Here is a 144,179-nt window from a genome sequence, read left to right as displayed (position 1 = left end):
ATCAAATATAAAGAACTTATTTCATAAATACTAGATTTTTTGCCAATGCAGTAAGACGCATTTAAAAAAGGTTAAGCAAAAATTCCAGTGATGTTAATACTAAATTGCTGATTGAAGTGAATTTAAATCAATCATTAATTCAATGTTTTATGTTCTACACGCTTCCAATCGCAAAACGCAACATACTGTTAGCCCTCTATACTTTGGTAGCGCAACTAGTCAGATGATGAGAGATTTGATTTTTCACGCATCCATCACATGCCGCTGTGGGGAAAAATGTTATATTTTCCTGATATAAGACGGTTCACAGTGAAACAGTTAGGCGGAAAAGGTAGGAATATCCATTCTCTATGTTCTACATACGTTTGTTTTTTGTATTATTGCACTACTTTCATAAAAATTGAGATCCGGCTGGTAGGAGCACTAGTTTGAGGTTGGAAAACCAGGATATATGAGGTTAGTTTCATTGGAACTTTCGCCTGAGCGATTTTTGCGCTTGAATAAAACACGCTTCGGGACATTCTCCGCTGCCCCTAAAAATACCATTGGGTAGATAAATGAATAATTCATTCATAATAATTATTCTCTACCATTGGATCTCATTCAATTTCATACAAAAGTGAAATAAGCGGTGAAAATAAATATTTTGTTCCGAATGTTTTGAAACCATGAATGAGTTTGACATTGCTTTCGTCAATAATCATCATGACGACAGCAGCACACCCCACCGGACGAATTGTCGTATTGGGAGCGAATTAATCATTTGCTACCGTCGAAATTTGGATCAACTAGCATTTCTGCACGATTGTGGCTGCCAGATTTTGCAAGACTTTTCATTTTGAATTTGCCAGACATTTTCTAAAATGTAGTGGCAACCCTGAACCCGACCATCTCTAATAAATAGAGGCACTGAATTATGCACACTGAAGAAGATTATGGCCAATCCCAGCCGATCTTCTAGCTGATTCTTTGTGCATTTTCACTGACTTCGGTCAATCACGGAACAGCAACCATTGATATGTGTAGTCAGTCTAAGCTAAGCCGAGCTAAGCTTAACTACGCTCCAAGGTAAACCTTTTAAATGTTTGTGACTATTTTCCGATACTTTTCTTATGACCCTTCTAATGATGCAAAGTACATTCATGTGATTATCATTTTCATATTCATATTCATTATTAAACAAAATAGTTGATAAATTAGGAACTTTTTTACATCAATCGAACGCTTTTGATCCACACTTCAAAGGAAAAATATAAAAGTTTTGTAAAAATACAGTTTTGATATGTGTTTTGCCTATTCCGTGAGGCTAGTGCTACTATAGGAACAGAAATTAGGAATAGTGCTACTATAGGCACATGTGTTCCTATAGTGGCACAAGCGATAATAAATACAAAAACATGATTTTTCGTATGTGTCATAATTTTTCCACAAAGCCAAGATAAAAAGCTTTCAGATGATGTAAAAATAATTCCGCAGGCTTCATTTTTCGATTTTATACGAATATTTGTTCTTAGCTATGCGGCTATTGGTACATCGACCCTATTACCATCCTGAAAAAAATGGATCATTTCAGAATAGGATTGATTTATTGGAGTCTATAATCAAGCTTCATAACGGACCTATAGAGTAACTCGGTATAATATGCCCCCACGAGGCAATACGCTCCTCTTCATTTTCAAGAGATTAAGGCTTCTTTTACACGTAGGTAAATATGATCACATATTTAAAATATATAAATAGAAATTTATATATTTTAAATAATAAATAGAAATTCTAAAAATATCGAAAATCAGGTTTTTGGCGTAAAATTATGCGTCCGATAAGCAAGCCTCACCATAAATGAAGCTCCTCCTTTACTATTGTACCTATTACAAAAACTTTTACCGGAAGACGACTACTAATGGACCCCTTTAAGCTTAGCAGCCATCGATATTGACGGAATAGATCATGACACAAATTGAAATCTGAAACATTATTAAATCAATGATGACGTAAACATGAAAACAAGTAAATTCAATTCCATTTTGAGAAATGCACTGCTCTATCTAGTCATTTAAATTTATTTTACAGCATAATGATTTAAAATTACTTCAACGATGACAGAATGCACCTCAGCACATTTGTTAAACTTCAAACGCAATCGGAGTGAAACAAAATATTTATGAACCAAGTAATCTTGGCTTTCCAGTCAAATCCTTGATATGAATATAAATTCAGTGCATATGAATTGTTCTTTAACTTGATAGGTGTTAAGTGAATAAGAAATAGAAAGGACTGTTAAGTGATTTGTATATATCATCGTCCCCGTGGTGGCATGCAGCTGCTGCTTGCATCGATTTCATGAAAGATGTTGCTCTTGTACCCAGCGATACACGGCAATCAATGAATGAAATTATTTGTGAAATATAATGTCGAAGAATAAAATACGATGTGGAAATTCCTGGTGGAACATTCCTTGGAAACATTTCTACAACGCTGTGGACCTTTTTTTCTATGGGAGAGGCATATTGCCCGGGTTATTTTGAAATGTAAACATTGGGATCGTTCACAAAAAAAACATCTTATACGCTTTTTTTGAAGCAATCTGGAAAGAGAAAGTTGCGTGCAGAGCATTACCAACTAAATAAGGAACACCTTTACATAAAAACTTTATAAGTAACGAAATCGCTACTGCGATAAAGCAGTATTTCTTTAAGGGGGGGGGGGGGGGGGTGGTATTACACCGTTTTACCTTACTAATGAATAATCTAAATGCTTCACATAGTTCCTAAACATCAAAACTGTGCATTTGTAGGGTGCAAATGTGTGTTATCCTGTCAAAACTGCAATTTTCTTTTCAAATTTGTTAAATATTGTGTCTACAAAAATTCCGTTTATATCACGATTCCGTTTTTGTGAAGTGAAAATTGACGATAAAAACAAAACATACCTGTATACCGTCAAACTACCATTCACCGTGCATTTAAAACAAATCTGCACTTCAAAAAAATATATAATTTTCAAAAATCATTTGAAGCGAACTAGCATACCACTAGGAAGCGTGCAATTATACCATAATTCAGGGAAAAATCTAAAACCGGTGATGCATAACAAAAAAATACTAAAAAAAAATATGTTTACAAATGTCATGTCGCCTCGTACCATTATATGTCACCATTTACCGTGCACGCTGGTGCAGCATTTACCGTGCGTATAGTGTTCGTCATGATTTTATTTTGTATTTTGAAAAAAACGTTGTTGGTGGAGCAAATATGTTGCTACTATTGTTTTACAATAAAAGCCAAAGAAAGTTGAAAAAATGGCTAAATCATTATTTTTTCATTGAAATCGTTATAGGAGGTTTGATTGTATTGTTCTAACCATTTCACTTTAAAACTAAATATGAAGTAGTTGAATCACGACATAACATTGAACCCAATATTACCCAATATCTTCAAGCCTTTAACACTAATGCACGGTGATAGAAACCATAGATATTGAAAAGGGTCCATTCACCGTGCATTTCTGTTTCAACTGAAACACAATAAAAAAAACTAATTTCCGTGAAATCTCATGGTTCTTACGATGAAATACATCCTACTAAAATATCTACAGCTTAAACTTGTTGAAATTATGAAAAATTTAATACTCTAATGTTAAAATGAAAATTGTGAAATTTTGCCGTTTTTACTAAGAGTGTTAAAAAATCCCAGAACTAAACAGAATTCACATGATTTTGACTACATTCACTAGGTTTTTCAAAATACTTTGTGACAAGAACTATTTCATTTCATCAGTTTTATCTTATTTTACTGACAAAAGGATAATTTTTGATAATTGTATGTAGGAATTTGTATATGTGCACGGTGAATGGAGGCAGCACGATGACTGGTGACTTGACGGTACACGTTCTTTAACAATTTTTTTTTTCTGAGAATATCTTTTGTAATTGCGTACACACTCCCAAAAAATCATTTGGTTTAAGTCTTTTGGGATGTACATAAAAGAAGCGAGCCGAATGACGTAGCGGAATTTGGGGCAAGTGTGCATCCTTAATCAAATTGTTCTCTAACTTTGCCTAAAGCTTATAAAGCCCACCAATTTAGCCTCATGATGTTAGTTTTACATCTTTTCATAACCACTGTGCCATTCAAAAAGAAAAAATCTTCAAAAAGTATTAGTTTTGGAGCTTCTCAAATATCATCCAAAATAACCTATTTTTCGACACTGTGGGGCAAGTGAGCCACCCATATGGGGCAAGACGGCCACCGAATGAACATCGCATGTAATTCTTCTTGTAATTAAATTTTCTTTATTACCTATTAATATTACTTACAATGCAGACACCAATCGACAATTTAAAAAAATAATTTAAGTTTACCGTATTAAGGGGATGTTTTATAACAAGGTTCAAAACATGCGTAGTTTTCCATTACTCAATTTAAATAACTTAAATGGTTATTTTTGTCTCCTTTTAATACAATATATGTATTTCCCCTATACTACGGGCGAATTTGTATACTATTATATTAGATCAGCACTAAATAACTATTAAACATTGATGTAGATATGTAAAACGGTACTTAATAAGCCGAGAAATAAGTTATTTTTGAATATTTAAAGAAAAAATCACTTTGAGGGCAAAAATGTCAGTTATTCCCCTACTATAGTTCAGAAACCACTACTGGTGCTTCATTTCGGTTTATTATTATGATTTTGTTGACGATGTTTACATTTTTATAAATTTCACTCCAACAATTTTCGTTTACCAAATAGGTGGCACACTTACCCCAATAAGTATAGATTTCAACCAAACTGGATTTCGTTATGTAAAACTAAGTACTTTTTTAGTTTAAATGCTACAATAACTTACACATTTCAATAGTCTCACGATCTACAGTACGTTAGAAAAATCTGTTAATAATTTACCTTTTACCATGCTATTTAGAAACAACGAAATCTTATAAAAATTCACTCAAATTTGGTTGCCTTTGCAAAAGTTGATGTAAATACGTGAAAAATAAAGCAACTTTCATCATATTTTGATAATTGTATTGTGAACTATAAGGGAACATATTGTTATGCTCAAAGAGAAAATATATATTGTAGTTTTTATAAAAAGCAGGGGTGGCACACTTGCCCCTATTGCACACTTGCCCCGAAGTCCGCTAAACTTGTGTCGAATTTTAAATACGTTAGTTTTTAATTCTGGAAATGACGATCACAGTTCGCTCGTTTTCGTGTCCGTTAACATGTAAAATTACTTTTCCATCACTTACATCATGTGTCATTCAGTCATAACCAGTAACAGTCATAACGTCCACAGTAATTTTTATTATTTTTAAAGGTTCGATATTTCTTTGAAAAAAAAAGTCTTGATAATTTTTCAGAGATTTTGTTTAATCCAAAATTCTAACAGGTTTTAGAAATTAAAAAAAATTGCCGAAATTAGAAGACTTTTTGAGCTTTCTGCACACTTCTAAAAAATCGTGTAATTTTGTTTCAAATAAGACCGACATATTAAAGCAAGTAAAATGACACAAAATTACGTTTGAATTCATTTTACATTCGTGGTTTTGTGAACAAAACTTGTAATTTTACAAGTGCCAATGGTGTGTGCTGTAAATTTCAAACATGACGTAATTGATAATTGCATATCAACATAACCTCAAATATTCCAAGGGATTCCCTGCACTCATTTATTTCGGACACTAATTATGCGTTATAATAAATACTTATGTTAAATTTCCACATCGTATTTTATTCTTCGACATTATATTTCACAAATAATTTCATTCATTGATTGCCGCGTATCGCTGGGTACAAGAGCAACATCTTCCATGAAATCGATGCATGCAGCAGCTGCATGCCACCACGGGGATGATGATATATACAAATCACTTAACAGTCTTCTATGTCTTATTCACTTAACAGTGTTAAGTTAACACCTATCAAGTTAAAGAAAAACTTATATGCACCGAATTTATATTCATATCAAAGATTTGACTCGAAAGCCAAGATTACTTGATTCATAAATATTTTCTTTCACTCCGATTGCGTTTGACGTTTAACAAATGTGCTGCGGTGCATTCTGTCATCGTTGAAGTAATTTTAAATCATTATGCTGTAAAATCAATTTAAGTGACTAAACAGTGCCGTGCATTTCTCAAAATGGAACTGAATTTACGTGTTTTCATGTTTACGTCATCATTGATTTAATAATGTTTCAGATTTCAATTTGTGTCATGATCTATTCCGTCAATATCGACGGCTGCGTCACCTTTAAAAATGAGATTTTTTTTAGTGTGTGGACGAATTTTACATATTTTTTTTCCAAGCAATTGTCTATTAAATGTTGCAGGGATTCTTCCCATAATATCATGGATAAAAAATATCCTGCACAATTACTAAATATATCTTAAGAAAAACAATGTATTTTGCGAGAAGATTATACTGTCAACTCCCATTAACTCAATATTGAAGGGACCATAGAGTTAGAGACGCTTTCATATTATTAGTATTAAATAGTAGTTTTAACGTGCAAAATAGTAAAATTTTCAAACAGTTCGCTATGTGACGCTTTTTAATCAATCTGCAAAAAATGATTTTTTATCACCTCAAAATGGGTTCTATACCTTCATTTTACTATCAGTACAATTAAAATATTCAAATCAAATCAAAATTTATTACCATTTGGAAGACATTTAGAATAGTTAATTAAAATATCGAGTTAGAGAGGTAAACTTGCATGAGAAACTGAAACAGTATCGAAACATGAGAAACTGAAAGAGGTATCGACTTACATAGGGATCAAAGTATGCCAAAATTAAAGGGACCGCGCATTCCATGGAGTTAGAGGAAATATCGAGATACAGAATATCGAGTAAGGGATAGTTGACTGTAATATGTTTGAAATTATTTCTGAAAAGTCCCCATATAATTACTATAGTTTTTTTTATATGATTCCTGGACGAGTTTGAGAATGCCTGATAAAGTGTGTTGAAGAACGTGTAGAAGAATTCTGTTAAGTGCTGTTAGGAGAATTTCTAGGTGAATACTTAGAGAAACCCTTTAAAAATAATTTCAATTCCTTGAGCTCTTTGAAGAAAAACGGAAAAAATAACGTGGAACTTCTAGCACCATCCCCAGATATGTTTCAAAAGAAAATGCCTTTGAGAACTTACTGGAGAAACTAAAGTACTTCCAGGAACGATTCCTTCAACAATTCTTGGACGAATACCCCGAGAATACGCAAAAGTATCTCCAAAGTTCAATTCTTCGATTTTTTCATCGGCCAAGGGAGGTGCAACCTCCTTGTTTGAAATTTAAGGCTGTGAGTAATCGCTTATTTATGCATTTTCTTATCAATACTAATTATGTTTATCACTTTAAAATACATTAAGTAGAGCAGTGATCCTCAGCCCCTTTTTTGAAACCATTTTTATTTCAGTTAGTGTATAGTTCTCGAAATAATTTTGTTTCATGATCTTGATAGCTTTGGGAGTAGAACAGCTTCCCGAAGAGAAAAATAGCGAAACTTATCAGATTTAAGAGATATAGACGTCATGTGCCGCCCGCGGGCCGCACTTTGGTGACCACGGATGTAGAGCCACTTTGAAATCCAAACACTCTGTAGGGGTCAGGTTCGAATTCTGAGAAAATTGAGACCCGATTTTGTCAGCCCCCGATTTTGTCTACCCCTGATTTTATCTACCCCCGATTTTGAGACCTTTTTTGACCCGATTTTGTATACCCCCGATTTTAGCATCCTTTTTTCCCGATTTTGTCAACCTAAAATTTATATTTGTTTTCGTCAGAGTAAGCGCGGGCAATATTGGGTGCATAAAGTCAATTGTGACCTTGGCCACGTCTATACAATCATCTAAATACCGAACTGTTGAAATTTGAAATATTTATTAATTATCCAAGAAACTGGTCAATATTACCTTGGATTACGGTACATAGAAAAGTGAAAAACAATGTTTGTATTAACAAAATCATAAAACTAAGTTCTTAAGTTAAAATTAAACTTGAAAACAGTCGAAATTTTTTTTCCCGATTTTAGCTCTTTTCCTATATTGTCAACCCTAAATGCAGCATGGGGCTGACAAAATCGGGACATTACTGTAGCTCTCATTTCATGATCCGCGACACATCCTGAGAGTTTGTTCATCGTCCACTGCTACAGTTCTGATCGCAGGATAACAGTGCAAGATAAAACCCATCTAAACAAGCTCCAAACCTGAAGGGCACTATTGCTATAGGATCTTCTGGAATGGCTCATTATGTCAGTAAATAATCTTCTACCATTAATGGTAAATAAGCGAGAAAATAGAGTTTTACCATCGCCCTATCTTTGGGGCTCTCGCTCGCTGCTCTTACTTATCAAGCTTGTTTCAACTTGCGAAACATTGCCTCTCATGCATCGATAGAGATGGGATGTTTTTCTTCGCTTGCTTTGATCGGGCTTCGAAATCAATTGAGAACGAATTCTGCAAAGCCTGGTAGGGATACTAGCATTTACTTGTAACGGTGAAATTGAATGACATCTTTTATCATCGTTTCACCACATTACTGTCTCTTATACACCACAGATCTAAGCAGAGATGGAAAACGCAACTTTAATTGGATCAATGGAATTCCTGTTGAAACATAAGGTTACAGATCGTTAGAGAAGTACAACATTTCTGTTCATTGATAATCTTTTCGACAAGAGGGATTCATAAGAGCTACAGGACCCATAGTTTGCAACAATATTATGCACCTAATGTAAATGTATCTCACCGCAAATTTTTGGCCAAGAAAAAACATAAAAAGTGAATTACGGGAGGTGCCTTATTTCTCATTTCTTGTTTATTATTGAATGCGTTTTCAAATGTTTCATCAATTGCTAGAATCAGTATGCGAATGTCCGGATCAAACTCAACTCTGAACATGTTTAGAGAGCTATTCTAAAGGGAATATTTTGCTACCATAAAAATCTGGCACCACTGGATTCAGTAGGAGAAGTGGTGATAAGATGATCTCCCTTAGCCTTACATCTCGTTTCATGAGGAAAAATGATGAATTTTCATGGTTTTAACACAAAAAATAGGGATGTTTTCTATAGGCGAGCATAATGAACAGTTGATGGTGGTAAAATCAACATGACTAAAACGAAGATTTTTGAAAAAAAAAAAAAAACAATTGAAAATGATCGTAATCTATTTAAAACAAATCTGATTAGCTTTAGAAAAGGCTGATAATAGGGTATGGTCCCCCAGTCCCGAACTATTGCGTGTTATCTATTTATGATAAATATCATTGGTTTTGTTGTACATAAAAACAAATTTGAAAACACAAATGAGAATTTTTATTTTGGACTTCAATTATGTATCTTAGGTACCAAATTTGCCAATCTCAAAAGGTGGTCACTTATACCAGACACAATTTTGAAGTCTTCTGATATGAATATATTCCTATCTTATTGGATGCTTTCACCTCAAAAGTAGTTTTTTTTGCCAATTTCAAGCACTTTTAACATTTACATGGGTGGTTTGAGTTTGCCTTGAGTCTGCAAGACTTACAATAAAAACATATGATAACAAATCAGACCTTTATAGGTGTTGTTCTGAATTCTCATGTTTATTGCAAGTTTGATAATTTTTTGCAAATACAACAAAGATATCTTGTATCAAATCAAGCTGTTCGAAACTGGGAAAAGGAGACGCACGATCAAAATCGTAGTTTATCGATAGTTAGTTTAAAAGTTTATACTTTCGAATTATAATTGTTTTTGAGCACTCGGCACTGAACAAGTCTGTAGGTAGCTGACTAAATAGGAGTATCTGTCAAAAGAGAAGCAACATATTAGAGTGTAAAGGAATTTGCTCGCCTTACTAGTGATATTTGGTATTTCCTTTTTTTATTTTGCAAAAATGCAGTGAAGATTTAAAATTCAATTAGTGTTTATCTTACAAAACAAGGGTAAGTTTAATGTTAAAAATTTCTTTCATTCGCATCATTTTACTAAATTATGTGAACTCATATAATTTTCATATTTACCTCATTAGAAATACTTATGTCCTCCGAATTCAAAATTAATTCAGAATCAAGTTACACACTTGTACATAAAAAAATAGCTTTTATTGATGTTTTCAGTTCTAATCCCCTCCGTATCAACATAAAATCTATAAATGTTTCAAATGCGTTTGATAAAAAATTCACAAAAGTTCGTTTTTCCTCTGTATTCAGCAAGACGGTCATGTTACCATCCCTGTTCATTTTACCACCACTTCCCCTATTCTACCCCGACCACGTGCAGACGCAGGCGCACAAACCCATCTAATTCTACCTCCATACATACCCGCGTCGTCGCACGATTCATAAATCCACATCCAAGATGCTAATATATCCGAGAATCAGAGAATTTCAAACGTCATCATCCGTTTTGTTTGTTTATACCCTATTTCTAACTGTGCTCTTCACTGACTGCTGCGTATATGTGGGTACTTGACCAGGAACCTCGCTCTCCATCCATCATGACACAAATATTGATTGTCGGTCTCAGTCCGAGCACTCGGGTGCAAGTGTTCGTTTTCGTCTAGTTTGCACATTTTTTGGAGTTTTGCTTTCCTAGCCTACGCCGGTTGTTATCAACGAAGCGGGGGAAAACAATAACTTGCGTTTGTTTCGGTGGCAAAACATTGTGCTTGTAGGAACAAGGCAACGACAGTCTCTGGTGATCGTCATCATCAGCTTGTTTTATATATTTTTTTCGACCGACCGCTGTTTGTGATAAGATAGGCATTCGTTTTTGCTTCACCCAGAAGAGCAATGAGAGCGAGCGATAGCGTGCAATGAGCCAAGGGTTGATACGTGTCGTCTGATTATTCATTCTTGGAGATTCCGATCAGACAGGCCGTGTTTTATTCTGGTAGGTAATTGTGATAATCTAGTAGGCGGATTTGCTAATTTTCTATAATTAGATCTTTCAGCTGCAAAACGTTAGCATGTCTTTGAGCATCCTAGTAACCGGCGGGGCTGGATTCGTTGGCTCGCATACTGTTCTGGAGCTGTTGAATGCTGGACATCAGGTCATCTGCGTGGACAATTTGTGCAATGCCTTTGGCGCGGCGGACTCCAAGCTGCCGGAATCACTGAAACGGGTACAGGAACTGACGGGGAAGAACGTAACGTTCTATGATGTGGACATTCGTGACAAGAACGGGTTGAGGGAGGTTTTCAAAAAGGTAATTTCATCTGCAGCGGAACGTGACAATCGTTCACGTGTTTATTAGTTCTAGATTGATAGCAATGATCATGACCTTTTATTAGTAAACATATCGTGTACTGCGTGAATCGCAAAGCAGACCCATCTGCATTTTCGTGATAGTTAAGTTGATAAAACAAGTTTTCAACATATTTTCAATTAATATTTCAGCTACACTAACTAGACAACACTATTTGTTGCGTACAATTCGAAAAAAAAAAACTTCAAATCATTTTGTTCCATTATGAAAACTAATCGCATATCAGACGCACTACAGATTTTCGTATACGATTTAACAGATAACTTTGAATTATTCTAACAATGTATGTTGGAAAATTAAAATTTCAAACCTTCATGTCAAACACTGTCGAATGCTTTTTCTATGCCTAGAAGAGCAAGACCAGTAGAATAGCCTTCAGATTTGTTGGAACGAATCAAATTTGTTACACGTAAAAATGAATTTCCGTTGATGTGATCCATCATTCTGTTCAAAATTACCTTTTCAAAAAGTTTACTGATGGATTAATGCAAGTTGATTGGACGAGAGCAAGAAGCATCTGCAGCATTTCTGTTCGGGTTTAACCCGTATAGGCCTGGGTGAAGAAAAAATTACTAAAACTCTCACCGCTCAGCGCATACTTAACGGATTTCAATTATTTTTTGTCAGTATACTCGTACACATATCTTGTTTCTAAAAGTGGTGAAAGGATCTCAGGAATGTTCATGTGGCCGGAGTTATTGCGATGGATCACTGGGTCAGGTCTGGTGACAAGGGTTCTGCGCTTCTGTGCTCCTGGAGGTAGGCAAATTTCAAGTCACAAAAAATTTTCAGAATCGGCTATAATATGGCCACTATATCAAGGAGTTTTAAGAAAAACGCATCAGCGTAAACCTTCTGATTCTGACGATCAAATTGAATAATTATGTCAACAGCATTTGATTGATCATACAAATGACCATTTTTAGGTCCCCGGTATGCCTCAAATTTATGATGAAGTGCACAATTTGTATCTGGACATCTGTGTCAAGCTTATGGGAACGCATTTTAGTGAACTATTATGTTCAATCTATACTTGTAGAGATTTGAAACGGTTTAGTATCCAACAAATATGGAGCCGGTTCTTCAGTGCACTGAGTCCGAGTGACCGCATCTGGTTCTCTCTAAACGGTCAAAAACTATTCATTTATAATGTTGAATATCAGATCTTAATGAATAATGCAAATTAAAATGATTATCATTGGAATTAAATAGAGGTAACTTGGCATGTCCCAAAAAAATGTCTTTTTCTACCCGACTTGACCCAGTGACCCACCCTAATAACTCCGCCTACATGAGTATTAACGAGTTTCTCTGGCCACTTCTAGAAACAAGATATGTGGGCCAGTATACTGACAAAAAATTATTTCAATCCATTGAGTATTCGCTGAGTTGTAAGGGTTTTAGTATTTTTGCTTTCACTCAGGCCTATACGGGTTAAAATTGGTCCACCCTGGGCAGTTTTGCCTTTGTCAGGAAAATATGCCAACTGAAAACATTCGTTAAATATATCAACCAAGAATGAGAAGCTATTCTCTGTAAGTTTCTTAATGAGGATGTAAATAATACCATCACCCATGGCCATGGCTTTCATATTTTTGAAATTTTTAAATATTATTGTCACATCTTCCAAATCAGTCTTTCAGGAATTTTTGAAAACGTTTTCTTGATTGATAATACTTTCTAAATCCTGAGTAACTTGATTTTCAATTGGACTAGTGAGTCCCAAACTAAAATTATGCGTGCTTTTAAACTGCAAATCATGTTTTTGAGCTTTTTCGCGATTAGTAATAATTTGTTCCCTCTTTCGAGGCCGGAATACGCTTCTGAGTTTTTTTTTTTTCAAAAGTTTAGATAATAAATAAATGCTGCCAAGGTTCATTTGAGAAATTTTATTTTCAAAAGTTTTGTTTCTTAATTAAAAAAAAGTTTTCTAATTTCTTTTTGTAGATCCTGCCATATAATTTTCATAGCAGGATCGCGAATGCGTTGGAATTGCCTTCTCCTCACGGTTTTAAGTCGTATCAAGAGTTTAAGATAATGGTTTGCAATCATGATTTCGAATTTATCTTCACATTTTAGTATTGTAATGCACATTACTTCAACAATGGATTTTGTTCAAGTTTTGAGAGCATTATCATAATCAAGTTTTGTTTACAGAGGAATGTCATCAATATTACTATCGATGTATGTTTCATATGTATTTCGTCGTACTTTATTCATTACTTTGAAAATTTTACAAAATGCTATTTTAAGATTTCTTCCTGAGATTTTTCTACCAGGTCCAGTTTACCAACGATATTTTCAGCAGTTAGTTACTCTATCAGCTTCCCAAGGGTCCATTCCTGAGATTGTGAATAAATTTGTTTAGGGGTTTCGTGGGAACCCCTTGAAGATTTCCTCAAGAAGTTCCTAAGCCGATTTTTTCAATTATGTTTTCAGCCATGTTTGTATGAATTCATCGTGGATTTACCAACAGCTTATTCCCGGAATCGCTCCAAATTTCTTCCACAGATTATTTCATGAAATCTATTTGGACCTTTTACAGAAACTCCTCTTCTAAGTCGGCCAGAATAAATTCAATCAATAAATTCCTCCAGAAATGTATCTAGAAATTATTCTAACATTTTCATCCACAATTTATTCCATCAGTTATTTCAAACAATTATGAGGAATGTTACAAGTCAACTCTCCTTCGATTCTTCCAAATTTCGTTCCATCCATTCATACCTGCAATCGTTCCGGTCGTTCCAGCAAAAGTTTTTTCTGGGATTCCTCCAAAGAATCTTACAATTTTTCCAGAAATTGTAAAGCTTTATCCAGAGATTCAAATGATTATTTCTCAAAAATTATCTTAGCAACCTCCAAGAATTCTTTAGAAGCTGGGGAGTTTTTCAAAGATCCTTGCCAGATTTTATCTGGAATTTTTACCGAAGTTTTATCAGTGATTACAAATTTGTTCAAAGATTTCTCTTATAATTTCTAAAATATCATCGACGACGAATCCATGTCAAATCAGTTAGTCACAAAACTCGACCATCTCCGATTTGGAGCAAAATTTGCACATGTTTTCGGTATGGTAGAATAGGTGTTTTCTATAGAGAAATCAAAATGATCGAAGAATAACTTTTGATAATGGCCTGTGAGTTTTTGCATGCAATGCATTTGAAAAATTCTATGTTTGAAATTGTTGATCCTGGACAAATTTTCCGAGAAATTTCTTAAGGAATTTCTGCTAGACTGTCCGTTGAAATCATATAAAACCTTTTTGGAGAAATTTTTGTTCAAAACTTTTGAAAAAATTGAACTACGTTTCAGGAGAAAATCATAAGTAATCAGTGGACGCATCTCTGGACAAATAATTGCTTGAGTTCAAGGGAATGTCCTAAACAGATTTTTTTCTTCGGAAATTTGTAAAAGAATCATCGAAGGAATTTCCGCAGAAATTTATGGTGGAACCTCTGAAGTAATTTATGCGGTTTTCTTTTAAGAATCTAAGTTGTATACTTGAAGATATCCTAAATTTCGTGAAGGAATCCCTTAAGAAGGTCATTAAAAATCATTAAATGAATTTTGTGGACAAATACATTTCTGATGAAATTCCTGAAAAAAAAGGAAAAAAGTAATACGAGCATTAATACCTGTAATCCCCAAAAAAGATAATTGAAAACCGAATTTAGTACTACAGTAAACTATCCATAACTCGATATGAAGGGACCATCGATATGAAGGGACATTATAGAACGAACTCAAAACGAGTGCAAATGAGATCTAAGGGGCCATCAAGGTAGCCATGAAAATCAACTTTTACGATGGTTATCTAACTCGATATCGAGATACGGCATATCGAGTATGGGAGAGTTGATTGTGTACCATCTAATTCCACTAGAGTTTGCATACTTTAAAAGATACGCGTATTTCGACCTCAACTGTAAGACCGTTTCCAGTGTCGTGTACTAAAAGTTAAGTTTAGTAGACGACACTTAAGACGGCCTTACAGTTGAGGTCGAAGTACGAGTAGGGTGATGCGCTATTATCCATCGTATTAAGCTATGATCAGTGGAGACCTGCAATTTTCCCAGTATTGCAATGAATGATGCTGATACAAACCGATGCCAAACAATTCTTGCTCAAGACGGTTTTGGCATTGTGCAATAAGATTTTGACCGTTGCCTATATTCGTCGAATCCTTTTTCATATTAGTCACAATCAATTTTGATTCGTCTCACAACTAACGGCTCACTGTGATACAGTGAGTGGTCAGAATACATCAATTCAACTTTATGAAAAAATAGTTTACTAGAATATCTAGATGTACGGACATCTCCCTCCATTCCTTCCGCATGATGAAATATATGGATTTCCTTTAAAATTCATTGGCGCCATCAAAATACAGCCCAAACATATAAACACAATTCTTTTGAGAAGCTTAAAAGTAGATTGGAGTACCTTGTACCTTTTGATTCTGTCCTAAATGCTTATCTTTGACAGATACGCGTATTTCGACTACCACTTGCAGTCTTCTTCAGTGTCAGTTATTCGTATCCACTGTTCTTTTATCCGAACAATCATGACAGCTGCTCATAGTATAGCGAAAACAATCACAATCAAAGTAACCGTTTTCTACGCCGATCATTAAGCACACATTGATGCGCATTTTTTCTCGAGTCGACGGATTGAGAACTTCATTCACGTTCTCGATTGTATACGGTCGTTGAGGGAATATCTCACGGCGCGTGATTTTAATGAAATCCTCCAGTAAAGATGGACGAAGCTTTTATATAGTATAAATGAGTGCCCGGTGCAGTAAGTCACACAGAAGGGCGGGAAGAAGTATAAATCGTAAAGTTGCGTGGCTCAGTCGATCGCTAATCATATTTCACTCGGTACGTCTTCGTCCATGTGATTTCGGTGAAAAAGTGGAATTAGTTATATTGCATTTTTGAGGTACAAGTGAACGAACCATAACAGCTTTCACAAAATCTCCCTGGGAAATTAATGAATTCTACGATATGACATATTTTGAGAGGGCAATACCACCCAAAAATACTGTTGGATAGCTTAAAAATAGTACAATATTTAAGTACACCTAACTTAAAACATATTAAAATGTAACTTTTACTCACGTTGGATCTTTGAATTGTAATTTTATATTACTTATTTTAAATAGATCAAATTAATGTGGGATTTCCTTACTTTTCGACGTACCCCCGCTAATTTGAACGATATCTCATACAAACCATCGAGGTTTATTTTTAATTTGATCTTTTAGTCACTTTACGAATAATAGAAAAATGTTTCTGGTTACCTTTTAGCCTGTTTAGTTTGATTCTGAGTTATATTTCACAACGTTTCATTCCGTTTTACTCCGTTCCACGAGCTGAATGAAGTTTGAATGATTTATAATATTAACGATGTGCAGATGAGCGGGGTACAAATTAAAAAATGTTCAAATTAAAAGAGGTCAAACCAGCGGGGGTACCCTACCCTGTATCTGTTCTTCACAATTCAAGAAATGTGTTCACCGCAGTGATACAACATTATTTTTCATTTTAATTTATTTTTAAATTCATTTGAAAAAGTATTAAACAAAACTATTAGAAACAAACAAAAACTCAAACTCAGATCCAAGACAATAGGGCAAATATACTGCACACTACAGGCAAGTATAAAAATCATTAAGATTGCAAGCCAAAGGATTATACTCCTATTTGTAATTAGAAAATTTAAACTTTCAAATCTTTCGCTGTGATTCAAAATATTGGCTTTCGCCGCCCCGCTGTATAGAGAGACAAAGTGACTTAACAACGAATCAAAACAAAACACTACTTGAGCTGCTAGTTTTTCACTTAAATTTGCTTATAACTTCAAAATTACAAGAATTACAAAGTGCGATGTTCAGCGAAAATGTGTATCTTTACTTCGTCTACAACTCTTCTGAAGACCACATTCACGTAAAACTTAAAACAAAAAAGTTAGATCAAAATTACTGATTTTTTGGGTCCATCCTAAGTTAAAACTTGCAAAATCAATTTACTTAGCTCAAATGAAGAGTTAGATCAAAAGTGTCTTCGACAAAGTTGTTGAAAATAATATTTTACAAAGGTCTGCAGAAGAGCGCAGCCACAAATTTAATCAAACATAAAAGTTTGAGTCAAAATTTTAGCTTAAATATGGACCACCCTATTTAACTTTTTCCTCAAAAGATGCAAAACTCAATTACGAATAACTTCTCTGAAGACATCGAACGTCTAAAATAGACGAGAACAGAGATAACACTTTTTTCCGGCTAAATTGTCGATTCGGTCCAATGTGCACTGGTAGAAAAACGTCGAAAGTAACTGTATGAAACGGCTTATCATTTTGTTATAATTATTTTTGTTGAAAATAATAGAAACTACCTAGTTTTTGAACGCGATCTGATTGTATGCAAAATTTAAGCGATGTACACGGCGAAAAAATGTTAAAAAGGTGATTCATTTTAAAACAGTTTTAGAAGACAGGTTGTGATTCTTCTCAATTAGTTTTCTCAAAACCGCATGAAAGTTACTTACGTCGATTTAAAAAAGTAATCGAGATTTCTGACGGCGCTTGAGCTTTCTAAATAAACTTTTAGGTAAAAAAATCTTATTGATATCAACGTTATAGTAATAAATTCGGTTTTCATTTCCTTATAGGTATTACACTGAACAACTAATGTTTCTGTTTCTGAATGTTTTTGAAAATTCGTATAGAAATTAAGTTTGTAAACTAGTCAGTTTATTCTCTCAATACCTACTTTTTACAGATAGGACTGACTTGCGATTCACGACAGAGTTGTTAACACAGCTTTCTAGCCTCGCCTATGAAAGTGTAATAATGCAGCTCGTTATCAGTATGACTGTTTACCGATGGACTTTGTCATTTCCTAGTTTAAATGACTACATTGATGAATGTAATTGGATATTTCAGCACAAAATCGACTGTGTGGCACATTTTGCCGCGCTGAAAGCTGTTGGTGAATCATGTCGGATACCGTTGCAATACTACCAGAACAACATAACCGGCACCAGTGTGCTGCTCGAAGTAATGGCTGGGGTATATACGCTTAAATGACCCATTTCCGAGTAATCATCTGCTAACGATATCTACGCAATAATTTCAGAGCAACGTATTAAAATTTGTTTATAGTTCGAGTGCCACTGTATATGGCGAACCGCAGAAGCTTCCACTGGACGAGAAACATCCGACGGGCAATTGCACCAACCCTTACGGCAAAAGCAAATATTTCACCGAGGAAATACTGAAGGATCTCTGTGAGTCGGATCCCAGATGGTCGGTGATATCGTTGCGTTACTTCAATCCGGTCGGGGCACATAAGTCCGGCCGAATCGGCGAGGATCCCAACGGGGAACCCAACAACCTGATGCCATACATTTCGCAAGTGGCCGTTGGACGAAGGCCTTGTCTGAAGGTTTTCGGGAATAACTACGATACTCCGGATGGGACCGGAGTACGTGACTACATCCACATAGTGGATCTGGCTGAGGGACATGTCTGTGCCCTCGATAAGCTAGCACGTGGTGATCTGAATGGGTTCGTGGTGTATAACCTAGGAACAGGATGCGGGTACTCGGTGCTGGACGTTGTGGAGGCGTTCTCCAAAGCGTCGGGTAAGGAAGTGAAATACGAAATCGTGGACAGGTAAATATTTTTTTAATTAAATTGAGTTCAAATAATGACTTTTTCATCTAAAACAGACGACCTGGCGACGTAGCTACAAGCTACGCGGATGTTACTCTAGCAGCTAAAGAACTGGGTTGGAAGGCCAAGCGTGGTCTGAAGGAAATGTGTGAGGATACCTGGAATTGGCAGAGGCTCAATCCGAATGGATTTTCCGGGGCAAATTAGGTCACACTGGAGTTCGCGGACTTGAATATGCTTTTAGTGAAAAAAAAAACACTGCATTTGACGCTAGCTTTTCCAAACAAACACGATTGCCATAGATAATATATTGCGTAGATAGACTAAATTGGACCACTTATACCAAATGGGAGCTGACGGCTGGATTTGAACAAATTCAACAAGATGTGCAAATAAAAGTAAATTCTGTAAAAATAGACAAACAATTATTCATATTCTATACAATTGACCCTTTTTTTAAATGAAGTGTGCAGCTCTAGACGAGTGTGCTTTGCGGCCGTGCGTTTAGTGTTGTCGGACAGCTGTGCGCATCGTGTCGTGGGGTGTTGGTTCGATTCCCACTTTTTTTTTTTTTTAGTCATTGAAACACTCATCAGGAATGCTGCTCGGCTAGGCCACTGGAGCATGCTTGTTCGTTGTCTAGTGTTAAGTTTACAGTCTGTGCAGCTAAATGGCTGAAGACAGTGTAATAAAATAAGCTTCTTGTTTCTGGAATAAGATTCAAATGTCTGATGCGATGAAACCCTTTCACATATAAAAAAACGACTTCGGACCATATAAGTGGAAGCAATAATTTGATACGCTAGAGTACCGATGCAAGATCAAAATCGGTATCATTCAATCAGTATAGTTGCCGAACATGATTGAGGGGCGCCCTTTTGAGAATTTAACGGTGCCGCCTCAGGCCGAAAAACTTTTCGAAAGGAATGTTTTCCGATTGTGCCACTGGGCGTTGCATGCTAGTCCGTTGTCTAGTGTGGTGCTTCTTTCAAAGAACAAATAGTCCACTGGAAGCATTAACGTGTAGTGTCTTCAAAATGACACGAGTATACCACAAAAGATCAAAGAAAACAGGTCGCAGTGGTTCATCTCGAACATAAACAGATGATCAATACATTTTTTTTCATATATACTTTTCTAGAAACTCTGTCAGAAATTGATTCACATATTGTTCAGGACATTCTTGCCTAACGGTCCTGCCAGACTGCTATTTCTCTTATAATGTCAATATGATTTCCTTCGAAAATTACTTTCATAATTCCAGCATCGATAACTTACGGTGAAGATGCATCGTAGCCAAACCACAAATTTTCAAGAGTAGAAAACTAGAGATCTAGACAACGGTTTAAGCCGAAAACTTAATCGATCGGTCATTCACTGGGGGTGACCAATCGATAAGGTTTTAAGCTTGAACGGTTGTCTGGTTTTCTAGATTTGTGCTCTTGAAAATTTAAGGTTTGGCGTCGATGCATCTTCACCTTAAGGATTTGTTCCATGAATTGTTCATTCAGGATCAATGGGTTACATTGTATTTGAAGTAGACACAAAAAAGTACGCTTAACTATGAAGTTTTTCAGCTTTGGCATTTAGGGATAAAATCTGAACAAACAATATTCGGAGAAAAAAGGAGAAGCATTGATTGGGAACCTTTCAACTCGTCAATAGCACTACGGAACAAAATTAAAATTTGCGGATGGGGGAAAACCTAGGGGAAGACGGGTAAGACCGTCCGCTTAAGCAATTTTTCAATGTAGCCTGTCTTTTATTGAAGCTTTAGACATGATCAAAAATTATTCAGGTTTGTAATTGTGAAAAAAAAAAAAAAAAAATGGGGACGGACCTGGTGTAGTGGTTAGAACACTCGCCTCTCACGCCGAGGACCTGGGATCGAATCCCATCCCCGACATAGTCACTTATGACGTAAAAAGTTATAGTGACGACTTCCTTCGGAAGGGAAGTAAAGCCGTTGGTCCCGAGATGAACTAGCCCAGGGCTAAAAATCTCGTTAATAAAGTCAAACCAACCAAAACCATTGTGAAAATTTATTTATTTTTCGATACATGAAAAGGTTACTAACAATTATGATTATTTTTAGTGGCGGGGTAATGATTTTCGTACCCAATTTTGTTAACACTTAAAATTCACTGTGATGATAAGAAGCATGATGATTCATGCATTCTGCATTGTTCAACCTAGACTTTGAACCATTTTTCGGTTAGTTAGTTCGTAGAACTTAGATTATCTTTAAAAGGATTACAAGATTTCATATCAATAAGATCATAAAAGTACTCGATGGGACGAACACTCAGTTAGATTTATCTCTTTTTATGATACTACAAACAAAGCAATAGGGTCTTAAAGCCCTATTCCAATTTTAGTACTAAACGCTTGAGTATTGTCCAGAAACACATGTGTACACATTTTTTTTATATTTTTCTTTGGTTTAATTCCAGAAAAACATGTTTTTCTGGTTTTTGAGATTTTGTCACACTCCTTGGTTAAAACTCGTATTTTGGGTGTATTTTGTTTTCCGTGTTTTGTCAGATAAGAACAACCCTAGTGCTAGCACTTTAAAAAAAAATCAGAGGGGGTTGTGTGCAAGACACGATCGCATGACGTTAACTACGCCATGTGATTTGCTGCATTTAAATTTTAGTCAATTTAGTTATAATTCAGAATGTAATGGTTTCTCGGGTAGAGGAGAATGGCAAATCAATAACAAAATTTATCATGAAAAAAAGGTTTGAATAGCAAAATTTGTTATTTGTTTATTTGAAATAAGAGTTAAAATAACAAAAATAATAACTAAGTTTGTATGGCATAAAAACTGAATAATATAATATTTTGCCATCGTAATAACAAAAATATAGCCAACCGTAAATAATAAAATATGTTATTATTTAGATATTGATAACAGAATAATAACTAAATGAACTATTCACGAGTAGATCAAAATAACGGTAATTTTAGTTCTTTGACTTTAATATCTAAATTTAGCATGATTGAAAAATAAACTTTTGCTTTCCTGCAAAAAACATTTGTTTTTCAAATCTTCAATGAATATCATACGAACAGTAAAATGAGCTATTATGGCAAAATTTGATATTGGTTTGTTCCCATGAATTATTTAAATAAAGTTTTTCGATATCAAAATAATGACTTATTTTATTGTGATGGCAATGTTTGTTATTCTTTAGATATTTAAGTTTTTTTTTTTTGGTATTTTTGCACAAATAACAAAGTACCGTTTTGATTCACACGAAATGTTTCAATTTTCGCCGTTCAAAAGTTCTCTCTTTCAAGGCCCGTTTTAACAAGCATTTTCCATAGATATCTATGAACATTTATAATGCTCAACTCCCTTAGACGTCTCTCTTGTGGTTTAACGATTTCATTTGATTTGATTTGTCTTTTCTATTTATGATTTGTTTGAGCTGTCCGGAATTCGAATCGAAGTGTCCGGAATAAGAATCATGCTAAGTCCACACATTTTGATTTATTTAGAATTATCGAAGAATCGGAACCTTTACTCACCATTCGAAAGTTAAGGGGTTTGAAGGTTCGATAACGCAGAGGAATCATACGAAGTGATTTATTTTACATGTTCTTTCGTGAGTTATACTTCACTGAGGCCTTAAGTGTCCGTAATATGAATCAAAACGGTATAACATACCAATGACAAATTTTGCTATGATTGTATGTTTTGCTATTGACGAGATATTTAATGTCATATATTAATAACATAATAATGGTTAAACTAGATATGATTGCAAAATTTGTTCTTATTTTACCATTATTTTGTTATTCACCTATACCTGGGTTGGGAATTTAAGAACAGCGTTAAGAAATTTTAATTTATTTAATTAATTTAAGAAAAGCTCTTCGTTCAGAGAAGTGCCCCAGTCATCGATATCGTCATCGCCACCGTAGATTTAAATTTACCATATTGACAATTATTCATGAAAAGGGTCGATTTAGCTGTTAGATTCTAGTAAAACCCAATTTTCAATAGTTTATCGTCATCAATAGTTTTCTCCATTTGAGTGAAATGTTGTATAAATTTATGACTCGTTGGTGGGAAAATATTGCAAATCTATTGGTAAATGGCTGAGTTATTGGCGTTCAAAATCGAACATAATTTCGTGACGGTCGCAACAATTTAGATTTTCAATTGACACCCAGTATATTGCCATGACGTAGTTAACGTCAAAAGTAAAACCCCAGTGGAAATTTCTATGCGAAGTGAACATCAAACATGATCAAACGTGTCAAGGTTCAAATTTGGATTAGTTTTTGAAATTGAAGTTTATATATATGATAGAGCCGTTATTTGATCAGGAAAATTTGCCAAAGCAGTAGCAAGGACACTCTCTGTCGTGTTATTTAATAAAAACAAGATTTTATTACAAATTTTAGGATCCAATTGTTTTATTATCTGTCCCCACCGAAGCACGTGGTTTCTTTTTGCACATTTGACACGTTTGTACATTTGACACGTGTTTCGACTTCAAAACCTTACAAAAGCTAAATTCCTTAGGCTGGATTTAGTTAATTAAATGCGCGTATGAATGTATATCTTGACTACAAAAACAAAGGATTCCTAATTATATTACACCATTAACTAAGAATGTAGGTAGGTCGAAAAAAAAACATTTGATTTATTTGAAGACTCACGGAGAACTAGAAGATAATTAAATTGCTGCAATCATTCATCCCCTTCAGCAGAGGTGCTCGGTTTTATCCCGCATTGGCGGTTCCCACGTCACAATTTTGAGCTAGAAGTCGCCAAAGTTATAAGAAATGCGTGTTGTATTGATTTTCAATTAAATTTAAACTAAGATTTATGAAGTTGTTTGATAGTTATGAAGCGAAGAACTCGTCAATGGTGAAAAGCAATGTTTTTTCCTGTGGGGTACTATTTCCACTGCGACCAGTTATTAGATCTTTTGAAGGCACGTTCCTAAACTATTTAACTAGCACGACTGCCTCTCATGATTTAAAATAGTTGAAATTCGGATAAAAAAAAACATGAAATTCAGGGTGATATACCTTATATTCTTCAAATGAAAATTTTCCTAAAAGTTCGTTATGAATAAAAATAACCTAATGACTGGTAGAATTCCAGACTTTCTAAAGAATTTGGGATGGTCCTAATGGTTGAAATACGCGTCTGTCAAAGGATACCATTTCCTGTGGAATTTATTGGTTAATTCAGTTGTCATTTACTTACATATATTCCACTAGACAGCTCGAAGATTTATTATCAAGATTTTGTAGATTTTTGTCTGAGCATTTATCAACAGATCTCAATCAATTGTCTCTTTGTAAAATATAATTGTTTTTGTGAAATCAAATTTGATGGTTATTGTTATAAATCTAAAAATCAAATCGAAACATATTTTTTTCGAAAAATGAAAAGAATTAAACTTTTAGGGCTCATTCACATATTTAATAGCGCTAAAAATGGCCATTTTTGACACGCAATGTATGAATATTTTACAAATTTCGTATGAGCCGTAACATCATGAAGACAGCCACCGACCCCTTTAGCGTTATGAAATTTGTGAACAAGTCCTTATTTGCACTCTGCATACTAAAACTAACTACACTGCCGTAAGCATACTGCCTAAATGCTATAGGCAAATATTTTCAAAGCTAAACGATCACTCCGACATCTGGTGGCTAGTAGGAGAAACGGCAAAAAAGAGGTTGGGTTGAGAACTTACCGTGTGCAGCATAGGAAGGACCACACAATTTACACTTTTTCTCGGAATAGTTATTTTATATACGATCAGAGATCATTGAGAAACAGAATAAACTTTTTTTCCTTTGATAATGTACAGATCCGGTCAGTGCTTATGTACGATTAGTAGGATAAAATTGGAAAACTGGTGTTTGGCAACATAGGTTATAAACTTCCGGATTCTTTGTTAGTGGTTAAATTTGTTGTGAAATCACACGTATGGCAAAAATAATGGTACAAAATGAGTATGCCAATGGAAAATAGTTCAATAATCGATTGATTATGAACTAATTTTTGGGTTGAAGAATTGAATTTTGGACGTAAACAAACATTTTCAGTGACATTTCACTCGTTCTTCCCCAGCGACCTCTATGACGGTGGCGCCTTATATTTGCAATTTCTCATAGAAAGTTCTTAGAAATAAATAGGCATACGCCCTATTGCTAGTAATAGAGGCAGTAGTGACGAGATGAAAAAAAAAACAAATAAACAAATCCCATTTTACATCTAAATTGGCATATATGGGTGTTGAATTTCATCATTTTGAGAAAGACAGACCTGATCGAACAATATTATTTTGAAAGTTTTTAAAGTATAAAGAAATAAAAGAATAGTTAAAAATACATATTCCATAAGTTAGATTTTTTCCATTTAGTGAAAAAATGGTTCACAACTAAGTCACTGGACCTATCATCTAAGTAGCCAATATCATTAAAATGATTCCCCACGACCAAGTCTAAATTATCATTTGAAGATGATGAAGTTTAACTCCTAAACAGTCTGGAAGAGAAATAAAATAGACATGTCTAGGGGCCGGTTACAAGAAGTTCTCACCAATAACCGATATAATACTTAAGAAAAAAGCAGATCTCAGTTGCCTAATTAAGTTCTCACATGGCCTTCGTAGTCGAAACTTTAAAAACAAATAAATGAAAAACCGAATTTTGGTATTATACCATTTAATTCCACTTGAGCAGATTCTGATCCCAGATTTATACTAATTAGTTGGAAAAATGTTTATTAAAAAGAAAGTTGGGACCATTTTTACCAGATCTGACCAGATAACTCCGGACCGGTAGATACAGTTAACTCTCCCTTACTAGATATTCAGTATCTCGATATCGAGTTAGAGAACCATAGTAAAAGTTGGTTTTCATGGCTAACTCGATGGTCCCTTAGATCGCAGTTGCACTGGTTTTGTGTTCTGTAACTCGATACCTCCCTAACTCGATGGTCCCTTCAATATCGAGTAAGGGAGAGATGACTGTATTCACAAAACTTCCAATGATCCTCAATAAACAGACGATTACATTCCAACCAATACAACTAATAGTCATTTTTCAGAAAATATATGATTGAAAATCATGGTGACGTTGTACAACACCTCATTATCACCCTGGCACTGAGGAATATAGTTGTTCTAAGGAATACACTTCAAATTTTGCGATTCATTACGAAAAAGTGTCGATTTTGATATAAATTTCAACAGCTGTCCATCCCACAGACGTGGATCTGGGAGAGGGGTTGTTCCGTATTATGTATCCCTATTAAGGATCACTATAACAGCAATTTATCTGCGAGGTAAATGAATAAAGTGTTAGCGAATGCATACCTTTTGATGTTTCTTTTAAAATCGCCTTATCTTTGATTCATAACTGTGGCATGGTTTCGATGCCCCACAGATATGAATCAACGCTTCTAGCAATATGATAGACATTTTATTTTCCAGGAACAGATAAAACACGTAAAAGTTCATTTTAATTACAATGCTCTATAGATTTATAATTCACATATGTAAAATGACCTCTATTTGATGAGATATTCTCCGTTTAATCCAATTCTGATTCACATCTGTGTGCAATACACAACTGTGGGGCGACTGTAATTTAAGCGTCGACTTTGATCTTTGGTCATCTGAACCTGAAGATATTCCGAATTTCCTTTGGGGACCGACGCGTAGCCATAACCCAGGTAAATATTCAGGCTACAGATTTTTTCTTACATTCGATTATTCGCTTTTCTAATCAATACTTTAATAAGTTTGTTGTGTATAAGTGAAACAAAAATGTAAAATAATATTCTTAAATACTCGATTTTTTGTTAAACTTATTCATATGCTTTTGTAAAAAAAATATATTCAAGAACATCGTACGAATTAGAGAGAAGATAATTTTTGAACATTTCGATAAATAACTGTTGTAGCGTTCTGTATTAGTTGCCCTTTCGAAATGGCAGTGATAATGTTTCAACATTTATAGAAGCTGTTGTAGTGTTTTGAAATGCACGAAATTTGACGTAGATCCAAAGTGTTTCGGTCCAAAACTAAAGCTCGTTCCGGAAAAAATATTGAATATTTACGGCAAGCATCATAGAGCATATTTTTTTCAAAAATGGTCTCCGAATTCGATAAATCATTGATTAAATGCATTTCGCCTTACAAATAATATGTTATGGCGATTTTTAGTGCATAGACACTAGCGCTATGCATTGCCGTTTAGTGAATCGCAAATCCATTGTTGCCCATCAAGTTTCAATTAAGAAGTTGATTAAAATGGATTGGAATAGAATACGATAGAATGAAGTGGATTGAGATAAAAATATGAACCCAGATGACGAAAGAGGTTGTCGAACTCAGCGATCGAAAAAGATGGCTATCTATCGCAGTATTTGGAAAGCGTGGCCATACTCAAAGTTATAGTAGCAAGCTTGAACCAGATTAAATCGGAAAATATTATTGAAAAAGGATAAAACATTCAATCAACAAGTCAATCGACAAAGAAAGATCTCAGGTAATAACAGAACACTAAGCTGAGAAGCAGGCTTTGTTCCCAGTAGGGACGTTACACCAGAAATAAGAAAGAAGAAGCAATAAACTCAATGAGACTTTGCACTGTTTTGATTTTGTATGGGATATTGACGTTTACTGTCCTTGTTGTTTACTAATTTTATGGAAGTGTGAAGACGATGAAAATGTGAAGAGCCCTATAGGCATTTTCATGTGACAGCTCCATGTATGCATTTACATTTACATCAACGAAGGACCGGTGCGTATTCGGGACTGTCATAGAAAAACTGCCTAAATGCTTCAAAATCAGCTGATTTGAAACGTCTCGTGAAAAGGCTAATAGAAATTATTGGACAAAGCCATTTTTTTTAGCATAATTGTTCAAAACCCGATGAGCCAATTTTGAGGTATCTGCTTTCATATGACTCCCTCAATCAACTGTCATATTGAATGTCCATCTCAACATGTGCTGCTCTCTTCGGCCACCAGAGGTAGTGCCAGTTGCTGCCATACTAAACGCAAGAAAACTATCGCCAGCCACACCATTTCAAGCAAGTAAGCGTTGAGGCGCTGAATGTGTGAATGTGACCAGCAAGAAAGGGACACAAGAGAGAAATGGAAAAATCGCGGCGGACATTTTGAAGGCAAAAGTAAGTTTGAAGGAAATTTAAGTACGCTCGAAGGCAAGTCAATATACGCCAAAACCGGACTAACTAATTGAAAATCGATGCCGGAAAGTGCGAGGATCATGTGGTGCATGTTATTCCATTCCGAAGTGCAGTATTTAAGATGAAAAGTTGAAAGTAAAAAATCTCCAGAGGGTGCCCGTCGCGGATTTCAGTCGACGACGCAGAGGATTTTTTTCTCATCTCTTCTCCACTCGCGCCCTACTCCATTGTATGTGTATTGTGTGTAGCAAGGCATTCTTTGACCAACTCAATCAATCAAATCGTGAAGAAGGAAAAGACTTTTTGAGGACGGTGAAACGTGAAAAAGTACATTGTGTGACTCAATTGTGCGACGGAAAGGCGGAGGAGTAAAATTGGATACGTTGCCGATGGCTCGTAACGCTTGAACAACCGATTTTCTGCGATCCAGTACAGACATTACCCGTGAAAAGGTGATTATTTTCAAATGTGAGGCAATTAATCAAATTACACATAAAAAGTAAGCTCACGTTCAAATCGGAGCTGCCAAAATGCGAGGGATGATGCATCTACAAATACAAAATAGCCATAGTTCTTTCTCTTTCGTTGCGATAGGAGGTTTCCATTCCCGTCTTTTCAAGTGGCTCCTTTGATGGACAAGCTGCGCCATCTGTGTGGTTGTGCGTTGTACGTGTGCGCGCGAGAATGATGAGTGAGTGAGAAGCATTTTGCGTGATAGCAGAGCGACCCCATCATCTCGCGGCTTGCGTTTTTTTTGCGCTTTGATTTGTGAACGTGAGCCACGCGGAAAGAGGAAAGGAACACCAACGAGTGCGAGAAAAGAGAAACAACAACAACAACGGGGGAAAGAAAAAACGGCATTATTATTGGGAATGGGGACGCTTTGTGGAAAGAATAAAGGATGACAAAAATGTATGCTCTTATGTGGAGTTGTTTTATGCCAATGCTAACATGTATGAAAGCACGTACGGTTTATGTCGTAGTACGGTCGCAAATTACCAATGAGACCACTGGCTAGGGCGGTTGTATGTGTGTGTGTAGGTGCTCAAAACTGCGTAAGGTATTGTTTGGGCTGAGAATGCAATGAATTCCCTCCACAGATCAATAGCGGCAGGAAAGAAAGTGCCGAAGGTACACTTGGAGATAACAAGTGTGCAACGAGACGGGACCTGTCTTTACTCGCGTCTCGTTTTATGCATATGGCTGACTGTAGACAAATTCAGTCGCTGGAAATAGTAGACTTTCGGTGGGATATAAATTAGCGGTCTAATTTACCAGAATGACGGCCGTTGTACGTTGTTTAATAAACAAATGATGAAATGATGAAAGGAATAATGCAATTCATGTTTCATACTTTAGTTATCGATCCATGAAAAGATATAATAAAATAAAGGCTTGATTTATGTGAAGCGCTTCTGTGTTGTTGTTTTTACAACTATAGGGATTGAACAATATGTGATTCTCAATCCCATCAGGTTTATACATTTAGTAATAAAAATGTAATAATTATAATCATGTACATTGTATATATCGATCCGTTCAGGTATGTAGATTGAACAATGAGTAATTTACATTTACATTAGGTTTATAAACTTTGTAATAAAAATGTTATAATTAAAACCATGTAAATTGCGTGTATTGATACATTTCAATATTGAAAATAAATATTTATAACTAGTTAAACGTGAAACCGTTTGTGAAACTCAACATTCACAAAAACATTATAATGAAGATAATTGCCCTTCATCAATCATCAATGCTAGGATAAGTCAAAGTTTTAATCGTTTAAATTAATATGTGCTAAAATTGAAAAAAGGTCAACGGTAAACCATGAAAACAATTAGATAAAAATAAATTGAGGGACCAAAACGCAAAGGAATGTGACATTTTGGTCCGACATGAGTTAAGAATAATAAAACAATTCTACTGTTTTCAATGTAAAGTGGACAATGGAAAATTACGACAAATGACAAGAACAATTCTTGGCTCTGTTGCGGTTTCATACATGTGGCAATATATTTCACACAAATTCAGCGCAAACATCCTTTGAATGAGTAGCAATAGTAGCTTTGACTCTCTGATATTCAGCCTCGTCTTCATACGGGGTGCACTTTGAGATTAATATTTTTAAACTAGCCCAGCAAACTTTGCATAGCCACCCAGTAGGCCGATTATGAGTCTTATTTTCACTCTGTTTGTTCATAATTTCCCGGTGATTTTTTACACTGAGGCAAAAATACTTAGATTTTCCATAAATCATGACTTATGAATAAGCCAAATTATGGTTTCATTGAACGCTTAACCATTTCGATATTGGGATCATAAGTTTCATAAGTGACAGCTTTGAATAATTTAAGAACCACTACTTGAAATAATTTTCATAACAATCGCTAAAAGAACTGCTCCGCTTTCGATGTTGGGTACAAGTTAATCGTAAGCAGATCACATGTTATCAAAACATGTCAATTTTTGAGCATGCCTGAAATGAAAGGCAAACATTATACACAATTGATTATTTTACTTAACCAATTATCATTGCGTTTATTGTCATTGATTGACTTATGAAATTTAGTAATGAAACTCTTTACCAAAATCATAAGTGAAACTTAAAAATTCCAACAATAAATGTTGTGGCGCCAAATCATAATTATTCCTTAAGAAATTATTAAGTTTTTTTGCCTCAGTGTAACACTATTTCTACCCACGTACTCGTCGGAATCCTTCAAATTGGTTGACCCGTTGTCAAGCCACTTCGTGACGTACAAACATCATTCCATTTTTATTTATTCAAAATTTTTGTAGATCGGAAATCAAAAATGATTTTATGTTTGCTAATAGATAGGACCATAGCATGCATATCAGGAAAGTATAAAAGCAACTTCCGTAACTTTTCTGTATTTTCAAAAATGTTCGGAAAATTAAATTATTTGGTAATTGGTACATGCCCGAGTCTTGTTTAATGTGTACATTTTTTATTTTTCTTCCAGCAATATATGAAGTGCCCAATGGCATTAAATTAACTTCAAGACTGGTTTTGCGTTCGTTACACAGAAAATATCGCTTCAGAACAAAATGACTATTTTCCAAATTTTTAAAGCGTCGTAAAAACTAAAAATTTAGAAAACTCATAAACCTAGATCGGTTTTGGATAAGAAACAAAGTTATTTAGAAGATTGTTTTTTTTTTTATAAACAGATTATCTAGATCTAGATATCGAGCTAGATACCAATATGACGCTTCAAATAAAACAAACAAAGATGTTTATTTCTATTGTTTGAATCTAGAATTCAAATTAAAAAAATCATTTTCACAAGCAACAAGTTGAATTTATTCCAGAATAATTCTTTAAATTTAATTAATTTCGCGATATTTCGAGCCAAATTTCGCATACAATGAAATTGTGAAATTGCGAATTTTTATTGTTCTTTATAAAAGCTATCAGTTACATACTCAGACGCTTGTGAGTTGCAGTAAGTTAAATAATCATTTTTCTGATGGAAGTCAGCGTGAAAATTGTAATTCAAATTCAAACTTCCATTTCATTCAACAAAACAAAAATAAAATCTTATTAGATTAGGGTGGCTGATCCAGTGGTAGTGTGTGTCCCCATAATAGTGGTAGTGCGGTTTTAAGCGTATTATAGGCAATTTACATTTTTATGTGTATTTTTCTAACATGGCCCTTGTTAAAATAATATGAATTTGTATAAAAAAAATCTTGGATATCAGTAAGGAAATAGTAGAAAACAATTAGAAACCTTAAATTTTTTGCTGCTTTGCACCAGTAATAGTGGGTTGTTTCTATAATAGTGAGTCTCAATTATAGGAACTATTATAGGAACACAAGTTAGCAAATACCACTATTACTGAAACATGTTCCAATAATGGAGGAAATTATTTTTTTATAATATGCAATGATCTTATGATTCAAAGATTATTTTTTTACGTGAAATAGAATAGAATACCTTTCAAATGACGTATTCAGATATGAAAAACGACCTTGCGTTACTTTTTGGCGATTTTTTATTCCTCAGCCACTCTGATACAGACGCCCTATTTACCTACGGACGTTTCTAGTCCATCATAAGGATGCTATGAAATGTATTAGTTTTTGCATAAATGTTTGAAAAACATCAATAGGGTCCTAAGGCCCTGTTCCAATTTTAGTGCCAAACGCATAAGTTTAGGTCAAAAACATATGTTTACTCAATTTTCTAATGGTTTCCGATGGTTTAAGCCCAAAAAACATTTTTTAAGTTTATTCAAAATTTTGTCACACCCCTTGGTTTAAACTCAAATTTTGGGTGTATTTTGTTTTCCGTGTCACTTCCGAAATGTCAGAAAAGAACAACCCCGGTGTTAAAAAGTTGAACCCCTGTGGTATTTTTGTCGACTAAGCGAACGTCAAACATGATCTCAAGTGTCAAGGTTCATTTATGGATCCAATTTTTAAATTAAAGTTTTAATATGATTTATCCGATATTTGAGCGGGAAAAAATGCTAAAGTAGTTGCAGTAACATGCTCTTTCGTAATATTAAATGAAAACAAGATTTTATTAAACATTTTAGCACATGTTCTGTCAAACACACAAGGTGGCGGTCTTTATAATTGCCATAACCGTTTTGCTAATTTTAATTATTCATTCATTCGATTTTGTTCGAAACACACTTATTATTATTCAAAAAAAAGATTAATTTATGTTGAATTCAATGTCGAAACATGAGAATCCATCATTATGTATCCAGAACTATGATTTTCTACAAGTAATTTTAACGGTTCCGGATCAATTGGCTGAATGCCATTTAGCCAAATGCCGTTTGGCCGAACACCATGTGGCCAATTTGGCCGAATGCCGTTTAGCCGAAATTAAAAACAATAGTGAACTACAGTTAGCATGCATTTGTAAAGTATTTAAAGGAACTTATTCAGAAGGATAAATGACCATTGACATAAAAATAATTAGCTCTCAAGAATCTGTCAGTGCTAAAAGAAGAACATCCTAAATGTAAGCAATTGTTCACTTCTCTGCTAGCGCTGATAGCTGTCTTGTAGGTTTAAATAATAAGTTTTCGCAGTTTGTACTCAGTTTGCCTTCTTCTTTTCACAACGGAGCAACAGCTTCTTTGACGTAAGTGTTCACTGCGTCGTTCGGTATACCGCTATACGCAAGCATCGGTGCAGAGTATAGTTCACAAGTTGCAATCTTTATCTTGGAGGAGAATGACACCTTACTCAAGTTTACCCTTGTGTTGAAAAATATGTTTCGAATAAGACTCTTTATGAAAGTATTATAAGCCTTAATTCCAATAACTATGAAAAATTTCTCTGGAAAGAATAGCCTATGCTCAAAAGAAGGAAAAATCTCTTATGAAAATTTTAGCAAGTGTAATGCATCAGTATAACTACAAAGAAATTCCGATGTTTTAAAGAAGGTAAAATTTCCTATCAAATCATATGCTAAATTATTGTCGATAGTTATGAAACCAGTATAACTAGCCTATGTTGAAAAGAAGGAAAAAATTATGATGAAATAATTAAAAACACTTGTAACCCTAGCTAACCGTTGGTAACCCAGAGACGAATCAACCATCAGCTTGGAGTCTTGACGCGAGTTGTGGAGTTCACAACTTCGTCCTGAATTAACGGGTCGATTTTATCATTCTCTTGGAGAACTTATTTAGCGACAAATCTGACGTCTTGCCACAATAGCCACTGAATAGCTTCACTTTGCCGCAACGTTGGCCCTAAGCTACAGTTTGGATTCCAATTTTGAAATTGTATTGAGAATAAAAAATCCCTAACTTTGCCAGGGATGCGACATACAACAGTGCAATTCTCATTTTAGCTTTATGATTTAAGGAAAGCTAAAAATATCAAGTATTACTGTAGTGCCTTGGTAATAGAGAGAGGGGACTCATTTCGCCATTGCGACGTCCATTAACTAGAACGTACATAAGCATTCAAGATATTTCGGCATTTTCGACTAAACACATATTGTCAAAAATGCCCAGATCGGTGTAACTCGCAAGAACCGCCAACCAAATAATGAAGGGTGAATATCAGATGACCCAACATGGATCATTCTTGAAAAGGGATATCCGGGGAATTTACATTCGGGTCATTGAAGTTTGCGCAAACGACATTTGGTAAATTGACACTCGGCGAAAAGTAACACAACCAATCGTATTGAAAATTCTTATCATTGCTTATTTATTAACATTTGGACACTTGGAGAACCGATGGTCGAATGTTAAAAGTAAAGCTACATAGTTGTGACCATATTTAGCCAGTTCAGCCAAAACGATTTTCAGAGATAAGTTTAAAGAACAGCTTGTTTTTGTCATCTATGAAATTCAAAAAAGATGGTGTATATTGACATGATTAAGTATGAAGATATCTTAGAATCCTCTTTGATGCTTATGTATTTTATAGGAAGAACCTCATCTGTCTATTATCTTTGGTGGTCATCTATCTATTTTTCAATCTATCAATAAGTAAAAATGGAGTGGTGTTTGTATGTCACGAAATGGCTTAAGAACGGATGAACGGTTTGGGGTATGTTTTTATAGTTACACTCCACACTCTAAACACTAGTTTCAAATATTTTTAAGTCCTGATATTTTTTCAGTCAAATATGTTACTGACCTGTAAGGACGGTAATGAAAAAAATCGACATTGCACATTGGTCCCAAAGCCATATCTAGGAAGACAAAAATGATTGCGCCTAAACCGTCAATTTTAGATATATGGTGTCTTCGGCAAAGTTTCTCCATATTTTTCAGACATTTTTTTCAGAGATGTGAAATTAGGGTGGCCCACATGGTTTACGAGATCAGCACATAAACTTTTTTGCTGACGCATTTAGGACTACACAATGTTCTACAATGTTTTAGAACAATCGATTTGGAGCAACTTTGCCGAAGAACCCAAATTTCTATCTAAATTTATCTATTTTTTTTAACAAAAAAGTTAGGGTGGCACTGAAAAATCGGTTTTTTTCTTGATAACTTTTTTTACGATAATTTCTCGCAAAAACTTTGTTCCGAGCACTTTTAGAACTTTTGATTGCGCAACTTTTTGCCGAAGAAACTTTTGTTCTATCTCTTATGGTTACAGAGTTATCAGAAATTTTCTTCGAAAAAATTATTGTTTTAAAATGCGGATATCTCTGAAAGGCGCAAACGGATTTTCAATCTTTTGTCATTATTAGAAAGATTATCTTTTGCTCTGTTTATGGTGAAAAAACTGTAAGGACGTTTTTTGTTTGAAACGATTGACAAAATTTTGAAAATAATATGTTTTTTAACCGAAAATTGTCCATAACATGCAAAATATTCGAGATAGCTCTTTGGTGCCTTCAGCAAAAATGGGCAAAATTGAAAGTTCTGAAAGTGATTCATACAAAGTATTCATAAAAAATCAACGGTTTAAGATATATTCACCATAAACCGTATTTTATATGATAAAGAAAGCGAAAAAAGAGATATTTGCTGGAACAACCGGAATAACTGTATGTAAAATCATTTAAAATTGAAAATATATGTAATGAAATAAGATCGATCGCAGTAAGCGAAATCTTAGGAGTTAGGGAAAGTTAGTTGCTGAAGCAGTTTTAGGGGGGCAGGATCCGTCATTGATTTCAGAATTTTCAAAAGCAGTTTTTTCGTTCAAAATCAAGAAAATTTATAGGAAAATGTGTTCATTGTATTCTATTCTCCAATCGGAACACAGTGAACACATTTTCATCGAATATTTTTTGTTTTCGAACAGAAAAACTGCTTTTGAAGTGTCAATGATGACGATGACGGCGCGTTGAACGTTAACAGTGATCCAAGGAACATAAATCCATAAACGAAGTCTTGTTATTTCTCGCGACATAATGTTTGTCCCGCTAACCTATGCCGTGGTTGGTTATAAGTTGCTACCGCTTCAGCTTACTAAGCAGAAGGTCATGCGTTCAATACCGGTCCCGTTCATTATATTATCAACACTAAAGGATAACAAAACGTATACTTTGAAGAATTCCTTCAAATTACCAAAACCTTACTTCTCGTGATATCCTCCCATAGAAATATAGAAGTATCTGTAATTGTTCTATCTGGGCATTCAACTTATCCCATTCAATTCAATCAAATCCAATAAATCTGCCACATCGAATTAGTCAGGGCAGCATTCGCCTGTTGAAGAATGTATGAATCTTGAATTTGAAACAGATATAAATCCTAATTACTTGTCTAAGGTAACGAACCAGAAGGTGGGTCTTGATCACTCGAAAACTGCTTCAGCAAATAATTTTCCTTTTTTCAACTCCTCAGATTCCGCTTACTATGATCGATATCAATACATGATAATTCAATTTTAAATGACTTTACATACAGTTATTTCGATTGTTCTAGCAAATATCTCTTTGTTCGCTTTCTTCAGCATATAAAATTCAGTTTATGGTGAATATATCTTAAAGCGTTGATTTTTTATGAATATTTTGTATGAAGCACTTTCAGAACTTTCAATTTTGCACATTTTTGCTGAATGTACCAAAGAGCTGCCTCGAATATTTTTCAAGTTATGGACAATTATCGGTTAAAAAACATATTATTTTCAAAATTTTGTCAATCTTTTCAAACAAAAAACGTCCTCACAGTTTTTTCACCAAGGATAGAGAAAAAGATAATCTTTCTAATGCCGACAAAAGATTGAAAATCCGTTTGCGCTTTTCGGAGATATCGGCATATGAAAACAACAATTTTTTCGAAGAAAATTTCTAATAACTCTGCAACCATAAGAGATAGAACAAAAGTTTCTTCGGCAAAAAGTTGCGCAATCAAAAGTTCTAAAAGTGCTCGGAACAAAGTTTTTGCGAGAAATTATCGTATAAAAAGTTATCAAGAAAAAAAACGATTTTTCAGTGCCACCCTAACTTTTTTGTTAAAAAAATCATAACTCGCGAACCATAGGAGATAGAAATTTGGGTTCTTCGGCAAAGTTGCTCCAAATCGGTTGTTCTAAAACATTGTAGAACATTGTGTAGTCCTAAATGCGTCAGCAAAAAAGTTTATGTGCTGATCTCGTAAAAACCATGTGGGCCACCCTAATTTCACATCTCTGAAAAATATGGAGAAACTTTGCCGAAGACACCATATATCTAAAATTGACGGTTTAGGCACAATCATTTTTGTCTTCCTAGATATGGCTTTGGGACCAATGTGCATTGTAGAGACATAATTTTCCGGTAAATGGTCTTTCCGGTTAATGGTTTTCTGGTGAATGGTCTTTCCCCTCATAGACATATGTTTTTTTTCTTTATTAAAGATATTTTTAACCCGAGGTTAGTTCATCTCAGGACCAACGGCTTTAGTTTCGAAGGAAGTCGGAAAGAAGTCGTCACTATAACTTTTTTTTTTAAAGTCGTAAGTGGATGTGATTCGATCCCAGCTCCTCGGCGTGAGAGCGGTGTGTTTTCTAACCACTACACCAGGTCTGTCCCCCACATATAATGGTGTTTATCATGTTTGTGTTAAGTAAAACACTTTCGTAGGTAATACGATTTTTTCTCATAAATTGCATATAATCTAATCCAGGTTCATTATTAACATTCTCCAATTCAAGTTCCTGCCGCAATGATGTCAAACAGTATGTTGGTTGTGGATTGTGGATAAAGTTTTTTTTTTTGTACCATCCTCTGGATTGTCGTTTTATCGAGTTTTTGTATTCAAATACCTTCCCGGGGTAAAAAGGGATGGCGGCAACGCTAATTCTGGCTACTTCGGGGGGTCACGCGTTGTGTAAGGCTTATCCAGCTATGTCTGACCTCCTTCCCCGTTGAAGCGTAACATATTTTGTGCATGATCCCTAAATAATGATGATAAATCTTCGAGCAGTTTCGAATTTAGTACTATACCATTTATTTCAGTGTCGTGTACTGGACTCGACTTTTTTATTCCCTAAAGCAACTTTTTCTTCCTTTCCTTCAATATTTTCCACTTTTTGAAGGTTACGGGGTGACATAAAAGAAAATTAATAATAATATCAGGCCAAATAAAATGGTTAAAAATTTCGACAGTTTATTCAGAACAAATGTTTTGAAAAATGGGCATTTTATTCCCGCAAACTTGATTACAGTTTTGCATCGTTATTTATCCCACCAAACATTTTTGCTGAATAAGAGCTGAACAAAACACTCTTAACACTTCAGTCGTCGCGCTGTTGTATTTTGTACAACACTGTTGAAAAAACCTCGCTTTTCGTTCACAACACCAGCGTAGTGGTTTTGACGGTGGGAAATCGCGCGACGACTGGAAGGTTAAGCATATTTCAATTAAACAAACTGTTGTTCTGCCACTAATGTTATTTGGGATAATAAATCTTCGAGCTGTTTAGTAGAATACCTATAAGTATATGAAAAAAAACGAATTTACTATACCATTTTTTTTTATTTATTAATATAATTTGTAGCTATAAGTTTATATCAAACTGTTATCAGCTACTCTAATAGTGATTCTACTTATTCAGTTGGCTGTTCGAACTATAAATTACATGTTACACAAATATTGTTTTAAACTACGTTTAACCTTAACCTAAGATTAAGAGATTTCATTTCATTTGGCAGCGAGTTATACATTATAATTCCCTGATAAAAAAGATTTTTCCATCCATATTGGGTCCTAGGACAGTTTACAAAGATCGAATTTTGCTGTCTTGTATTATGTGAGTGTACATCTGATACATTAAACAGTACGACATTTGTTTTTATCAAATTGTTACGGACCTTATAAATATGAATCATCATGTTATATTTGCAGAGTGATCGTATAGACAAAGTAGATTCGCTGTATAGCTCGACTGAAGGAAAGCGTATAGGTAGATTTCGTATAATTTTAACTACTTTGTTCTGAATTATTTCTAGGGGTTTCAAATATATACTAGCTGCACATCCCCACAAGCAGCTCATGTATGTAAAGTGAGGCAAGATAAATGAATTATACAGCTTCCAACATGTATCCATTGAGATGAATTTCCTAGCTTTTCTCATGGCAAAAACATAAGGGGTAACTTTTTTGATTACTTTTTCAATATGAGCCTTCCACGACAATTTAGTATCTAATATTAGACCAAGAAAACTAGATGTATCAGTCTTTTTAAGCAAAATGGAGTCTACTTGTATATCAACTGATAAATTGTTATTCAGTGCTATGTAGGAGGACTTTTCAACGTTTAGCTTTAAACCGTTTTCTGATAACCACCTCAACAACAGATTCATATCATGTTGAATATCAAATTCCAATTCTTCTGTTGTACTAGCTTCGTATACAAGGCAGGCGTTGTCTGCATATAGCTGTAAGCGTCCTCTTAAGGGTAAATTCCACATATCGTTCACATATATTATAAACAAAAGGGGTCCTAGTATTGACCCTTGTGGAATACCTGACTTTACAATTCCTGGGGCGCTATAACAATTATTGACGAAAGTGTATTGCAGTCGGTTATCCAAATACGATCTAAGAAGCTTGACAGCGTGTTCTGAAAATCCATACTTTTGAACTTTGCCTAATAGTCTTGTGTGTGAGATACAATCAAACGCTTTGCGTAAATCTAAAAATACACAAATAACTTGTAAACCTCTGTCTTTGGCACGATATATGTAATTCATCATATCAGCGGACGCCGCCACTGTATTTCACTTTTTTCGGAATCCATATTGATTTCTATTTATAATATTATTATTAAGCAGATACGACCTCATTTGGTTTTCTAGAACTGATTCAAAAACCTTAGATGTGGCTGGAAGTATTGATATTGGGCGAAAACATGTTTTTAAGGTACAATCACCAGATTTGAACAATGGGATCACTTTCGACATCTTCAACTTATCTGGAAAACTACCTGTTGCAATTACATCATTGATCAAATCAGTTAATTTAGGTGTTATAAAACTTTTTGTACGATTCAGAAACTTAACGGATATTCCATCTTTACCTACTGCCGCAGTGCGGTTTAATTTTATTATCGTTTGTTCAACTTCTCTTCCTGTTACTTGTAAAAAATCGAATAATTCCGGATTATCATTCTGCTCGAGATTCGCATTCGTATTTGACGTATTTTGAGAGCCTATACTAAGAAAATATTCATTGAATATTTGTGCATTTTCGTTTGAACACAATATTTTCTTTCCATTTTCTACTAAATTGATCTGCTTATCTTGCTTAGTACTTGGTCTATTGAAAACTACTTCATTTATCGTGGCCCACATCTTTTTTGGATCACCAACACAATTTTCAAATTTTTTGATTTTGCTAATTTTGTTTTATTTCTAATGGAATTTCTAAGTAACAGATAGTTTCTCTTCAATGCATCATTATTTGGATTCGCTTTCGAAAGTTTGAATAATTTGTTTTTCTTTCTTATTTCTGCGTATAAATTTCTATCAATGTAAGGTTGCAATGGTTTTCTGTCATCAACTACTGTGTATATGGATCTGTTCGTGTTTATCTTATGATTGCAGAGGCTTTCAAATTCATCGTAATTTTGAACTTCATCTAATTCAGCCCTAAAATTTTCATGTAATATGTTTTCATAATGAATTACATGTTTCTCATATATCCTTCTTTTAGATTGTATATTATGTTGTATTGAAAATACCAACGTTTTGTGATCGGAAATATGGGCTTCGGTGTCATTGATTACCAGAACCATTTTTCGATCCAGAATATCCGTAATTACATGATCAATGATCGTTGATATGGTATTCGATGTTCTAGTGGCATGTGTACTATTTATTTTGTTCAATACAACAAAACCGTTTGCATTTAGGCTACATATGTAATTATTCACAATAGGGTTACTATCATCTAACAGATTAATGTTCATATCTCCCATTACACCATTCTTTTGAAATTACTAAGAGTCTCTTCAAACTTTTGAAGGAAATAATCTACATTCCTCCCCGGAGTATATACACCAAAAACTTTCAAATTATATTCCATCAATTCAATTATCAGAAAATTGTTCATATCATCTACTAGTTCGCATATCTCGCGATGTTTGAATGACGAAAGAATGAACATTGAAACTCCACCGCCTCTAGTTGGTCTACATGAGTGGTACACATCGTAGTTAATCATATTACAAATTTCGTTCTGATAAAGCCACGTTTCACTAAACACTACTACATGCACGTGTCGCAACTGATCGATCAGTTGAACCAAGTCACTCATTTTGCCTCGGCAGCTCCTCGTGTTGAGATGAAGAGACCGATACCGAATTTGAACGATGTTCGATGTCCATACTCGTCAAATGGTCACTCAGGTGCTCCATCACGAAATCGATATTGGTATGTTTGTAGAGGTGGAGCTACGGAGGTTTAATTCCAATTCGACTTCGAGTCGAGTCTAGTACACTGAAGTTGAGGTCGAAATACGCGTATCTGTCAAAGGTTACAAACTCTAGTGGAATTAAATGGTTTAGTACTAAATTCGGTTTTTTCATCTACTTAGTTATTTGGGATGTTCATCTAATTTGATGAATACTGTTTCAGTACAACGTAAAACCAAAAGGACTATAAGAAAAAACATATATTTGAACACCTCTCTCTCTCTTCTTTACTTTCAGATACATTTTCGACGGGCTTTGGGTTTCTCATATGAAGAATCCAGCTGTTGCAGAAACAGTTCCCCACAGAGCTAGGACGAATGAAACATCAGAGGCGACAACGTGTCACCTAAGCCAATCAGCGACGAAAACAGCATTATTGTGAGTTTGTTTCAATTTTAAACCCATTTTTGCGTAAGATGGATCCAGCAGGGCCTTGGTCCTACTCGTATAACCGGCAACCGGGCGCAGCTAGTGGTGAGTTCCATCACCACCTAGCGACGGCTGCCGCAGCCGGTAGTATTGGATTAGCTGCCCATAATACAACCGTTGGTGTGCCATCGACTACATCTCAACTGTTGCTACAGGCAGCCCACACAACGTCTCTCGGATCCTCGTCAGGGCCGTTCAATCCGACTGGTTTCCTGTCGCCACCGGGAGTCAGTTACGATGCAGTGTTCACTCCACTGTTCCATCCTGCTGCCAATCCGAAGCCTGCCCATTACAGCTCGACCATCAACCAACATCGCGTGTTGGCTCAAGCACAGGCCCAGGCAGCAGTGAAGCAAGTAAATGAAACCGAAACAATTCGGGACAACTACACTACCCAGCAAACCTTAGCTGCTGCGGCTCAAGTCGCCAACTTTTATGAGCAACAGCAACAACAGCAGCAGCAGCAGCAGCAACAACAGCAAACATCCAATACCAGTGCAGCAAGTAGTGGTTCCACTTCGACCAGTGGTTCCTGGCAAGGCAATCCAAGCCCGTTTGGCATTATGCCGCATGAGAATGTCGTACAGTCAAGTCCCGTAACGTCGGCGTCATCTAAAACCACTACATCTACGTACGAGAACTTCAACGCACATTTCACCAACTTGAACCAACTCAACACACAACTGACGAGCAAATCATCAGCAAGATCAACATCGCCAGCCGTCAACAGTGGCAACAGTAGTGCAAGTGCAGCCAAATCGGGTACTAACTACTTTGCATCGTCCAACACCAGCAGCAACCAGCAGCAGTACGGTGGAGTGAACGAATCTCTATCAAATTATTCCACCCAACAGCAGCAAGGAAGTAAGCAACAAATGGATTACGGCGGTACTAGTAAGTCATTGTCGTCCAACTCCAGTTCAGGCAGTAGTTCGTCTTCGCTTCAGCAGGCCACTTCATCCTCTTGTATTGTTATCACCCCAGTGTCCAGTTCCATAAATTCCTCATCTTCCCTAGCATCTCCCCCGGCGAAGGATCAAAAGTATCAATCTCGCATCATACCATCCCAAACACCTCTCGTAAATTCCTCCATCGTCTATGCGGCTCGTAATCATAACGCTCATCATGCAGCTGCAGCGGTCACCAGTCTGACTGATCCAAAAACCCGGCTATTATCGGCAGGTTTGCAAACGCAGCAACAACAGCAACATCAGATCCAACAGCAACAACTTCAACATAATGCACACTATTTGCTGCAGATGAACAGCTTTTTAGTACCTCCATCGGCTGCATCGCCTCCAACGGCACTCAACAGTAACAAAATTGTACAAAAACCCTCTATCCAATCGAAAGCCATCGGTGGCGGTGGAGGAGGAGGTGGTGGCCAATCCGCCACGATAAAAACCGATGGCCAACATACTGTAATTAGTCATCAGCCCCAGTCCTCACCTATTAGCTACTCAATCACCGATAGCAATGGACGAGCGAGTTCTTCCTCATCTACGTCATCTGCATCGGTGGCGACATCTGCTAAATTAAATAGTCCCATTAATCGTGTCAATAACAGTAGTAATAATAGTAATATTTCTAGGAATAATAGTAACAGTAGTAGTAATCAGCAGCAGCAATATCAACAAAACAGTGCCTCTAATAATTATAGAACTAATTATAATCAGTTGAGCGTATCTGGTAGCAGCACTGAGTCGGTTGATTATAATCGCATCAACAAGCGTGAATCCCATCAGCTACAGCAACAACAGCAACCGCAACAACAACAGTATTCAAACACTTCACTATCTCGTCATAATATGCCTCCATCGCCAGCAGCTTCCGATTATAGCACCTCTGGGACACTTTCGAGGCGTCCGTCTTCGCCCACTCTTACCCACTCTCAAGCTTCTCCCATTGGACACGTGTCCAGTCCAGCATACCCTATGTACAATAGCCCAATGGGCAACGCGCTGTCCTCTCCGAAACACCACACCACCCAGCATTCGTCGAATATTCCATCAAATGTGACACGGTCACCATCATCGAATCTGTCTCGACAGTCACAATCTCAACCACAAGCACAACAACAGCAGCAACAGACACAGCCTCAACAGCAAGTGGCTTATTCATCCGTAATCACACGTACTCAGCAACCTCAACAACAGCCTGTTCCTCAGCAGCAACAACAACATCAACAACCACAAGTACCACCCATTCAGGTGCCCACGTTGAGCCATTGGAACAATAGAAACGCAAACGAGCGACTACAACAACCGGAAAGAAGTGATCCAATGACAATAGTGAAGAATCTTCAGCAACCGAGTATCATTTCTCCCATACCTGAAAGACAAGTTGCCCCTCCAGCAACTCCTGAAAAGACTGAATCCAAATCGAGGCGGAAAAAGTCCGATACCCCCACGAGAATCGTACCGATGGCTAGTGTGGCAAATGGGGAATTCAATGTAAATACTACAATAACATCTTCGAATGCTGGCAGTTCGTTGGGTTCAAGTAATAGTCTGACAAGTACAAGTGGTGCTGGTAGTGAAGCAAGCTCGAAAGACAACAGTAATACGCTGGACTTTGACCGGTGGAACTTGGCCCCTCCTCCGGCAGGGACCACCAAAATGTTCCCAAACAGTAATTTTATACCTCAACCACCTTCTACGTCTTTTATTCCTCCTCCCCATCCAATCTACTATCCAACTTTCCATGGTCCGATCCCTTTAATACCCAATGAGATTATCAGCAATACTCTCGCAGCAGCTGTCAGCAGTAATCTCGACACTCCAACATATACCACTTTGCTTAGTGCGTCGGACAGCACTGGTCTGGCACCGTCTTCTGGCAATAACAATAATAGTAGTACTAATCGCGGAGGCGAAGACGAACAGCCTTCTCCTAATGTTGACAACAGCAATAAGGTTGTAGTCCCAAATATAGAGGAAGAACTTGGATTTCTTGCAGAAAATTCGAGATCAAATTCGCAACCGCAGCAGCAGCCACAACAACCCACTCAGCCGCCGCAGCAGGGTGCTTCCACCGATGGTGCCGCTGGTAATAATGGAGTTACACCTGCCAAGAAGATCACCGTTCCGCCCAAAGAATCAAAGGGCTTCATGGGAAGTTACCTGAAGTTCTTGCAGGGCGAGCGGGACACATCTCCACCACCGGCTAGTAGAAGCAATCGCAAGACCACGTGGACCCGACCTACTCCTACTACAACAGCAAACAAGAACACAGCTGCTAATAACGCTGCCAACAAACAAACGGCTGCAAATCAACAGCAACCGCAGCAGCAGACGCCGCAACAACAACAGACAACGCAGCAGACAACACAAGCCCAACCGTTGGCACAGAATGTTAGTAATGGTATGCTACACGCTGAACAATACATGTCTAATTTCCATATTCCAAATCTGCAGCAAAAGCAGCCGTCGAACGTACAGCAGCCACAACAGCAACAGCAGTTGCAGCAACAACCAGATCCCCGATACGCTCCCTATACAGCCCCGAAGGATAACAGGAAGCGCAAATACGATGCGGCAGAAGGTAATAACTTAGCGTACGATAGTGCTTCTAGTGAAGGTAGTAGCTATAGCTCACTTCGCAATGACAATACAGCAGTAGCTATGGCGGCAGCGGCAGCCGCAGCAGCTGCCGCTACTGCCGAACTACAGCTACAGATAGAACGCAATCAAAAGAAGATGCAAAGTGCGCAACAACAAATGCAACAGCAACAGCACCACCAACATCAGGTGCAACAACAAATACAGCAGCAATCCTTAGCGAGATCACGTTCGCCTTCCGTCAGTCAACACCAATCATCTTCGGCAAATGCATCTTCTTCATCATCATCCTCCGCCTCTTCTCAGCAGCAACAGCAACAGTTGACGCAACATCAAAGTCAACAGCAAAACCTTATCATGACCCCAACCGCTCAACACCTTCTTACTTCTGCTGCTGCAGCAGCTGCCCTTAACCCTGGTAGTCTCCCAATGACGCATCCTTCCCATCCTCATCACCAACAGTTGCAGCAGCAGATGATTCAGCAATCATACTATCATCATGCCGCTGCCGCTCAACAGCAAGACGAAGGTGCTTTCAGTTTGTTTGATCTTCATCTTCGGCGACAGAGGTGGTAACGCTTTTAAACCCACCCCGGACATCCTCAATCCCACCCTGGTTTTGATTTTGTTTCCATGTCCATTCCACCCCATTATCATTCGAATCGAGTGGATCGTGCCATCAGATTACTATCGTTTCGCAACAACGTCGAGTAACTTGTACAAACCCACACAAATACACCGGAAAAGCTAACCAATACGCTGAAGAGAAAGAATTATTGCTCGTGTTTTATAAGTTGTTCTGTAGTATCCTTTAAAAGGAAGATGAAGATTTTATATTCATAAGAATATTTATTTCGAACGCTGGCCAGGGTGCTACCAGATCGTGTATTTTCTCTTATTTCTAAATGTAAAGTTCGACAAATGTATGTGAATCTTTTTTATGTTAGGCAGAAATCAATACAATAAATTCAGGAAACATCACACTCACAAACGCCATCAGGCTGAATTTGGCACAGGATCCCAACAACTTAAACGTTTAATTTATTTTTATTCCTTCGTTTGAAAACACTTACTGTTGAAAACATGATTACTCATTTCCGCGTGAATAATTATCATGTTTTCTTCGAGATTTCAATCGGAGTATACGATTCACGATTTGAATATTCTCATCAGACAAATTGTGCGAATCGAGAATCTCACGTAAACAATTTGGAACGCTTGTTTATCGAAAGCAAAATCCGCGGTTAGGGAAGAAAGCAAACTCATTTATAGGAACGTCAGAACTCGTATTTCTCGGCGGGTGGTCTCTGTGATATGGAACTCTAGGTTTGAACTTAGATTCGAAATCAAAAAACAAGAATTGATGATTGTGTAGTCTCCGTGCGAAAAGAAAACATCCTGAAGCCTGAACATTTCACACTACTTGTACAGACGCGCAAAGGCACAAAAGGTGAAATGGAATAATTCGAGCTGTTGCAATGCTACTGTTACTGTTAATCAATAGAAAAGCAACTTGCGCTAACAAATATAATTAGTGATGAACGGTAAGGCGTTGCTGAAAGCGAGATGATTCAATATTGTAAATACGTGTATCATACTAAACAAATATCTATATAAATGAACAATTTACTCTCATTCATAAGAAGAATGATGTTAATAGCAGTAGAGGATCATTATTTTTAAATAATTTAACTTTCATTTTTGTTGTCCACTCAGTAATCAAACAAATGATAAAGATGCATAAAACTATTTGTATAATATATAGGGCGGCAGCATACTGACGGTATCATTTCAACAGTGAAGCAAAATTTGTTATTGTACAAATAAAACTGAATATGAATCGCATACAGACACAATGAACGGCATATTGTTATAAGTTAATTTAGAGGTATCACAGTATCCAGGATTTGTGCTGCAGTGTAAAGGAATTCCTTCGTGAGAATGTGTTTCAACCCATTTCGGTACATTTTGGATTGAAACACAACTTATCGCAGCTTTAAAATGTCTCAGTTTTAATCTCCGGATAGCCAGGCAGATAGATACAACTTTAAGAAAACAACTACATTAAGTATCTATTGTTTTTTGTTTGTTTTGCGATTGAAAAATTCAAGTCAAGTGAAAACAATGGAAAGAAAAATGCGGAATATAATATTCTTTATTACAGAAGCCAAGTCTTTGTTTTCATTTCCCGTTCAATGCACTTCCATATATTCTGTTTCAGGTACAACATTCTGTTAAACCTGTTGGGACTAGTTTTAAGGAAAAAGAGAGTAGCACAGAGGTAGCACCCATGCCAATGCACGAAAATTTGAAAATGATAAAAATGAATCATCAAAACTTTGTCATGAAATTGAAATCAACTACTATGTAAGCGAACCAATGTATGAATATAACAATAACCGAAATGAGCCATTTATTAAGTATGATATCTGTATCACCCCCTTGCAAGGGACAGTGGATTGCTTTGTAAAGGAACAATTCACTCTCTATAGGGCCACATTCATGCGTAGTTTATTTCAATTTCATACAATGTTTTCTAAATTGTGGCACAATTCGCGAGAAAAAAAAATCTTTCATGATCAAACAATCTGAAATGCCTCTGTCTGCATCTTTTTTCTGTTGAGTGGTATAGAATTGGTTGGTAGTATAAAGGGATCTGAGCAAAGGAAGTGAGTAAGCGTTGATGTCAATGTTGAAGCTGCTACTGTTGCTGGCAAGAAATTGCGGAAGGTACGTATGATGAAAGTAAGGTACAGTACATGAAGTGATCGTTGCAACTGGTTTTGGTGGTTGCGGTATATTATCAACCCCTCTAACGTCAGCATCATTTTTTATTTAAAAATCAAGAACTAAATCGCAAAAACTTTCTTGTTTTAAGGTATTTTTGAACCATTTTTCGACAAGTTTCCAAAAATAACTTTTGTCTTTATTCAAAATCTGGTTTGATTTTGATTTTCAGTCACCTGGTTCTGTAGATACCTTGGCAAACCGCCACCTGGCCATAGCTCTCATTAAAATATCAAGCTCCAGTATATTTATTTTAGATTATTTGCTCATTGAATCCGTTTTTAAAAAAGAATCCAATTTGTGTAAACGTTGTTGAGCAATGAGAATTCATGATTTTCTTACTTCTGTTGCCTATAATGATCTTAAAAACGTAAAAAAACATTGTTTTGTAATGTTGGGATTCCTTGAAGATAACTCTAATAATAAGCGTGATTTTTAGAGACGCTCCAAAATACTAATTTCGTATGGCCCAAATCTTAGTATTTTTGATGAACAAAACAAATTTGTGTACCCAGTAAGATGACCAAGACGGAGGTCCTTGAAACAGAAGTTTTTTAAAGTTGTGGAAAAATAGTGCAAATATAAAAAACAAAAAAAAAAAAATACAAAAACATCGCGATTTTTTTTAAATTTTGTTTGAGGTTAGAAAATGATGGTGCCGTTAGAGGGGTTCAAAGTACTTTGCATCTTGATTTTGTATCAAGCAAAAAACTAATGTTTCTGTCAATAGAGTTATTCTTTAACGTACTATATTTCATAGCTAAACTTACACACATTTTGTTATTATTATTATCTTTATTAACGAGATTTCTCGGTTACACATATTTCACATTACATCAACTACTATGAAACGTAAGCTTTCTATATGTTACGAGCTCTCAGAAGAACGTGCATCAGTGGTTTGAAAAATCGATTTTTACATACCGTTCATTTGATTCTTGGTCATGTGTTTCTATTATGTGGTAGTACAGAATTAGAATTGCCGAATTCGGAAGAATAGTATTTGTCGAATTTAAAAGTAATCCCGTTCATTCGATCACAATCGCTGGCAAATGAGTGGGGTTTTTCTAACATCGAAATTTTTAAGTCCCAAAGTTTTTTTTTTCACTTTTTTTATAAACCCGTATAACTTGAAAACGGCAAGACCTACTAAAAAGTGTTGTATGGGGGACTGTCGTGAAATTTCCTGACGTTTGAGAAAAAATATTGAAAAAATAAAAACACATTTTCTACACTGAAAAAAAAAATATTCAAAACTTTAAAGTCGATTTAAAAAAAACGGCCATTTCAGATTTTAATCATCCTTTCGTAATTAAATTTACTAAAAGTCGTCCATACATTGCAAATTGGGCATATTTTAGAGAAAAAAGTTTTTCTAACATCGAATTTTTTAAGTCCAAAATGAATTTTTTATTTAATTTTCATTTCGCTTTAAATAGTCTAGTTTGATCATATTTTCAAGTCATAAATGAGTTTTAATCACAAAATAGATTATATTTGTTTTATTGGGAGTAGTTAAAAGAAATAAAACGAAATTGTACAGTTTTTTTGATTAAATTCAATTGATCTCGCACCATACCGCTTATGAGAAAATCAACTCCTTCTAAAAATCCGATGGGTTTTTTATGGTTGGAAAGATATCACAATAATATTTAATTTCTTATTTGGTCAAAGCCAATCTTAACAGGTGTCTGGAAATATTATGCTTATGAAAAAAGTCGTGGTTTATTTTTATTTTTATTATTGCTATATATCCTAAAACGTAGTATCTGCACATGAATATTTACATTATTTTTGGGCTTTACTGAATAAATTGAATATTTTTGGTTCATCCTCTGAATTGGTATAGGGGGAGATCCCCCAGTGCCGGACAGCACCCAATACCGGACAAAGTCGAAATATTGAGAAATCATGGTCCAATCAAGGTGGTGTGTTAGTAGAAAAGAAAGCTAATATGTAGACTAATGTTTGCGTAGAATAACATATCCTTGAAATATGCATGCCATTTTAAAAAAATAGAAAAGTTTGAAAATCTTAAAAAAATTGACGTTTTTTCTTAATTTTGAGCCTTTTTAGTAATTATTTTGAATATGAAAAAATACTTTGGAGCACGCAAGCATGATCGAACATAACCCTAATTTGATAGTATGAATGTATTTTGTACCATAATTGAACTAAATATGGACAAATTACAATTTTTCTTAAGCACCTCCTGTCCCTCAGTTTCGGACAGCTTGATTTGTTATTTGATACCTCTGTAATTATTGCGTCAGTGTCTCAAAATACTTTCATTTTTTATGGGTTCCGTCGATCATGGTATCAAACATGCAATAAAATTAAGAAGAATGAACATTCAGAACAACATCGTAAAATGTGCTATTTTTCATCATATATGGAAGAGGTTTTTGAAAGGCATCTTGCAAACTAAGAGAGACTCAAATTATTCTTGTAAATGTTGCAAATGCATTGAATTGGTAATTATAAACTATTCCTATAGTGTAAATATTGAATGATGTTTAAATTTGCAGAATTTGAGGCATTTCCAGATCGTGTCCGGTATTGGGTGCCACCTTTCAAGATCGATCAATTTGGTACTATAATACATCATCAAAATGCATTGTCAAAATTCATATTTATATTTTCAAATTTATTTTTGTACACTATAAAAATGATAATATTTATCATAAATGGGTAACACGAGCCCATAAAATCAATAGTTTTCGAATTATGAATTTAGTGGCTTAAGTGTCCGGTACTGGGGGATCTCCCCCTACCGTTTGGCTGCAATTTGTGTATCACTAATAGGCATAAAACAATGATATTTTTGGGTACCAGGGACAGTTTTAACCTTATCAAACAATTCCACCAATTCCTCTGACATTTTAACTATTGTTCATTAGATTTATAACAAAAATTTAATTTGGTGTTACATGTATCAGTTTGTTTCACTGCCTAGTCGAATAGTTCTCGCGGAGTTGCGATTGTGTTTCCATAGTATTTTGCACTTTTTCTAGAAGAGAATTTAATGGGATATGGATAAGGTTGTTACTTTTCAATGTTTGCAATACAGTTGTGATACCTTTCGAACCATAAAAATCCGTCGGATTGTTAGACGGAGTTGATTTCCTCATAGGCAGAGGCGAAGTCCATTGATTGCCTTCATTTATAAAACATAATCACTGTATAAATCCGTTTTTTAACTATTCTCAATAAAAAATACATTCTGATTCAAACTCATTTATCACTTGAAAACACGATCATATTTGACAGTTTCAAACAAAATCTTTGAAAAAAAAAAAATCAGTTTTGAACTTAAAAAATTCGAAGTTAGAAAAACTTTTTTCTCTAATTTATGCCCAGTTTGCAATGTATGGACGACTTTTAGTAAATTTAATTACGAAACTTTTTGCTTAAGGACGATCAAAATCTGAAATGGCCGTTTTTTTAAATCGACTTTAAAGTTTTGAATATTTTTATTTTTCAGTGTAGAAAATGTGTTTTTATTTTTTTCAATATTTTTTTCTAAAACGTCAGGAAATTTCACAACATTCCACCATACAACACTTTTTTGTAGGTCTTGCCGTTTTCGAGTTATACGGGTTTATAAAAAAAGTGAAAAAAAACTTTGGGACTTAAAAAATTCGATGTTGGAAAAACTTTTTTCTTTAAAATATGCCCAATTTGCAATGTATGGACGACTTTTAGTAAATTTAATTGCGAAACTTTTTGCTTAAGGATGATCAAAATCTGAAGTGGCCGTTTTTTTTAAATCGACTTTAAAGTTTTGAATATTTTTATTTCTCAGTGTAGAAAATGTGTTTTAATTTTTCAAAACTTTTCTCTAAAACGTCAGGAAATTTCACGACAGTCCCCCATACAACACTTTTTTGTAGGTCTTACCGTTTTTGAGTTATACGGGTTTATAAAAAAAAAGTACAAAAAAAACTTTGACCCTTTCCAAATGTTAGTCTAGATCGATTTTGAAAAAACAAAGTACGCAAAGTATCTTAGTTTCACATACTTTTGACATGCAGAAAGTTTCATTGAATTCTGAAGGGGTGCTGCCAATCGCGTGTCGAGTTGGCGTGAAATCCGTCTTATATGGAACGTATGAATTCTAAGAAAATATGAATCTACGAACATAAATTTGGATTTGACACAGTCATACAGGATGTCCGCATATATTATCCGTAAAAGCTTTGAAGGCATGCATCTATGTAATTAAGCTGAACCAATTGAGCATTCCTACACGTTTTATTATCTTGACCTTGATTATATGCATAAGCAGTAAGTATTTCCATTTCAAATATTTGAAAAACCACGAAAAATATGTGGTCTCAATAAGCTCTTTAACGGAAGAGAAATTTCCTTCCAATTAACATTAGAAAAAAATGTATCTTGATTGACTAGCGGCCCCTGGGAAAAATAACCCAGAAACATTTAAATAGGCATATATCAGTACGAAGCAATCATTTTGAAAGTACTCAATTTTTTTTTTTTTTTGTTAACATATACATGGTACATGGACATTGATTTTTATTGTTTTTAGTGAGAGATGATCATTTCCAAATGCTATTGGTCGGATAATATGCAGACACCCTGTATATAACTTCGATACTTAAATTAGATTATCTTGCTCAAAACATGGAGTAATACGGGGTAGAAGTTCGCACCTAGCTGTTTTCATAAAATAACTATTGAATTAAAAGCACATAGGGTCGGTGTTCCCTTAGTGGACAGTCCCCTATAGTCGCACTAGTGACTTTTTACGGCCGTTTTGCTATAAATCTTTTTAAAATATTCCTTGGGGACTGTCCATTAATTACGTAAGGGGTTATGGGGGGAGGGGGGGTTTGAGATTTCTTACGCGCCATACAATTTATTTTGGATTTTCATACAAAAAATCTTATCATGGGGGGAGGGGGGGTTGAAAAATCCCGAAAATTGTCTTACGTAATTAATGGACCGCCCCTTGACATGAAGGTCAGGAGCTATTTATCTAAGTACTATTGATACACAGCATGATTTTGTTCAAAAAATGATCGAAAAAATTAGTTTTGCTCAAAATTGGAGCTCCCTTGCGCCATATAGTAGTGTTCCTATAGTAGCACTACTGAGAGAAACTATTTTTTATTATACGAAATAATTGGTAAATTAAGAAATGTTTTTACATCAAACGAAATTTTTTGGTACATACTTTGTAGGAAAAATATAAAAGTTTTGTAAAAATACGGTTTTGATTAGTATTTTGCCAACACCGTAATGCTAGTGCTACAATAGGAACAGAAATTAAAAATAGAGCGGTTCCACGCCAAATCGGTAAACGATGAAACTCGATTACCTAGGATTCAAATGGAATTTTGCACATAGTTTCGATATAATAGAATAAGTTTTTTCCACTGGTGGAGAGACCATTTAAAATCAAGAGTAACTTCTGATAAGGGCGTAAGCCCAATGAACCACGTATCGTATAAGGATGTGCGCCAAAAATCTCATATTCATACGTCAAAAATCAGAATCGCACAATATATCAAATCAAAACGAATAAATGTTTACACAAATTGTATGTAATTCTCCACTACGATTCATTGTCGACAAACTTTGTTGACAACAAACCATGCCGTAAATAGTATAATCTAGAATCGCATCAAGTTGTATAAACTGACAGATCATATATCAATGCAGATTAGCATCAAATGAAATCGCAATAAGGCGGCGTCCATTTATTACGTAACGCTAAAATTGGAAATTTTCGACTTTCTCCCGTAACGCTTTTTGTATGAAAATTTTCAAATTTTTCTATGAGTCGTAACGCTCGAGCCTATCCCCCCCTCCCCCTAGAGCGTTACGTAATTTGTGGATGCCGCCTAACTTAGCAAAATTTGCCACCCGAGGTCGGTATCTTCTGGCGGTGGGCTTCAAAGAACAACAAAGCGTGCACACTCAATCTCAGTATGGTTGTTCGGTAATTTTTTTACGGTTTAAGAACCGTAAATTACGAAATTTACTGAAATTTCAGCTTTTCTACTTTCAATCACTGATGTTCAGCAACATATTTTTCATTTTACTGAAATCGGTAATTGTTGTCACTGATAGTTCAGCTATTTTGAAGCTTTACCGTATTGTACCCAGTAAAATCATAAAGTCAGTAAAATGTTAGAACCGACTTTCAGTATTGATGAATTGCTAGCTGAGGTTTTCGGTAAATTAAAAACAAAACAAACCCGCATGCGGGTGATTGTCAAATAACAACTCTTGCAGCAGAAATAATTGCAAAGTTGAAGAGCTTTAGCATTACAAAAAAAATTGAATTCCTTGCGGGTTTTCGCTGTGCCTTCTATGCCTTGTATGGTAAGGAATCGAATATAGGTAACTGAATATTATTACATATCAGATGTATTGCTATATATTTTGATTATCCAAGGCAAATTTAGACAATGAAACTACGGTACAATCTTATTGGTATTAGGGCTACGTTGCTGCCGGGAAGTTCCCAAGTAGATAGCTACAGATCAAGCAGTGACGGATAACAAATTGTTTTTCGGAGACAAAGAGTTTGTTGCCATTTTAAAATTAGTTGCCAAATTTTAATTTGTTATTTCAAACAAGCCACAAAAAATGGGAAGCACCAGGAGGGCCCTACTTTTGAAACTGAAAAACTCATCAAAAAAGTCAATAAAATAATTACCGAGAAAACCGGTAAGGGGTCGTCCATAAATGACGTAGCATTTTAGGGGGAGGGGGGTCTTCACGGTAGCACTGAAAAAACTGACAAACAGTTTTTTTCTATCAATCTTCTTTGCCTGACTTATCAGACTTGGGTTATGAAATGATGATTTAACTTCAAAACAAGTTGAAAACTTCTAGGAAATTTCAAATTTTATCAAAATTTTCCTATCGTTTAGATTTAAAAATTAATTACATTCAATGAAAGAGCATTTTTATTATACTGCTTCGCGACTAAAAATAGATGAACCAACGTGCAAAGTTCGATTTTTGACCAACTTCGCTGCGTCGCGAGTCACTTCGCTATAGTGCGCATCTATGCCATCCGCCGTGTGCATTATGCGCACTATTAAGAATCGAGTTGCGACGCGGCGAATTGGGTCAAAAATTAAACTTTGCACCTTGGTTAACCCATTTTCTAACGCGAAGTAGTATATTTCATTGTTTCGTTATGAGTTGAGTAAGAATATTTCAGTATGGGGAACGATGATGAATTTTAGCTGAACCATTAATAATGGTGGTTGCATAAAAATCGCTAATTTTTGAAACATGGCAAATATTACAATTGTTATTTTTTTCTCTATCTGCCCACTGTTTCCTGAATTGATTTGAATTTAGAGAATAATGACGGAAATTCATTCCAAATTAAATTATTTTGTTAATCATGTTCACTGAAATCTGTTTCTCAACCACGACCTGCCTATTATGTAACGAAATTTCTGTTCAATATATTATGAAAATTCATGAACCATAACTGAGTGCTGTTAGCTTTTTCAAGATTTTCAGCTTTTTTTTTCTACATTTTCAGCTGTAAACTGTTTAAGTTGTAACAACAGCAAAAGTACTAATAATTAAATTACTGGGAAACCAGCCACTTAAACAGGAAATATGCTTGTTTAAACTATTTTCCAAAGGATTTTTAAACATTGCGGTATGTAAATCAAACTATCATTCGTCAGATTATCCTGAGGTTTCAGAGTTCAATATCAATTAATCTCTATATTTGTGTAGAAATTTCCGGATTTTAATGTTTCATTTTTGCCCAATCGCTGAGGAAAGAAATTAAAAATAAAGGGGGGGGGCTTAATATGCTACGTATTTTCCAAGGGGGGGGGGTATCATCATTTGTGACTAAATGCTACGAGGGGGGAGGGTGTAAAAATCAGTGAAAAAATGCTACGTCATTTATGGACGGCCCCTAATATATGTACACTTATCATTACTGACTAAATCGTCATTATTTGACAAATTGAAGAGCTTTTAGATTTACGGAGTTTTCGGTACGTATCAGAATTACTGAGTTAACTCTGCTGTTCAAAAACCCAGTAAAATTTTACCGACTTCGGTAATAAAATCTTATTGTGTGTGCTGTATAGCAAACTTTCATGTTGGCAAATAATCAAACCATATTCATGTAGCGGTCTGTGGTGTTGTGGTATGGTACCGGTATAGGGATTCAAAGGTCCGGTGTTCGAGTCTCACTGGAAACTTTTTTTTATTTTTATCGGAATTTTGTGGCATCGTATTGCTGACCATGGAAAATCTGAAAAAGTCGTGCGAAGTGCGTATATGGCCTCCACTTTGGTGTGTATACAGCGTTTTCATGCATTTTATACGAGTGATTTGATTCATATATAATGATGTAAAGCAAAATATATACCAACCGAAATGTTGACTGGGAGTATTTTTAGCATCACCATTTAAAAAAAATGTACCTCGGAAACCGTTTGTTATAGAGAAATAGTGTCTGAGGAGGGATGGTAGACAATCAAATTGGCTTTGTAAAATAAATATACACTGAAAAAAAAATACTTTTATTTTCATGAAAAAATCGAAATTAAACCTTAAAACACAAATTGCAAAAAATAGGTATCTTCGATTTTTTTCAATTTTTTTCTGTAAAATTTCAATGCAAAACCAGATGTTTTAAGCACAGTTTCAACATGGTGCAATCTAAAAAAAAAGGTTTTTCTAAGAGCAACTTTTGGTGCATTTCTGAAAATTCAATTTCTGGCCGTAGAAAAGACGTTTTGATGGTGTAATATGATTCTTCACCCAAAAACAATTCAAAATACTAATAACAATGATCTGCCTAAAACTAGCCGTTTTCAAGATATCTAGGATTCAATTATATTAATATCATAAAACTTAAGAAAATACGTCCGTTTCATAAATTACTCCAGATGCTCCACCAACAATGTTACGTTTATCTCTTTTCACATTAATATCCCATTTTTTAAGGGCAGTTTCAACATGGTGCAATTTAAAATAGAAAAGTTTTTCTAAGGGCAACTTTTGGTGTATTTTTGAAAATTCAATTTCTCGTTGTAGAAAAGGCGTTTTGATGCTGCAATATGATTTTTTATCCAAAAACAATTCAAAATTCTAATATCAATGATCTTCCTATAAGTAACCGCTTCAAGATATTTGGGATTGAATTATATTAATATCATAAAACTTAAGAAAATACGCCCGTTTCTTGCATTATTCCAGATGCTCCATCAACAATGTTACGTTAATCTCTTCCCACATTATTGGGTATTTCGTTCACCACTGGACTGCGCAGTCAGTTTTCATAAGTGCGAGAATGTAAATAAAAGTGCGATCCTGCATCAAATCTTGTTGGTGTCTTCAGCGCACTTATTCTACGATTTATAATGAATGATTAAGATTGTGATTACTGAATAAAATTCCCGATCTTTATAATTATGATTTATGATTATTGATTAAAACATAATATTGCAATGATTATTATTAGTGATTAACTCCTCTACCGGTAGCATCTTTTTTCCACAAAATATATTCAAGCAGCGATAACTTTTTTTATTTTTCGATATTTTTGCACCAGTTTTTCACAAGCCCTTCTATTATTAGAAACTGTGTCAAAATTGATCATTTGTCAAATGGTTTTGAAGATATTTAGATGTTCCTTGGGGGACCGACATTCCCCATATAAGAATTATTTGGCCGCCATTTTGTTTTAAGTAAATTTTTCAAAATCACTCAAATGTGGGCTATACAATGTCAGGTTATAAGAAACTGCTCTGAAAAAAATCAAGCAAATCGGTTGAGTCGTCGTCAAGAAATCTAAAAATTACAAAATGTTGTTTTTGATCATTTCAAGATTGGTACCTACCTGGGAGGGAGAAACCGATACAAAATTTATGTACGTCATAGTGAGCCGAGATTCTGCTGTCACGAACTGTCACTGTGAGCCCAGATCTTAAAGAATGGACAAACATGAGAAAAGCGCGTAATTGATCAAAACATATTTTTGCATTTCAACAAAGTTGACAACAATCGGTTGAAAATCAATTCCTGCACACCCAAAAGCAATGCCACGATAGCACCTTTTAATTTGATCGAATATAAAGTATTGAAACACGCATCTTTTAACTCTTTTCCAATCAAAATTGAAATTAAATGCACATAAAACTATGGCCAGTTTGTCCAGAAAGATCGAAGGTACACAACAAAAGAAAACTAGCGATTTTTCGCAAGCCTGCCTTGATTGTCGTTGGTGCGCGGGAGTTATCTTGCAGTTTGAAAAAGTGTTGTGTTATATTTCGTGTGTAGTATCTGTGCCTCTCTACCGCAGGTAACTACCAGAAACAAAAATGTTCATTACTCCAAAACTGTGGCACCAATTTGCGTAATTTTTTCACAGCAGGCTCTTCTTGAAGTATTATTTTGAGAAGCGAATGATCTAATATGATAAACATTCTGTAGCCTGAGATATTTACGTTGGTTGTGGAAAAACGTCGGTCCCCCAAGAAACTTTGGAATATTTCCGGAACCAGATGGCCAATGATCAATATCGACACAGATTCCTGAAATAGAAAAGTTTTTTGAGGGCTTGTGAAAAAATGGTGCAAAAACAACGAAAAACAAAGAAAGTTATCGCTGTTTGAATATTTTTTGTGGTGAAAAAGTGAAGCTGCCGGTAGAGGGGTTAATGATTCTTGATTTTTGTGATTAATGATTGACATTTTAATCATTAACGCTCTGACTTGAATACGATTCACGTTTTGCAGTTGCTATTTTAGGGGCCCAGATAGCCGTAGCGGTAAACGCGCAGCTATTCAGCAAGACCAAGCTGAGGGTCGTGGGTTCGAATCCCACCGGTCGAGGATCTTTTCGGGTTGGAAATTTTCTCGACTTCCCAGGGCATAGAGTAATCTTCGTACCTGCCACACGATATACGCATGCAAAAATGGTCATTGGCAAAGTAAGCTCTCAGTTAATAACTGTGGAAGTGCTCATAAGAACACTAAGCTGAGAAGCAGGCTCTGTCCCAGTGGGGACGTAACGCCAGAAAGAAGAAGAAGAAGTTGCTATTTTTCAGTGTTCCATATTTTTTCATAAGGCAAGATTCAAGTTTGACGTCCATCGTTTCTCGAGATTTCTAGACCCCTCTCCTTCTGTCACGCTTTTCTAATGCTTAATACATGCACTGTTACACTTTCCCAGAAACCCTCTACCCTACGTAATTTTTGAATGACCCCTTATCGAAAAGTTTCAAAATGTTCTAGCGGTGGAATTTTGTTTTTTTTTTCACTTTTCGGCTATTCTCCATACTAAATCCTTGGAAGTCCTGTTTTGTGTCCCATTTCGGCCCATATAAAATGTGTGAAAACAAAAACAACACCGATAGAATATTACAAAATGTTAATTTTGATAAGTACACATTAAACATGAATGTTGCGATGAAAAAGGTATTGGTTTAAAAATCCATATGGAACAGCTATACTTTTATGGGCAGCATTCACCATACACAATATTTGCACTTGACAGAATCTTGCGATTCAGCAACTCTATGTACGTTTCACAATTCGTAGATAAGCGTTTTCGTTTTTTTTTTATTGCGTCAGACTTTCACTAACGCTACTCGCATTGGTTAAAAATGGTTTAATATTACGAAACTGATCGTTTGCTCTACGAAATTATTCATTGTTTTCTGCAACAAAATGGTTTCGTAGACACATCTCGTAGATTTTTTTTTGCTGTTCCTCATCATTGTCTCCATTCAATTCGAGTCCTCTACATTAAAAAGTTGTGAAAATATCAATTCTGAAATCGTCACTGTTCGGAATATGAGTCATGTTCGGAATTTGGGATAAAACGGTACAATGTGCTAACTATGTACCGTTTGTTAAAGTGAAGATGAATCAAAGCCAAAGTTCAAATTTTCAAGAGCACGGATCTGGAGAACCACCACCAGCTAGTGACCAATCGATTAAGTTTTCAGCTTAAACGGATGTTTGGTTCTCCAGATCCGTGCTCTTGAAAATGTGATGTTTGGTTTCGATTCATCTTCATAAGCTTCTAGAAAATTTTAGTAAATTCGTGTTTTGTAAAGATACCTATCATACAAAAGTTTAATCCATAACTAAAGGTAATTGTTTTATCAATTATAAAAATGCGCTTGGAAAACAAACGCAGAATTCGGATTTTTAAGCGCTGCTTACTCAATAGCTTTTTTCCAGTGCTACTCGTGTGAGTGATTTACTGAAAGAAGATTGCAACTGTTTTAGAATCCAAATCAGTAGGTTGGATTTCAGAAATGATATTGTAAGGTGATCTAAAACGTGTTAGTGCCTAATCATCTCAACTAAATCAAACATTTTCCAAAAAAAAAAACAAACTAATGTCAGTCAATTTAGAATACAGTCGACTCTCCACTATTCGATATTTTATAACTCGATGGATTTCTCGATCCCTTCAAGTTTCCATACATCGTGCTCTCCATAAGTCGATATTTCTATAACTCGATATCTCCACTAGTCGATGTCACGTGAGAGGTAAAGTTAGCGTTAGCATTAGCGTTGTTTCGGTATACTTCGTAGATTGGATACTAGCAACATTCATGTTTCTTTTTAATAATCTCATCCTGACTGCTTTCAGGAACAAGGCAGAGGAATATACCTTGTTCTAATCATAAACAAGAATATTAACCCTCTAATACCCAACCACGCCTTTAGGACGGGGTACACTTTGGAATTTTGTGTATTTTTTCGTAGCTCGGAAATTAAAATGATTTTATTTTTGGCTTAAACCTTGACTCATAACATGCATATAAGAAAAGTTTTTTATGATTTTTGAAACTTTTTTGTATTATTGAAAATTGTTTGACAAATTGTATTCTTATATAGAGTAAAGTGGGGCAAAAGTTCGAGTGGGGCAAGAGTTTCTTTTTAAGATTTCTAGCTCAAATCAAATCAAAACTTAGAAATGTCATGGTGGTTCGAATGCTATACAAGTAAGAGACTTCCACTCCAAATATCATAAAAATCGATTGAGATTTGGAAAAGTTATGGCTATTTGTTGTTTTTCGACGTAAATATTGTAATATTTGTTTAAACTTTCGATGCATGGAATAAAATGAAGATAAAATATTTTTCAATATTTTATGTAAGGGTGTTTCTAGGCCTATCATAAGGATGCTTTGACGTGTATAAGTTTTTCCATAAATAGTTGGAATCAATTTTTGGCCCATAGCGGGGCTAAAGTTCGAATCTGCGGGGCAAAAGTTCGACCCATGTATAAACCCACGGAAAATTTTTCAAATTTCCTGAAATCAACATATTATCTTCAAATTTAACGAAATTTGCCTGATCGTGCGAAAAATGTCACAAAAATTTTACATTTTCACTTAGCTTTGCGAAAAACTGCTATTTTTTGGGTGTATTACATTTATTTATTTTGGGCATTTTTTGATGAAAATTTAGTGTGTATTTTTCGGCAAACATGAGTTTACGGCTGGTATAAAGTATGCCTGGCATAAAAGTATTGATATTTTGTCTTTTAGCCAACGAACTTTTGCCCCACACTAGATTCGAACTTTTGCCCCATCGGTGGGGCAAAAATTCGTTTAAGACAGTCAATTTTGAAACTGTTATAACTAAAAATGGGTAAACATTTTGACACAAGTTTGTTCAGCGAAATTATAGCCAATATGTTAAAGCTTCGCTGTATGGTATTTGTTTTGCTTCATCTGCTATTATTTTCCTGGAAACTTTGATTGTACCACTAAGGTCGAACTTTTGCCCCACCTTACTCTATATTAAGATCCATAACTATAAGTATTTGCAAAGCACTTATAAAGCTTGTCCGCTTTCAAAGCATACATTGTTGAAAATATTCTAGAGTGAATTTTTGTGCTTTCACAAAAGAGGCTAAAAGAGATTGTGCTTTGCTTTGTCTCGCTCAAAAACAAATTGTCTCCCGCACCTTGCTTTGAGTTTACTCGCAAAGAATGGGAGACGCACAATTAATTTCTAAGTGGCACGCATGTTTTTGGCAGAGCACTGAGTTTTCAGACATTCCCTGGACAAAATACCTACAGTGACTCAACCTCATTTTCGTACGAGGCACTGTTTACACATCAAGTAGGTTTAAAACTAAATGATTTACGGACTTCGATATACTTTATCAATAACGAAGGTCGTATGTGTCATCTATTGCACGACAATCATAAACTCTATTTGTTCGCTAAAATCTTTGGAATAATGGAAAAGTATTGAATTTGTGCCTAAAATCCAAAATTTCAATTTTTTTTTATGTGCTAGAGGATTGCTCAATATCTTCATTACGTTGTTCAGATGTGCCTTACAAGCTGGCAAACTTGCATGCAAGTTGGCTGAAATAGTCATTTTTTGCAAAAACTAGACGTGCTATGATATTTCTGTAAACGGCAATGAATTCAGCAACCCTCAATAAGGTAAATAGAGGTATTTTGATGCTGGAGACAAAAACGTGTTCCGCAGTGTAATCATTGAAAAACTGGTATTTCTAATAATTTTACCTATGTTTAATATATGTCCGCTTATAAATTGTCCAAATGTACTCTACTACGTCTGAACAACGTAATATAGCACTTGAGCAATCAAATAGAGCATTAAAATTCCGTTTTGAATGTTGTATGTTCAAAATTTGATAGACGTACGAATATGGGATTGGGTGAGTTTTAGACAACAAATTCAATACTTTTCCATTGGTCCAAAGATTAATGTAAATGGAAACATTTTGTGACTGTTAAACAATAGATGACATTTATGGACAGCAATATGGATAAAGCATTCCAAACTCACTATATCATTTAATAGTTTTTTTTGCTAACTTGATGTAAAGCCAGTGTACTGTACGAAAATGAAATTGGGCTACTGTATCATACAGCAGTTTAATCCCTAACTATTTATATGAAAAAAGGTAATTGTTTTAATATTGCTGTGTGAGTTTGAAACGCAAATATCAACTGCGGGATCACCAAACGCGGTAAGATTTTCCACAAGCAACCCGATGTCAGAGATCGCTTTTCTTTGCTGTGATATGAGTAATCGTTGCTAGGTGTCCTTTGATTGTTTTATCTTGCCGCATTTGAAGCTGATTTGGTCGAGATTTGCACCTCAAATGCAAACAGCAACAATTATAAAAATGCGCTTGGAAACAAACGCAGAATAGCTTTTTTCCAGTGATACTCATGTGAGTGATTTATTAAAAAAAGATTGCAACTGTTTAAGAACACAAAACACAAACACAATGAAAGAAAAATATATTTTTAACTGATTTTTGCTCTTTACTGGTTTGAAACTATCAGAAAAAGTTCTTCAGGATTCTGTGAGAATTTTTCTCAATTTTTTCAATATTCTGCCCAGTTATAAATAAATTTACAATGCATCATATGAAATACCTAATTTTCTGTGATAATCATCAGAATTTTGTGAGAATTCAATCTGAGATTCAGTGGGATTGTGTTTGAAAAAAAATAGTGTTACGCAATATCGTTCGTTCACGCTCAATACAATGTTTATTTTGTGTTTTCAAGAAGTCTTCATAATCCTTATAAAGTTTATTTGAATATTTCCTTATTTCTTCTCAATATGATCCTCTAGAGTGAACCCAATTTTGAATTTTTGGCTCACCGACGTTTAATAGATTTTTATCAGGGGACGGACCTGGTGCAGTGGTTAGAACACACGCCTCTCACGCCGAGGACCTGGGATCGAATCCCATCCCCGAGATAGTCACTAAAAAATTTTCAGTGACGACTTCCTTCGGAAGGGAAGTAAAGCCGTTGGTCCCGAGATGGACTAGCCCAGGGCTAAAAATCTCGTTAATAAAGATAGAAAAAAAAAAGATTTTTATCAAGGTAAATAGCATTCTCCCAAAGTTTGAAATGATTCGGAAGAAATTTGACTGTGCACACGTGATTTGAAGTTTATATGGAGATTACTATGAAAAACGCCAAGCTTTTGTGCTCAGCCCTCTATCTCTTCGTGATAATATGTTATGGAAAAGTGAACAAACTCTTCGCATGTAAAATCTTCCTAGCTACAACTTTGCCGAAGACCACATTTTGATCGGACGTCATGAAAAATTGTTATTCATCATCACAAGGTGGGTTTGGATATTGAATGCTTTAGCAACTGTTCGGCAGGCAACAGTGGTGCTCCTGGTGGGAAGACTAGATCAAAGTACTCCAGGCTACTGTGTTCTACTGCAAAAAATCAGTGTTGGTCTGAAAGTAATTGAATGATCATCTCAGCATAGTTTAGACATTGGAATCTATTATGAAAAATTATCCTTACGTCCCATCAAAATTCTTCCAAATTACTTCAAATTTTGGGAGAATGATTTTCATCATAATAGGGTCCTAAAATGTTTAATGAAATCTTGTTTTTATTAAATAACACGAAAGAGCATGATACTGCAACTACTTCAGCATTTTTTCCCGCTCAAATAACCGCTATATCACATTTAAACTTTAATTTAATAATTGGGCCCATAAATTAATCTTGACACTTTTGATCATCATGTTTAACGTTCGATTAGTCGACAAAAACACCACAGGGTTTTCAGTTTTAACACTGCACGGAAAAAAAAAACAGTTTACCTAATTTTTGAGTTGAATTTACCCAAAATTAAGTATATCGATTATTCTCTCAACCCAAAATCTCTCGGTATTCTCTCTCTTCCCCACCAATGTTGTCAAAAACAGAGAGAGCTGCACCTACCCAATTGGGGTAGTTTGGCCCAACAAGTCAAATTTGGGTGAATGCATTATTCTTCGGCTTGGGTTGAATGAACTTAATTTTGCGTTGAATCAAACCAAATTTAGGTAAATTTTTCTCATGGCTTCAAAGGCAAAGTACCTAATGGAGGCCTTGGAAATTTAGCCAAATTTGGGTTATTGGCCTCAACTACGGTTTTGCGTTGAAACAACTCAGATTTGAGTAGATCCGCGTTGCCGTGTGGGGTTGTTCCTATCTGACATTTCGGAAGGGACACAGAGAACAAAATACACCCAAAATTTGAGTTTAAGCCAAGGGTTGTAACAAAATCTAAAGAAACATGAAAAAATGTTTTTTGGACTTAATCAAACGAAAAACATTAAACAATTAGGTAAACATGTGTTTTTGGCCTAAACTTGAGCGTTTGCGTTAGCGTTAGCGTAGTTACGGTATACTTCGTAGATTGGATACTAGCAACATTCATGTTTTTTTAACCATCTCATCCTGACTACTTTCAGGAACAAGGCAGGAGAGTATACCTTGTTCAAATCATAAACAAGAATACTAAAAGCATGAATATCACTATTCCCGGCCACGCCCATCTTTACCGTAACTTGGGATAGGGGAAGGAAATGTTGATGTAGCACTTACTTAATGAGAGGCCACCGACTCAGCGACACCCTCATAAGTGCTACGGAGTTGGAGGTTGGGGAAGGTATATTGTCAGGATTCGCCTAGAAAGCTGGCGATAGACCATAAACATTTGTTGTTTAAGTGTTTTCAATTTAATCTTTTGAATGCCGGTAATCATCGGATTGTATAAAATAACGACAGGCGTAAAAAAAATCTCCGGCGACAAAAGAAAGTGCGAAACCGTAAACAAAATCTATCGGACGACGCAAAATCGAACGAAGCACTACCCAGCAAGACGCTACAAAACAGGGAAAAAAAATCTCCAGCGACGAAACCACGCGCGAAACCGTGAGCAAAACCAATCTGACGACGCAAAATCGAACTGTCCTGCTTGAGCTTCACGAACAACCCTTCCGCGAAGTGACAGATAACGCAATTTTCACGTACCTACTTTCAACGTAAACAATGGGGCCATCCACCGCTGCCGGCACAATTTTTCACTATGGCAGATCGGAATTTTGTTTCGTTGTTGACGGGTGCAAAACAACGAATGGAATGAAATGAAATAAGGGCGAGTCTGATATTTTCGTCTGCCAATGGAAATAAATTTAATAAAATCACCAAGTTTAAGCACCAAATGAACTTAAGAGCGTACCAATTCGTTCGATGAAAAGATTAAATGACGTGTTAGTGCTTTGTTTTGCGGAAAAGTATTCTATAAGAAATTACTTAAAATACAGCCTAACTGATTTGTGGATCGCTTTTAAGAAGCGAAAAGAAAGCGCTGGACGTAAAATAAAATAAAATAAAATATTGTGGGCCTCGTGGCCGTGCGGTTAGTGTCGTTAGGCATTTAAGCGCATCGTGTCATTGGGTGTGGGTTCGATTCCCGCTTCAGTCATTGAAACTTTTCGTCAGGAATGTTTCTCAACTGTGCCACTGGAGCATCCTTATCCATTGTCTAGTGTTAAGTTACATTCCGTGCAGCTAAATGGCTGAAGACGGTGTCCTTATCTTTTTATTGGAAATCGAATCAAGTCGAAAAGTGATATTTTTTTATTTGCAGTTTTTTTTTCTATGCGGATTAGAACACTTTTTCTCATACTCACCACCAGAGGTCTAAGTTTCAATCAAATAAGCCTATGAACTAATATACGATGACGTCACGCTGCAACTTTCAGCGTGAAGAAAACCTTTACAGCGGGCGATGTATACAGAAAAATAAATGATTTCGTTGCACATTCATCCACGCATTGTTCATCCGATGAACATTCGTGTTGGCGTGGATGTCATTTTATGTAAACATATTTAGATCGGAAAAAATAAACAAGAAAAGTAGACCGTGGATAAGTCCATTGGCTGAACTATCCAGCTTTTTAAAAGCGGTAATGGCCGCCAAAAGTTAGCTTACTTTCTGGTAGGGATCCAACATATTGACGTTTGGCTTTGTTCCGGTCAATAGGCAAATTTAATGCGCCACCATCATAGAGGTCGCTAGGGAAGAAGGAGAGAAATGTCATTGAAAATGTTTGTTTACGTCCAAAATTTAATTTTTTTACCCAAAAATTAGCTCATAATCAATTAATTATTAAACTATTTTACATTGGCATAATCATTTCGACCCTTTATTCTTGCGATACGCGTGACTTCATAACAAATTTAACCACAAACAAAGAATCCGGAGGTTTATAACCTATGAAGCCAAATACCAATTTTCCAATTTTATCCCACTAATCGTACATGAGCACTGAAGGATCTGTACATTTTCGAAGGAAAAAAAGTTTATCAGGTTTTTCAATGCTCTCTGATCGTCTACAACATAACTGTTTCGAGAAAAAGTGTAATATGTTTGCTCTTTCCTATGCTGCACACGGTGCGGTCTCAACTCAACCTCTTTTATGATGGTTCTCCTACTAGCCACCAGATGTCGAAGTGATCGTTCAGCTTTGAAAATATTAGCCTATGGGCCCATTCACAAATTTCATAACGCTGAAGGGGGTGGGTGGGTGTCCTCGTGCTGTTACGGCTCATACAAAATTTGTAAAATGTTCATACAAAAAGCGTTACAAGGGGTCGGGTGGGTGTCGAAAATGGCCAATTTTAGCGTTATGAAATTTGTGAATAAGCCCTATTGACTTGTCCACCGGTGTGATAAATTCACTCGGTTAAAGAATTTTGACGTTTAAGCGGGTCACGTAGATGCTTCCCACGTTTTCGGTCAAGTGTAAAAATTCTTGGACTGAGTAAATTTAGTGCACCGGTGGATAAGTCCATATCAAGCGACCCAAGTCAAACGCCAGATCACTAGATCCCTTTTTGTAAAAGTGGGCTAATTTTTGGTGATATTAGCGTTCGTAAAAGCGGGATACTTCATCCAATAAGCTTATCTGATTGAAACTTAGACATCTGGTGGTGAGCATGAGAAAAAAAGTGTTCAAATCCGCAAAAGAAAATGTACTACGAGTTGATATAATCTCAGATTGATTTCAAGCTTATAACTACAATTTCCCATAAATTAATGATATCTAAGGGATGATTCAAATATTATGTAACGAAGAAATTTGCCAATTTAAACCCCCTCCTTCCCTGAAGTAACAGGTTTTATATGGAAAATTTAAATTTATTGTATGGACCGAAACACTACAAAATATCCCTTACCTCTCCTTGTTGTGTTTGAACGTAATATTTGAACGATCCGTAACAAATTTGTCTTGCTTTGAATTGCCAAGTGGTCAAAAAATAATTTCGTAAACAAAGGAACGGTTACTATAAGCAACTTACAGCATGCGGACCACATCACACCACTATTCAAAACTCGCTCGTGGGCCATACAAAATCTTCCCGATGACCGTACAAATCCTTTTAGAGAATCGCTATTTGGTGATCACTCGTTTATAATGATGTTACAAATGCCAAACAAAAAATGTAAAACTTTTTTTATGTCCATCAAGCACAATTCTAGTTTACGCCCTATTTTGAGAACACTCCATGATTTCATTGAGTTTGACAGTACCACGGATCAAAATTTTTCGGTACATTGACGTTGTACTGCAGCTGTCATGATGCTCCCGGGTTGTTCACGAAGCACTACCCAGCAAGACGCTCCGAAACAGGAAAAAAATCTCCGGCGACGAAAACACGCGCGAAACCGCGAGCAAAATCTATCGGACCAAAATCTTAAGAAACATGAAAAAATGTTTTTTGGACTTAATCAAACGAAAAACATTAAACAATTAAGTAAACATGTGTTTTTGGCCTAAACTTGAGCGTTTGGCACTAAAATTGGGACAGGGTTTTAGGACCCTATTGACACTGTTTTATCATAGGAGAGCGAAAACTTCAATATTTGCATCAGTCTAATGAACCTCCATTTGAATACCAAAAACTTTACTTATGCTTCAACCAGATTTGCCGGCTATTAAAAATCCAAGGAAGATCATTTAGAGATTTAGCAAAAACTATACGAAGTCCAATGTTAAATTTTGAAATTGATGTATGGGGGTCATTCAAAATATCAAATAATCTTTGAATGTGGTTCAGGATACGTTTAAACTTTTCATTACAACGTTAGGGATTTCTTTTGAAATCGTGACTTAAGGCGCACCCTTATTTAACATTTTTTTTTTTCAAAATTTACCACATCTATGACGCATTTCTACGCACCAACCACTCTTTCCCCAAAGGTAGGCGCCCTTGGTGGGTGCCAACCGCACGCAAGGGCACTGGGTGGATCTAAACCAACTTCTAGACATAAAGCAGGATTTTCTGATGGAGTTGACGGAGTCATTGTCATAGAAGACTACGGACCGTAGTCTACGGTCTCATAAACGTCTTGTATTTGGTGAATCTTTTAGACATTACTGTGAAAATTCATTTGTATTATATTTGATTTTGTAGTTGAATATTTTCCATATATCAAGGCAGCGTGAATTCATCAATGACTTTGACATTGTCTTTGAGCATAGGAGTTAGAATTTTGTGTTAAAACAGTATCAAAATGAAAGTTATCTTAACTCGATATTCCCAAAAAATGTTGGAACAACCGTAAATTCATTGTGCCTTCGACCACTTCAAAGCCTCATGTAGGAATGGTGTATAATAATGAGCTTTATTTAAATAAACTTGGTGGAAGGGAAACTTTCAATATCTTAAAACGGCAGAAACTATCCAAATCTACACTACATACAACTAATGATGTAAATATTTTTAATTTTCTCACACCTTCCCTTTCTACTTTCAACCCATCATTTCGTTATGATTTGTCATTGTACTGCTCCTCCTGCCGCTACCTACCTATTATGCATCTGATTTGGCCGCCGATTGTCCGACGTAGCTGCTGATCCCTTGAATGTTCCCCAGCGTCGCCAGACCTCGAATCGAAAGGCCAAATCCAAGGCTAGCAACATACAGCAATTGATTGAGCGCGGCCAAGGTAGCACGGCTGCAGTAGAACAAGTGGAAGACGACTTTGGAGGCGACTCTGACTCGGATCCGGCCTGGACGCCTCAAGACAAAGTATGTTGTAATTACTTTTTTTTTCTTCTTTTCGTTTGTGCCTGTCCGCGAAAACTCAATCGTTACTTTCTTTCTTTGTGCACTGTTACCAACCCCTTTTTGCAGGAGGATGATGACGATGAACAAGATATGATGGGCCGCAAGAAAGGGAAGAAACCTAAAGCTAATCTAGGAAAGCAACGCCCACGCTCAAATATCCTGTCAGGTGTGTACATGCTATTAGAATATCCCTCAAGCTTATCTATAATCACTCATCTGAACTCATAGAAACTCACATTGTTGGTTGATCGGTAGGCAATTTTAATCGAATTTGTGTACATTGTATGAGATAACTGCTTTCAGCCTATATCTGTGTGGTTCGTCCTGATGCATATTTTTGGTGTATTGACTCTTCTTTTTCTCTTTCTTTTATGTCCGAATTAAATCACTGCGTCCGCATCGCAAAATATCATCTATGTATAATTCACCCCATCGACCCATGCTATCCCAAACATTGCCAAATACCTTGGATCATTAACCAACCAACTTGCCAATGCTGTTACATTGCAATCTCTAAACCACCAAAAATCGTATGGTAATTGATGTTATATATTTATTCTGTAAAAAATTGTTACGTTAAATTTTTGTTATGCATTAACTGTTACTGTTTTTGTGAGGCGGAGATCTAAATTTGTTGTGTGGTGTTTTGTAGTGGCCGCGGCTGGCGCCGGAATTGCAGACTACGATTGTGGAAGTGATAACGACAATGTCCTCGCTGGAAGAGCCGGAGCAGCAGTAGTTGCGCAGCAAGCAATAGCCAATCTTCAACAACAGCAGACACTGCAGCAGCAGCAACAGCAACTTCAACAACAGATCCAACAGCAACAACAGCAGCTACTTCAACAACAGCAACAGCAGCAGCAGCAACAACAACAACAGCAACAGCAGCAACAAATTTACCAGCAGACTGCGAACCTCTCAACAACCAATCAAATCATGCAAAATCAGTACATTCAACAACAACAGCAGCAGCAACAACAGCAACAGCAACAGCAAATTCAGCAATACAATACAGGAAATTTGGTTCAACAGCAACAACAGCAGCAGCCACAGCAGCAGCAACAACAATCTGTTAGCAACAATGACGACTTTCAGGTAAGGATCCCCATGATTTGAATCTAACCAGTCTTCCCATGAACTGAATCGATGTTCAACTTTGGTTTGAACCTTGCAACTTGTGTTGAACCGCAAACACGCTTCGTCTCTGTACCAGTGTACTACGCCAAAACTGTGTGCTTTGGCTCAAACTGCGGTTTACACTTAGGATCAAATAATGGCACGAAGCAGACGGACAGAGAACTGTTGAAATCCACGCGGATAAATTTCTACGATCATATATGGGATCTCTTGACACAAATCGCAAGAAGCTTGAATAAATGTTTTATTTAATCAACTAAGATCAGTATTTTAGGTAACATTACCCGGTATTTGTAAGAAAAATCCAAGGAATTTACTATATCATTCAACAAGATACAATAAGTAAAAATTGATGAGCGTGGATTTCTACTGTTTTCTGACTGTTCGTTTTGTGTCATCGTTGCCACGAATGCAAACGAAATTTGCACCAAAATTTGAACCGCGTTTGTAGTCATTGGCGTAGGAACAGGGGGGGCCAGGGGGGCCTGGCCCCCTCCAGAATCATCCAGGCCCCCCCCCCCCCAGAATTTTTCATGATAATAAAAATTTAAAATTAAAAAAAGCAACTAAACATGAAGTAAAATCTTCTGAATCAATGTACCTGACTCTTGTTATTGATAAAAATCTGTTCAGTAGTTTATTCTATGTTGTACAACTATAGTGAGGGAACCTCGCTTGTCTTACATAGCATTAGCGTGGCGGTTCTGACTTCGGTGAACCGCGCGACCACCGAATGCTTAACCGTCCGGCTGGTGTGAAATAATGTAACAAAATCGACCATAGCGTTTTATTTCAGCAATGAATTCTCTTCTTGATTTTGATTTATTTTTAAGTATTTTTGTATGAATATATGTATTGCTTAAACTATACTTGTCCAAGAAAACTTTTTAAAGTTTTCCAACAGATTTGAAGCAAAAATTTTCCGAAAAACGTTTCGATATTTTTTATAAAATTTAGGCATACTAAAATTTCTCTAAGAATATTGAAGGGTGGCTTCAAAACGTTTGAAAATCTCAAAGCAAAATCCTTCTGGTGGACAAGCATTCCTTCTATGTCTACTTTATAAGTAAATTGATTACGGAGAATGTTCCCGGATTTACCTCAAAAGTGGTAGATTATTTTGTTTCTCGCCATTCCTGCAAAAAAACATTGATTCTGTCAAATCAAATACTTAGATAGTTCAATGAAAGTTCCATTAGAAATTTTCATTGAATTTCTTTAAACAGTTTTCTCGAAAAAAAATATATCTCAATTTTGCTTTAAATCCCCGGCATATCATGAATTGGAAACAAAATTGTTTTTGTAATGCCTTTTGCCTTCTAATCTTAAGAGGAAATTTATTGAAAATTCCCAGTAAAACTTTTGCATCCAAAATTAGCATAGCGCTCTACAGATTGAGCAGGCCTGCCCGACCTTTTTGACTCTTTTTCGACATAAATTGTTAGTACGTTCGCAAGAATAGACCGATATGAACAAAATTAGTCTCAAATGAAAGCTTGATAGTATATCTGTTCAATCCATGCGGAAAATTTTGAATTTATATCAAACTATTCGATAGCTATGCAAGCTAAGGCAAAAATTTGAATCATTTTTTGAACTTAATTGCATCGGTAGCAAAGAGGTTGATATAAATTTAAAATTTGCAGCACGGATTAGACAAATATACAACCAAGCTTTCATTTGAGATCAATTTTGTTCATATCAGTCTAGTTTTGCGAACGTACCAACCATTTATGTCGAAAAAGAGCCAAAAAGGTTGGGCATGCCTGCTGTAGAGAAACATGTAGCAAAATAACTGGGAAGGGAGAAAAGATTTATTAGGATAATCATAAAGAAAATTTTATTGATCTTCCTTAAAACACTTCTTTAGACATAATTTTACCAATTATTGAAAAAATTTATATTCTTAGTTTAATTTTTTAATTTTTTAATTTTTTGAGCTTTTAGAAGCTTTCTGGACGAATTCTAGAAAACCAGTAGTCAAGGTAGCATAGATTTCAAGAATAATTTCTAAAGAAGATCCTGATGGACCTTCTTGAGAATTTTTTTTATTTGTAAATTCATTAGAGAGGATTTAACTATCCTGTAAATTACTTCTGAAGAAAAGATTTTAATTTATCTTTCATTGTACCATTGGTCATCTATTGTTCCACCTGTTTCAACATTGTGTTGTTTCTCCTTCCTTTGCATGACGCTCTGAAGTATTTGGTACATAAACTCAAAAAAGCAACATTTTAAAAAAGTGATTCCCAAAGTGGGCGAATTCGCCCCCCTGGGGGCGATTTTCAGGTCCAGGGGGGCAAAAATTTGTAAAACTGAATTTGGGGGACGAAAGTGCTAGAAAGGGGGCGAAAGTGGGAGCAATTAATAAACAAAAATGGATTCAATGTTTGATAGAGACACTCATATTTTAATGAAACCATATACATCTGAGAAGGAATTTATTTGGCACTTAACGCTCTAATACCCAACCCCGCCTTTAGACGGGGTACACTTTGGAATTTTGTGTATTTTTTCGTAGCTCGGAAATCAAAATGATTTTATTTTTGGCTTATAGTTTGACTCATAACACGCATATAAGAAAAGTTTTTTATGACTTTTGAAACTTTTTTGTATTTTCAGAAATTGTTTGAAAAATTGCATTCTTATATAACCTACAAATGCCTGGGCTTCATTTAACGTGTAATATAAAAAATCGTACCTTTTATATTTTTCTACGATTAACCTATCACAAACGAAGAGCCTGGTGGTATTAAAATCATTTGAAACCTGTTTTTCCGTTAGTTACACGGAAAATAAAATACGCTCCGAAAAAAAAAATTAAAAATTTAATATTTTTCAAAATATCGTAACAATTAAAATTTTTATTATTGCCAAAAATCAACAACTAGAAAAGGCTTCAAGAAAAAATGAAAAAAGCTAGGGATGTTCAAAAAAAAATTATAAAAATCAAAAACCAAAATTTAAAAATTTGCGAATAAAAATAAATAAATGCCCAAAACGTATTTAGAACGATTTTAGATAACGAAAAATAATACTTAAATCGAAAATAAAAATTTGGGTATTAGAGGGTTAACAATTTTATCTATTCTTTACCTCTAAACGCGCTCGTTTTTTGAATTATGATAGACAAATTTAATGATTGTGATTGAGATCTGAATCTTTTTTTTTCAAAAATAATATTGAATGCATTTTGAAAGCAGAAAGTATGTAAGAACTTTTGGCGATGTTTGAAATTTATTTCCAAGTCCAAAGTAAAGCTTGGTGACTTTTTGCAAGAGGATCTTTAGAATAAGGCAGCTTTAGTTTCTTTTATTTCGCATGCATTTGGTAGACTACTCATTTTGATATTTTGTTGACACCCATACTAATCAGTTTTTACAGTACAAATCATTTTATGAATAAATTTATGTGACTTTAATGGTCAAAAATAGGGTTCCAATTTTATAATGACTGAATGCCATATACGTAAATCACCCTACGTTAAAATAGGTCTGAGCGACATGAAACTGCATGGATCAAAGCTTCAAAAAATCTAAATAGAACGTTATATTTCATTGAATGAAGAGTTGAAAAAAGTCTGGTTTTACTGATATTTTTCTATATTTTGTATGTAAATGTGTTCCCCAAAATTTCGCAAATTTATTTCAACAACTTAAAGGACATTAAAAGAAGAAGACAGATGGCTGACTTTATGTCATGTAAACAAATGGCAAAAAAAAATTGTCTCCAAGTAGTTAGAGCATTGATTTTTATTCAATTTATTAAACTTATTTTGTTTATTTATAAATTTATTAATTTGGACACGAATATAATATAATATTCACATAATTATTTAAAGCTTCATAACATCTGTTTGATTGCATTTATCAAGAAAATCTGTTTCATAGATATTTTTTCCATCTTGTCATATGAATTTGTTGAAGCTTAATCATAATTTTATAACCCAAGTTTATAAGTAAAAAAATAAAGAAGTGTCATAAAAAAAATTGTATGCAATTTTTCTCAGCACCTTTCTTTTTAAGGACTTGATTCAAAATGCTACGTCCACTAGCTAGGACCCCTCCCTCCCCCTCGTCACACTTCGTCACAAATTCGTGAAGACCCCCCTCCCCCCTAAAAAGCTACGTCATTTATGGACGACCCCTTTTATGGATACAAGTGGAAGGATATTTTTATTGAAGCATAATGACTGACTGATACACCCTTTAAATTTGACTAATTTTGGTACATTATATGATGAGATATTGATCAATACTTCAACGTAAGTTTAACGCTTAATACAAATGTTAAAATTTCGTATCAGGGGGGCGATTCCAAAAAAATATTGATCTCAAGGGGGCGAAAGTCAAAAAAGTTTGGGAAACACTGTTTTAAAACATCTAAAATAAGGTAAATTATAGTTTTGAAGAATTGCAGAATTCTTATACGTATGGTTCCTGATTTCCGAAAGTCCCTCAACAAAGTAATGTGTTTCCCCTAAGATTAAAATTCATTCAAATCTTATATTACGAAATTTACCACAATACATCTTAGGTAATGTTCTTGAAAAATACCGGCAATATTTTCGGCAGTATTACAAAATTATCTATAATAGACTCTTCAAAAAAGTTTGTTTGGAATTTCTAAGGTAGCAAAAATGAGTTCTACATCAATATGCTCACCATAGTCTCATGAAGCTTCGGAGTTCATACAATATAGTATCGAATATTTTAGTTACATTTAGTAAAAAATCTATCGGTTTAACTACCAATCATTTTATATTATAAAAGAAGTAGAAAAAATGACAAGATTTTCTTGTAGTAAATCCTACAAACAAGGACCACTTAAGCTTTTCTACATTGTCACATTGTCAACAAGTTTCAGAAAAATTCTACGGTTTATTTCTTGAATTTTACGACAAGAATTTAGTATTTTTTTCGAATTATATTTAGCAGCAATTATCCAAAAAATACCCGCAAAGTTTTTTCAAACCATTTTTGTATGTGTTTCTCCAGAAATCTGTTATAATGTGAATCGTAGAGGAAATTTCAAATTGCGAAAAAAATATTAATATATTCCTGGAGTAGTTTTTGAACAAAAAAATTAACATTCGCAAAAAAAAAATAGTTATTTCTAGGACTTGGAGGAATACTTTAAAGATTTTCTGAAAATTTGTTTCGAGAAGTTCAAGAATAAATTGCAAAATCATGATAGATCTGATGAAAAAAAATCTTCAAAAAATTCCAAAAAGAATCATTAGTGTGGTTTAAAGACAAAAATCTCTGGAAAATTCTTGGATGAATCTCTGGTGAATTTTTCGGATGAAGCTTAGGGAAACAACAATATAATTCTCTTAGAAATTCCGGACCAAATTCCTCGGGAAAGTATTTTCGCAGAAGAGTTTTTGAAAAAGCAGTTGAACGTATTCCGATAGGAACATTATAGGAATGTTTGAATTCTTTTAACATTTCTTAGGGGTCATGCACAAATTACGTCACGCTCCAAGGGGGGGGGGGGGTCAAGCCAAGCGTGACAAGTCTTACAAAATTTTCGAATGACTCATACAAAAAACGTGACCCCCCGGTGGTCAAAAAAGTTGAAATTTCGCGTGACATAATTTGTGTACCATCCCTTAGACGGGCTTTAAAAAAATAAATATTTTGAGAGAGTTTTGAAAGAATGTGAGATGTTGCTCATTGATTTTAGAGAAATCTAAAAAATAATACTATGGAACTTGTAAACAACAATTAAACCAATTTTGAGTACAACTTTGGCAACCTGTAGCTGAAAAATGTGACGTGCAGGGACATTTCTGAGAACGACATCAGATTCAGTGACCCCAAATCTACTAGCGACAACTAACTTGATCCTTGAGGCACGCAAAAAGGTAATTTTTGTTACGCTGTGTGATTATCTATAAAAAAAATACAGATATAGATATGCAGGAAACTTCTATGAGAAATCATGAATAACATTTTTCCAATTGAATTCTATTTAATTGCTCATCATTCTTTTTTATATTAAGAGAAATCTTTACAGTAACATCTGGAAGTCATTTAATTTTTGCAGTGTTGATAATTTTTGCTGCGATTTTTTCAAATAATCCTGTAGGTAAACTTTAAGAGAGCTTCAAAAGCAAAGTTGGAAATACTATTGCCAAACTTTCCGTTGAATCAATCCTTGCTTGATGATGTTGAAGACATGTTTGGTGAGACTCCTAGAATTTTTTGTACTAATTTTTGGAGCAATCTTCAGTAATTTCTTAGAATCCTAAACACATTATTAATGAACAACTGGAGGATACTTTAAACTAACAATTAAAATTTATATGTAATAAGTACGTAGAGGTCCTTCCAGGAGGAATGATTAAAGTAGTTTTTAATACATTCTCTGGTGGAGTTTTTTAAGAGATCTTTTAAGGTATTCGATTAAAATTCTTTGAAAAATTTTCTGGTGAGATTAAAAGTCTGGGAATAATTTCCCGTGGGAATCCCAGGACGAACTCCGTGAAAAGGAGTTCTTGGAGAAAGCACTAAAAAGTACGGAAATAATTCATAATGAAATTCCCGTATGAATTCTCAGAGGATTCTCTTCGAAGCACATGGTTTAATACCTGAAAAGTTCGTGAAAGTATCACCAAGGACATTATTTGTGAGTTTTTTTGCTAGAAATCTTGAAGGATTTTTGACTGGATTACAAAAAGAATGACTATTTTTGGTAGCAATAATTGAAATCACTGATGTGCCGCAAAATGACTCAAAACAACAAATAGATAAAACCAAAACAAATCTGTTAAAATTACGAAATATGTGAAAATCGTGATTATTGCGACCGACATTACCTCTGTAAAACAATTATTTGCTAGGCCCCCCCTACGCCCCCTCCAGAAAAAAATCCTAGCTACGCCAATGCTAATGGACCGGTTTTCGAACCGATTGGCGAACTAAGGTTCACTTTACACATGTTAGAGTTTAGGTTCAGGTTCGCGCGTTTCAGTTTGAACACGAGACGAGAGTACAAAACCGCCTGAATCAACGTGTTCGGTGTTCATTTGGGAAGACTAGCTACTCGATCAATATATGTGACCTATTTGACCATACTTCTAGACTGGGGATTTCGTGGTGATCCGATCGGAACTCGTTCAGGATTATCCTTCGATTTGGCGGGTAGACGGTAAGACGTTGCTGCAGAAGTATGAACCGTTCGATCAGAACGGCAAAACGCTTCATCGGAACGTATCAACTGTAAGTATTGAATGAAACGATTACTACAATTTATATTCGGTACTTACAATACATGAAATGGCCCATCTTTTCTTGGCACACAGTACGCGGCATGGAACGCCGAAAGCAAGAAGCTCTACGTAAAGATCCCCGTTCGGTTCCGAGTGCACAACCACATGGAGTCCGTGGTCGAGTTCATGCGCAACGAAATGTCCATCGACGACACGGAACAGTTTCTGGAGAAGTCGATGAACGAAACCAAAATCTATCAGGACGTTTTCGAGGTGTACATTCAGACGTTGATCTCACAGGCATTGGATTCCAACTTCCTGAAGGAAATCTTCCAGGAGCAAGGTAATTGTGTTTGATTAGCTATGTTGCTTTCAGAGAGGTTCAATCAAATTTCGATCCCATCCGTAGATGACTATTTCTTATCGCGAGTTCAAACCATCGATAGTCTTACCGAGGATAGGAAGCGACGACTGATTCAGATCACGCCATGGTCACGAAACATGATCAATTCGATCTCGACGTTCCCCGCGTACGACATCATGACCGAACTCGGTCACACAAACATGAACCATCCGGTTTGTGTGGCGTGCCATCAGCCGGGAATTTCTGTCCGTATTGTTCTCCAGGGACAAACGTACAACTCGGCGACGTTGGCGCCTTGTCCCATCCAGGACACTCGCATTCAGTATGAGAAAAACTTCCTTCTTTGTCGCATTTGTTCCTCTCGGTTCGAACTTTTGCACAAAATCTGCCATCAAAAGTACATGATGTTTGTCGAGTGCGCCAAGCGAGTCAACCAACAGATTTCCAATGACTCCTCCAAAGCAGCAACTATCATTCTGAACGAGCTGCTAGCGGATGAACATTGGTTAACTATGGTAGGGTTTTGAAGGTCCACGGTTTTTTTTTCCAGAACATTCATTCAAATGATTTCGATTATTTCAGTTGTTCAAAGAAGTTCGCAGTATTTGGGCGGAGATCGAAAATATGGAGCGCCAGTACCGATTCCAGGTAGCATCCCAATGAGATAAGGGAAAAGCGGCAATAAAACCAGCGTAGCATCATCAAACCGAAGGTAACTTTGAAAGCTAAGCACATACCGCAAAAATCGACCGGACACAGGTCTACTGAAGTCATCCATGATGAGTATATTTAAATTACTATAAACAATGATACATGCAAATAAGACACAAACACTGAACGCAGTGAGAGCCACAGAATTACTCGCTAGAAACCTAGAATCCATACTTATGCATTATTAACTTAACAGAAATCCACTCAAAGGCATAATGCAAGCAAAGTAGCAGAAATCTACATTTAGCTAATGCAGAAGCTTGTGTAAATGTCATGCAACCATAGTAAGTAGACTTTCTACTAGGATTTCATGGCAGTTTGAACTACTGACATTATCACAGCATCATTCAGCCTTGACTAAAAGGAACACATTTCAATCGCTTTCAAACGGTAGTTCATTTGGCTTGTAATTTCTTTCCACGGCCAACCATTTTTTTCATTCGCCTATCAACGCAATAGTCTACGCCCCGAATTCGATCGATCCATCGCAAGCAACTGTATTCTAATTTTCGTTGTTGAAATTTTGTGAACAGCGCGAGACAAAACTTAACAGACAAAACCACTGAATTCGCTTATTGTTAAGTATTTTTATATTCAACGGAACGGATTAGTACACTACCTGTAAGTCGTCTATGTACTGTAAAAAAGTATGATATCTGGAAGAGATAAAACTAAGAGAACGGTAAGAAAATTCCAAAAGGACGCGGCGCTGATTCGAATGTAGTTTGTAATATCACTGCCTTGAGTTTGTTGTGTTCAAGTGTTTCTCCATTAATTGATTGGTATAAGGGTTTTTTTACAGCTGAGGTCATTGGCGTAGGAACAGGGGGGGCCAGGGGGGCCTGGCCCCCTCCAGAATCATCCAGGCCCCCCCCCCCCCCCAGAAAATTTTGATGATAATAAAAATGAAAATTTTAACAAAAACTATTTAACATGAAGCGAAATCTTCTGATTCAATGTACATGACTCTTGTTATTGACAAAAATCTCTTCTATAGTAACGTTATTTTATGTTGAACATCTATAGTGATGAAACCTCGCTTGTCTTATACAACATCAGCGTGGCGGTTCTGACTTCGGTGAATCGCGCGACAACCGGAATCTTAACCGTCCGGCCGTCGATTGAATGGTTATTTGTTAGAAATAGCTTCTTGTTGTTTGCAATAAGCGCAATTTTTCAACATTTCCGTTGCAAAAAATATCTTGGTACAAAAAAAGGCAATATCTAGGAGATTGCATTCCCAAAATTCGTTTTTTTCTGAATAATCTAAATAAATGCTGTTTCAGCATAAAGCAGCATATTCACTGCATTATAATTTCTCATATTTTAGGGGGAAACCCTGCTCAAGGTAATGTCCAAAAAAATATTGAAAAAATATACAAAATTACTAAAGGAATTTCTCAGACAGTATATAGCCAAGTTTTCTAAAATTTTCCAAAACACTTTTCGACATTCTTTATGAAATTTTAGTATGATGAAATTCTTGAAGAAATATTGAAAGGTGGCTTCAGAAATATTGAAAATCTCTTGAAAATTAATCGAGTGAGACTTGTTCATACTTTCAAAGCAATTTCCTCCTGATGGACATTCGTTCTATGTCTACTATTTATTGGAAAACTGATTCCGGAATATAATCCCAGATTTACCAAAAAAAAAAAAATATATTACCTAATCTTTTAAAAATTCAGCATTCCTCTAAAAATAATTGATTCTGTCAAATCTTATACTGAGATATTTCGCTGAAAGTTGTTTAAGAAATTCTTCTGTTCCCTCAAATAGTTTTCCCAAAAAAATGATTACTAATTCTTTTACGAAGTTTATCAGAAGCCCTTGAGAAATATTTCTAAAATACATAAAAAATTGTGTCAAAAATTCTTTAATGTTTTCCTTTCTAGATATTCTGCTTCAAGTCCACGGATTATTCAAGAATTGAAAAGAAAATTGTTTTTGGAATGTCTCTTGCCTGCGAATCTTCGGAGGAAATTAGTTGAAAAACTCCAGGAAATTTTTGCTTCCAAAATAAGCATAGCGGTGAAGAAATCTGTAGAGAACCATGTAGCGAAATAACAGGGAAGGAGTGAGGATTTATTAAGATATTCATAAAGACATTTGTATTGATCTTCCTTTAAAAAACTTCTTCAGAAATAATTTTACTATTTTTCTGGCAGAATCCATATTTTTGGTTTGCATTTTTCAGCGATACGAGGGCGGAATTTTAGGAGGCTTTTTGGCAGAATCCCAGAAAACCAGAAGTCAAGGAAGGATAGATTCCGAAGACAATTCCCAAAGGAGATTCTTATGAAAATTCTTGAGAAATTTGTTTTATTTGTAAATTCATTAGAGAGGTTGCAACTATCCTGTAATTTTCTAGGTTATACATAATAAGGTCTGTTTATTTTATAAAGAGGACACTTTGTTCATGCTATATCTTTTTATCAATAAAAATCGAAATCGGTTTTCTGTGCATCGTTCAACTATCATTCTATAATGCTATGAAAATATAAAATCTTAGAAAATGCTTTTGGTTGATGAGCTAAATAGTTTTTTCCAAAAAATCATAAGAAAAGCTGTTCGTCAAAGTTTAACATTATTTTTCGCAAAACAAAAATCCTAATTTTTATGAACAAATTGTATGTTTGTATTTTTTACTATCCCACTGAAGGTATAGCTTTAAAAAAATCAATTATATTCCACCATTCTCTGACATTAGGTAGCTTTAGCGATTTACCCATTTATGGCCAAATTTGCTGATACACCATCCTTTCACTCCCAGCAAAAGAGAAAAGTAGAAAGCTTGTTCAAAACTAGTTTGGCTTACTAAAGAAAATATATTTGTAAAAACGAGAGCTAAATCGTGCGTTAAACCATAGTCTTAAGTACAAATTTTACTGTATATGGTAGTTTTACTAAAAAGTCTCATATTTTTAAAATCGTGTACGCATATTTATCGATCTACAGCAAATTGTAAATGGTTTTCTACAAATATTTCAATTGGTAATCTCAGAATAACATATTATGAAAATAATATGTGGAAAATAAAATCGATTTTATTACAGCAGTGTTGCCAATTTTGATGATTGTCATTGTAATTTGAAAGGTCTTCTAAGAATAAAGCAATTGTGTTTCTAATGTTCTTTAAATGTGACGTGGGGACTAGATAAGTAGCTTTATGAAGGCGTAAGTTGTTTTTCATATTAATACTATATTAGGACTTCCGTCAGGACATAACTTTAACCAAAAAATTCTACTCATATCAGTTCCCTTCAAATTCTAAATCGTTTTCTCTGAAAAATATAGGGGAAAAATGGTTTTATTCTATCTGTAAAATTGTTGTTTCAAAAATAGTTTTTTTCAATCAGGCTTCTGATTGATAATGCTTTCGAAGAACAAGTCTTTTTTGAAAATAAAAAATATAAATTGTCGAATTTTCCAAACAATCATTAATTTTGATAACCTCCAAAAATCGACCGTTCTAATGGTTGTGCCATATTCGCTTGAAATTTAATTATTTTGGAGAATTTTTATTATCACAACATTGTACAATACTAGTCGAACTATGTGCAAAAAACCGCTTGAAATTTCATTGATAAATTAAAAAGATACAGCATGCTCAAGATGTCCACTTTATAAAATGAACAGTCCTTAACTTAATTTTCATTGTACCATTGCCCAGCCCATCTATTGTTCTACCTGCTTCAACAATATGTTGTTTCTCCTTCCTTCCCATGACGCTTCGAGGAACTTCGTACAAAAATCATTCCATACTACTAAAACCAACATTTCAAAGAATCTATAAAAAGGTAAATTATGGTAATTTGAAAAATGCAGAATTCTTATACGTATGGTTTTGGATTTCTCAAATCCCATCAGGAATTCCTCAACAAATTTTGAAAGTAATGCAAAGTTTACCCAACGATTAAAACTCATTAAAATCTTACATTACGAATTTTACCACAATATATCTTCCATAATGTTCTTAAAAAAATACCAACAATATTTTCGCGTTAAATTTCTACAGTACTACAAAATAATCGATAATACACCCTTAAAAAAAGTTTGCTTGGAATTTCTAAGGTTAGGAAAATGGGCTCTACATTAATATGTTCAACATAGTATCATGAAACTGTCGAGTTCATACAAAATGTTATGTAAGATTTTAATAACAAATACTTTCAGTTGAAATTCCATCCATTTTAACACTAATCATTTTCTGTTATAGAAGACGAAGGAAAAAGAGCAAGAATTTTTGTAGTGAATCCTGCATGGACATTTTTTCTCTGAAATACATTGTCAACAAATTTCAGAAATTCTACGATATATTACTTGAATTAAACGACAGGAATTTAGTAATTTTTCGCGAATTATTTTTAAGCTGTAATTATTAAAAAAAAAAATACCAAAAAAGTTTTTTCAATTTTTTTTGCATGTTTATTTTTTATGGAGTGATTCGTAGGAGGAGTTTGTAAAGCAATTACCTAAAAAAAAATCTTAATATGGATAGCTAATACATTTTTAAATGTTATTTATGGAAGAATCCTGAGATTGGAGTTATTTCTAGAGCCCGAAGAAATACTTGATGGAACTGTTAATTTAATAAAAACTTTCTTTGAAAATTCCCATTTGGTAAAAAAAATGTAAAGAAAAAAATCTCTGGAAAATACTTGGAAGAATCACTGGTAAATTTTTCGGAAGAATCTTAGGGAAACAATAATCTAATTCTTTAAGAAACTCCTGAACTAATTTGAGTATTTTCGCGGAAGAGTTAAAGAACAGGTGAACGTATTCCGCTAGGAACTTCCTAGGAATGTTAGAGTTGAAATTTTTGAAAAAAAAATATTGAGGGTGATTACTAACTAAGTGATCTTGAAGACATTTTTGGTGAGACTCCTAGATTTTTTAGTACTATTTTTGGAGAAATTCTAAGTAATTTCTAACAATCCTTAACAAATTATAAATGAACTGCCGGAGGATTCTTCGAACTTACAATTGGAATGTATATGTAATAAGTACGTAGAGGACTTTCCAGGAGAAATCATTAAAAGGATTTCTAATGCATTCTCTGGCGGAATTCTTCAAGAGATTTTTTTAATCCAATGTGTTCGAGCAATTTTCTGGTGAGACAGAAAGCCTGGAAATGATTTTCCATTGGAATCCCAGGACAAACTCAGTGAAAACTAATAAATAAGTTCTTTAAGAAAGCACTGAAAACTACGAAAACAATTCATGAACAAATCTCCTTAGGAATTCTCAAAGAAATCTCTTCAAAGCACATGTTTAAGTACTTGCGAAATTCGTGGAAGAATCACAAAGGACATTCCTTGTAAGTTTTTTTTTCTAGAAATCTTGACTGGATTACAAAAAAAATGAATCTTTTCCGTTGTGCAAATTGAAAATAACAAATATCACTGATGTGCCGTGAAATAGAACAAAATAATAAATAAATAAAAATCCGTTGAAATTACGAAATTTGGGAAAATCCTACTTATTGCTGTTGACAGTACTTTTGAAAAACAAGTATTTGGTAGGCCCCCCCTAGGCCCCCTCCAGAAAAAAATCCTAGCTACGCCAATGGCTGAGGTCCCGTAGCCTGCAAACGAAACAAATAAAAAACCTAGCAGGCTGCATTTGGCTGGTCACATTGCACAAATGCCGCAAAAGGAACAAGCAAAGATATTCAGAAACGAACCCGCAGAGGCCGCCTGCCGCCAACATTGTTCCACCCTATAGAAGGACGAAAGTAGTGCCGCTAGTCACCACCAGGGCTGCGCTTAACCACACGAATGGGCGGCCATGAGGGTGGCGAAATTGGTGGCCATGATGAGGCGGATCATCTTTAACGTAGATGGACGAAGATGGGTCAACGGCCAAAGGTTCGGGGTCAATGATCACCAGAACGACACTTCGTTAGCCTGGTGATTAGAGATGGGTAAAATGAATCGGAGCCGTTCAAAAGGTCCGAATCACTCAGTTCAGCGAGTGATTCGTGGTTCTATTTTGAAGAGAGCCGATTCATTTGATCAGCAGTCACACAACGGATCAGATAAAAGGAAACCCGGAAATTGAACGATCTGATTCTCTTCCTCTCGTTAGTTTTTCGGTTTTGTTATAGCGCTTGACATGTGCCTTGCTTTGCGCGCCACGCAAATGAATGCATGCTTCTGAGAGCACGAAGATAACCAACTAATTTGCCCCATCCGCTTGACGAGAGACGAGAGATAGAGAGATGCTTCTCTCTTTTGATTCGGGTTGGGAAATCGGTCAAATATCGTGTCTCAGTTCAGCCGAATCATGAGTTTGTGGGGAAGAATGTATGTAAGAGGTTTCGGCTACAACACATGTCGCGCGAGGGATAATGAACTGTTTAATTCGCTTTTCCATTGCGATCCGCTGAGCCACTGAACCGTTCAAAATATCCGGTTCACTAAAGTGAGTGATTCGAATCGGATCGGTTCACTAAAATGAATCATTTTGCCCAGCAAAGTGTAAAGGATAACTGGACTTCCAGGTAAACCAGAACTTAAATTATCCTGAACCAAGCCGAACCGAGCAGTTCCTAATACTTGCCCTTTTGTACCATGTACTCCATCCAGAGGACCTCGCGGCTTTTTTATTTGAAATCGCCATCGCGGTTGTTATTCAAAATCGCCATTGAAGATTGCGATCTACGTTAAACCTACTCGCCAGTAGTGTGTCCCTGAAGCCCTGTACCCCAGAACGACAACCGAGTGCGCTTGGAAACCCAGACTTTCCAGTGAATCTACGGTTCACTGAAGCCTCGAGTCCGTCACCACACTCGAGGGGCGCACGGGACAGGCAGGAGGTCCACGAGAGGCTGCAGCCGAAGTAGGAGAAGTGAAGAACCATTCGTCCCCCCCTTGGTCAGGAGAGAAGGCGAACTATAAGCGGTTGTTGAAGGAACAGTGGAGAAGGTGTTGAGGACGGATGCAAGGATAGAGAAGGGAAAATCAGGAGTAAAAGAAGTAGGACGTCAAGGACGTGGAAATACAAGTGTACACGAGACCACGAAATGGAGGGATTTTTACTTGAGCCAATATGTAAGTGTTTTCTTTCGCGGAGTGTCACGAGTGTAGCGCCGACCCTATGGCTTGGAGACGGGGGTCTCATCTAGGCTGGGAGTAACACGGCCTGCAAGTTACACATTACAGGGTGATTACTATTTCCTGTCAGTAAAATAAGTAATCATAGGAAAAAGATGGTTGTATGAATTTCAATTACCAAAGCATATCCCGTTTTGGACATCTATAATATTTGTCTTCACTATACATAGATAACATATTTACTTTTTAGCTTAATTTTCAGTCACATGCGTTGTTTCAGAAGCATTACAGTTAACATGCACGTTATTCAGAAACATATATTTTAACCAAAAAAGGCATATTATTTTCACTAAAATTTTCCATAATCAGTCTTATGCTATTCCCTAGTAAGTTTAAAAAATTGTAGTAACATACTGTTTCAATCATGCAAAATACATATCTGTGGAAAACGTGCGTGCCAGATGTAATTCCTTTAAAACAACACATATGACTAAAAACTAAGGTAAATGAAAAAAGAGTTAATCTTTACTTTGTCAAAACAAACGTTATAGATGTACAACACAAGATATACACAGGAAATTAAAATATATACATACATCTTTTAACTACGATCATTTACTTTACTGACAGGAAATAGTAATCACCCTGTATAGCACGCCATTCCTTACGCCTGATATATAGGCAGTCTCAAGATATACCACTGACTAGTCCGGCTCCATCCCATTACCCCGAACTCCACTACCCCGAATGCCACTACTCCGAATGGGTCATTACCCCGAATAGTATGAGATACATGCCAGTATCTTGTTTTGCGGACAAAAATGTTGACCATACTGTTAAAAATAAATTGACCATTGATGTATGCATCTGGTAATTATTGTCAGTAAGTATGCATCATACAATTTCCCTTCTTTCATATGTCATCTATTCTTTCGAAATATCTTGTGGGCAAATGTCTTCTTCTTTTTCTTTCTGGAACAGTGCATGTTTCTCAGCTCAGTGGGCTCTTTCGCTGTTCAAGGGTTCAATTGCCATTTTTGACACCCACCCACCCCCGCCGTTACTCTTTTTGTATGGAAATTCTACAAATTTTCAAAAAAATTTACACGTACAACATTTTAAGAACAACCTCGCATTAATTGTGTTTGCCTCCTTCAGCGTTATGAAATCGGTGAATGGGATTTTAATAGAACAAGCCTTTTATTGACTGAGAGCTTTCCTTGTCAATTTACAATTCTTGTACAGGAGGATTTCGAACCCATACCCTCAATATGGTCTTGCTGTACAGCTGCATGCTCACCGGTATTTGGACTTCTTGGTGAATTTTGTTTTTAACAAAGATTTTCCTATCTTGTGAATTTAGGTTGGTTGATAGCAAAGCGTAGCTGCAAGCATATCACCAGAAATTTGCCCTTCTTTCTTGAAGAGGCTGTTCTTCTAAGTTTTCGTTGGATGACCCAAGTAACCGCGAGTCCGACAATTCACCTTTTTGGTCTTATAGGGCTGTATTACGGCTAGAATTGGGGATGTCAATTTTATAATAGCAGTATATTAGCACGCAGAACAAATCAAAGTGCTTTTCGATTATTTGGGAAGCTAGTGACTAAAATTTTCATATGCAACAGCTATTTTTTTCAAAGAGGATTAAGGCATTCATTGAAGATAATCCTGCTATAATTCTAATAAAAAATATCATTTCTTTTATCTCCTTGCAATAAAAGAGTCAGGTCGCTTATGGAACTGGTCACCACTTTTCTACCATCATCTTGAATCAACCATAACTATTTTTTATGGTTATCTTAAAGAATTTCAGCTGAATGATGCCACAAACCAACGATAGTATCAGAGCGTGTCGTTTTTCAACATGTAGGCAAAACTATATTAGCGTTACTATGCCATTGCGGAACAATTGTCTATCTGGTTGGTCCTTAAGCGGGTTCCATAGAACATCACTGGCGGCAATAATATCAGAGTGATCTTCTATTACCATCACTTACGAAACAAAATCATTCACAAGATCTTAATGCTAGTAGATCGACATCTAAAAAACTTGAGTGCAGGAAGTGGGTGGCAGCATCCAAAACCAGACTCTACTACATTCTAATTGTGTGCATATTATTCTTTTTATAATAAATTCACCCTTCGTTTCGGAATAGGCTTTAGAGCATTGCAATGTAGTTATGTGAATCTCATTAAAATAAGAGAACAAATTCGAACGAAACTTAGTACCTATGTAAAAATTATTTGCTGAAAACTTGTTTAATAATCGTACACACTTAAACAGACTATGAGTTCGGTAAACGAAATCACCGAAACCGATCAGTAATTCACAAAAATACTGATGTTTCGGTAATTGACCAGTTTTTGACAGTGCGTCACGTACGAAATTACTGAATTTCGGTAAGATGTGATTAAAAATTACCGAACATTGAGACTAATTCTAATTAGAAGGTGGGGAAATAATTCTAATCCGGGAGCAAATTGATCATTAGGGCGACTGATCAGGTCGGCTTAAAATAGCTTTTCCTTAAAAAAAAAAAATGTTGATTGTTTCGTTTGCATCACAGACGTTCCATGTTTTCTATTGATTAGACATCTAATGATGATTTTAAACTACAGTCAACTCTTCCTAATTCGATATTGAAGGGAACATTGAGTTAGGGAGGTATCGAGTTACAGAAAACAAAACCAGTGCAACTGCGATCCTAGGGACCATCGAGGTAGCCATGAAAACCAAATTTTACTATGGTCCTCTAACTCGATATCGAGATACGAAATGTCGAGTAAGGGAGAGTTAACTGTATTTCTTTTTTTAAGCCCAGTTTGGCATTCACAGTTTTTGAAGGTGTAAGCAATACAGTCAGTACTGAAATACTCGCTGGTGCTATCTCTATGTTTAAAAATGTTGCATAAGCTTAAGTGTTAACTACTGAACTCATTTTTGAAATCATGCAGCATTACAAACTTTTCCGCTCATTAGGGGGGTCTGTAGCCTTGAGGTTACGCTTTCGCTTCATAAGCGGAAGGTCATGGGTTCGATTCCCAGCCCCTCCACAAAAAAACCCGTCCAGCCACCAGAAGACGCCTCACGGAGGACCGTGCTTTGGGGAGCACACCCATCCTCCGTCAGTATCAGATGGTGACTGAGACAAACTGACCCTCTTCGCAGGCAGCTAGCCTCACTAATAGCAGATCTCTCTCCTACCTGCTCGGTGTGAGAGTGAAAGAGTAGGAGAGAGTGAAACTAGATGTAAATATAGATAAGTTGAAAATAGATCTGTATCGATAAAGAAGCTACAGATCAACTGAGTCCGGCCACGAGCACAGAGTGCCAAAAAAAAAAAAAAAATTTCCGCTCATAAAAAGCGTTTATGCTCGAATAACGTGCATATTTAATGGGAAATTGCCTACATTTAGGCGTACTATGCAGGTTCACAATGTTCGATTTTTTAATTAAGTTATGAAATACACGAGTTGTAAGAATTTTGACATCATTTTTAGATTCAGGAGATCCAAACCTGTTTATTTTATGATGATCAATTTCACCCCAGCGTGTTGTTTTCAATTTTTGATATCAAAACTAATTTAGTGAAATTTTATATAATGTACCGTGGGGGAAGTGTAGCAGTGGGGTAAGTGGATCATTCGTCCGTAATAAGAATAAATACTTTAATATTTCGAATGTTTTCACTCCTTTGCTTCATTTTAGGTTATATTCTCACGTACGCATTGATACTACTGCAAAACTGATACTACACGTGCACTAACACAAGCAAACTTGTTGGCTGCAAAAATCAATTCATTTTAAAGTTGTTTTCTGCCTATAAGATCCATTGTATCTCTGCCTAATATCGATATAATAATAATACTATTAGTTTTTTCAACACATGGTAAACATTTCAGTTCTAATTGCATAAATCATAATTAAAAAAATGTAATTTTTGTAAATAAATACAGATATATTGGTCATGCTACACTTACCCGCACTTTTTAATGGGATGGGGTAAGTGGATCAAATATTGTTACCAAATATTGGCAGATTACTTACGCGGGTTTGAATAAGCTTTAGTGTCATCAAGTGTTGTTTTCCTTTTATATTTTTCATCCCTAGCTTGAATTTGTCAAATTGACCTGAGAAAATTTCAATGAATCCACCCATAAGTGTTGTACAATCTTTCTAGTACAAAAAAAAAATGAAAATTGAAAAATTCAAACAATTTTTTTCTTGGTTTTTCTAAGCTGAAATGCAAAAGAGCAAATTATACAAATTCTCCACCTGAAAGCACATTATCGTACGTTTTTTGACCATATCGACTGTTCTAGGCAGATGATATAAATATTTCCATAAATAGAATAAAATGATTTCAGTAGAGTAAAGTGGGGCAAAAGTTCGAGTGGGGTAAGAGTTTCTTTTGATGATTTCCAGCTCAATTCAAAACAAATCTCATAAATGTCATGGTGGTTCGAATGCTATTCAAGTAAGAGACTTCCAATCCAAATATCATAAAAATCGATAGAGATTTGGAAAAGTTATGGCTATTTGTTGTTTTTCGACGTGAGTTTTGTAATTTTTGGTCAAACTTTCGTTGCATGGAACCAATTGAAGATAAAATCTTTTTCAATATTTTATGTAGGGGTGTTTCTCGGCCTATCATAAGGTTGCTTTGAGGTGTATTAGATTTTGCATAGATGCTTGAAAACAATTTTTGGCCCATAGTGGGGCAAAAGTTCGAATCAGCGGGGCAAAAGTTCGACCCATGTATAAAATCACGGAAAAATTTGCAAATTGCCTAAAATCCACATATTATCTTCAAATTTAGTTAAATTTGTCTGATCGTGTGAAAATTGTCACCAAAATTTTAAATTTCCACATAGTTTTGTGAAAAATTACTATTTTTGAGTATATTACAATTAACCCGGTTTTGGGCAATTTGTTGATGAAAATTCAGTGTGTATTTTTCGTGAAACTTAAGTTTACGGCTGGTGTTAAGTATGCCTATCATAAAAGGATCGATATTTTGTGTTTTAGCCAGCGAACTTTTGCCCCACACTAGATTCGAACTCTTGCCCCACCGGTGGGGCAAAAGTTCGAATAAGACAAATAATTTTGAAACTGTTATAACTAAAAATGGGTAAATATTTTGACACATGTTTGTTCAGCAAAATTATAGCCAATATGTTGACGGTTCACTGTATGGTATTTGTTTTGTTTTAACTGCTATTGTTTTCCTGGAAACTTTGATTATACCACTAAGGTCTAACTTTTGCCCCACCTTACTCTATGTTGAACAAAAGTAAATGTAATCAATATTTTAAACTAAGAGTGTCTTTCGAAAACATCGTTAGGAATAATCCTCAATTCTTTTGTATAACTCAGGTGTATAAAATGGATGAATTTTCTCCAAAATATTCTAGTTACAGTGTTTGTTTTTGTTCGAATAAGTGTAAACTAATGTACAAATATTTTTCATAATATTTTGAAAAAATAATGATTTTTTTATTTTAAAGCTATCAAAATATATAACATAGCACGTATAACAAGAATGACAGTAATATTATTCATACTATACATGATTACATCACATTTGTTTTGAGAATAGTTTTTTTTATAGGTGATCCACTTACCCCACCATGGTGGGGCAAGTGGATCATTTGGCACAAATTTTCAAGTCCCTCATGCTCAATAGGTAAAAATCGGAAAAATCAAAATAATTGATGATTTGAAGTATAATAGTCCCTCATTTGTCATGCACAGAAAAAAGGTTGAATTACATTATTAACGTTAGCAGTGCATAACAATGAAGTTGACTATTGATTTTTCTGTATCCACTTACCCCACGGTAATTTAAGGTAAGATTACATAAACTGATAGAAACTTTCTCACAAACGTGAACAAACGTGAAACAATTGTTACCCTATCAATCGCGGAGTGTAATCCCATATAATATAAGAGATCGTAGCAAGCTGTGCGTGCGAGTGGGCGCGATTTCGAATTGGTTGTCACGGTTCATCTCTGTTCTGCGTCACTTTCAATTCGACTGATGGAGTGTTGAAAATGATGATGTATGGTGCTATGCCGGTTGTAGGACATTTCCCAGAAAGTCAAATCCCGGAACAATACACCCCAGATGGCAGATTTAGCGATAGCGGCGCTATCGAGGATGATGTCTAACAGCTGCAAATGTAAGCTCGTGGCAAGCGTGGCGCTATCCATACTAAGGTACGGAGGACCAATCTGGTCAAAAGCGCATAGAATGGGCAGAAACCAGAATTGGTTGGAAAGCACGTATAAAATCATGTGCTTAAGAGTATCAAGCGAATACCGAGCGGTTTCTAAAGAGGCCGTGAGGAACGCTCTGAGGTTGGCAGCAGGAATGGGATAACTCCACTAAAGGTATATGGACTCATTGCAATGGTCAACAACCGCAAGTCCGAGCAACGGGCGCTTATCTCGGTTATCTCGGATTGCACCATAGAGTCCAAGCGATCCCTCAGGCATCTTGGGGTTATGAGGATAATGTCTAACAATTCTTCTGTAATTGCCAGCAAACGCAAGCTACTGGCAAGCGTGGCGCTATCCATACTAAGGTATCGAGGACCAATCTGGTCAAAAGCGCTTAGAACGAGCAGAAACTTAAAGCGGTTGGAAAGCACGTACAGGATAATGTGCTTAAGAGTAGCAAGTACATACCGGGCGGTATCTAAAGAAGCCGTGTGCATCATGACGCCCATCGGGCTCATTATCAAGGAAGATGTTCAATGCTTCAACCAAAAAGGTACCAGAGGAGTCCACAACGCATGTAAAGAGGCTACGCTCAGAAGTTGGCCGCAGGAATGGGATAACTCCAGTAAAGGTAGATGGACCCATCGGCTAATACCAAATGTGTCAGATTGGTATGGTAGAAACCATGGGGAAGTGAACTTCCACCTGACGCAGTTTCTGTCAGGACATGGTTGCTATAGACAGTACCTGCATAGGTTCGGGCACTCAGAATCTCCTGCGTGCCCCAATTGTGCTGGTGTGGAGGAAACAGCAGAGCATGTCGTGTTCGATTGCCCCCGTTTCATTGTTGTGAGAGGTCGCATGCTCACTACATGTGGAGGAAGACGTGTCCCCTCCAGACAATAAAATAGAGAGAATGTGTGCGGATGTTGAGTGCTGGAATGAGCCTCTGTACGTGCCATGAATTCTTTTGTTCTCATGACTTTTACTGTGCGCCGTGTGTTGGTGCTGTCTCGCTCTTTCTCACGGGCAACTTGAAAACAGGGCGCACAGTAAAAGTCACACGTTTTATGGCATGCATAGGCTCATGCAGTAACTACGGCATATCAAAGATGAAATGCAAAAGATGTTGGAGACATTTTGCATAAATACGTTGAAAACCCAACAAAATCGGGAGAAATAATCGTGAAAATTCTTGAATATTTTGAATTGTAAACCGTAAGGCGGATGTACCGGATGTCAAATAGTTTTTGCTTATAAATCGCAGTAGGCAGCGCGCGCGAACGGATGTGTTGAAAATTGATCTGTCACGTTTTTATCGTCTCCGCAAATTTTTAGATTCGTCTGGTGAAACGGCTGGTGCAGTTTTTGAAAAATAGTGTCTATAACTGAAATAATTGAGCAAATTTATTTATTGATTAAGTAGTTCTTAAAACTCAAGTTTAGATGAATAGTGCGGAACAGACATCTTATACAAAATGTTGAGCAAATCGTGTGCATTGCACTTGTTCATTGCATGCGTTTGGAAGTCACCGTATATTGTTTTGTGCAGTTTTATTGAAACTGTGGTAACATGTGCGAAAAAGGACTTTTAAAAAACTTTTTTCTGTCTCATATAGTATCGAAATATGAAAAAATAAGAGTTGAAAAACTGTGATAAGTGTTAACAAAAGTGACAATCCACGAATAATGGGAAAGTGCTGCTTTGTTTTCAAAAATCAAAGACCTACCACGATGAAAATGTGTTCAAATGTGTTCCGAAAAACGATGACGCTTAGGCAAAAGAAAAATACTGTTGAACGAATATGTGTAGTATTTGGACAAAATTACGGAAACGGATAGTCTTATTAGTCAAGACTGAAGAGGATATTTGAGACTGTAGCTGATTGAAATTGGTGAGAACGTTCCTTGTAATTTTGGTTTTCCATTTTATTGTTCTTGTATCTACTGTACATCGTAAGTTGTTGTAAAAAAGGAGGTGGATCAGAATTACTTTTCTTAATGTTTCAGAGAGTGAGTAAGGGTGCTTAAGCCTAGGCTCTAGAGCCAGGACATACGGAAGAAATACCTGTGTCCCATCCCAGGAAACAACCACAAACAACAATGCAGTGCGCATTAACTTTCTAAGCAATGCCACTCTCAACGGTTTTGACTATCTCCCTAAATGAAACGGGTGGTACGGTTGTCCCCGTTTCTTCCTTCACAATATATGAAAATTTTCCGTCTATCATGTTATTCATTCGTGAATAATCCGATCGCCGTTAATTTTTGAAGTACCTTCAAAACCCAAGTCTGCCATTCTAATATTTGTATCAAATCATTGATACCGTCGATGGGGGTGACAATGGGTCTAGGGGGTGAGATTGGGTCAAAACGGAAAAATATGATATATGAAATATTTCAGCCAATAACGCTGATATTATTAAAATTTGTAATTAATATGTTAAGGAACATTTAATCACACGTAATTCATCACAATATACATTTTTAGAAATAGTAGTTTTTGTTTACTATATCGATAAACTTGTATGTTGAAACTAGATAAAATTTACAACATTAGATTTCTCCTGTGCAAAGTATCACGCATGTACTTTAACGTCTATAGTTATATTAGTAGAAAGTTGAAAGTCTTTCCATTACACTTCAAATGTATTTTCCGGAATCTATTTGAGTTTTCCACAAAAAAAATTTTTTTTTTTCGGTACGGTGTCTAAAACATTAAAATGGGGGTGAGATTGGGTCAAGTAAGAACGATAGTAAATGAAATCACAAGTCCACTTTTTTGACATTTTACGGTGTCGGGTGTTCTCTTTTTTCATTAAGATTTGTTTATTCTTTCTAAATACAGCATCTCTGAAACATCAAACAAGTCTACTTGAGTATTCCGTGCATTGAATAACAATAGGGTCCTAAGGCCCTGTCCCGATTTTAGTTCCAAACGCTAAAGTTTAGGCCAAAAACACATGTTTACTCAATTTTACAATGTTTTCCGTTGGTTTAAGTCCGAAAAACATTTTTTATGTTATTTTAGATTTTGTCACACCCCTTGGCTTAAACTCAAATTTTGTGTGAATTTTGTTTTCCGTGTCCCTTCCGAAATGTCAGATAAGAACAACCCCAGTGTTTTTGTCGACTAAGCGAACGTCAAACATGATCTCAAGTGTCAAGGTTCATTTATGGACCCAATTTAAAAATTAATGTTTAAACTTGATATAGCCGTTATTTGAGCGGCAAAAATTGCTAAAGTAGTTGAAGTAACATGCTCTTTCGTGTTGTTGAATAAAACAAGATATTATCAAACATTTTAGTTTGACCCAATTCAACGCATCCTGACAACTTCTCAAACCAGCAACTGTTTTTCGTGCGCAGCAACATCGTAAAATTTTAGTAAATGATTTTTTTCTTCAATTCAATTTCAAATTCAATATTTCATTAGTGTTTTCATTTTATAGTAACATCTCACGGAAGTACAAATGAGTTGGATCGCTGAAATACCGGGGATTATGACGTCAACATCTGCTGAAACGTATTGATCATGGAATGTCGCATCGAAATTTAACTATTTGCGAAGGTTTAAAATAATCACTGTTTCAGTACACCTTTGGGAAACCTGAACAGGCTTTATGGCAATGGGGATGAGATTTTGAAAACAATTTCATGGAAAAAAAAACAAGAAAATGTATGTAAACTTAACGATGAGTGTAGGGTTTACATATTTATTCACATAGCTCTTCCATTTTTTGGTATAATCGTTTTTTTAAGTGGGTTTATCATACTTGTGAAACATCTTAGATATCTTTTCGTCTTGTTTGCATCGTATTTCATCAATATTTTTCAGCTGTGAATGGTTTTGAAATCATTTTTTCAAAATCAAGTTATTTTAATTACAATGACCCAATGTCACCCCCTCTATGTGGGGTGAGATTGGGTCATTTTTCATTCACTTGTGGTGCCGCTGTGAATAAATATTTTTCTTTAATATTTCGAACAGTTGTTAATGTACCATCAAAGTACATACACACCAAATTTGAAGTTTATTGGAGTTAAATTGCGAAACAGTACTGACCCGATTTTGTCTACCCCCGATTTTGTCAACCCCCGATTTTGTCAGCTTTTTGACCCGATTTTGTCAGCCTCTTTTAAATTTGTCAAAAAATTGTTATCGCGCCATGTTTTACCACGTTTTTATTAAAATTGATGATGATGTTTCATGTTATGAACGCATGGGCGTAGCCAGAGAGCGCAAAGGCAATGCCTTTTTATCAAGTATTAAAAATCGATATTACCCATATAAGGGAGGGGGAACCCCTGATAAAAAAAAACTGGCTACGCCCATGTCTATCGCCCTCTTAAAAGTCCATGTAACCATGTAACACGTCAAAATTTGAAAAACAGGAACAAAATAAAATGACCCGATTTTGTCAGGTTCCCCATTTTGTCAGCCTAAAATTCATCGAGGGGCTGACAAAATCGGGTCCTAACTGTAGTTATTCAATAAATAAATCGTCAAAAAGGGGTATGTTTTTGACCCATTGTCACCCCCAACGGCGGTATGCTGCAAATATTAATGCTGACAAGATAATACTGGAAGAAATGTCTGTATTTCCAGGATGCTTTTCAGTATTGGCTGTGCAATTGCTTAGAATACAATAGAAGATATCTTTGGTTATGGAAGAAAAACATCACTGGTTCGTTAGGATGGTTATAAAACGAAGCCAAACATCGAATTTTCAAGAGCACTAGTCTAGAGAACCAAACAGCGCTCTGAGCTAAAAATTGGTAGGTCATCACCAGCACGCAACCAATTGATCAAATTTTCAACATGAAGGGTTGTCAGATTTTCTAGATCTCTCAACTGAAAATTCGAAGTTTTTCTCCGGTTTATAATCACTGGAGCAACAAAAGGGACATGTTAACAGGTAAAGTGTCTCTAAAATAAAACTTTTCCATTCATTCTATCTCACAAAGGTCCCGTAAAGTTTTGATCCGACTTAACAGTTGTGACGTTATAGAATGGATAGTAATGACGCGTGTATGTGAAAATATCCGTATTTAGTGAGATACTTTTGTTCACCAAATTTTCCATTTATCCAACCGATCGGCAATTGATTGGGCAATTATCAAGCGTAGATCTAAAAAATAAGTCAAAATAAATGGAATCATCGTCTGATTTAGAAATATTCTTTAAAAAAAATAATGGCAGGTAAGGTGGACAATAGCACCGTGCAATAATCTATGGATGGAATCCAGCGAAACGTTAGAAAACTCAACTGAAAATCTGAGAAATATTTTTCATTATATTTATCCTCAAAGTAGAATAAAAATGCATAATGATGGGCTAAGATTTTTGTGCGTTTTTTCTTTTTGGAGAAATCGCTTATTTTGTGCGGCTATATATTGTAGTACTTAACTCAAGAGTGGTCGCGCATTCAACCATTGCCGACAGCACCTCGCTCGAGCTGTGTATGAAAAGCGAACTTTTTTCAGGGTGCGTGTACTCAGTACACGCATGCGACCGATCTTGGGTTAATTTGGTTTTCATTTACTGAACAGCTCGAAAATAACTTAATGCCGATGTCCGGGATTCGTAGCATAGCACGGAGCGTAGCATGGATGGGAGCGTGCAGCTTTGAAAGTCTCCATGATTTGCTTTGGAGCATTATCATAAACGTCCAAAAGATCACCTATGACACTGGTAGATTTTAAGGCTCGGAATGATCGTACTGTTGTTGGGATGGTTCTCTAGATAAGTGAATAAAGGAGCTTTATTTCAAATCGGTAATATATTTCTACTTATCAGTAAAAAAATAATGAAACATGCTTCAGACTAATTATGCTTAACAAATCATGCATCAGTTACTCTGATTAGTTCTTTGATTTCTTACTTTATATGGTATATCTAAAACTTAACCGATTGAATATATGATTTAAAAAGCCTAACAATTATGGAACTTTGCATGCTTTTATCCAGTTTGCAATCGCTTTCCCACGGAATCATTCGAACACACCCATTTGCGTGCTAGAATTCAAAACCATCTATAATCAAGTTGCTACGCATTTTCTCAGTCTTAATCGTAAAACTACATATCAGCTGCTCTTATCAGACTATTTCGGCACGCACCCGGTGCATGTCTGTTCACTTGCTAACAACCTTCAGTTGGCCACCTTCCACGATGTCGATCTTAATATCACGCAGATTGGTATTGTCTAGGAAAAGATCCTGCTTCACAACGCCGACCGTGGTTTTTTTCGTGACTAGGTCCGGGTAGTTATTGGGCGCGTTGCCCAGTTCTTTGGCGAAACTCACGAACGAGGTGAGAATGGGTTCCACTCCTGGTTCATCGGGCTTGGGGGGATCCCTTTTTGCCGATGGCCTTGGAAGTGTTTTGTTCTCTTGCTCTGCTTCCACCCGTTCGGACTGCTCCAAGTTTGACAGAATGCGGAAAACAGGCTTGGGTTCCGTTGGATGCACGTTCTCAATCTTCTGCACACTGTTGCGCTTCAGGGTGAAACTGGCCTTCGGATGGGATATCATGAGCTTCTTTTGGGGAGCATTTGGGTCTGGCTTCGGTGAGAGCAAAGTGTTGCTGATTTTGGTGTCCAGAATAGTGGTACGAGTGGGAGTCCGAGGCGAGGCTTGGGAACTACTGGCTGGACTGATACTCTTAGGGGTGGGTGGCGTGTACGAATATTGAGGGGATTCCACCAGTGAAATGGGGCTTTTACCGATTGGTTTGGGATTCTCTAATATATGGGTATGAGAAACGTGACTGCCTTGCTGAGTCAGCGATTTTATCTGCGATGGTCGTATAGCAGCGTTTCCGCTCACCACCTCTGGAGATAAGATAGTGTTCTTTAGTTGGTTGTCCTGACTAGCGGTGACGTCGATTGTTAGCGGTTTTTGAGGGCTAACTTTCCTCAGTGTTCCATTGAGTGGCATTCTAGAGTTTTCATATGGCTTTATATCCACTTTCACTGGGCTGTGTTGTTTGATGGGTTCCTTTCTAGTGCTAACGTTAGTATCAGCAACTGATTTAGAAGCATCTGCTGTGATATTTAGCAAGGTTCTTGCTGGCTTTGGTGGAGCAGAATTTTGAACTGTATTCTGAATCGTTGTTTGTTTCACCTCTACTTTGCTTCCATTTACAACTGCAGGTGGTTTCCCTATATCGCCATTCAGTTGCAGAGTTTTTACAGAACTTTTCTGAACTCCATTAGTTTGACTATTTGGTACATTCTTCTTTACCAAGAACGGAGACGTTTGACCATTCGGTACATTCTTCTTTACCAAAAACGGAGACGTTTTGGGATTTTCTTTAACAACTACAGAAATCCCGTTTGAAGCACTGTTCGTTTCGTCTACTGTATTAGGAACTGACTGAACGCCATTACTCCTAATCACACTTGCCTCCAAAGTGTCTTTATTCACCACGGCCGGAGATACCTTGGTACTCGTGTTCACCTTCAACTGCACTTCGGTTCGACTAGTTTCCATCGCTTTTTCGATTTCATCTTTCTTGGTGCTGTCGCCTCGTTCGACGTCCTGTTTCTTGACTTTTCGTTTCAGAGTGTTTCGCAATTCCACTTGGAGGGCGTCCTTCATTCCCGCCATCGACGTGTCTCCTCCGTCGTTTCCATTGAGCTGCGCGGGTGGTGAAGATGGACTGGTGTTGGCACCCTGCAATCGAGATAAGAAACAACGATGGATTAGAGCTTTGTTGCGCATTGAGCCGTTTGAAAAATACCAGTCAACCTTCGATGCTATCAATAATGATACGCAGGAGTGGTTAAATGTTATAAGAAGAATGATTGCATTTCTGTAATCACTTGCTTCTGATTATTGGAGTAAGGTCGAATAAAGTGGAATTTGACTTGATTTTTTGAATTTATATTCGTATGAACCCCAGTTAGTATTTGAATTTTTATATTGTCTGACTTTGCATGAGATTGTATATTTAGCAATATGATTTTGAATCTCAAGAAACCGACATAATTATTTACCCGAAAAGATGCTAGACATTACCAGGAATCAAACCCATCAACTCTGGATTAGTAAGATCTCAAAGAGCACTATCATTAAACGATCACTTAAGCTTGTTGGCCTTGCAGGCGGTATCGAAATCATCGGAATCGATCGAGCAGTAGAGGAGGCCTTCGTTACTCTGACCAGGGATGGAAGATATTTTAATTGTTTGGAAGACATTGTATTGTGTGGAAGATGTGAAGACATATGGGAGACAATTTATTTACATTTCTTAGATTTAAAAAAAAAACAACAAATTAGTTGTAAGTTGCTGGAACCATTTTAGAAGATTCCTGGTAATCTCTCCCCTTATTTCATAAAAAAATCCTTCGTTTCCTTTCAGATATTTAGTGAAAATTCTTACGGTGGTAGGTCATTTGGCATAAAGTCGTTTGGCATAAAGCCGTTTGGCATAAAGTCGTTTGGCATAATGGTCATTTGGCATAAAGTCGTTTGGCATAACGGTCGTTTGGCATAATGGTCGTTTGGCATAATAGTCGTTTGGCATAATGAGTCTGAAAACAAGAATTTCAATTTTTTAGATAACATTCGTTTTTACGTTTCTTTTGAATATTTCTGATGAAATCAGGCTTATTTTGGATTCAATTTATACAAAATTACACTTTATTCAACAATCATATGCTCTTGAATAAACTAAAGCATATTAGGAAAGTTTTTGCCAATAGTATTTCATTATTTATCCAGAAAATACCCTTCTTTGAAATTTTATTTTTTCTTTCGAGTTTCGCTATTGGAATAATTTTTTGCACGGAAGATTTTGATATATAGCACAAATTTACCCTGTTTTTAAACATTTATTTTATTTCCTTATATTTTGTTACCTTAATTATAGGTATAAAAACTGTTGATCTTAAATTTAAATAAATTTTACCTTCTTTCATACATAGGCTGTTCTGTGGAGCTATATTTTAGATATTTTTTTGTTTCCAACTGACAAAAGGGCGGTAAACGATAACATTGACCTGCTCAAATTATCAGCGAAAAGATAAATCGGTTACTGCAGTTTCTTAGATGGGTTGTGCTGCTTTTCCTCGAATGTCGGTTCCCCAAATGTCGTTTCCCTTAACACCAGTTCCCCGAATATCTTGTTTCCCCGATTAACCCACTTCCCCGAAAAGTTTTTGGTACTCATAATTGTCGTAGCTTTATACATTTCAGTATGGTGAACGAACTGGTCATCTAATATGCACCCTTCTTTATTTAATTGGCGGTTCTTTCGAATTTTACTACCCTCAGATTTTTTTTCAACATGTGTATAGCCAAGAATGACAGAATACCTCCTTCTTTGAACTATAGCTTATCGTTCTTTCTCTTGCACTATACTGCCACTGAAGACTATTATAGCACCTATTTAAACTGCATCACTTTTCTGGGAATCCAGTCATTCGGGAAAAGGGTTATTGGGGGAACCGACATTCCGAGAAACGGCATTCGGGGATAAGTAGCACATAATTTTTTATGTCTTTCCGTTTTATTATGCCGCCATATTTTTTGCGTCCAATCTTCTATTGGTTTAATAATAAATTTTGCCTTCTTTTAAAAATAGGCTGTTCTTCATATTTATACTGTTTTAAACTTTATTATTTAGTGAAGCTAAATGTTAACCATTTTTATATTTTGCTGTTTTATCAGTTCTTGCAAAACGCACTGTAATAAGAATAAGAGTCATAATCACTTTAGAACCGCCAATATTCATCATATTTTTTTTTTTCTTGCAAACACATGATCTCCTTTTGGGATATGCTAGAAAAAATATTACGTCGATCACAAATTTTCGTTTTTATCGATAATAGAAGGTGTTTTTGATGTAGGGGTACCGGGGGCAGTATGGACACCCGGGGCAGAATGGACACCCCCTATATCTTTGCATAAGCGAGTACTTTTACACTTTAAATGCAAACAATATTTCAGTTGCCTGTCGGAGGAGTAAATTATGCACTAAAATTTCAGAAAAAATGTTCAAAACATTGATTTTAAATAGAAAAATTGAGCATGTTTTTATTTGGATCGAAAATTATAACATTCACACCTCACCAAATAAGGTTTCAGAGGCAAATAACTGCAAGTTGACCGATATTTTTGCTCTTGATTGAATCTTCAATTATTTATGCTATATTCAAAAACATAGTAGATTTTTTTCTGGTACCTTGAGACATTGAAACACTTATATAAAAATTTCTTATACTGTTGGGGCAATATGGACACCGGGTGACAAAGTAGAACTGACACTTCAAAGAGAAAAAAATATAACTTCAAATACAAAATTATCCAAAAATATTTAGCATTCAATGCAATGATTATGAAGCGGAACCACAAATCAGTTGAAAATCGTCAATTTTTGATTAAAACTAACCTGGAGGCAATATTGAAAGCATCTCTACGAAAAATGTTGTAAAATGGTTTTAATCATGTTTCCAGTGGCACAGTGACCTGTCACTATGGTTTCCTGAATATGAACTTCATTTTCCGTGGTTTTGAGAACGATCGCGGGACAATTTTCCTATAAACATTAGGGTGTCCATACTGCCCCATGGGGGTGTCCACTTTGCCCCGCTAGCTTGATGGCGACTACCAAATATAAGCTTTTTTTTAAACCTATTTTTGAAAACAAAATATTTTTTTCCCAATTATGCAACCATGTTTAACAAATGCTTAAGAACTCTAAAAATCATACTGCACATAAAAAACAGTATAATATTCATGTACTCACAGTCAAAATAGTCAAATTCCTTAGGTTGTCCATACTGCCCCGTGTCCCCCTACACTTCCAAAATTAAAATTTATATTGAATCGTTCAACAGTTTTGCCACAAATATTTTCTATGAAAAATGTGTTGTTCATTTGAGTTATGCTGTGAGAAGATTTTTTTTTACGTCAGAGCCTTGACGAAAAATAAATTGCTCTCGTATAAAGGTTATTTTTGCATTGTGCTGCAATAATAGATCTCTGGATTAGACCTTTTAATATTTTGCAAATAAATTTTATTTTATTTAGTAATGCTCTCTAATGTCAAAATAATTTTTGACATTCATTGCTTGGAAAATCTTTGAACAAACACCACGCTTGTTGAGAACCTATCATACACATTTTGCTATGGGCTCGGTGGTGTTGATATTGCTAAAACCTTCAAAAATGTCGATATTCATTCCAAGTCAAGCATTATGCCAAACGGCCATTATGCCAAATGACCATTATGCCAAACAGTCATTATGCCAAACGACCATTATGCCAAACGACTTTATGCCAAACGGATTTATGCCAAACGACCTTATGCCAAACGACTTTATGCCAAACGGGGTACAATCAATTCTTACAAGAATTTCTACAAAGTTTATTCCTCAGAGGAATTCAAGGAGAAGTTCTTCTGATACTTCGTGGGACCAATTCTTTGAGGAATGTATTAAACAACTTTCTATGGGATTTCTTTGGATTTTATTTTTCATTGATTCCTCTTGGATCTCTTCCAGAATTCATTTTAACACTTAAAGAATAATTGCAGGAGTATACTTGAATGAATTCTATGGAATTCTATCAAACTCATTCAAGAATACTTTGATAGATTTCCCAGTAGAATCCCTTTAATATTTTAGATACTTCAGAACGAATCTGATTGAAGCAATCTAAGCGCAATTATCGAAGAAATTGTACTGCAAATATTTAAAATAATTGCTGGAGGAATGTTGAGAAAAGATTTTGGAAGAATTTGTTAATTACCCAAGTAATAATGGAGCATTATATCATTGCTCATAAAAAGCAGCTGCATTGCCGTAAGCTTACCATTAGAGTAGTTTAACAGTGAAAAAAGGTTCTTATATAGTCGAACTAATGCAAGAATGTTTATAAAGCAACCAAGCAATTCTTAAAGTAATATTAGTGCATTGATACCTTTGTAATGTAGTGTTAATTGCCTGACAGCTCCTGAAATTTGTCGATCAAGAGCAATGTCGTATCAGTTTTGTTGATGTGCAGTAGAATACATGCAATGTTTTAATGCTTGTAGTTATATAAAAAATAAACTAATAGAAAAAATCTTTATAGAAAGTTCATTTTAGAAAAAAATCTTACCAGAGATTTCAGAAAAATGTCAAAATCTGTGAGTAATTCTTGCGGAGAATTCTAGAATAATCATTGGTATTACTCAAACAAATTAATACGACATCGCCAATGAAAAAACGGTACATTGCTTTGTTTATTCGGGCTTTTTAAAGGTTTTTGCTTAGAGTTTTGCAAGATTTTTTTGTGAATGTCTCAGAAATACGACGAAGGATTTTTCATGAAATTCTTCAAAAGATTATTGGAAAGTAAATTACAAAATCATCGGAATTTTTCTCTTGTATGGTATCAGTGATTTCTCAAGATGTTTTTTTTTTATTTTCAATTACTCATATTAACACAGATTAAAACTAATGCGAATTATGAATTCAATAAAGAATTCTTGATTAATAATAAGCAGGATTTTTTTTTAATCTGAGAATATGTCCATAAATTTCAATAGGAATTTTTACAGAAACCTTTTGAAGATTTTTATTGTATTCTTTCAAGGTTTTTACTATGCTTTTTGAAAAACATACGCTATTTTTTAATTAATATCTAGAAGAATCTTTCTAGGGTTTTAAAAAATTTCGTCCAATACTTTTTTCAACAATCTCTAGAATTAATTTGTCTAAAAACATTAGCTCTTTGAAATGATTTATCTAATTTGTTTAAGATATTTAGAAAACCATTATAATAAAGCTAAACATAATTTTCGCTGTATTCATTCAAGAACAAATCTCGAATTCATCAATCAGTACCAAAATTTTTTTAATAAAAAAAAATGATAATTTCTTCTAGACCAATTTTTAGACATGTTCCTAGGATTCGTCAAGAAATTCGTTTGGGAACGCCTCAATGTATTTATGAGAGAATTTTATGTTTTAATAAAACTTAATGTCTTGATATTTCTCTAAAACGGTTCTTCTAATACTTCTCTAACGATTCTTCACGTAAAGTTTGTTTATGTATTACTTTAAACGTTTTTGGTAAGTTCTTAAAGGTTTACAAGGATTCTTCAAATATTAGTAATCTTTTTGGATACGTCTTAATTATTTTCCAGACGTCCCTTTTTAGATTATCTAGCAGTTATTCAAGGATTTCTTCTGAAGAATTATTTTGTATAGATTACACGAGGATAATTCTGGAGAAGTATTCTAAAAATCGTTAATTTTTTGACCATTTCTAGAAGTATTCTTTATAAGTCCCAAGAGTAAAAAAATAACGTTATTTTTTCGTAACAAACTCTTTAAGTAATTAAAAACTTTTTAAATATAAGTAGCTATTAGACAATTCCTCAAATAAAACAAGGCCGGTAGGGATTCCAGGAGATTCAGGAGAAATAACAAAAGGGTTGCAATCTTTCAAAAAAAAAAACTAAATAAAATCATGAGGTTATTCATGAAGATTTGAAATTACGCTTGAAACATTTGAGAATTAGTTAAAAGAATTGTTTGAAGAATTCTTGGAACAGCTAGTGGGGTAAAAATTTAAAAAGATCAAAAATATGAAGGGATCCCTAATAGGATTTTAAGTGTTATCACTGGAAGAATTTTTGGAGTTATCTCTGAAGGCATTTTATCAGGAATCTTCAGAGAAATTCTTTGGCGAATTTGTAAAGAATATATAGAATTAATTCATAAATCAGAAAAATACTTCTCGAATAAAGTCTGAAATATTACTGCAAATTCCTGTAAGACTAATCAAAACAATTTCTTAATGCATTGTTGGTAGAATTCTTGGAGTATTTTTATGGAAAAATGTATATTATTTTAATTTCGAAAAACCTTTAAAGTGTTCTGGAGCATTTTTTATCAATCCTTGAAGTAACTATTGGATGTACTTCTGGAGTAATTATCATAGGGGTTTTTTAATGCTGGAATCTTACTGGATTTTTGGAAATATTCGTCAAAAACTAGTATCAATTTCCTTCAGAAATTATCCTAGAAGACTTTATTAACAACTTTCCCTGGAATTTTTTTGGGTTAAATCGTGCAAAAAATATCAAGAACCGAGGAAAAACTATATGATAAATCTTTGCTAGATTTTTCAAATATATTCGGTTTGGAATTATTTCTCTAATATTTAAAACTTTTTTGAGAATTCCTTGTGATAGTACGACAAATATTACTGCTATGTGTATTTTCATAATCTTAGAAATTATATATTACTTCGGAAGTTGTACACTAGAGTGATGCAAATTTTGAAATGTTTGCTCCCCTATGCTTAAACGATTTTTATTATGGTAAATAGCATCCTCCCAAAGTTTGAAGTGATTCGAGAGAAATTTGACTGTGCACACGGCATTTGAAGTTTATATGGAGATTACTATGGAAAACGCCAATCTTTTGTGTTCAGCTCTCTATCTCTTCGTCATAATATTTTATGGAAAAGTGGACAAATTCTTCTAATGTGAAATTCTCCCAGCTACAACTTTGCCGAAGACCACTTTTTGATTGGACGTCAGGATAAATTGTTATTCATCATCATAAAGTTGGTTTGCATGTAGCATGCTCCATCAACTATTCGGCAGGCAACAGTGGTGCTCCTGGCGGGAAGAATAGATCAAAGTAATCCAGGCTACTATGTTCTACAGCAAAAAAGCAGTGTTGCTCTCCTATCAAAATGTGATCTTCGGCAAAGTTGTAGCTGGGAAGTTTTCACATGAGATGAGTGTGTTCACTTTTCCATAGATTATTATGACGAGCAGATAGAGGACTGAACACAAAAGATTTGCCTTTCCCATAGTAATTTCCATATAAACTTTAAATAGCGTGTGCACAACCAAATTTCTTCCGAATCGCTTCAAATTTTGGGAGGATCATTTTCATCATAATTGACATCGTTTAAGCATAGGGGAGCAAAAACTTTCAGTCAGTCTATAGCTATTATTCCTAGGAAAAAAAATCTTCCAAGAATGTCTCCAGAGAAAGACCTTTTTTTTCTGAAGAATAAATCTGTGAGTAACGTCTGATAAAACCTGTGTAAGTTTTGAAGTTCCTTAATGGAACTCCTGGACTTACGAGGAAGTTTTATAAGATTTCATTAATAATTTGCTGAAATTACAAAAAAAAAATCAATCGAATCTCAGAATAGTATTTCGCAGGATTTTCTCTAAACACATTGGATAGAATTTGGAATGCGGGAATGATTGGAGCAATTACACTGCGGAACACGATTTTGGCTCAAGCACCAAAATACCGCTATTCACTCAATTAAGGGTTGCTGAATCCATTGCCGTTTTCAAAAATATCATGGCACGTCTAGTTTTTGAGATAATGGCTGTTGAAAATGCAAAAATTGATTATTTTAGCCAACTTGCATGCAAGTTTGCCAGCTTGTAAGGCAATTTATTTGCTTAAATTGCCACAGAATTCAAACTTTATGCGTAAAACAATACTTATCAACAAAGTTTATAATACTTTCGATGCGGAAAAGCTATTTTTTTTATATTTAAAAAATGTTTTGTATATGGGAGAATAAGAGCAGCAAGTATGTTGAAAAAATCGGTTTAATCTAAATTTAATCTTGCGATTTCCACCAAATTATGTCTAAAATGACAATTTAAGTGTAAAATCGCATTCTTGTTGGATTAGATCTCAAAAAAGTTTGATAAATTATACTTTAATATTTATGTAAACATTGATAAAACCAATGTTTTACACAACTTTGACGACCTGTAGCTAAAAATTGTGACGTGCTGGAACATTTCTGAAAATGGCAACAGATTCAGCAACTCCAAATCTACTCGAGACACACAATTTAGTCCTTGAGACACGCAAAAATGTAATTTTTTTACGCTGTGTTATTTCAAAAAGTGTTGTAGCATTAACTGGTGTGAAAACTTAAATAAGACGAAGAACTCCTCAAGGAATTCCTAGGTCCATGGTAGGAAATGTAGATGAATTCTTAAAATTATCCACATGAACAGGCGGAGGAATTCTTGCAGGGTATCTTGAAAAAAAAACCCTTAAGCTATTTTTTCAAAAACTTTTTCAAAAACTTTGTGGATTTCCTCTCGAAAAATTCTTGAAATCTTTGGAAGATCTCCTACTGCAACAACTGGAGAATACGGTTGAAGGATTAGTGAAAAAAATATGTGTAGGAAATTCCAGGATAGATTTGGAAAAAAAAATATCTGAGGAAATTACTAGAGGCTTTGCATTTCTCATGGATTTCCTGGATACAATTCTGGAGATTTTTTTCTAAACATGCTTTGAAAAATCACTGGGAGAATTGACAGAGAAATGTTTAGAAAAAAATTAGGAGAGATCCCTCCAGGAGACCCTGAAAGTATTCTAAATAAAATCCCTATGATAATTTCTGAAGCTTTTCCTCGGAGAATCTGAGACGAAATTCTTGAAAAGCCTGTTGAACCCGATATAGTCTATAAAGGTTTCTCTGGAGCCTGTACAATTTTGCGTCAGGATTCAATGCAATAAGGAAAAAAAAAAGACTATAGAGTCTATTTTTTTTAAGAGACTTTAGAGACCTTCCATTAAATGATGAGTAGAGATTGTTAGAGGCTTGCAATAAAATAGAGACCGTAAAATATCAGTGGGAGTTTGAGGAAATCATTTTTCAAGAATCAACTAAGATTTGTACGGAAATTATGAATCAGCCAAGAGCGTCTTGACACTCTGAAAGTTCTATAGGAATTGTTCTGAAAATCGTCAAGAATTTCAGCGATACTTAGATAGATTATATCAAGAGAGATCGCTTGTTCAGAAACTGCTAGCTTCACTACACTCATGCTTTGTACAGCACAATACGACTGGTCTTAGATTAATTCGTAACCGCTTCCAAAAATTCTTAAAGAATCTTCTGATAATCCTGAAAAAAAAATCTTGAAATTATTCTTAGAGGATTCTTGACGAATTACTTTAAATTCTTTGAGACATTCCTGACAAGAATTAAAGGAATATTTTTTTAGGAATCCAGGGAGAAACTTCCTTTAAACTGCCTTAATAATTTTGCAGCATTTCTTGAAAAAATATTTTTTTTTACAATATACGGTTCTTTTCTTAGCATCCTTATCCTTTTCTAGAATCATATTTCCTCAAATTTCACTTCCCAACAAATCTAAATTCTAGTTGAAAACATTTTTTAAGGAACCTGAATTGTAGTTTTCACCGGAATACTCTTCTTCCCTGTCTTTTGTTTCTGAGACCACCAGCTTCATACCAGAATTTGAATGTCATTCTTGTAATTTTAACCCTCTAATACCCAACCCCGCCTTTAGACGGGGTACACTTTGGAATTTTGTGTATTTTTTCGTAGCTCGGAAATCAAAATGATTTTATTTTTTGCTTGAACCTTGACTCATAACACGCATATAAGACAAGTTTTTTATGACTTTTGAAACTTTTTTGCATTTTTGAAAATTAGTTGAAAAATTGCATTCTTATATAACCTACAAATGCCCGGGGTTCATTTAACGTGTAATATAAAAAATCGTACCTTTTATATTTTTCTACGATCAACCTATCACAAAAGAAAAGCTTGGTGGTATTAAAATAATTTTAAACCTGTTTTTCCGTAAATTGCACGGAAAATAAAAAATATTTTCAGAAAAATATTAAAAATTTAAGATTTTTAAAAGTACTGTAAAAATTTGAATTTTTATTATTGCCAAAAATCAGTAACTAGAAGAGGCTTCAAGAAAAAATGAAAAAGGGTAGGGATGTTCGAAAATAAAAATTATAAAAATCAAAAACCAAAATTCATAGATTTGCGAATAAAAATAAATCATTGACCAAAACGTGTTTTGAACGATTTTAGATAACTAAAATGATATTTAGATCGACCATAAAAATTTGGGTATTAGAGGGTTAAAATAAAGCACATGGCACATTAACTTTGCATTTAGTTATGAATTTGATCCCGATGGTATATGAATTTTCAAAATCAAGAAATGCTCATTCGGCGAGAAAACGATTTTGTAACACTGTGTAAAATAACTTTATTAGGTAACAATGGATTCTACCATATACTCGGTAAGGCGAAATACACTACTGATTATTTAAACGATTTCCTTAAAAACACTAGAAGTCATTTTCCTCTATGTATAATAGTTCCAAAGATATAGATTGAGGAAGTACGCAAAATCATGTAAAATATGGCTTATTGCATATACGTTTGTACTTTTTTGCGGTTACTTCGTAAATACAGTATATTTAGGGGTCTATTTTATAAGTCGAGTCGATCAAAACGACTCGACTGGAGTTACTGTCGACCGAAAAATTCGCTCGACCCAGCTCTGTCACTCGAGTTTTTCGACAGTTGTCACTCTATGTGACTGAATTAATATGAGAGTCGACGGGTGACATCTGAAATTTGTATGTTTGCTTTGATCGACAATGAACACAGACGAGTCACATGAATCTGCTCGATTTACAAAATAGGCCACTTAGGGGTCTATTTTGTAAGTCGATTCGATCAAAATCACTCGACTGGAGTCACTGTCGACCGAAATATTTGCTAGACTCAGCTCTGCTACTCGAGTTTTTCGACAGTTGTCACTCTATGTGACAGGATTACTATGGCAGTCGCCGGGTGACATCTGAAATATGCATGCTTACTTTGATCGACAATGGCTCATTGTTACATGAAAGTGCTAGATTTACAAAACAGGCCCCTTAATCTTCCATTGAAAACGAAATGTTGCTCATACTACTGGATTAAAAATCAGTCAAATTTGTCTTAATAATTAATGGACAACCCCTTACCAGTTCGGGTCAATCATTGATATGTGTAGTCAGTCTATGCTTCCAATGATGTTTCAGTGGCAGTAAGATACAGCACGATTTTTTTTAAATAAGGCAAAAACGCAATAAAACTTTTCAGTACGTTTTCACATCACCGAAAATTACCAATAATCGAAAAATATAAAATGACTTAAACTGATAATGAAAAAATTTACCTATTTTGAACTGGGTAAGCCTCAAAGGGCACTGTATTTCCAATACTGTTACGGAAGTACAGAATTTTTTTCCTTTGTTTATTAGATTTTGTTTTAAAAAAGACAATTTACACCGTCTTCAGCTCAAGGCTGCACAGACTGAACAATCACTAACATTAGGCAACGGACAACACGAAACACCCAGTAGCCCAATGATGAATTTTTCGTTTGACGAAAAGTTTCCACCGACTGGAGCGGGAATCGAACCCACACTTCATTGTACAATACGCAGGGTGTCTACTCATTTACAGAAATGAAATTCCCTGCGATTTCCAGGTTTTTCCAGGTTTAAAAAAACTGTTCCAAATTCTGGAAATTCTCCAAAAAACATAAATGATTGATGAATAGTTCATCTTACATGACTAAAAACTTATTTAAAAAAAGTGTTTCGTAGCACTTAAACAAAAAATACTCAAATTTAAATAAAACATATAAGTATTTTTCATTTGATAAACAAAAATTTTATTTTCAGGTTTTTTTAAACGTGTAAGCAACATTAGAAAAAACAATTAAAAACTTGGTAATTTTTATGTGATTTCCACTAAAAATAATTATTATTTTTGAATGATCTGAAAGTGCCTTCAATCATCAAAATCAGATGAACAAAATAGTCTATTCGAACATAAGGTAAAAACCTCAGCAATACACCCAATTTCTTTAGAGAACATTTTGTATTTTTTTTTTTCCAAAATGATATTTTGGGGAAGTCGGATCTGATAGCGTTTGATCAAGAATTCAGAGAATTTTAGATACCTCTCGTCTGAAAAAAAAAAAATAAAAAAAAAACAAAAAGAGACGAGACGATTATAAATATATAAAAAAAAAACAATATGAACCACGTAATGAAATTTTGGTTCCTCATTTAAACAGACATTTCTCTAAGAATAATTCTAAGACTTTTCGGAATCCCTTGATATTACGACAAGTATTACTGCTCGTTGTATCGTGGATTTCTTTAACATGTTACTCCAACGATCTCTTCAGGAGTTGGTTTTGTGATTTTTCAAGAACTTTATAAGAAATTCTTCCAAGGATTTAGTTTTTGATACCTTCAATAATTCAATCTGGAGTTTTTCTGAGGATAACCATAGATAGTACTTCAGTGATTCCATAAGGAATCTCTTCAAAGACCTTTGGAGACATTTTCAAAGGAAGTCTCATGTTCTCAAGATATATCCATTGATTTCCCTAGGACTTTTTCCGACATTCCCGTTTAGAGCATCTTCAAAATTCATTCAGAAATTCCTGTATTTTTTTTTTAATTTTTCAAAGATCTAGTCGTTCTTCTAGAGATGCCTCTAGGCAAATGTCAAGGATTTAGAAGGATATGTTGAGAAAAAATCCGCGTTAAATTCCTAGGAAAATTTCTGTGTGAGTTCTAAAATGCCTTGATGAATTCCTATGAGGATCTCTGAAAGAACTCCTGCATTATTGATGAAGTTCTTCTTAGGATTTTCTTAACAAAATGCTAATAAAACTGAAAAAAAACCTCGAATTTCTGAATATTGCCCTACAAGATTTGATAAAGAAAATCGAAGATACTGAAGAAATTTAAACATGAACAATTAGAAAAATACATAAGTTAGAATAGCTAACTTATGTGGAACCTTCAATGAAGTTTTGAAGAATCCACGGAGTTTGGAAATATTATTTGAAAAATTATTAGATAAAAGTTTGAACCACCGCAATAACATTTTGATGAAATGCTGGAGATATTCTGAGAGGATTTTCTGGAGAAACTTAATGAGGAATTCCAGGTCAAATTTTTCGAGGAATTCTTGAAAAAGTTTATAAAAGATTCCATCGAAATAAGGCCTGAGGAATTTTTCGGAGCCATTTCTGAATGTAACCATGGATGATTTTTTTTATAGAATACATGTGAGAAATGAAAAAAAAAACGACTTAAGAATTATTGTAGGATTTCTTGCAAAAATATCGAAACTATGGTATGAACCTTTGTGCAAAGAAGGAATATGTGGTGAATCTCCTATAACTAGTAACTGAAAAAATCGGTGAATGAATCAGTGGGAAAACATTTGGAGGAAATCCTAGGATAATCGCTGTCATTTTTTTTTTCAGAGTAATGATTTTCTATGATTTTCTTGACAAAATTTGTGAAGCAATTCATTTAAGGACCCCTTGAAAAATTGCTGGTAGCATCCCTGGAGAAGCTCATAATGGTATTTCAGAAAGAATCACTATCTGAAGCATTCCTTGAAATTTCTTCTAGAACTTGTGGAATAGTCGAAAAATATGTTTGTAAATAAATTTCGAATATTTTCCACCATGTTTCATATGCTCATGAACGACACCCTACTCTAAATAGGAACTGTACTTGCCTTTTATGTTGGACAAATAAAATCGTTATTGAAAAATAAGGACTTAATGTTTCTAGTAGCGTCTTGATAGCGGCGCAGCCGAAAATGTTTATGATTGAAAATCACGAAAAGGACATATTCTACCTTGTATTACAGATGCAAAACAATTTCCCTGATTATAGCCGAAATTCCCTGAGAATTCCAGGTTTTTTTCCAGGTTGAATAAAATTCCCTGAGAATTCCAGGTTTTCTAGGTTTTTCCAGGTAGTAGACGCCCTGAATACGCCTAAACGACTGACGCCGCTAACCGCACGGCCACGAAGCCTACACAGAAAAAAATATTTAAATTTCAATGTAGTGTAAACTGAAGACTACTGTGAAAGTAAACTAAATCCATGTAATGTTACAGCATCATGTAAACTTAAATGAATAAACATTCAATTTTCAACGAAAAATGCATGAATTTTACATGATCGTGTAAATTTCAATAAATATCAACTGAAAAATAAAAGATTGGTCGTTGAAACTGAAATTTTGATGCTCCAAATATGTGCATAAAAATAAACTTAAATTTACAACACATTTTTAGCTGTGTACGTTGTTCATAACTCGATAATTCTATAATCCAAAAATCCCTTGAATATCGAGTTATTGATAGTTGACTATGTTTGATTCTTCCAGTAAGCTCAGTAGTGCTTTCTCGGAAATTTCACAACTCTGCGAAGAATCCAAAGAAAAAAAAAATAGATTCACAGCATTTTGATAGTTAAATAAGGAAGTTATAGAACAATTTCACTGGCTGTTAACTTTCGCAGTTTGTTCTAGTTCTTGTCAGCTCTGTCTAAGTGAACTGGTCTGCAGAAGGATCTAAATTTTGATCAAATAATAAACCGCCCAGGAAGTTGATCTAATCAATGGCCTTGGAATTTTCTCAATCTTGTGTTAATTACCGGCATGAAAAAAGTTTTTTGAAAAATTTGCCAAACTGCCTTGGACATAAAGATTTTGCCAACGTTTGTCCTACCCATGGTTTTGAGTGTGGACGCGCCTCTGACAAATTCTATCTTGTTCTTGTTTAGAATTTCCTTTAAAAATTGTCTACACAAAGCTTTTGCTTGTGACCTAGTAATACATTTGGCAATCAGTCATTCAGGTGTAAAAAGAAACACCAGATAAGGTGCACGGTTGTGCTCTCATGTAAGTTGAACCGTGCAATATTTAGAACACGCTGCAGCGCCAACCTATATTTGCGTTTATTCACTGGTAAAACAAAAACGAGTTTGCCCCGACGTTGTTGGTTTCTTCAAAAGATAAGAGAATATTGAAGTATGGCAAGGAGAAATACAAAACTATGGCGAAAAAGTGAGATTCTGTACATTCTAATCAATACATCACTAGAACTTGGGTTCTCCGCTCAATAGAAGAATGGGTCTGTAAAAAATCAAATTTAAAAAAGCACGTTTACAATTGCCACACGTGACATTGCATTGTTACAATTTTATTGCTATTAACCAATCTGCAATTGTGTGAGATCCGCTAACCTGTTCAATTTATGATTGTGCACACTATTATAATTTGCACAATTTATCACAACGACCCCAAAGGCCATCCTGCCACCTCGCGGAGCATTGCATTCGATCAAGAACACTGATCTGTTGCGGAATTCGTTGTCTGGTTCCGGTTGATGTAGAGAACTTGGCAACAGAATCGTTGCAACTCTCCTCTATCTCTCCGCTACGTGACTTTGGCAAATGCATTGGCCTATCAGTTGAACGATAGCTAAATCCATACCCCGCGATACACATCGGTCGGGGTTGTCTACCTGACCAATAAATTCCACTCCAAAAAGTGAAAATCGGCAACTAGTAGCAGCGTCTAGCCATCTGAATGGAAGTGTTTCATTTCTCACCTTGATGCCCCGTTATCGCGATCGAGTGTTTTAACTAGATAGATAGCTGGAGAGAGAGAAGCACGTTCCATTGAACCGTGAAGCCCAGCGCAAATACGTAGCGATGACGTCATGAGCGCTTGGAACAATATTTATAGACGTGAACAACAAACTGATACAAAATACCGTGAAGGTGCAAAAGTCGATACGATTTCGCGATAAGATGATAACAGTTTTTTGTTGTATCTTTCAGAGCGATATTGTCCGAAGATGTGTTCCGAAATTGAGCTCTGTGTTGCTCTTACAACTTTTCGATCGATGAATCGGAGAACGTAAATCGGTTGTAGGTTGTACCGATGGGAATTCCTAAGAAAACGTTCTTTAGTGATCGATCAAGCTGATGGCTTTCAACAGAAAATCATTTAGATGAAAGATTTTTAATTTCCGTGTTTGTGAACAGTGTGGAGTAACATTAACTCAAACTTCTCTTGATGGGTTACGTTTACAAATGTTTCAAAATCAATTAACCCGTATAGCCCTGAGTGAGAGCAAAAATCCTAAAACTCTCATCGTTCAGCGAAAACTTAACGGATTCCAATATTTTTTGTCAGTACTAGTTTCTAAAAGTGGCCAGAAGAACTCGAGAACGTTCCTGTGGCCGCAGTTATTCCGAAGAGTCACTTTTGTAAGGTCGGGTAAAAGGGAGTAGTTTTGGGACACGCCAAGTTATCTTTATTTAGGGTTGGTACACAAATTATGTCACGCTAAATTTCAACTTTTTCGACCCCCTCCCCCCCCCTTTGTCACACTTTTTGTATGAGTCCTCCGAAAATTTTGTAAGGCTTGTCACGCTTGGCTCGATCACCTACCCCCCCCCCCCTTGGAGCGTGACGTAATTTGTGCATGACTTCTTATTCGCAAAGAAAATCATTTAAATTTTCCTAAACAACAATATCTGATATTCAACATTATCAATGAAGAATTTTGGACTGCCACTGGGTGGGGCCACTCGAACTTAATGCAATGAAGAACCGGCTATAGATTTGTTGGATACTAAACCGTTTCAGTTCTTGAAAAGTAGATATCAAACATAATAGTTCACAAAAATGGGTTTCCATAGGCTTGAAATATATTTTTTATATGAATTGGCTACTCTATAGCAAATTTGAGGTGTTCCGGGAGCCCGAAAATAGTAATTTGTAAGATCGATCAAATGCAGGAAACATGGTTATTTAATAATAAATCTTCGAGCTGTTTAGTATAATACCTATAAGTAGACGAAAAAAACGAATTTAGTACTATACCATTTAATTCCACTAGAGTTTGTATCCTTTGACAGATACGCGTATTTCGACCTCAACTTCAGTGTACTAGACTCGACTCGAAGTCGAATTGGAATTAAACCTCCATAGCTCCACCTCTACAAACATACCAATATCGATTTCGTGATGGAGCACCTGAGTGACCATTTGACGAGTATGGACATCGAACATCGTTTAAATTCGGTATCGGTCTCTTCATCTCAACACGAGGAGCTGCCGAGGCAAAATGAGTGACTTGGTTCAACTGATCGATCAGTTGCGACACGTGCATGTAGTAGTGTTTAGTGAAACGTGGCTTTATCAGAACGAAATTTGTAATATGATTAACTACGATGTGTACCACTCATGTAGACCAACTAGAGGCGGTGGAGTTTCCATGTTCATTCTTTCGTCATTCAAACATCGCGAGATATGCGAACTAGTAGATGATATGAACAATTTTCTGATAATTGAATTGATGGAATATAATTTGAAAGTTTTTGGTGTATATACTCCGGGGAGGAATGTAGATTATTTCCTTCAAAAGTTTGAAGAGACTCTTAGTAATTTCAAAAGAATGGTGTAATGGGAGATATGAACATTAATCTGTTAGATGATAGTAACCCAATTGTGAATAATTACATATGTAGCCTAAATGCAAACGGTTTTGTTGTATTGAACAAAATAAATAGTACACATGCCACTAGAACATCGTCTTCAGTGTCGTGTACTAGACTCGACTTCGGTTTTTTCATCTACTTATGGTTATTTAATTCAATCGTTTCTTAAAAGGTTCACGTGTAAGAAACGTTCCGTGCAAAAATGCATTTGAGGTCGTTCAAAGTTGACCGGTGAAGAATTTGATCGGGTGGTGAAACTTCTCCAACCGGAAAATGATTAGAAGTGAAGTGTGATTTCTGGTTTTTTTTTTTTTTTTTTGTTTATTAATGACACTTTACACCAGAAGGGTGCATTCGTGTCGGTGAAAGATGTTCAATCTAATTTACATGACGATATTCATTTTCGATGTTCACAATGTCTTGTACAATCCTGTTTCGTGTAGATACTTCAACAGCCTCGTTGTTCTCTCTAGATTGTCATCGAGGGCTTCTTTCAAGCTTAGCGTATCGATGCCGTATCTTCTTCTTTCGTGATCAAACTTCCTGCAGTGCAGAATAAGATGCCGCACATCAATTGTGGTTCCACAACACTCGCAAGTAAGCGGAGATTCCCTTTTCAAAAGAAAAGTGTGTGTGAACCGGGTGTGGCCGATTCTCAACCTCGTTAGCACGCGTTGGTCGGCAGCATTGCCACGTTCTGTCCATCTCTTGGTATCGTGCTTGATTTCTCTCAACTTGTTATCTCTTATTCTAAACCATTGGCAATCCCATCGGCGCCGTATGGCTGCTTTCGTCGCTCTCAGTACATCTTCGCCGGGGATAGGGATGTCGATAGCCGGTTGTTGTCGAGCTTCGTTGGCCAAGCGGTCGGCTTCATTATTTCCGGTTATGCCAGCATGTCCCGGGATCCAACAAAACCGAACGTTTTTGTTTCGCACTATGTTTTCAACCTCCTGAATCCACGGGTGCTTTGAAGATCCGGCCTCTAGGGCCTGCAGGCAACTCGCCGAATCCGTTAGGATCACCACCTCGTTCCGAATGTTTGGAATTGAAACCGCTTTCTTGATCGCATACGCTTCTGCAGAGAAAACGCTGCACTCCTTCGGTAGACTAAAGGTTCCGGAGATGCCGTTGTTATAAAAAGCGGCTCCTACCGTGTCTTCACGCTTTGAACCGTCAGTGTAGACGACGGTCGAGTTGCGGAAGCGTGTCGACAGAAGTTGTTGGACGACTGGGCGGACTTTCTCCGGAGGGTCACCGGCTCGAATATTTCTCTTCACGTCCCACACAATCGAAGGTTTCCGTTCATTCCAAGCACGATCGCCCTGTCTCTCAAGGTGACCGACAGCAGGGAGTGCTGCGTCGGTTAGTTCCTCCAAACGTTCCGAAGCGCGTCGAATCAAGGGAAGAGTGTTGTTACAACTGTTCTTCGTCAGAATACGGATTGCTATCCTCGCTACACACTGAACCGCTAGCAGTTCAAATGGTAGGGTTCCCGCTTCGGCCATGACCGAAATTATCGGGCTGGTGACAAACGCTCCAGAAGCAAACCGAACCATTTTGTTATAAGCCGGAGCGAGGGTCTGCAATGTTGCTGGACCTCCTCGGCTCACCAATCCGATACCGTACGTCAGTTTTGCTGTTACCAACGCCGATCCGACTTGTAGTAGACTTGTCCGATTGCCTCGCGGTAGTTTTGCTCCGATCATTTGGAGTATTCTCAGCCGTGACTCACATGCTTTCTTGGCCATTTTGCAATGCGGTTTGAATGTTAAGGTACGGTCCAGAGTGACCCCTAAAACCCTCAGCCGGTTGGTTTTCGGGATGGAGACTTGTTCAACCATGATGTTCCGCACAGGCTCCCGACGCGCATTCGGGCTGCAGTAGAATACATGCGACTTGGCAGCAGACATGGCAAATCCAACACTATTCGCCCACTTATAGACAGCCTTCACGGCGGCCTGTAATTTCGTGTGTAGCCCTTCGTTTTTAGCTCTTTTGACGATGAGGAGGATATCGTCGGCGTATAAGAGTATGTCGACCCCATTCGGCAATACCCGGCAGATAGGCTGCATCGCCACCAAGAACAGCGTTACGGATAACACTGATCCCTGCGGCACACCATTTTCCAGCTTTTGTTCTCTGGACGTGTAACCACCCAACGACACCTGAAACGTTCGCTCCGAGAGGAAACTCTGCAGAAGATTCATCATCCGACCACGTATCCGCCATGATTTCAGGGAGCGAAGTATACCGTGTCGCCAGGTGGTGTCATATGCCTTCGACAAATCCAGAGATGCTATCAAACAGTGCTCGTCGGCGTTCGGTACAGACTTCTCGAGCTCGGCGAAGTAAGTGTCTGTGCCGCGTCCCACACGAAAAGCGTGCTGACGCTTGTCAAGTCGTCCGTTCGACTCCAGCTCCGTGATTAGACGACGGTTTATAATTCGCTCGAGTGTCTTCGCCATGCAACTGGTAAGCGAGATAGGACGGAAGGCAGCAGGACCGGAATCTTGGCAGTTCGATTTTGGAATCGGGACAACGAGAGCGTTCCGCCAGCTGGCAGGAAACTCACCGTTGCGCCAGATCTTGTTCAGCAGCTCCAGCAGTACAAATTTTACGGACACGGGAAGACGTTGAAGCAGCGGGTACCCTATCCCATCGGTACCTGTCGAGGCACCTCGCCCTTTGTCGAGAGCCCACAGAAGTTCGGCTAGGGTGATGTCAACGTTGTACGCGTCGCCGGTATTAGACGAAACATCTATGGACTCTCTCTCAGCTGCCATTTTCGCCATCCGAAACGATGGAGGGTAGCTGGACGTCGCCGATCTTTCGCCGTAGTACGTCGCTAGTTCTTCCGCTACTTCTTCGGGGTTGTCCGTGAAACCGTTAGGCCGTTTGAGGATAACTGAGCGTTTCCGCCGATTTCCACGCAAGGTGTTAACCGTGCGCCACAGTTCGGTCGTTGTACTGTGCGGGGAGATCTTCCCTACGAAGTTTTCCCACGATTTCTCCTTCGCTTCTTTAATCGCCTTTCGCGCCTCCGCTTTCGCTGCTTGAAATTCCGCCAACGCTTCGGGTTGATCTGGATTTACCTGCTGTAAACGTCGAAGTGATCGAAGACATTTTCGTCGTCGACGAATTGCCGCCTTTGCCTCGGGGCACCACCATGGTACCGCTTTCGGACCGATTCGGCCACTAGTCCGCGGGATGGACTTAGACGCTGCTTCAATTAGTTTTTCGGTGAAGCTTCCTACATTCCACTCGACCTCTGGGCGGATGGTTTCTGCTGTAATCCGTTCGTATAGCTCCCAATCAGCCCGATCGTACAGCCATTTTCGTCGCGTTGTTTGCTGATTCGACCACCCAGGTATGGATACTGCAATCGGGAAGTGATCGCTACCGTGCGTGTCTGTTAAGGTTCGCCAGGTGAACCTCCGAGCCAGACTTTCTGTGCAGATGGTCACATCGATCGCCGAAGTGTTACCCGAAGCTGGGTCGATGCGGGTAGCTGAGCCGTCATTCAAGATCACCATTTGCTTCGTCAGGGTTGTTTCGGCTATGAATCGCCCAAGCGCGCTTGATTGGTGCGATCCCCATGCGATGTGATGAGCGTTGAAGTCCCCGAGGAGTAAAATCGGGCCTTCCAGCTGGTCGAATAATTCATCCAGTGCGGTCTGGCACTGAGCTGAACTAGGCGGAACGTATATCGACACAACAGTTGCCTGGATCGGCGCGTGAAGGCGAGCAGCAACGAGATGCAGAGAGGTATCGATTTGGATGCGTTCGAACGGTATGCCTTCCCGGATGGCAAGGCCGACACCATGTTGCCAGTAGTTGGCGTTCCTCGACTGTAGCAGCAACGTGTAGTTTCTGCCAACGAAGTCTGGCGGAACAACCGTCTGGTTCACCTTAGTCTCCTGCAGAGCTACGACGCACGGTTCGAGGTCGGAGATGAGAAGCTTTAGCTCGCTGATGTTGGCGCGTAGACCACGGATATTCCACTGGATAGCGAAACAGCCACCGGAGCGACTATCCGTAGCTGATCGTGTGGTGGATGATGAGGTTGATGTTCTTCTGGTCGGCGTGTCTGTTGTGGGAGAAAGAGGGAGTGCGGTAGCCTCTGACGACGAAAGAACCAAACTGTCACTTGCCTGTGGGACGCTTTGTCCCACAGTGCCAGCTGCTGTCGAAACCATTACACTAGTTCTGCCAATACCGACAACAGCCGGCACTGGGGAAGCGCTTTGTGTAATGTTTTTGCGGTGAACTCTCGAAGGGCCTTCTCCGGGAGATAGGGGTGATGCGATGTATCCTGAAAGATAATCAGGCGCAGCAGCAACTGTTTGCGGTGGTAAAGTAGAGAGACTGACCTGTGGGACGTCTTGTCCCACAGTGCCAGCCGTTGCCGAAACTACTACACGATTGCTTCCAGAAACACCGGCAACAGCCGGCACTGGGGAAAGGCTTTGTGTAGTATCGTCGGTGAAATGGTTGTTGTTGGCGAGGCGATTGGTTGATGCTGGTTGATGTCGATCGAGATTCACTGTGGTTGGTGTAGTTTGATGTGTGCCTGAAAATATTGCAGGCGCAGCAGTACCTGATTGAGGTAGGGATAAGCGAAAACTGACCTGTGGGACGTCTTGTCCCACAGTGCCAGCCATTGCCGAAACAACTACACGACTGATTCCTGAACCACCGGCAACAGCCGGCACTGGGGAAAGACTTTGTGTAGTTTCTTCGGTGCGGTTGTTGATAGCGAGACGATTGGTTGATGTTGGTTGCTGTTGATTGGGATTTGCTGCGGTTGGTGTGGTATGGTGGGCATCTGAAAAGATTGCAGGCGCGGCAGTACCTGTTTGTGGTTGAGAATTCAAGAGACTGACCTGTGGGACGTCTTGCCCCACAGTGCCAGCCATTGCCGAAACTACTACACGACTGCTTCCAGAAACACCGGCAATAGCTGGCACTGGGGAAAGACTTTGTGTAGTATCGTCGGTGTTCTCGTTGTTGGTTTCGATGCTGTTGCTTGATATTGGTACGGTGTGGATGGTAACTCGGTGGGTTTGCAATGTCGTGGTGTCGTGTGGGATTCCATCGGCTACGGAGGTGAGCTCGTCATCAACGGGTTGGGGTAAGACGTCCCGGATGACTCCTTCATCCTGCCGTACTTGCGTCGGAAGAGGTACTACACTTTCCCTACTTCCGAACCGAAAAGTCTCGTTGTCCGTGTTCGTGCGAGGGTCTTCGTTGTATTTCGAACGTTGTTCAAGAGTGGGGTTATCGAAGACGCTGGTTAGGGGGTGTCTCCGATACCTCAGACTCTTCGCCGGAATACTCCATCTGGGTCAGGTCATGGGTGGTGGGTGCGGTCTTCTTTGGGGGCGGGCTGATGTCTGGCGAGGAGGCTGGTTTGGGATCAACAAATTTTGGAGGTCTTCCGCGCTTGGTCTCCTGAACGGCCGGGGAGTTGTTCCTTGAGCGTGTCATTGGGCCAGCCGTCGACTGGGCCACTCGTTGCTCTCGGCTGTGGCGGGGCTTCTCAGCGACGACGGTTTCGCTCACATGATGCACTCTCTCTGGGTTAGACTGCTGCTTAACCTGCTTGATAAAAGCCATCATCTGCTCGATCCTCTCCTCTTTCTTTTTATTGTCTTCCTGTAACCTGGCGATTTCCTTATCCTTTTGGAGCATGGCCGCTTCCAGCTCCTTCAGCTTCTTCTCGAACACGTTTTGTTGGGCGGCTACTTGGGCGTAACTACCGGATTGTTGTTCCACTCGTTTTCTCGCTTCGGGGAAACTTAGGTTTTCGTTCACTTTAATCTTAATCACTTGCACTTCCTTTTTATACACCGGACACTGGCGGTTGGTTGGCCGATGATCACCCTTGCAATTACGGCACGACGGGGCTTCACCGCATTCTTCCCCGTGGAAGTTCTGCGAGCAATTGACGCAGCGTTGCGGTCCAGGGCAACGGACACGAGTGTGCCCGTAGCTGAAGCAGCCGTAGCAGAGCATCGGGTTTGGAAAGTAGGGGCGAGTAGCGACACGGAGCAAGCCAACTTTCATATACTCCGGGTACGTGGTCCTACAGAACGTAAGGATCAGCGCCGGTGTATTGACCCTTTTACCACCTTCATTTCGGGTGATACGCTGCACACGAATCACCTTCTGGCTAATCATCTCCGTCAAAATGTCCTTTTCCTCCATCTGAATGAGGTCGAAGCACGAGATGACACACCTACTTACATTTAGATTGGGGTGAGGGACAACCTCTACCTCGGTTCCATCAATTAGCTTCGTCAGCTTCAGCAATTTGGCAACTTGGGCTGGGTCCCGAACTCGCAGAGTGTACTTGGTACCCTGCGCTTCGGTCTTCGCACTTTCAATTGGACCGCCGGCACATGCCTCAACCGATTTCCCGGTAATGTACGGGTTGATCGGAAGTGGAGTTCCGTTTTTTCCAGACAACTGGAGGAACGTCAATTCACCAAATTGGTTCGTTGGATCCATAAATTCTGGCAATCTACGTTTGGCGGACCCCCCTGGGTCGCCGCTACTAGCGGCCGCCATGTTGTTTTAAGTGGAAAACACTTCCACTGGCAACGGTCACCCGTTACCTACCCCAAATTGACGAAAGAAAAGTAAAAGGAAAGATCCTACCTTCTTTTATCCTCGGTCGTAAAAAGCGATGGCCAGGCGTTCCCAAAATTTTGTGCCGCACTGTAGGCACTACTGGACACTACTGTAGTGAATCCCTGATGTGGATCGCTCACTTTCTCAATTCCACTAATTTCCCAAACTTTCGACACTTTTTTTTTTTTTTTTTTGTTTCAGCGAAGAACAAATCAAGCACACTGTGCACCACTGAATGCTGAATGCGAACGGTCGGGAAGCCGGCTGACGGCGATTTGTTTGGCCGTTTCAAAGCCCGTGGGTGCCACTTTTTATCACTGTTTTCGACCGTTTCAACACCGATTTTCACCAAACCTTCAATATGTACTTATTCTTCACCACCGCAACCACAGATACACACGCGTTTCGATCGCGAAAACCGCGAAAAACTCGGAAAAACACCTGGTTTAACTCGAACGCGTGAACGAAGACAACCGGTCAACACAGTGTGTCGGAACGATCTGTGATTTCTGGTGTATTCGGTACTGGGAACAAAAGAAAAAAAAAACATATATTTGCCAGGCATATCTCAGCAAAATTGTAGCTGAGAGGATTCCAAGTGGTTGTCCAAATACGCGTAATCCGTCAAAAGATAAGCAATTAGGGTTAGCAACTGGCGTTTATGAGGCATAGTCCCTCGGGCCAAACGGAAAACGAAACTCCAACAACAACAACAACAACAACAACAAGCAATTAGGGTGAAATCGAAAGATACAACACTGGAACACTTCTCGCTGAATCCAGGCCGTCATCGGCTCACGTCGTTAGAGTTCCAATGTTATGTCACTGATCACTAGTATACACTAAAACTAGAGGGTGGTCGTTTCGGTTTACTCACCTTGGTGGACCCCTCGTACGCTAGCCAGCTAAACAGTGTGCGAAAAAGCTCATTTTTTGCTGACTATTAGGTGTTTCTCCACGTGATGTGTCTCATATTTCCCTTGGAACATGAAGCAAAGTTCGTAGACTCATCGTATGGAGAAATGGTAAAGCCTTCATTTGTAGCTTTAAAAAATTTGGCGGTCATGTTGAATTTAGCCGCCATCTTGGTTAGGAAACTCGTTATTTCGTCATTGGAGCACCGCTCGTTTTGAATTCTAAGATCACCATCAGAAAGCTGAGAAAAAACTGCGTAAGACAGGCTACAAAAACTAGGTGAGAAATGGTAGTTATTTACTCTATGAAATGAACGATTTTCTAAATCATGTTCTACGATTTTGACAGTGAAAAGTCAATATCAAATTCCCAGTTTTCTCCCGGTTTTTTTCACGGTGTTTCAAAAACATTCATGGTTTGATTATAAGCCTTTTTTTACTGTTTTTCACGACTTCAAGTAGAAGTTTTGGTCTGATGAATTTCAGTCTGAGTTATATCTCTAATCATGATCATTTTAAAATTATGATAGAAAACACTTGATGATTGTCAAACACAAAATGTTTTTGTTGTGAATTAAGGTTTTTTAATATCATGTGAGTTTTAAGCATTTGAGATTTGAGACAAAATTTTGCATACGTCAGCTTTAAAAATAACCTAATGTACCTATTTTGATGTTCCGGTTGCACTCTTTCTCATCAGTAATTATGGTACAAATCATTTTAGAAGCATATTTTGAAAAATTTAGCAGACAAAAACGGAGTCCAACGATGCCAAAGACGTAATTTCTTCAAATGTATTTAAAAAAAAATCAGCGATGGGTTGGATTTGATGATTTAGAACGTCCGAAAAAATACCCTTTAAATAAATTTTATTGAACAATAATTTTAAAAGCATTTTCGATTTTCATATATTTTTCAGGGGTTTTGGATTAGATAAAAATACGTTCCCAGAAACATCAAACATTTATTAATCACAATTTCTGAATATTATTGCAGTAATTTTAGAAATTGAAGATAAATCAGTATGAAATCAAAATTCATGGGTGTTTGCTCGGAAAATATTGCATTTGGTTCAGTTTTGGGGAACTTCGCCCCCAACTACGTCATAAGGCGTCATTTGATAAGTTTAAATTGGACCGAACTTTTATCGACTGATTCAGTAGGCTGTAATGCACACAAGATATTGTTGAAATTCATATTATAAACTACAGTCCAATAAATCATTCATAGTAACTGTGGGTTATCGATATTTAAGAAAATATTTTTAAATGCACATAAATGTTATTATATTGTGATTCTATGGACATGCGAATCGAGGATATTTTTTGGCGTACAACGCTTGATTTATATATTTGAATCACATATCAGGAGGCGATTCCAGATGATTATTGGCCTCAAGGGGGCGAAAGTTCAAAAAGTTTGGGAAGCACTGGTTTAGACATTTTCTAAAATTCCGATCAAATCAGTTCCAATTGGTAACATTTGCATTATGATTCTGTTTTAATATAGTATATTTATTGACTTTATTGACTAGCTTGAGATTCGAATGTTGAAGCTAAAGTAAAAACCCACTAGATAATTTTCGCGGCATTAATCGAAATTCCCGTCCTTTTCCCGATTTCCCGGTGCGCTGGTCACCCTTTCATACATGGTGAGTGCAATCAATGCACAATGATCCGAATGTTTCTACATTTCTGCAGGAAAAAAGAATATTCTCTGTTCTAGTTTATTTTAGACGTATGATGTCTTAAGAAAAGTTGTTCGTAATTGAGTTTTGCATCTTCTAAGAAAAAGATAAAATAGAGTCATTCTTATTCAGGATTCAATTTTGACTCAAACTTTTTTGATTGAGGAAATTTGTGGTTACACTCTTCTGCAAACTTTCAGAAGTGTCCTAGTTTAGTGCTTATGAACAACTTTTTCAAAGACATTTTTGATCTAACTCTTCATTTGAGCTAAGTAAATTGATTCTGAAAGTTTTAACTTAGAATGGACCCGAAAAAGAAGTTTTTTTTGTCTAATATTTAAGTGACAAACTATGAAATCTATAGATGCCCATAACTCTTCGAGTTTTTCGACAAAATTTTTCTTTTAGCGGTATTCGAAAGGCCATACAATAGGCAACTATTGCAGCAAAAACTGTGAGAACGTTATTTTTGTAAATTAAGAAATTCACTTCCAAAAACTCTTTAAAAAATCGAAATTCGCCTGTAACTCACAAGATTTCAAACTTATCGGCGACCTGCCCTCAGGAAAGTTGTAGGTTCTATACTTTTCCTATACACAATTTTTTGGATAAATGTGAAAGGGGCCCAGATAGCCGTAGCGGTAAACGCGCAGCTATTCAGCAAGACCAAGCTGAGGGTCGTGGGTTCGAATCCCACCGGTCGAGGATCTTTTCGGGTTGGAAATTTTCTCGACTTCCCAGGGCATAGAGTATCTTCGTACCTGCCACACGATATACGCATGCAAAAATGGTCATTGGCAAAGTAAGCTCTCAGTTAATAACTGTGGAAGTGCTCATAAGAACACTAAGCTGAGAAGCAGGCTCTGTCCCAGTGGGGACGTAACGCCAGAAAGAAGAAGAAGAAGTGAAACAAAAAATATGTAAATGATAATTCGATTCAGAAGGTCACTTTGTATTTATAACTATGAAATATTGCGTTTTATAGTAATTCATTAGCCGCTTTTATAAACTTGGTGTAGTATACTTTGCATGGTTTTGTGATTTCATTATTATTTTATCAGTACTGAGTGACGTAGTTCAAAATAAAAAAAATGTGCCAATGCCAATTGTATTATTGTGACCATATACATACAATAGTATTTTGAAGTATAGAACTGTGGAAATGGTGGTATCATCATTGAAAAGGCCAAAACTTCCAAAAAATATACAGGTTTGGAACATTATTTAGAGAATAAAAGTAAAATTATATTATTACTACTTGAAGAATTTTTTCATTAAAAATTAATTAAATGTATTTTACAATCTACTTTTTTTTTTGGTTCACATTTCTCCATAAAGTTGCATATGGAAAAGTTGTAAACCTAGTTAAAACCTACAACTTTATGAAAGCAACATACCGTTAACTTCACAATTTTGCGATTTACAAGCGAATTTCGAACTTTAAAGTGAATTTTCTTAATTTACAAAAATGGCGTTCTCACAGTTATTGCAGCAAAAGTTGCTTAATGAATGGCCTTTTGAACACCGCTAAAAGGAAAAAATTATCTATACCAACTCCATGAGTTATGTGCATCTAAGTGTTTCATAGATTCCCACTTAAATTTGACAAAAACATCAAAATTACGATAATAGCAAACTTACAATGTTCAGCAAAAATATGTATCATTACTTCCTCTGCAACTCTTTTGAATTCTTCATTCACGTAAAACAAAAATGTTAGACAAAAAAAAAACTGATTTTTCGGGTCAACAAAACAGTTTAAGTCAAAATTGAAGCTTATGTAAGGGCCACCCTATTCAACTTTCTCTTAGATGCAAAACTGCGTCTAAAACCGACGAGAACGAAGAAAACACTTTTTTCCAGCTAAATTGTCGACTCGGACCATTGTGCAATGCAAACATCATTTTTTGTACAACGAATAAATAAGTTGTCAATCGTTTGTAAGGCTATTGTTTGAATGACAGAAATTTGGCGGCCATCTTGGATTTTGACGCCGTTTTGATTTTAAGTTGTAGAATGAGTTTTTCGCTTTGTGAGCACTTAAAATGTTGCATTTCGAGGCTACTACTTAAAACAGCTTACGCATACTTTTCTTCTTGTTCTTCTTTTTCCTGCCGTTACGTCCCTTCTAGGACCAAGCCTGCTTCTCAGCTTAATGAGTTATAAACACAGGTTATTAAAGGAATGATTCTTCTACATATCTTCAGGCATAACAGCTCAGTAATAAAAATGTAAGAAAATGATAATAAATAAATAATTCTTTCAATTGCTTAAAATCAAGATGGCGTCGAATTCCAAGATGACCGCCACATTTTTCAACCTCAAAATAATACTCCTAAGTATTGGCATTACGTCCACATTGAGACAAAGCCTGCTTCTCTGCTGTTTAGTTTCACTATGTTTCACATGTATGTTGGACCTCAGTTAAAAAGATACTTTACAAACGTGCAATCCATCAACTTCATTCGAAGAACAACAATGCATATGGTGAAAAAAAAAAGTTTGTTCGCTGCAATCGATGGCGTTAGACGGTTTATCAATAACACATTATAAAAGAAAATTCCTTGAGAAATTGACAGATACGCGTATTTTGACCTCAACTGTAAAACCGTCTTTAGTGTCGTGTACTAGACACTACTACTGTTATTAGTGGTAATTCATCATGTTGAGTGCTCACCAGGTGAAAAAATAATTGTCCAAATCTGAAATCAAAATGGCATCAAAATCCAAGATGGCCGCCAATTTTTTTTATTCAATTTAATAGTCTTATTTTCACTCGGCTCGAAGATAACACAAATGATTGAAAACTTGTTTCTTTGTCGTACAAAAAATGATGTTTACATTGATTGCACTCACCATATACGTCAAAATCGTAAAACGTGATTTAGAAAATCGTTCATTTCACAGACCATTGCTCACCTTGACTTTTTCTCAAACTGTTTAACTAGCTGGCGTACGTAGGTTCCACCAATTTGAGAACACCAAAAAGAAAATATATATAGGAAATCCTATAAAACTTGGGACTTTTATGCGAATCTGTGGAAGAATACTTATAACAAAGAGTTAGAAGGCTGAACACAAGTTCGTAGTCTTTCTAATTCATTTCAGTCATAGTTTGACCATCACTATTACTAGAGATTCCGATTCAGGAAATATGGCATATTTAAAGACATAAAAAAAAATCGAGCCCGAAGACGTCTGTAAGTAGCACTCGAAAAAGGCCTAGACATTAGAGTTTAATGGTTCAATAATTTCTAGTGATTTTTAGTATTTTCTGTTTTCTCTTGCAAGGTGAATTGAACCGGATCAGGCGAAAAAAAGCTTTGCAATAGCAAATATTGATAGTGATAGCTAAAAGATATATCTAAAATTTACTTCTGGAACAACATTGGCATATCATATTTAGATGCTGTCTGACCAAAAGCTGTGAATTATTCATTAGATCTGAAAACATCAAACTTCATTTTATCCCAGCGAACAGTGAAAAAATATATACAGTGAAGTGGATTATGAGCTACTTAAAAAAGTTTTTAAATAACAACATAAGCATAAGCATAAGCATTGATGACCGTACAATTCGTATTTGCTAAAAAAAAAAACTTCGGCGACGCGACGACGCAAATATAAACGAATTTTCTGGTGAAGATGAAACGAAGGCAAAACTCAAACCCTCCAGAGAACCGGACAACGGTTCAAGCTGAAAACCTGATCGACTGGTCATCACCAGCAAGTGACCATTTGACCGAATAGCCGCGCTCCTAAAAATTTGAAGTCCGGCTTCGATGCTTCTTCACCTGCTGCTTGGGCGTGCAAAATAAACCGTTTTAATTCCGCTATAGATACTTTTTTCAAAAACTTCACCAGCCGTTTCACCAGCCGAATCTAATAATTTTCGGAGACGATAGAAAAGTGACAGATCAATTTTCAACACATCCGTCGCGCGCGCTGCCTACTACGATCTCTTAAAAAAAAGTTTTCTAAATAATAACAGTCTAAAAAAGTGAATGCAGGAATTAAAATTGATCACTGATCGATTGGAATGAAATCCTTCAGTGAAGAAGTACGAAGGCTTACTAGTGATTTTTAATATTTTCTGTTTTCTTTTGCAAGGTGAATTGAACCGGATCAAGCGAAAAAAAGCTTTGCAATTGCAAATATTGATAGTGATAGCTAAAAGATATATCTAAAATTTACTTCTGGAACAACATTGGCATATCATATTTAGATGCTGAGTGACCAAAAGCTGTGAATTATTCATTAGATCTGAAAACATCAAACTTCATTTTATCCCAGCGAATAGTGAAAAAATATATGCAGTGAAGCGGGTTATTAGCTACTTAAAAAAGTTTTTAACGATCAACGCTCCGTCATCGTAATCATCGTCATCATCGAAACTTGAAAAGCAGTTTTTCTGTTCAAAACTAAAAATTATTCGATGAAAATGTGTTCACTGTGTTTCGGTAGGGGAACTGAATACAGTGAATACATTTTCCTGTAAATTTTCTTGATTTTGAACGAAAAAACTGCTTTTGAAAATTCCGAAATCAATGACGGATCCTGCCACCTTAAATAACTACATAAGCATAAGCATAAGCATTGATTACCGTACAATTCGTATTTGCAAAAAAAAAACTTCGGCGACGCGACGACGCAAAAATAAACGAATTTTCTGGTGAAGATGAAACGAAGGCAAAACTCAAACCCTCCAGAGAACCGGCGGTTCAAGCTGAAAACCTGATCGACTGGTCATCATCAGCAAGTGACCATTTGACCGAATAGCCTCGCTCCTGAAAATTTGAAGTCCGGCTTCGATGCTTCTTCACCTGCTGCTTGGGCTATAATAAATCACTACCCAGCAGAACGCGTGCAAAATAAACTGTTTTTTATTCCGCTATAGACACTTTTTTCAAAAACTTCACCAGCCGTTTTACCAGCCGAATCTACACTCCAAAAATTTTTCATGTTCGAATCATTACAATAAACATATAGCTTTTTTCCATAACGATTTTCATATAACTCTTATTTTGAATTCATACAGATAGAGTTCATTACGAAAATCATATAACATTCAAACAAAAAGTCTATGGCTATAAAAATCCAATCTAAGCTGGTGTCATATACAAAATCATATAACTTTCGTGTGAAACTAAAATAAATTGTAATTGATTCTTTGATAACAATGAATGAGTTATCAATTGGCATTTGCTATATTTGATTATCCAAAATAAAATTTCATAAATATTAAAATCGTTCAAGTAAATTTAAAATTGTTTATTTTGCATTTCTTCAATACAAAGGAGCGAAATTCATAAAATATATTTCCTTGATTTGAGGGAGACCTACTTCGCCATTCTTTAATCATTACATTATCCGGGTGTTCGCACATATTGAAGACATTCGTCTACGTCTGTTTCAACAATTCAGAGGGAATTTTGTTCCAGCATAGTTGGTGAACAATTTCTGAAATGATGAAAAATCTCCCTGAATTTAATGTCCAAAACTAACTAACTAATAAAATAACTTACTTCGATAACGTCAGGCAGAACATCGAAGGTTCATAGTTGCATGGAATTTGAAGCAAATCTCTTCAACGACCAAGACAAAGGCCCATGAAGGGAGGTTCCATATTCTGAAATATATTAAGAAAATAGCAGTATAATCGAAAATAACTGATTTCTACAGCTTACCTTTGATAAGATCTTTGAAAAATTTCCAACAATTCGTCTAGAAACCGAAATTAACGAGCAAATTGTGCAGTGGACACGCCATCTTATAGCTAAATGAAAACTGATGTTTTTCACATTACACAATCAGATACCATGTATATGATTTTGTAATGGCAGAACGGATAATGGTGTCCAATAAGTTTTATGTAGAATTCAAATTGCTTCCATATTGTTATTATTTCAACTCAATTGGATCTTCATATAGTCATCATTGGACATTAATAAAACCTATCAAATCTGAATTCCGAAGCAGGTATATAATTTTTCAGATAAGGATAATCGGATTAATTGGCTCAGTGTAATAATTTTCGGAGACGATAAAAAAGTGACAGATCAATTTTCAACACATCCGTCGCGCCTACTACGATCTCTTAAAAAAAAGTTTTCTAAATAATAACAGTCTAAAAAAGTGAATGCAGGAATTAAAATTGATCACTGATCGATTGGAATGAAATCCTTCAGTGAAGAAGTACGAAGGCTTTCCATACTGAAAATAAGTGCCCGGTGAAGTAAGTCACACAGGGGACGGAAAGAAACTTGTATCGTAAAGTGGTGTGACTGGAGCCGATCGTTAAGCATTTCTCGCAATTCCTGTTCGTCCATGCGATTTCGGTGAAAAAGTGCAATAATTGGACTGAAGTTATTTATCGAAATACAGAGTTCTGTTTGATCTTTCGACCTTGACAGTTGCTTTTCCCGGGGCAAGCGACGAGGGCAGGATCAAACATGTCGCGCGTCGGTCTCGTAAGTGAAAAAGTGGCGTGATCGGTGAGTTCGGTTGGAGTAACTGAAAAAGTGCCGCGATCGGTTAGTTCTGTTTGATCCTTCGACCTTGACGCTTCACTATGGGCGGTTTCCATACAGACTGGCGGCCAAAAATATTTTTTCCATCTCATGTCGTATTTATGAGTTTTATGATACAAATTTGATGTTTTATTTTCAAAAACAAGTTTTCGAGACTAACTTTTGAATAGGGCCTATAGCGAAATATTAAACTTTGTTACTTATAATGCATATAAGCCATTTATGCGATTAACGTTGTGCAAACCATTATAAATATTATAACTTGCATAGAAATAATAATATGAATGATTTAGCGAAATTCAGTTATTTTCTAAATTAGTTTTTAGCTGTTTTCAATAGAAAATAATTAAAATATTGAAAAAATTCAAAAAGCCTTAAATTAAAAAAGTGCAAATTTGTGCAGCTAAATTCTTCACGATTCTTTAGTTTACATCCCAAAGTACCCTTGGAACTGAATTTAAGCCTGGGACAACTTGGGACAAAAAAGTACTCGATGTGTTAACTATAAGCTTATTCGATATTTTTAACCGCTTTATAAAAAAACATCATAAAAGCCACTATGTTGGAGCTTTTTTTTATTTTTTTTATTGTTTCTAGGAAGCCTTTTTTTCAGCTTTCAAATGGTGTAAAAACATTTTACGTAAGTATTATAGAAAAAAAGTTATATTCATTTGAGTAAACCATAGTTTTTGTTAATAAAAACAAGTTTTTCTCCATAGGCTCAACTTTGGCACCTCATATCTGAGTGCGCAATGCAAATCATGCCCTAATATTTTGGGGATTTTTTAGCAGACATGTTTACAATAAAATGGTAAACAAGAATTGAAATTTAGGGCACATCATTTTTTTGATTATTGGCCACCTGATAAGCCATAGTGCGCTTGCTCCTGGGCAGTGCGTCAAGAAAGCCCGAACAGTTTTTTTTATTCTTTTTGGGTCGCGCGCTTATTTTGTTTTCCTGAGTGCTTTTTTATAGCCGAGCAAACGAATGAAGCCGAAAGTGGATTGTGGCTGCTCAGTCAAGGATAACGGATCAATTGGTGAGCTCGTTTCATGCTACTATTTCTAATCTATAAAATATGTATGACTGCACATTCAATCGTTACAATGGTGGGATGTAAATATGATTTTTCAACAAACTATGGATGGTTCGTCACTGTGAGTGTCGACACAAACTCTGATTCATGATTTATTTATGTTTCACATTTTTTTTTTCAGAACACCTCTTATATACCTTTATTTTTGTAATTAAAAAAACTTTGAATGGTTCGACACTACAAGTGTAGACTTGCGAAAGGTTCACTTTATTCAACAAACTTTGGATGGTTCGCTACTGTAAGTGTCGGCATAAGAATAAGAGTGTTCTATGATGTCCCAACCAATCGAGTTTTTTGTTTCTTTTCAAATGAGTAAAATATAATAACACATGCTTTCGTCCTGACAGCTGTAGGAATGTTACATTTAGGTATTTGTTCAACAAACTTTGAATGGTTCGTCACATCAAGTGTCGGCATAATTTTCCTCTACATAGAAATTGTTCATATCAAATGAAAATATTATATTTACGTATAAGCATGTATATATCTCACAAATCATTGTTTATCATGGTCTAATCGCTTATCAAAGTGAATCCTATGACCCAACGATCCTCCCCATTAACAAGAGGGATGCCAGTAACCTTTGTGGAGATGCAGAGGCAAACACGGTCTCCAAAAAGCAAAGGTTACACACTAACATTCCTTCCCCCAATCCCACCTGACTGCAAGGACGTGGCCGGCGCCGTTATTGACCCTGTATAAATAGAGGCACTGAATTAGGCACACTGAAGAAGATTATGGCCAACCCAGCCGAACTTCTAGTTGATTCTTTGTGCATTTTCACTGACTTCGGTCAATCACGGAATAGCAACCATTGATATGTGTAGTCAGTCTAAGCTAAGCTAAGCTGAAGTTATTTATCGAAATACAGTAGTTTTATTGCATTTTTGGTGTACAAATGTACGAACCATAACAGCTTTCATAAAATTACACTTGGAAAATGAATCTATGTTGCAGGTAAGTTTGAATATCCGCCGTAGTGAAACATTTTAAGTTTGATACGACGAATAATAGCGCTTAAGATGAAGTAGAACGAATACTAATCCGTGCGGCTATCATAACCACTTTCATTAGATTTCTTAGACAATTTTACATAAGATAGTTATTTTCTAAAGATTAACGCGTTGTGTTCACAAAATACATAATTCTTCGTCGGTTTGCTACCTATTTTCCCATTTACAGCATTTGGCACATTTCATCAAATGCACTAAACCTCTAAAAATTCGTAATGTTTTACGACGGACTCGTAATTCGGTTTCACTGTTCGTTTTCAATACTTTAATTTAATGCATATTTATAAGAATTAGAATGAATGTCTTGTCAATTTTAAACCAAATAACTTTCAGCTCAGTGATGAAGAAATAATTGAATTAAGCGCCATGAATAGGATGCTTTTCCCTATATTTCAGCTCAGGTGGAATCGATACGCTATGCTTGTTTTCATGCTTACAAACAATATCTTATCGAGCAAATCAGAACAATCGTTATCGGAGTCGTAATCCATCAAGCGATATTTGATTGAATTCCTCCGTTGTTTGCGTAGATACGTGTGATGTGCTACCATTAAACACCGGTTTTAGCGCCCGAAACCGCTATTTCACCTCCGATAGAGTCATGTTTAGCAAATAGTTTCGTGTGCCTCAATTTGCACTGATTCAAATTTCGTCCCAAACCGCCCCAATTCGTTTGCAAATTCATTCAGCTCGCGTATCTTCACACTCCACTAAAGCACTATTTTAATGGCGATCGTCATTCCCTCTGCGCTGCCCAAGGGGAAGTCGACGATCGTTGGCACCTGTGAGCGAGAAGTACCCAGACCCGACCAGGCGGAAGAAACAAGATTATAACAGAATGTGTTTCTCCGATATGATATTGTTATATCGCCAGTTGCTATAAAACTTGACAAGTCGAGTCTGGTACATGGCACTGAAGATGGCCTTACAGTTTAGGTCGAAATACGCGTATCTGTCAAAGTATACAAACTCTAGTGGAATTAAATGGTATAGTACTAAATTCGGTTTTCATTTATTTATAGTTATTCCACAAAACAACTCGAAGATATAGTTTTATACGTTGTTATATATGTGTTACAAAGTAATGTTGGCAACAAAATTATATGTTATTTTTAACTGCTTTTGATAGAAATATGTTACAATCTTGTTCTGTGCTTCTAGTCGAGCATGCTTACATCCGTACACAACTGCAGAGGGTGGAGCAAAAAAGACGCAAGCACAGCTCGAAAAAATTCCCACCGCAAGTAGTTTCGCTCATCTAATAATGATGACATTGGGCTTATGATAATGAAAATAAAAAACCAGACCCGGCGATTATACGGCTCTCTTGCTTTTTTGTTTACGCTCACCTGCCTGTGGTTTCGCTAATAAGTCCGCAGCCAGGTAAGTAAGGGAGTATAGGTGGGCATCAAACTGCTGGCTATAGCGAGAAGATGATCCGAACAAGCAGTTAACAGTAACAGCGGCTGTATCAACTAATACTCACTGCTTATCAATTAAGTAGCATTGTTAGGCGATACCTGTAGTTTCTGGGAAGAGAAGCTCAATAATTTTGAATCTAAGACATACTATTTTTACTGATGAATTTTATGTGTTTGAAAATACTTGTAATAAGAATATCAAAACTCATTTGATAACTAATAATATAATTAAAATATAAAACGGATTGATGTTGAAATCAATGCCAAAACAAGAAATGTTGGTGTAAGTGCTCAAAGAAATAAAGACAAACTACTTGAAAGAATAGCTAAAAACGAACTACATAGTACATGAATAATAGCATTCGAATTTGAATAATTTAACAAAATTATTACTGATATACATGTAATAATTTCTTCAGGATTTCTCAGAAGAACTTCAATAGAACTTAAGAGTAACAATCCTCCCACGCCCTAGTCTTCCTTTGACAACTCCCATGGTCCCACCCAATGATGATGCGAGGGGTTACTTACGCCGGATTTCTTGATGAACGCCGGAGTGCTGTTATCTTTGGTTTTAGTCGGTTTCAGCGTAACTCCGTTGCGAATGTCGGCCATCAAAAGGTGCTGATTCGGAGCATCAGCCTTAGTGGAGCCGTTGAGTCGCGGTGACGCCGAAGTTGCTGGTACTGCCGCTGAACTGGGTGGAGGGGGTGGTGGGGGTGCTGGTGAGGCGCCTCCATATTCCCCAGAACTTAAAACCGTCATCACGTACGAATTCGGTTCACGTTTTCTGTCCCAACTCAACACACACGTCTTGGCGAGTCAAAATGCGATCACTAACTGATTACAAGGATTTTGCTTAGTTCACCAGTTACCGTTATAACTTTACCGTTCAATCTTATCGCGGTTTATCTCGGAAATTCCTCCGGTGTGTTGTTTATCAGCTTATTGCGATTGTCGCAAACGCTTTCGCTATGCACACTCAGAACACTCCAACAATAAATAAGTTATGCATTTGGTTGCCCTTCCGAGAGCACGATTTCAAAATTCAAACCCGTGTCCGTTTTGGATCACGTCGCGAGAAGAACTGCGCGCGCGAAACCCGAGCCTTCTCAATGGTCCACAATTAACTGATTGACCCACGCCAGGATACACAAGCTCTGTATTTCGCGGGTGACTCAGCTCGATCGATTATATTTTGGCTATCTTTTCGTCTTTTTAATCAGTCCAGTGTGCCAAAGCGCGATGTTCGTTGCAGTGACTCACGATAGCGACTAAGTGATGAACCTGCTGCCATGTAGTAGACCTGTTCGCTCAACAGCGATGCACACAGGAGTGGTTTGGGTCAAACATGACCAAAAGTATTATCTGCCTTTAATAATTTTCGGTTTTAGTCTAACTAGGATCAATGTAGCACCGTTGCATGGCACCAACGATTGTTGTAAGGCTATGTTTCATTATTTGGTGGACAGATTCTAGCTATTTAGTAAAGATGGTCGGGTCTCGGGTTTTCAAACTTGAAAACCCGGCCCAAACCCGAGCCCGAAATTTGACATTTTTCGGATTCGGGTGCGAGTCGGTTTGGCAAGCTACAAAATCATCGGGTTAAGGTTTGAAAAAAGTCGGGGTAGTCGGGTTTGGGTCGGCTGTGGTGAGAATTACAGGGCTGTTACAACAGGCGCGAATTTCGCGATTCTCGCGGATTTCGCGATTTTCGCGGATTTGTAGCGGATTTGACTAGTTAAGCGCGAAAATCGCGGGTGGATAAAATTCTGTCGCGAAAATCGCGGATTCCCCAAATCATGCGGCAAAAATTGGAGTTATATACATGCAGTCGTGATTTCATAATTAGGAAATTTCTATTTTAAACAAAAAATCCATGTCCTTGAGAACAGTACATTTCCGTTAATTCAGTCACTGATATCGAGCAAGTTGTTCAGGGAAATATAAGAAGCAGAAACATTTTATGTCTAAATTATTTTCATTTTTTTGGAGTTGTTTTTCACGAGGGTCGCTAGTCAATCAAGAGATATTTCCTCCCTAAATTCTTAAAGACACTAATCTAAATTTTCTATCGATATTTACGGCGATCTATAGGTTTTTGACCTACTTACTTGATACTTGATGGGCTACAATTCGCTACGATGAATCTGCGCCGAATGGATGAGTCTTCTCCACTGGGCTCGGTCCTGGGCCAATCGCTTCCAGTCGCCCTGAACGTTAAGTGCCCTTAAGTCCTCCTCAACCGCAAAAAGCCATCGTGTGCGCGGCCTACCACGAAGTCGGCGGCCTCGTCCGGGTTCTCTGTTGAATATTATCTTTGCTTGTCGTTCTTCCGGCATACGGGCAACGTGACCAGCCCAACGCAGCCTGCCGTGTTTTATGCGCTTGACAATATCCACCTCTTTATACACTTGGTACAACTCGTGATTCATGCGACGCCGCCAGATGCCGTTTTCTAGTTTACCGCCGAGTATTGTTCGCAGCACTTTACGTTCAAACACCCCGAAAGCTCTCCGGTCGACTTCCTTCAATGTCCATGATTCATGGCCATAAAGGACAACCGGAAGGATCAGTGTCTTGTATAACGCGAGTTTTGTTTTCGTTTGCAGGCTACGGGACTTCAGCTGGTTACGGAGCCCGTAGAAAGCCCGACTCGCAGCTGCAATGCGTCTTTTCACCTCGCGGGTAACATCATTATCGCATGTCACTAGTGTTCCAAGATACACAAATTCTTCCACCACTTCAAACTTATCACCACCTAGCACCATTTCGCTACCACTAACACGTCCGGACCCACGTTGACCACCAGCTATCATGTACTTCGTTTTTGTGGTGTTGATCGTGAGCCCGATTCTCGCTGTCTCCCTCTTGAAAGGCACGAACACCTCTTCCACTGCCCGACGGTCAATCCCGATGATGTCGATATCGTCCGCGAAGCCAAGGAGCATATGAGAACGTGTGATAATGGTACCGCTTCTCTGCACACCGGCTCTCCTGATAGCACCTTCGAGCGCTATGTTAAACAGCAAGTTAGAAAGAGCGTCACCCTGTTTCAATCCATCTAAGGTTACGAACGATGATGAAATCTCGTCCACCACCCGCACACTTGATTTTGATCCATCAAGCGTTGCACGAATCAGTCTAATCAGCTTCGCCGGAAAGCCATGTTCGGACATAATTTGCCACAACTCGTTTCTCTTCACTGAATCGTACGCAGCTTTGAAATCTACAAACAGATGATGAGTCTGCAAGTTGTACTCCCGGAATTTATCTAGGATTTGACGCAGGGTAAACATTTGATCCGTCGTTGATCGGCCCTCTCGAAAACCAGCTTGGTATTCGCCGACAAAGGACTCCTCATACGGTCTCAATCTGTTGAACAGAACTCCAGACATGATTTTGTACGTCGAATTAAGGAGTGTTATCCCTCGGTAATTGGCGCACTCCAGTCGATGCCCTTTCTTGTACAAAGGGGAAATGAGACCTTCCAACCAACTAGTAGGCATTTGTTCTTCCTCCCATATCCTCGATATGATACGGTGAAGGAGTTCGTGCAGCTGCTCGCTTCCGTGTTTGAGAAGTTCGGCCGGGAGCTCGTCCTTCCCAGCAGCCTTGTTGTTCTTCAGCCCATTGATAGCTTTTTTTACCTCATCTAGCGTTGGAGGTTCCACAGCCTGTCCATCGTCATCGATTTGAATTCTGCTACCAGATCCACTTCCATTATTTCCATTCAACAATGACTCAAAGTACTCTTTCCACCTGGCGGCCACCATTGTCTTATCCGTCAGCAAGTTTCCTTCGCGGTCGTTGCACATGGCGGGAGACGGCGCTGTTTTTCTCCGCACACCATTTACGGACTCGTAGAACCGTCGCATGTTGTTCTCTTCCATAGCTTCTTGCGCCTGAGCAATTACTGCCTCTTCATGCTCCTTTTTCTTTCTGCGATGGATCCGTTTTTCGGCTGCCCTTGCTTCCTTGTACCGCTCTCTGCTCTGACGGGTACCAGACACCAGCATCCGGCTTCTAGCCATGTTCTTCTCGTTCGTCATTCTCTGGCACTCCTCGTCGAACCAACCGTTCCTTGGTCTTCGTTGAGCAGTACCTACCACTTCTCGCGCTACTGTGCTCACTGCTCCGTGGACTGACTCCCACAGATCGCTGAGGTTGACGCTTTCGTCGATTTCGCTAATCCGCTCGTCGAGCTTTTGATGGTAGTCCGCTGCTACACCATCTGCTGACAGGCGTTGGATATTGAAACGCAACGATTGTCGATTTCTAGAACTCGAGACGGTTGATAATCGCGCTCGAATTTTGCTTACAACGAGATAGTGGTCTGAGTCGATATTAGGACCCCTGAAAGTTCTAACATCGATGACGTCGGAAAAATGTCGGCCGTCTACCAGAACATGGTCGATTTGGTTGCAAAGTTCGCCATTTGGGTGTTGCCAGGTGTGCTTGCGGATATCCTTGCGTGCAAAGTAGGTGCTACTGATGGCCATCCCCCTGGTGGCAGCAAAGTTCACTAAACGTAGGCCGTTGTCGTTGGTAACAGAGTGAAGGCTCTCTTTACCAATGATAGGACGGAAGAAGTCCTCTTTTCCGACCTGCGCATTAGCGTCGCCGATGACAATTTTCACGTCGTGTTTTGGGCATTCTCCATAGGTCTTGTCTAGACATTCGTAAAACGCGTCCTTCACGTCATCGGGTTTGTCGTTAGTCGGTGCATATACGTTGATCAGGCTGTAGTTGAAGAACTTGCCCCGAATCCTCAATACGCAGATCCGCTCGTTGATCGGCCTCCACCTAATAACGCGCTTCATCTGCTTCCCGATCACTATGAAACCGACTCCGTGTTCAGCTTTATCGCCACCGCTGTAATAGATGTTGTATTTGAAAGCGGTGTTAGCGACGGGATCTACCGCTCTGAATTCACGTTCTCCAGATCTTAGCCAACGCACTTCCTGAATAGCAGCCACGCACACGCCAACTTTTCGCAATTCACGAGCCAAAAGGCTCACTCGTCCAGGTTAATTTAAGGTCCTGACGTTCCAGGTACCGAGTTTCCAATCATAGTCCTTATTTCGTTGCCAGGTCGGTTGCCGAAAATTACGTTCGTTTCTTCTTCTTTCTCCATTTTTCGTGGTGGATAATGAATTCGGTATGCTACCTTACCGGGGTCGCGCTACCTACATCACGTTGATGGGACTGCCATCTTAGGTGTAGCTGACGTGATACAGCGTTTCGTACTCAGCCGCTGGATACCAGAACAGACGCTGTTTGAGCCGCACCTCCTGGTGTACAGACGCTCAGAACGCACCTCCTCACTCTAGCTGATGTCAGAAGGACAACAGTGCCCAGGCTGCACTACCAGCTAAGTACGCAACCCTTAGCTGGCGGTCTTTGTCATCATTTAACCCGTGGAAGCGCGAGGTAGGAACTTGTGAGGACCAGAGCTGTGTTGGACGCTCCTTCCTGATTGTCGACTCACCATTTTGCAGCCCAGGTTTTTGACCTATTAAACTGCAAATAGAAAATTATACCGTCAAAATCTTGTGAGTCTGAAGGACGTTTCTCTTCCGTTGAAAATCTTAAAAAATGGCGCTCATTAAGACCATTCAGCATATTTAACTTGGTTTTTCAAATATTTGAAATCAGAAATGTGTCAAATTTACTGATCAGGAATGAATATGATACCGTCGATGGGGGTGACAATGGGTCTAGGGGGTGAGATTGGGTCAAAACGGAAAAATATGTTTTGTGAAATATTTCAGCTAATAACGCTGATATTACTAAAATTAATAATTCATATGTTAGGGAACATATTATTACACATTACTCATAACAATATACATTTTTAGAAATAGTAGTTTTTGTGTACTACATCAATAAACTTGCATGTTGAAACTAGATAAAATTTACAACATTAAATTTCTCCTGTACAAAGTATCACGCATGTACTCTAGCCTCTATCGTTGCATTAGTAGAATGTTGAAAGTCTTTTCATTACACATCACGGGTATTTTCCGGAATCTGTTTGATTTTCCCACAGAAAAATCATTTTTTTCGGTACGATGTCTAAAACATTGAAAATGGGGGTGAGATTGGGTCAAGCAAGAACGATAGTAAATGAAATTCCTAGTCCACTTTTTTGACATTTAACGGTGCCGGGTGTTCTCTTTTTTCATTAAGATGTGTTTATTCTTTCTAATTACAGCATCTCTGAAACATCAAACAAGTCTACTTGAGTATTCCGTGCATTGAATAACAATACAACGCATTTTGACAACTTCTCAAACCAGCAACTGTGTTTCGTGCGCAACAACATCGTAAATTTTTATCAAAAGGATGTTTTTTTCTAAATTTGATTATTTATAAGTGTTTCCATATTATAGAAACATCTCACGGAAGTACAAATGAGTTGGATCGCTGAAATACTGGGATTATGGCGTCAACTTTTGCCTGAAATTTATTGATCGTGGAATGTCGCACCGAAATTTAACTATTTGCGAAGGTGTAAAATAATCATTGTACACCTTTGGGGAAACTGAATGGGCTTTATAGCAATGGTGATGAGACTTTGTAGACAAATTGAGGGGAAAACCAAGAAAATTTATGTAAACTTGACGATAAATGTTGGGTTTACATATTTTTTCTCATAGCTCTTCAATTTTCAGTATAATCTTTCTTTTATGTGGGTTTATCATACTTGTGAAACATCTTAGATATCTTTTTGTCTTGTTTGCATCGTTTTTTGTCAATATTTTTCAGTTGTGAATGGTTTTGAAATCATAT

General features: G+C 36.6%; 3 protein-coding genes across 12 annotated transcripts; 2 read left to right on the top strand and 1 right to left on the bottom strand.

Moving 5' to 3' along the window:
- The first annotated feature begins 10,453 nt into the window (after nt 1–10,453).
- Nucleotides 10,454–19,366, top strand: LOC5569141 (UDP-glucose 4-epimerase). Its single transcript, XM_001652700.2, has 5 exons — nt 10,454–10,894; nt 10,947–11,210; nt 18,219–18,344; nt 18,412–18,950; nt 19,007–19,366. Exons 2-5 carry the CDS (start codon nt 10,971–10,973, stop codon nt 19,155–19,157), a joined length of 1,056 nt encoding a protein of 351 aa, XP_001652750.1. The 5' UTR covers nt 10,454–10,894; nt 10,947–10,970; the 3' UTR covers nt 19,158–19,366.
- An 8,709-nt stretch (nt 19,367–28,075) lies between these two features.
- On the top strand, nt 28,076–80,340 carry LOC5569142 (ras-interacting protein RIP3). Of its 9 annotated transcripts, XM_021848506.1 has the most exons (11): nt 28,078–28,598; nt 41,752–42,837; nt 44,902–45,296; nt 45,360–45,486; nt 69,993–70,174; nt 70,280–70,379; nt 70,893–71,308; nt 78,439–78,576; nt 78,660–78,909; nt 78,976–79,445; nt 79,513–80,340. In XM_021848506.1, exons 2-11 carry the CDS (start codon nt 41,931–41,933, stop codon nt 79,591–79,593), a joined length of 3,066 nt encoding a protein of 1,021 aa, XP_021704198.1. In that variant the 5' UTR covers nt 28,078–28,598; nt 41,752–41,930; the 3' UTR covers nt 79,594–80,340. The 9 variants fall into 9 exon arrangements, with proteins under 9 accessions (XP_021704194.1, XP_021704193.1, XP_021704189.1 ...); XM_021848502.1 differs by having other exon boundaries at nt 28,076–28,598; nt 41,752–45,296; nt 70,866–71,308; XM_021848505.1 differs by having other exon boundaries at nt 28,077–28,598; nt 41,752–42,807; nt 44,902–45,486; nt 70,866–71,308.
- An 18,346-nt stretch (nt 80,341–98,686) lies between these two features.
- On the bottom strand, nt 98,687–138,662 carry LOC5569143 (proteoglycan 4). Of its 2 annotated transcripts, XM_021848494.1 has the most exons (3): nt 137,916–138,662; nt 100,211–100,600; nt 98,687–100,168 (listed from the first exon to the last, which is right to left on the bottom strand). In XM_021848494.1, the coding sequence occupies exons 1-3, from the start codon at nt 138,147–138,149 to the stop codon at nt 99,059–99,061; spliced, it is 1,734 nt and encodes a 577-aa protein (XP_021704186.1). In that variant the 5' UTR covers nt 138,150–138,662; the 3' UTR covers nt 98,687–99,058. The 2 variants fall into 2 exon arrangements, with proteins under 2 accessions (XP_021704186.1, XP_001652748.1); XM_001652698.2 differs by having other exon boundaries at nt 98,687–100,600.
- Nucleotides 138,663–144,179: the final 5,517 nt, after the last annotated feature.

Source organism: Aedes aegypti, chromosome 3 (genome assembly GCF_002204515.2).
Source record: "Aedes aegypti strain LVP_AGWG chromosome 3, AaegL5.0 Primary Assembly, whole genome shotgun sequence".
Classification (NCBI taxonomy): domain Eukaryota; kingdom Metazoa; phylum Arthropoda; class Insecta; order Diptera; family Culicidae; genus Aedes; species Aedes aegypti.
Note: the sequence above shows the minus strand (reverse complement) of the source record. Positions and strands in the feature narration are given on the sequence as shown.

Excerpts from the sequence above, each read along its gene's own strand:
- LOC5569141 (XM_001652700.2), top strand. The coding sequence starts at position 10,971 with ATGTCTTTGAGCATCCTAGTAACCGGCGGGGCTGGATTCGTTGGCTCG. Across the intron at positions 18,345-18,411 it reads TGCTCGAAGTAATGGCTGGG|AGCAACGTATTAAAATTTGT; the intron begins GTATATACGCTT and ends CAATAATTTCAG. Across the intron at positions 18,951-19,006 it reads AAATACGAAATCGTGGACAG|ACGACCTGGCGACGTAGCTA; the intron begins GTAAATATTTTT and ends CATCTAAAACAG.
- LOC5569142 (XM_021848497.1), top strand. The coding sequence starts at position 41,931 with ATGGATCCAGCAGGGCCTTGGTCCTACTCGTATAACCGGCAACCGGGC. Across the intron at positions 70,380-70,865 it reads ACGCTCAAATATCCTGTCAG|TGGCCGCGGCTGGCGCCGGA; the intron begins GTGTGTACATGC and ends GGTGTTTTGTAG. Across the intron at positions 78,577-78,659 it reads TTCATCGGAACGTATCAACT|TACGCGGCATGGAACGCCGA; the intron begins GTAAGTATTGAA and ends CTTGGCACACAG.
- LOC5569143 (XM_001652698.2), bottom strand. The coding sequence starts at position 138,149 with ATGACGGTTTTAAGTTCTGGGGAATATGGAGGCGCCTCACCAGCACCC. Across the intron at positions 100,601-137,915 it reads CGTTCATCAAGAAATCCGGC|GGTGCCAACACCAGTCCATC; the intron begins GTAAGTAACCCC and ends TCTCGATTGCAG.